Raw genomic sequence first — 142547 nt, forward strand, 5'->3', positions numbered from 1 at the left:
AGCGGGCTGAGCGGGCCGGCGATGTAAGATCAACATTTTAATTTAATTTTAAATTAAGCTTCTTAAACATTTTGAAAACCTTGTTTATTTTACAATACAACACTAGTTTATTTATATAATATATAGACTTATAGAGAGAGACCTTCTAAAAAACATTAAAATGTATTACCAGCACGCGAAACCTTAAATTAAAGTGAATAAATGAAGACTCGGCACACTGCTTCTGAAAGGTTGCCGACCCCTTAGAACTCCTTACCAGGTAATAGTTTTGTGATGATGAAAAGCTATTGCCTAGGATTGATTGTACTGGATAGCTGGTCCCTTGACCCAAGGCACAACACAGGAGTGTCTTGATGAGGATAACGTACACTTTGGTCTTGCTGGTTAGCTGTGATTGAACCACGTTGTGTTTTCTAATAATATGAATCATCCAAGGTTCAAGACTAGTTACAGGAAATGCTTGAGAAACAGTTCAGTTCCCTTTATGTTGTCAAGGCTGAATCACGTTTTAACCCAGGTCAGGGGAAGTGTTGCGTTAGAATTCGTTCCCCCGACATAGTAGGAATTACAGCGTGAAAAGAACTTTAGATCAGTTGCTATTATAGTGCTTGTCACTCGCATCGGAAAGCCTACACAGTGAGTTAGTGCATGGCAAGCCAGAACTCTGCAGTGCACTAACTAGCCGTGTGGACCCTGCTACTGTGCACTAAAAGTTCTGCAGTCAAAGCACACTATGGAACATTTAGTGCACGGCAGCAGGGACCACATGGCCAGTTAGGGTGTGGCAGGCTGGTGTGTGGTAGAGTCAATTGATCTAGTTCAAAAAAGAACTAGATAAATTCATGGAGGACAGGTCCATCGGGCTATTAGCCAGGATGGGCCGGGAGGGTGTCCCTAGCCTCTGTTTGCCAGAAGCTGGGAATGGGCGACAGGAGATGGATCACTTGATGATTACCCAGAGGCGGATTTACAGTGAAACGCAGGGTGCCCTGGCACGGGGCCCCCCAATGACAGGGGACCCCAGGGCCAGGCAGCTGTGGGGGCAGGAGCTTGGTCCTGCTGGCTCCTGGGGCTCCTGCTACAGGCTCCACCGCCACTGGCAGCCAAGCTCCCTCCTCCCCCACCTCCTCCCCGAAGCATGCCGGGTTCCCGCCCCTCCCCCTCCCAGCGCTTCCCCCGCTGCCGAACAGCTGTTTGCCAGCACTCAGGTCGTTCCAGGAGGGAAGTGGAGGAGCGGGGCCACAGTGTGCTCGGGGGAGGGGAGGCGGGAAAGAGCCGGGGCCGGGGCCTTGGGGAAGGGGGTGCAATCGGGGGAGGGTGGAGCCCCCACACTCCCCCTGCACATACCCCCCCAGCCCCCTGCCCTGACTCCTGCAATTCCTCACACACCCTCGGCCCCCTGCCCTGACTCCTGCACCCCCTCACACACCCAGCCCCCTGCCCTACCTGACTCCTGCACCCCCTCACACACCCTCAGCCCCCTGCCCTGACTCCTGCACCCCCCTCACACACCCAGCCCCCTGCCCTACCTGACTCCTGCACCCCCTCACACACCCTCAGCCCCCTGCCCTGACTCCTGCACCCCCTCACACACCCTCAGCCCCCTGCCCTGACTCCTGCACCCCCTCACACACCCTCAGCCCCCTGCCCTGACTCCTGCACCCCCCTCACACACCCAGCCCCCTGCCCTACCTGACTCCTGCACCCCCTCACACACCCTCAGCCCCCTGCCCTGACTCCTGCACCCCCTCACACACCCTCAGCCCCCTGCCCTGACTCCTGCACCCCCCTCACACACCCAGCCCCCTGCCCTGACTCCTGCACCCCCCTCACACACCCAGCCCCCTGCCCTGACTCCTGCACCCCCTTCACACACCCAGCCCCCTGCCCTGACTCCTGCACCCCCTCACACACCCAGCCCCCTGCCCTACCTGACTCCTGCACCCCCACACACACCCAGCCCCCTGCCCTACCTGACTCCTGCACCCCCTCACACACCCAGCCCCCTGCCCTACCTGACTCCTGCACCCCTTCACACACCCAGCCCCCTGCCCTACCTGACTCCTGCACCCCCTCACACACCCAGCCCCCTGCCCTACCTGACTCCTGCACCCCCTCACACACCCAGCCCCCTGCCCTACCTGACTCCTGCACCCCTTCACACACCCAGCCCCCTGCCCTGACTCCTGCACCCCCTCACACACCCAGCCCCCTGCCCTACCTGACTCCTGCACCCCCTCACACACCCTCAGCCCCCTGCCCTGACTCCTGCACCCCCCTCACACACCCTCAGCCCCCTGCCCTGACTCCTGCACCCCCCTCACACACCCAGCCCCCTGCCCTGACTCCTGCACCCCCCTCACACACCCAGCCCCCTGCCCTACCTGACTCCTGCACCCCCTCACACACCCTCAGCCCCCTGCCCTGACTCCTGCACCCCCCTCACACACCCTCAGCCCCCTGCCCTGACTCCTGCACCCCCCTCACACACCCTCAGCCCCCTGCCCTGACTCCTGCACCCCCCTCACACACCCACAGCCCCCTGCCCTGACTCCTGCACCCCCCTCACACACCCAGCCCCCTGCCCTACCTGACTCCTGCACCCCCTCACACACCCAGCCCCCTGCCCTGACTCCTGCACCCCCTCACACACCCTCAGCCCCCTGCCCTGACTCCTGCACCCCCCTCACACACCCAGCCCCCTGCCCTGACTCCTGCACCCCCCTCACACACCCAGCCCCCTGCCCTACCTGACTCCTGCACCCCCTCACACACCCTCAGCCCCCTGCCCTACCTGACTCCTGCACCCCCCTCACACACCCAGTCCCCTGCCCTACCTGACTCCTGCACCCCCTCACACACTCTCAGCCCCCTGCCCTGACTCCTGCACCCCCCTCACACACCCAGCCCCCTGCCCTACCTGACTCCTGCACCCCCTCACACACCCTCAGCCCCCTGCCCTACCTGACTCCTGCACCCCCCTCACACACCCAGCCCCCTGCCCTACCTGACTCCTGCACCCCCTCACACACCCAGCCCCCTGCCCTACCTGACTCCTGCACCCCCTCACACACCCTCAGCCCCCTGCCCTGACTCCTGCACCCCCCTCACACACCCAGCCCCCTGCCCTACCTGACTCCTGCACCCCCTCACACACCCTCAGCCCCCTGCCCTGACTCCTGCACCCCCTCACACAACCAGCCCCCTGCCCTACCTGACTCCTGCACCCCCTCACACACTCTCAGCCCCCTGCCCTGACTCCTGCACCCCCTCACACACTCTCAGCCCCCTGACTCCTGCACCCCCTCACACACCCAGCCCCCTGCCCTACCTGACTCCTGCACCCCCTCACACACTCTCAGCCCCCTGCCCTGACTCCTGCACCCCCTCACACACCCAGCCCCCTGCCCTGACTCCTGCACCCCCTCACACACCCAGCCCCCTGCCCTGACTCCTGCACCCCCCTCACACACCCTCAGCCCCCTGCCCTGACTCCTTGTGAAGAGAAGAAAGAACAGCAGACAGAGAGCACATGTACTGAGACAAGAAACTACACTTTACTTTTTATTCCCCTGCCAGAACTGGGGTACTATTTATAGGCCATGCTTTTTTAAACATAATTTTGAAGGGACTAAGCTCTATTTTACTCTTAGGGAGAGCACGAATGCGAAGTAACACAAGGGGCAAAGCATCAGGCCACTTAAGAGAGGCCTCCTGACAGACCTTTGAGAGGTGTCGCTTGAGTGTCTGATTTGTGCGTTTCACTACTCTACTGGCTTGTGGTCGTGTGTGGAGTTTCCAGGGGATTTGCAGAGCACTTGATATCTTTTGAACAACTTGAGATGTGAAGTGTGTTCTATTACTAGATTCTATTCACTGAGGGAGGCCGAAGCGAGGAATGATTTTTTTGACAAACTTAAGAGCTACTGTTTTGGCAGTGTTGTTGCGACATGGGAAGGCTTCAGGCCATCCGCTGAATTGATTCACTAAGACGAGAAGGTACTTGTACTCTTGGGTCCTGGGAAACTCAGAAAAGTCTATTTGCCACACTAATCTTGGGCTTGGGGTAGGTTCTAGGGTGGCTGGTGGCACTGCTACTCCTGGTCGAGGGTTATTTTTTTGGCAGATTAAACATTCAGCTTGTACTTGTGATGCTTAGGGGTTTAAGTCTAGAGGTTAGAAAATATTTATTTATGAGTTGGGTAAGAGCCTCTCTGCCTGCGTGTGTGGTTTGATGCAGTTTCTGCAACACCAGTCGGATTAGGCCCTTGGGCCGTAGGATTTTTCCCTCTGTGGAATAAAGCCATCCCTCCTTTTCCTGGAGACCGAGACTGTCAGCCAGGTTTCTGTCATCATGGGAGTACTGAGGGGCTGCAAGATCACCCACTGATGGGATGAGGGCATGCATTTGGGCATTTTTTTTAGTTGCTGATTTCAGGGTAGCAGCTCGCTTAGCTTTTTTGTCTGTTCTGGCATTGCCCTTGGTTACATCTTGATTTTTTTTTTGATGGGCTTTGCAATGCACTACTGCTACTGCTGAGGGGAGTTGTACCGCTTCTAAAAGCCGGAGAATTTGAGACCCATGCTTAACTGGAGAGCCTTGGGCTGTTAGCATTCTTCTTTGTTTTTACAAACTAGTGTGAGCATGCAATACCCCAAAAGCATACTTTGAGTCAGTAAAGATATTAACTTGTTTGTCTTTTGCCAGCTCGAGTGCACGAGTTACGGCCACTAGTTCAGCAAGCTGGGCAGATGTTCCTGCCGGTAAACTTTCAGCTTTTACGGTAGGGTTACCATACGTCCGGATTTTCCCGACATGTCCGGCTTTTTGGGCTCCAAATCCCCGTCCGGGGGGAAAGCCCAAAAAGCTGGACATGTCCGGGAAAATCGGGGGGGCCGGGACAGGGGCCGGGACGGGACGGGGGCTTGGGGGCCGGGACGGGCCGGCGGAGCGGGGCCGGACCGGGCCGGGGGCTCTGGGGCCGGGCCGGGGGCTCCAGGGCCGGTCGGCGGTGCGGTGCCTGGCTCGGGGGCTCCGGCCGGGCCGGGCCGGGGGCTCGGGAACTCCAGTGGGGGCTCGGGGGCTCCGGTGGGGCCGGGCCCGGGGCTCGGGGACTCCGGCGGGGGCTCGGGGGCTCCGGCGGGGCCGGGCCCGGGGCTCGGGGGCTCCGGCGGGGGCTCGGGGGCTCCGGTGGGGCCGGGCCCAGAGCTCGGGGGCTCCGGCGGGGGCTCGGGGGCTCCGGCGGGGGCTCGGCCGGGGGCTCCGGCAGTGCCAGGCCGGGCCGGGGGCTCGGGGGCCGGGCAGGCGGGGCCGGGGGCCGGGCTGGGGACCGGCAGTGCGGTGCCGGGGGCCTGGGGGCCGGGCCGGGGACCGCAGTGCTGGGCGGGCCGGGGGTGATCGGCCGGGCCCGGGGCCGGCACCCCAGGGCCGGGGCCAGCCTGGGCCGTGCCTCCTCCCCCCACACTCCCCCTTACCTGCTTCAGGCTTCCCGCGACTCAAATGTTCGCGGGAAGCAGGGGAGGGGGCGGAGACTTTGGGGAAGGGGCGTAGTTGGGGCGGGGGCGGGAGCGGGCCCGTGGAGTGTCCTCCTTTGGGAGGCACAAAATATGGTAACCCTATTTTACGGTATCATGAAGCGACACAATAGCATAACCAGCTCTTTTATGCCTATTCACTACAGTACTACTGCTATTTGTATACTATTCTAAGTTAGCATTTGGGAGTGGCTGATCTTTTAGATCTGGGCGGTTAGAATACTGAACATTTATGATTTTTAGACAGTCATGTGCTTGCTTTTTTGTCTCTGGTAGTAGGGTAGCTGGATTAAGGGAGGGACAGATCCGCAGGGTGACTTCAGGATTTTTTAACAGCTTCGCCTGGTACCGAGCAACCCGAGCCTGTGTGAGCCAAAGACCACCCTTAGTGTCCAGCAAGGCTCGGACCATATGGGGAACATACACTTGCACAGTTCTTTCCAGTGTCAGTTTTTTAGCTTCCCCAAGCACTAGAGCAGTAGCTGCGACCACCCTCAAACAGGCTGGTATCTCTTTGAAACTTGATCTAGTTGCTTAGAAAAGTAAGCCACAGGACGTTTCCAGGCACTTAATAGCTGGGTAAGCATTTTTAAAGGTACTTTTTTTCGTTTATGCACATACAGTTGGAACGGTTTAGATATATCGGGCAAACCCAGGGCTGGAGCTTCTATTAGCTTCTTTTTAAAGATTTTAAATGCTGTGTCTGTTTCTGGGGACCAGTGAAAGGAGTCATGATCTGCTCCCTTAACACATTCATACAGAGGTTTAGCCCACAGTTTAAACTCTGGAATTCATATTCTGCAAAAACTTGCTATGCCCAGGAATGCCTTAAGCCATTTACGGTTGCTGGGGATGGGAACTTGGCAGATAGCCTCTTTTTTTTTTCATTCCTTCCAAACGATTTCTGCTTATTGCCTGTAGATGATTAGGGATTCTTCTCTTAATATGTGTTTATTATTTTACAAGGAATAAAAGTTAACCTTACTAAACATGAACGGTCACGAACACTCTTCTTACCTCTTTGGACACCTCATACCACATTTCCTTTTGCCCAGTTTTCTGCGACCTCCCCAGATCTTCATAACTTCTTAAAACCAATTGTCAATTGTTCACTAAGCTTTATAGTCCATTCCACTAACAGCCTAGGACACATCATGTAAAATTTTCTTTGAGTGCAAAGAAGTAAGAAGAGTGATTCTGACCATACATGTCCAGTTAGCTTCATTTCTATTCCCAGTAAAATCATAGGAAAATGTTAAATCAGAGCCCAAATAAGTAACGCATGAGCTGAGGGGAGTTGAGTGAAAATGTTACCTGTCATCTGGACTGACTGATTTGTGTATGTTCACATTTTCCAATTTTTTATCAAGAGCTATTTTAAAAAGCTTGTCTTTCATTGCTTCCTAATTGTACAGACTTTTACTCCTGAGGATAGATTTAGAAAAGGAGCACTTATTTGTGATTCCTCCTTAATTTTATTCCCCTCTTAATTTATCAATGGAACTACTTTTCTAGGAGTAAAATTTCCAAAAGCAGCTAAGTTTTTGAAAATACCTTTAAAAATCTGTCCATAGGTCGCTAAGTTACTGAAAATGGGACTTAGGCACTTTTGAAAATTTTACATTCACTACTTTTTGCTCTGATATATTTGTAAAAGCCCCTTTCCTGCTCACTCAAGTGGAGCAGCCAAATGAAACGGGCAAGCCCTCTGGATTGTTTCATTTTCTTATCGAGCAAAGTGTTGGGAGGAGAGAAGTGAATCCTAGGAAAATGCCACTATGTCAAATTGCCAGATTCATTCCCAATACAATCTCTGCTTTAAGAAGAATAATTCCTGGGACCTAAATAGGCTGACAGCATTCTTTTAATAAAAATAAAATGTAGCAAAGTACAGCAGGATTATAGTCAAGACAATTTTTAATTAATCCCCGGAATCTTTGTTCCTAACCCCTGTATAAAGAATGTATTTGTCCTATGACCATTCAGTATATTTCTAAATGCACAGTCAGATATTTCAGATTTACAATAAGAAGAGTGGAAGAAATAAAAACCCATAAATCCATGCTAAGGAAACTCTCCCTGTTCCTATTTTCCTTCAGGAAATACACTAACACTCTTGTTTTCTTTGCATATCAGCAGGCACTCACTTACACAGCTCCTCACAAGTCTGGAACAGGAGATAAGGGAATTTCTGCAGTGAGTCTGAGAGTTCCAAGGTCACAGCAACATATAGTAGATTAAACATTAACGTTCTGAGCAGTGCTATGTTGCCTAATAAAGAGAAATGTCATAACAACTATCTAAGAGGCTATGACACGTATGGAAGATCTTTACACAGACCAATCTCTTGACAAATCAGTCCCTCCTGACTGAATTATGGAGCCAGTACACAACAGGGCTGCAGCAGAAGAGGGTCACGTTTTCACATTAAATACGTAGACGATATTTAAACTGGACATCGTGAGTGGGCTGCATCAAACCAAATCCCCATCGGCTCACGTCTATCGGAGGGATCTCTTCTTTCTCGTTAACTAGCTCCAAGTCATAGTAAGACAACATCAGGAACACAAACAGTTTTATTTCATTGATAGCAAAGAACCGTCCAGGACAGATTGAGGTTCCTGCCCCCCAGGGCATGTTAAAGTATTTCAGCTTTTTCCCATTCTTGTAGAAATATTTTTTGGTGCCATCTTGGTTCAGGAACCGGTTGTATTTGAAGGTGTGAGGCTCAGGATGGACTTCGGGGTCCGTCTGCACTGCGACGTAGGGAAACAGGGCTACCCTGTCCCCTTTGCGGAGGGCGTATTCCCTGCCATTGTCCATCTTGAGATTCAGGTCCTCAACCACTGCTCTGATCAGAATGGGACCTGCTGTCAGGCGCAGGGTCTCCTCCACTGCGCTGTCCAGAACAGGGGTTTTCATTAACATGTCCCTGGTGATGTTAACCATGGGGCTGCCTGGCTTCACTTCCTGACCAGCCTCTCCTAAAACTTTGTCCACTTCTTCCCTCACAGCCTGCATTGCTTCGGGATGCTTCATGAGATACAAGAGAAGCCAGAAAGAGCTTGGGCCCGTATTGCCTTGGGCCGCCCAGAGAAGCATAAACATGAACCGATCCCTCATGTACTCAGGCACCCCAAACTCTGCCAGGAACTGTTCTTGGTCGCTTATCCATCCGCTCATGTTATCCTTCGCACGGCTGTTCTTCACAGAAAGCACCTTCCAGAAGAGCCTCTTCAGCCTCTCCGCTTCCATTTTATCCTTTGGGGGCAGCACGGCGTAGGCCAGGCGGGGGAAGAGGCGGTCGTACTTCCGGAACTCATCAAACAGCTCTTCGGACTGCATAAGATCACGCTCCTTGGCTTTCTTCTCACTCTGTGTGCCTGTGCCTGGCTCGTTTCCAAACAAAGCCAGGTAGCCAGCTCTGAAGACAATGTTGTAGCTGTAGTGGAAGAGCCCATCCTGCTGCCAGGGTCTCTCTTCTCCTGAGTCCCTGTTGTGAAACATGAGGGTCTGCAAATTCTCCATCATGGCTTGAGTCATGACCACTAGTCCATCTCCCATCAGGTGCTTTGTGCTTGACACCTGAATAATCTTATGGTCACTTTTACACGGGTGATACCCAAAAACCCTGGAGACCAGTTCTACTGCAAACGCCTCAAAGTCGAGTTTGGCTCTTGGCGCCTTCACTATGGCTCCGAAAGAGAGGGGGTCCATTAGGAAGGTGAAGTAGTAGCCTCCAATCAGCACCGTGAAAATGTCCCCGTGTCTCCTCTGCATTTTTTTCAGGAACGCTGCGCTGTCCTTTCTGAAATCCAGTGCGTACCCCAGCCACGGAATGTGGCCTTTATCCAGTGGCGGCTCCATGGGTCTCCTCCTTCGAAACGCTCCCAGGAGATATAGCCCACCGAGAATTGAGACTAACAGCGCACAGAGAACTGCCGTCCAGAAAGCCATTGCTAGAGAGCTGTGCACCGGAGCAGGGATTCCAGACAGACTGAAAGGAAAGGTTAGGATGCTGTATTTATAAATCGTTTCTGGCAGATGGCCAATGACAGATTGACTCGGGGCCTCGTTCTCTGTTTGCAGCTAAGATTAACCCTTCTGCTGCAGAATGCTGAACACTCCAGTTTTTATCCACGTCTCGTTTACTAAAAGATCCACAAACTTTTAAGGCCAGCATGGGCAGTGTGTAATGGAGACGGGGGGAGACTAAGCCTCCCCAAACCTCACACTGCTGGGGGCAGGACACTGGGGTATTTGGGGTTCCCAGAAAAATCTCCCCTCACCACAGCCTTGGGGCCATGGCAGGGGCACAGAGCTTTTCTGGTCTCGGGGCCTCAGTGGAGGGGAGGGAAGAGCAAGCAGGGGACAGGTTCTGGGGGAGAGGAAGAGTGGGGGCAGAATGGGGGTGGAGCCAAGGGGAAAGGGGTGGAACAGCGGAGGGGCTCCTGGCTTGGAGCTCCAGCCAGGGCCGAGAGCTCTGCCTCAGTCCCAGCCAAGGCTGAGAGCTCGAACCCAGCTGGGACCAAGTTTTCAGCCCCTTCCCCCCCGCCGTACCTCCAACCGAGCTCTCAGTCCCGTCCCCCCCACCCCACCCCAGCTGGGCCCACGAGGTGACTACTTACTTTTTGCTAGTCACCAAGCTTGGAATAGATCAGAGATCGGCAGCCTTTGGCGGTTCGCCCAATGGGGGCTGCAGGAAGGGCAGCCAGCACATCCCTCGGCACACCACTTTCCACAGCCCCCATTGGCCTGGGACGGCGAACCGCGGCCCGTGGGAGCTGCGATCAGCTGAACCTGTGGACGCGGCAGGTAAACAAACCAGCCCGGCCCACCAGGGGCTTTCCCTGATGGGCCGTGTGCCAAAGGTTGCCGATCCTGGAATAGATCATTTTACTTTTGGAAACATCCTCCTAAGGCAAGGCCCTATGAGTTTATACCTCACCTGGCTGGGGCTCTACAGGTGTTACCATACTACACATAATAGACTAGAAACTGACTTTAAATAGGAGTGAACCTGACACTTTCAAGTCAGTTTCACAGTATTGCCAACCCCAAATGTTCAAAAATCATGAGTCGGGCTCACCAAAAATCATGAGATTTTCTTAAAAATCATGAGGTTATGTAAAAATAATAGATTTGCTGTTCTTTTTATTTGCCTTCTGCTTTTTGAGCCTTTAGGGTGCCCTGGGGTCACATTTTGAAACTTTCTCCACGGCAACAAGGTCTAGAAACTTACTTTTGCTTTAAGAATGAAGGCTGAAATCATCACATATCCACTTGACTCCAGGAGCTGGGGCTTTAAGGAAAACACTAAGTATCACGAGACTCATGACAAAATCATGAGAGTTGGCAACACTTCTTTCACTTCTGTTTAAAGGCTAGTTACTTTCCAGAAGGCTTTTAAACACAACCCAGCAGTGATTGAGTTGCAATTCTCACAGGAGACTATTTAAAACCAAACACCAGGAAAAAATCCACATTTTAAAGTTGAGAAAAAAATTGAATCTTCTGAGGTATATCAGGGCCACTGCAGGCAGGAAAAGAAAATAAACCGGCTCTGGACAGCTCTACCTCTTGTAAAAAAGTTGGAGGGGCAAATCTTCCAGTAGTTAATCAGCCAAAACTTCTGTTGCCATCAGCGCCTCCACTGATAGATAGTAACATGTGCTCAATAACGATACACTTCATACTTAAAGATCTCAGCCATCATATTCAGGGCTACACGTTTTATACATGTTGGCTCAGGGACTATATTTTCTGGCATATTCTGAACAGTGCTGAGCACATAGTTGGTGCCCAGTGACTAATACGAACCATGACAATAAATGTTGACTTTATGGACTCCGTGGATGCAATTTTTGCTCTTTTTTCTGGACTTGGCCTGAATACAGCTGACACCCTAAGAATTTAAGGCATAAACACATCTCATACTCATACGACACTTTCTCATTCCTTCCTTTTCTCAAACTCAGAACGAAAAATGACAAAACAAAATGGTTTTCAGTTAAAATATAAAATTTCACAGCAGCCATTGCTCTACAGTCCAGCATGGGTCAGAACCTGCCACCCCTTTGGCGTTAAATGATCTCATCTGACGCTCATTCTCTCTCTTTCTTCATCCTTCCTGACCTCTGTTCTGCTTTTCATGCTGTCAACCATGACACCCTTCCCAATCGCCTGGGACCATTTGCTGGAGTCTCAGAGAGCTGGCCTCCTTGGTTTTGCTCCCATCTATCAGTGTTCTCTTTTTTTGCAGCATTCAGAACGGCTGGTCCAGTGGATAGCTCTGAAGGACCTGGGTTCTACTCCACCGCCATGGACTTCCTATATGACCTCTGCCCAGTGCCTTAGCAACAGAGTTTCAAAGCTTTTAGGCACCCAAAGATGCAGCTAGGCATCTAGTGAAGCTTACAAAGCACAAAATACTGACTCCCTGCCCCAGGAAGCAGCACCTCTCGTCTGCAGAACCAGGGCCGGCTCTGGCTTTTTTGCCGCCCCAGGCAAAAAAGCCTCCGGCCGCCCCCCAGCCCCCAGCGCGGCAGGGGAGGGCGGCCGGAGCCCCGGGGGGAGGGCAGCGAGCCCCAGCCGGGGCTCCGCTCTCCCCGGAGGCCAGAGCGCTGGGGGGAGGGCGGCGAGCCCCAGCCGGGGCCCCGCTCTCCCCGGCGGCCGGAGCCGGAGCACCGCGCTGCCCCCCTCCAGGTGCCGCCCCAGCACAAGCTTGGTGGGCTGGTGCCTGGAGCCGGCCCTGTGCAGAACTCACATTCCACACTCAGGCTGTGCTGTAGTTAAAAGCTCTTCCTGGAGCTAGGATATGCACTGCAACTCAAGCAGACCTCCTGTATGAAACTTGGGGGGGACCCCTCCTGCCCCCCCAAATGGCACCCCTGTGCACACATCTAAATAATAATACGTGGCCTAATTTTTCCAAAGTGCTGATCATGCAGCCATTCCCACTGAGTCAATGGGAGTTGCTGGGTGTGGATCACTTTGGCAAAACCAGACCGCTTATTTAGATAATTAAATATGGGTTTGGGAGCCTAACTTAGCCATTAGTCTAGAAAATCAGTGCAATACCATTGACACTGATGAGCTATCCTGATTTCCTCCAGCGGGGGATCTGGCCCAATATGTATAATATTAGAACACGTGCATTGATATCAAGATTTCCCTGTGTACAATCATAAAGGGGCAACACCTCCAGCTGGTGGAGATTGACGCCAGCATTTTCCACAAGCTGAGGGCGTGGTTCATGAGTTTACTTGGATTATTAGGTATTCAGAGGAGGGACTGTCTATTACTCTGTTTATGCAGTGCCTTGCACAAGGGGACCCTGTTCTTAGTTGGGCCTGACGTGCTATCACAAAACAAATTATAAATAAGTCGATCAAATCTATGTGTATATTTCAGAATAATTTTGTCCATCATTTTAAAATAACAAAACATTTTAAATTCACGGTAACTATTTTTTGTTCCCCTCATTCCCTTCCTTCTGGCACCAGGTTTTTCTACTGTGTGGTTTAGTTTGATCCCTTTTTACACATTTTAGTTTGGCTGTTTTTTCTCTATCAATATGAAAGGGTCAGCATTTCTTTCTGAGACTGTTCTTTGGGTTTTCAATAGTTACAAAGAGTAGCTACGGTAACTATCCCTGAAAGAGATCAGGGAGGAAGAGAGTTTCTTTGTATGGTGTGCAGACAGTTTAACCATTTTCCCTGTTTTTGTGGCTCTCGCATAGACACGTGGGACTGTAAAACCACATAGCAGCAGGGAGGGTCTCAGAAGCAGGTGGTATGCCTGAAACTACTGAAAGCAGCGACCAGATGTCACACTGATGTGGTCTCTAGTTCCCCAGTGTTTCACTGGCACTCTCTGTCGTCACTTTCTCCACCAATAAGCTTTCCGTTTCTTTCTCTCTCAAGGTACCTTTGCACTGCCATGTGTGGCCATGGGGGTGACTGCAGCATGTGTAGACATAGCTGAGCTGGGTTATTCGAGCTAGGTTGCACGTCGATCGCAACAAAGCCATGGCAGTGCAGATTTCAGCATGGACTAGTCACCTCGGTAATCATCCAGGGTCTCCGGTGGGCTTGTATAGCCCACACTGCCGCGGTTTCACTGTTACTGTTACCTCGGTTTCCCTAAAAACCAACCCAGGATTACACTTGGATTGGTTTTATTAAATGCCGCTATTGGATCAAACCGAAAAGGGATGGAGCTTATTCATGCACTCCCACATTCATCGCGTTCTTACCCTCATGTACCCACACACTCACACAGGTGGAGAGTTACTGGAGACAGCAGAGGAAGCGGAGAAGCGGAGGCATAGTAGGTCTGGTGTGTCTGCCTGCGGTCACGGATCTGGGCCAGCGAGCAGGTCAAGGAGCAGTAGCCTAGTGTGCGTGCCTTCTTCCTTTTTGGAACTGGACGGCTTCTGTCACAGACACTGAGTTTCCCTTCTGTGTCCATCACCGAGAAGCTTTTCCAGCCCTTGTTCCTTTCATGCATACCAGGTTCTTCTTTTCTTTACAGCACCCCATGATTGCCTTCTCAGGGCAGATGCCATCAGACACGCCTGGCTCCTATCTCCGGCCTCTTTTCTCCTTGCAGTTCCTCTCCACCCAGTCCCACATATACTCCCTTGTTCACACTCCCTTATCTCCCACATATACTCCCTTGTTCACATTCTCTCTGATTGTGTGATGGAATATACAAAGCTTGGAGGTTTATACAAGTGGTAATGGAAAAGGTTACAAAGCTTGCAAAAGTTACAAAACTTTAAAGGCTATGCTAATAATAATTAAAGTTACAAAAAGAACGAGGAGTACTTCTGGTACCTTAGAAACCACAGAAGTACCTGGCATGGAGGTAACATAATCACCTGTTTCTTCAACTAGCCATGGAGTGACAGGGCAGGAGTGAAGTCCTTTTGGCAGAATTCACTGAGCGAGTCTGACCAGAGATGGTCTGCTTTAAGCCTGGCCCCTCTCCAATCCTATCACTCTCCAGTGTTCACATTGTACCAGCAAAGTCTCCTTTATAAAGAGAGTGAAATTCCACTCTCACTAGCTGACTAATATGGGCAAAAGGGGGGGGGTTTCCACAGAATCATAGATTCCAGTGTCAGTCCAGTCTGACTTCCCATAGATCACAGGCCAGAGAACAAAACAATTCCTGTGAATGCCACGTCACTCCAAGAGAAATCATGGAAAGCCCCTTTGAAGGCCCCTTTACTTGGAACATCCACCCCAGTCTCCAGTGCAAGTAGCAGAAGTAAGAGCTCAGGTTTGATTTCTCTGTAGAAGTTGGTGGCTGGTGAGGAGGGAGGGCTGGGCCCCATTCAGCTTCTGAAATGTTTTCATAGGTATTTTATGCACGAGTCTTTATGCGCTCAAGTCTTCCAATGGGATAAAGCAGGGGTGGGCAAACTTTTTGGCCCGAGAGCCACATCTGGGTGGGGAAATTGTATGCAGGGCCATGAATGTAGGGCTGGGGCAGGTGGGTGGGGGGTGGGGTGCGGCAGGGGACTCAGGACAGGGAGTTGGGGTGCGTCGTGCAGGGGGGTTCGGGGTGCGGGCTCTGGCCCGGCACTGCTTACCTGCAGCTCCTTCTTCACTCCTGTTGCCCGCCCACCCTGCTCTCCAGGGCTGGCTTCTCTCCACTCCCCTCTCCCCCACACCCTGCTCTCCATGGCTGGTCTCTTTCCTGCTAGCAAATTTGTGCCCTCTGACTGGCTGCCCATCTCCCTTGCCCACCTCCTGTGCCTGAGCAACCAATCAGAGCAGCTACCGGAAAAGCTCCCTGTCCCCCTCCCACTCCCCTCAGCAACTCAAAGCCATTCTCCCTTTCCCTTCACAGTAGGCTCTCCATGGCTGGCCTATCTCTCCCCACCCTCTGCTCTCCATGGCTGGCCTCTCTCCACCCCCATCTTCCCCACACCCTCCTCTCCAGGGCTGGCCTCTCTCCACCCCCATCTCCCCCACACCCCGCTCTCCATGGCTGGCCTCTCTCCTTCTATCTTGCCCTAGGAGACCCCCATCTGCCCCTTGATACTTCCTGTGGCCCTTGCCCAACTTGGCACTTCACCCCTCACCCCCTTCTCTACCTGGACATCTCCGTCAGCCTCTGTGCCCACCCTCAGCCCTTCCCCCATCTTGCTCTGTACCCCTACACCTCTGCCCTCCCACAAACTTCCACTGCCCTATGTGCCTGCTCCATCCCTCCTCCAGTAGCCCAGACATCTCCACGGATTGTCTCACTCCCTGTCCCTCCTCCAACTTCCACTGATGCCCAGAGCAGCCTTCCCATGCCCTCTCTACCTTTATCCTTGCATGACCTGTTCTGTTGGGGGTGGGGAGTCAGGGGGGGCAGGATTTTCTCCCTGTTTCCTGACGTAAAAGAGCCGCTGATCTCTCCTAGCAGGTAGTGGGTGTGCATTGGCTGCAGCTATCTCCTCTGCTTTCCATTCCCCTCTGTGGTGCAGAGAGCTGCAAGGATCCTGGGAAGGGGGAGCTGCCGAATGTGCCTCCCACGCTGGCTGCCTCAGATTTGTTGGGAGGGGCAATGGAATGGATGACACCCACCCATGTTTAGCTGGGTGGGGCACATGTTCTATCCCCCCCATCCACACCCAGCATTGCACCCCTGGGTGTTAGAAGGGATGGGCGGAGATTCACTCCCCTTTGAGTGAAAATGATGTAAAACAAAAAATCCTTCTCTGACGGCATGTTTGTTCTTTCTAAAGCTCTTGCAGGAGCAAGGGTAACAAGTTATTTGAAGTCCAGGGCTGTGGGCATAGGAGCAGGGTGTTTCCTGGTCTCTGCTGGGGTCTCAGCCATGTCATGAAACCACAGAAGTACCTGGCATGGAGGTGACATAATCACCTGTTTCTTCAACTAGCCATGGAGTGACAGGGCAGGAGTGAAGGCCTTTTGGCAGAATTCACTGAGCGAGTCTGACCAGAGATGGTCTGCTTTAAGCCTGGCCCCTCCCCAATCCTATCACTCTCCAGTGTTCACATTGGGCCAACAAAGTCTCCTTTATAAAGAGAGTGAAATTCCACTCTCACTAGCTGACTAATATGGGCAAAAGGGGGGGGGGGTTCCCACAGATTCATAGATTCCAGTGTCAGTCCAGTCTGACTTCCCATAGATCACAGGCCAAAGAACAAAACAATTCCTGTGAATGCCACGTCACTCCAAGAGAAATTATAGAAAGCCCCTTTGAAGGCCCCTTTACTTGGAACATCCACCCCAGTCTCCAGTGCAAGAGCTCAGGTTTGATTTCTGCTGTAGAAGTTGGTGGCTGGTGAGGAAGGAGGGCTGGGCCCCATTCAACTTATGTTTTATGCACGAGTCTTTATGCGCTCAAGTCTTCCAATGGTATAAAGCGTTACTTATTTCATACCCAAAGTAAGGAAGTACTTCTTCATACAACACACAGTCAACCTGTGGTACTTGTTGCCAGGGGATGTTGTGAAGGTCAAAAATATACCTGGATTCACAAAAGAATGAGCTACATTCCTGGAGGATAGATCCTTTAATGGCTATTAGCCAAGATGGTCAAGCATGCAACCTCATGCTCTGGGTGTCCCTAAACCTGTGACTGTTAGAAGCTGAAAGTGGACAACAGGGGATCAATCACTTGATACATTGCCCTGTTCTGTTCAGTCCCTCTGAAGCACCTGGCATTGGCCACTGTCAGAAGACAGGATACTGGGCTAGATGAACCATTGGTCTGACATAGCATGGCCATTCTTCTGTTCTTTTAAGGAACTGAAAACAGGATCCTGTAGATGGCTGAGAGAAGATACGATTATTCTTTTTAAATACATCAGGGTGTGAATTCCAGAGAGGGAAAAGAGCTATTGAAATGAAAGGACAATGTCTACTTTCAGGGGGGTCAGGGCATGAGTGTTCAAGCCTACAGGTCAGTGCAGGAGTCAGAGGCCAGATGCCGGAGTCAAAGAACAGAGCCAAAGTCAGAAGTTGGAGTTGAGGGTCTGAACTGGTGTATCAGGAGTGTGCCAAGGCTGGGACCAGAGCAGGAGACCAGGGTCAGAACCAGAGTCAAAGGCCAGATGTCAGAGACCAGGAGCAGAGACAAGGGCTAGGAACAAGGCAGGAGCAAGGCTGGTAACGAGCAGTTACCATAGCAGTCATGAGCAAATGCATTGAGCAGTTGCTAAACTTCTTGTATTTTATGGCATAGGAGACTCACATTCTCAATCGGTAACCACCAGGTGCTGGATTTCATGATATATACTTAGCCTCTCCCTTTTCCTGGTATTTTTAAAAAATTGTAATACTGAAGCCCATTTTCCTGCTACTCTTACTAGGTATTTTAGTATAAACTTTGTCTCTTTTAGCTGCCTGAGTTAATCAGACAAAAGCCCCTATCAATATTACACTCCCAGAGGATGCGATCCAATGTTTCTTTGATTTTGCATGTCTCACACAGAGATGTGTTTATTAACTAAGGGCGAGTTACTGTTTAAGCCAGTGCCCAGCAAGCATTCAGAGTAAAGCTCCCTCACTCTTTCTCTCCGGCTCTTGAAGTACGTCAGCATTTTTCATTCTAGAGGATACTTATTAAATCTTCCCCCCTTGTTGCCTTTGTCCATACTTTTTGAAGTTCCCTCCTACAGACGTTTTCATTTAATATCTAAACCTCATCTTCCTCCCACCCCTGCCAGTACTCATGAGTCTCTTTAATTATTTTTTCCCCCTTAGGCAGATTTCTATACTCTCACTTTCACCATTGTTAACACTGTGGACTAGTTCTGCTAGGGCTTCTGCTTTTTCTTCGCTAGAGCTTTTACTCCCTTTGCCGTCTACCACGAGGCCTGGTATAGAATTGGCCTCACCCTGTATTGCATTCATGACCCTAAGCTGCCTATATGCCTCTAACGTTTCAGCATCTTTATTTATTTTTCCCTGGTACTTTCTCCAGCTTCCTTCTTTTACCTTTTGAGCAGTCATTTGCACAGTTGCCTTGTTTCTTTTATATTCCATTAAGTCCTCACTATTCATTGTATTTTTTGCTTTCTCATACGCCTTGTTACTTTCCTTAATTGCTTTTCTACACTCGTCATTCCACCGTGATACGTGGTTTCTACCTTTTTGCTCTACCTAAGATATCAAGTCACCCAACTTTAGTGCCATCATGATTCCCTTATCATCATGGTTCCCTTCATAACATTCGTGTTTAAATAGTTCCCAGTTTGCTTTATTTATATTCCAAGTAGGAGGCCTTTCTCCATCCTCAACATTGCATTTACTTCGATATACTGTAAGTACAGGGAAGCGATCCCTCCTCTGCATTGACTTCCCAGCTGCATTTGCTTGCTATACTACTTGACCCAATTCCCAGGTCTGAATAGGAGAGAGTTCCATTCAGAGGCAACGCCTTGGAGGGGAAGGGGGGCAGAAAGGTCACATGCCCCTCACTAGATGTCGGGGGGTGGGGCACATTCAGCAGGGAACTGCAGCGGAAAAAGGAGCAGAATGTGGGGCTGCCAGCTCCTCCAATGCGGCTTTACCACCCTCAGCCCTTCCATGCAGCTGCGTCTCCTGGGGTCTGTACTGCCCCGCCGGAGGACAGGGCTGGGGGCAGTACCGGAACAGCTGTGCCAGGGAGCTGCTGGTGTGGAGCCACCAGGCGGCCCCATATTCTGCTCCTTTCGCCACTGAGGTTCCAGAGAGCCCTGCGGTTCAGAAATGTGTATCCGGCGCAGCAGGAGGACAGAGCCCCCACCCCCAGGTAACATAGGATGAGGGGGGAAAAGGACAGCGCGGGGGGACCAGGCTGGGGATGGGGACATGTGGGGGTCATTTGGAAAGGTCACATGCCCCCCTTTAGCTGGTGCTCCCCTTTTTGTCCCTCCCGTGACTCACCTCTGGTTCCATTGGCTGCATTAAACCTAGTGGATATACCATCATTCAGCATCTCTACATCATTTTCATCAATGAATTGTTCTAGACATTTGCCGTTCTGATCACTTTTTCCACATCCCCACAATCTGCTACGGCTGTTTAGGTCTCCACGTAGAATATAGGTGCCTGTTGCATCTTCAACTCTCTCCGTCCAATCCTTAATCTTCAATTTTCCACCGGGGTTGCATACATTACATAGTCTCAGAGATGCAGATTTATTTTGCTTTGGAATCTCACTAGCATTATATTCTATATTCAGTTACTCATAGACTCATAGACTCATAGACTTTAAGGTCAGAAGGGACCATTATGATCATCTGGTCTGACCCCCTGCATGCTGCAGGCCATAAAACCGTCCCTACCCCTTCCCTGGACTCTGCTGTTGAAGTCCCCAATCCTGTTTTTAGTGACTGCAATTGGCAGAGACCCTCCTGCTAGAGATCCCTGCCCCATGCTGCGGAGGAAGGTGAAAAACCTCCAGAGGCTCAGCCAATCTGCCCTGGAGGAAAATTCCTTCCCGACCCCAAATGTGGCGATCAGTAAGACCCCGAGCATATAGGCAAGAGTCTCCAGCCCGACCCCGTTAGCCATTATACTATTTACCCACCATTGCTTGGCTTTCCTTGACTACTATGTTTTACCATTAAACCATTCCCTCCATAAACTTATCTAACTGTATCTTAAAACCAGACAGGTCCGTCGCCCCCACCGTTTCCCTCGGTAGGCCGTTCCAATATTTCACCCCTCTGACGGTCAGAAACCTTCGTCTAATTTCAAGTCTGAACTTCCCCACGGCCAGTTTGTATCCATTCGTTCTGGTATCCACGTTAGTACTAAGCTGGAATAATTCTTCTCCCTCCCTTGTATTAATCCCTCTAATATATTTAAAGATAGCAATCATATCCCCTCTCAGCCTTCGCTTTGTCAGACTAAACAACCCAAGCTCCTCTAGTCTCCTTTCGTACGACAGCTTTTCCATTCCTCTGATCATCCTAGTGGCCCTTCTCTGCACCCGTTCCAGTTTGAGTTCATCTTTTTTAAACATGGGAGACCAGAACTGCACACAGTACTCCAAATGAGGTCTCACCAGCGCCTTGTACAACGGAAGCAGGACCTCCTTATCCCTACTAGATATACCTCGCCTAATGCATCCCAAGACAGCATTGGCTTTTTTCACCGCCACGTCACATTGTCGACTCATAGTCATCCTGCGGTCTACAAGAACCCCTAGGTCCTTCTCCTCTTCCGTTACTTCTAACCAATGCGTCCCCATCTTGTAACTAAAATTTTATTAGTCATCCCCAAATGCATCACCTTACACTTTTCACTATTAAATTTCATCTTATTTCTGATACTCCAATTCACAAGCTCATTCAAGTCTCCCTGCAGGATATCCCTGTCCTCCTCCGAATTTACGCCTCCCACCTTCGTATCATCTGCAAATTTTATCAGCCCACTCCTGCAATCGGTTCCGAGGTCAGTTATAAATAGATTAAATAAAATGGGTCCCAAAACCGAACCTTGAGGCACTCCACTAGTAACCTCCCTCCAACCCGACAGTTCACCCTTTAATACAACCCGCTGCATTCTCCCCAGTAACCAATTCCTTATCCACTTCTGGATTTTCATATCGATCCCCATGTTTTTCAGTTTAACCAATAATTCCTCATGGGGTACAGTATCAAACGCTTTACTGAAATCCAGGTATATTAGGTCCACCGCATTTCCCTTATCTAATAAATCCGTTACTTTCTCAAAGAAGGAGATCAGATTCGTTTGGCACGATCTGCCCTTCGTAAAACCATGTTGTAATTTATCGCAATTGCCACTACCCTCCAGGTCCTCAACTAGTTTCTCTTTCAGAATTTTCTCTAACACCTTGCACACTACAGATGTTAGACTAACAGGCCTGTAGTTACCCGGATCACTTTTTTTCCCTTTCTTGAAAATAGGAACCACATTAGCTATTCTCCAGTCTAACGGGACCACCCCCGAGTTTACAGATTCATTAAATATTATCGCTAACAGGCCTGCTATTTCCCGCGCCAATTCCTTCAATATTCTCGGATGTAGATCGTCCGGTCCTCCCGACTTAGCCCCATTAAGGCGTTCAAGTTTTGTTTCCACCTCGGATACGGTAATCCCCCATCCCGAATGCCCCTCTATAGTGGTGCTAGTATCCCTAATACCTTCATTGGCCTCATTAAACACCGATGCAAAATATTCATTAAGATATTGCGCCATGCCTAGATTGTCTTTAATCTCCTCTCCGGCAATAGACTTCAGCGGTCCCACTTCTTCTTTCTTTGCTTTCTTCCTATTTATGTGGCTGTAAAACCTCTTACTATTGCTTTTAATTCCCCTCGCTAGGTCCAACTCTACACGGCCTTTGGCCTTTCTCACTCTATCTCTACATTCTCTGACTTCACTTAGGTACATTTCCTTACTGATCCCTCCCCTCTTCCACTCTTTATACGCTTTCTGTTTTTTCCTAATCGCCCCTTTGAGTCGGTCGCTCATCCAGCTCGGTCTAAATCTCTTGCTTAGTAATCTTTTTCCCTTTTTTGGAATACAGGCCTCCGACAGCTCATGCATCTTTAACTTAAAGTAATCCCAGGCTTCTTCTGCTTTTAAATCCATTAATACGTTTGCCCAGTCCACTTCCCTTACCAGTCCCCTTAGTTTGTTAAAATTGGCCTTTTTAAAATTATAAACCCTAGTCTTTGATTTAATTCTGTTACTCCTTCCATGTATTTTAAACCGAATTAGCTCATGATCACTGGAGCCCAAATTGTCCCCTACTACCACTTCCTCAACAAGGTCCTCACTACTTGCCAGAATCAAATCTAAAATGGCCTCCCCCCTCGTCGGTTCAGTTACCACTTGATGGAGGAATTGATCAGCAAGCACTTCTAGGAACATCTGAGCCCTGTTATTGCTACTAGCGTTTGTTCCCCAATCTATATCCGGGAAGTTAAAGTCCCCCATAATTACACAGTTTCTGTTAGTAATTACTTCTCTAAACACATTAAATAGTTCCTTATCCATATCCTGGGTCGATCCCGGCGGTCTATAGCACACTCCAAGCACTATCCCCGGAGAGGCTCTAGTAGTCCTATTACCCAGTGTGAGTATTGCCCAGACAGACTCTGTGTTATCTAATCCATCCACTATTATTTCTTTACAGTTTATTTCACTATTGACATACAAGGCCACCCCCCCACCTTTACCTTTGTTCCGGTCTTTCCTAAACAGCGCATACCCCTCCATACCTGTGTTCCAGTCTTGACTGCCATTCCACCACGTTTCCGTTATTCCTACGATATCCGGTTTCAATTCCTGGACCAAGAGCTCCAATTCCTCCATTTTATTACCTAGGCTTCTGGCATTGGTGTATAAACACCCTAATGTATGTCGTTTAGCCCGTCTCCCATTAGCAGCACTATATGTTGCGGGCCTCCTTGTGTCCGTCCCCCCTGTCCTTCCTATGTCCAATCTCATCTCCCCGGCTATGTCTCCTCTCCTTTTACTCACCTTTTCCATACTGGAATCTGGCATGGAGATTAACTGTGCATCTCCCAACCGTCTCCCCAAACTTCCTAGTTTAAAGCTCTTTTGATTAGATGAGCCAGCCTCCCTCCCAGAAGTCTATTTCCTTCCCTACTCAGGTGAAGCCCATCCCGCGAGAACAGGTGTCTGTCCCCGAAAGCCTCCCAGTGGCCATACATCCCAAAGCCCTCCTTATAGCACCACTCCCTTAGCCAACTATTTATTCTCACAATCCTATCAGCCCTTTGCTGCCCTTCCCTCGGAACGGGCAGAATCCCACTAAAGATAATCTGAGCCTCTATCTCCTTGAGCGTCTTCCCCAGCCTGGCATAATCTCCCTTGATCCTCTCTAACGAGAACCTAGCCGTGTCATTCGTTCCCACATGAAGGATTATCAAGGGGTTCTTACCTGCTCCTTTTAGGATCCTTTTCAACCGCAGGTCCACATCGCGTATCTTTGCGCCCGGTAGACAGCACACCCTTCTGTTCTCCGGGTCCGCCCTGGTCACAGGCCTGTCCAATCTCCTCAGTAAAGAGTCTCCAATTACATACACCTGCCGTTGCCTGGCAACAGTGCGATCTAGTAATCTAGTCTCCGATCCCTCTAGTCCTGACCTGTGCCTGTTCCTATCTTCCCTTATGCTCCCCCTTATGCCTTCCTGAATCCTCCTGGGGCCCAGAATTGGTGCTGTCTCCATCAACTCCTCCCCTCTCTCTCTCGGACTAGCTGCTCTTCTCTTCTTCCTCACCCTCCCACCTTCAGTCGCCACCTGCTGCCCCTCCACCTCGCTATCCAAACACTTGAACCTATTCCTGAGTTCCATTCCCCCCTCACTGGCCCTTCTTTTCCTTGGCCTGCTTCTCACAGTCACATGCTTCCACCTCCCATGTTCTCCCCCCTCCATTCCCCTCTCACCGTCCTCTACCTCTGCCTCTACCTCCGCCACAGGGCATTCTCCTTCAGCCCCCCCTTGCCTTTCCTCCATCAGCTGCTCAAACCCCCGCCTAAACTCCACCAGGGTATCTACCTGCATCTGCAGCCCCTTAATCTTTTCCTCCAGTAGCACTATCAGGCGACACTTCATACACACATACCTTTGTTCCAGGTCTCCTGCTAGGACTATATACATACCACAGCTCCCACATGTCGCCATCTGCATTCTGTCCGCTGCTGCTGCTTGGCTCATGGCTGCTGCACTCTCTGCCCACTGCACCTGGGGACACGGAGCACAGAACACACCGCGCCCTCCTGCCTCCCCCCTTACCTCCCCCTGCAAACTCCCTCTCAAACTCCCCTGTTAGCCGCCCTGTTTGCTGCTGCAGCTTTTCTTCAAGGGACGAGGGGGAAATGGGGTAGCCCATTCGTGAACCAGTATTAATCCCAGTCTTGTGACAGGGAAGGTGTTTCCCTTCCACTCACAGGAAAATTCATATAATGCAGCTAATGGGAGAAACAAAGCAGAATACACGATGGTGTGAGGGGCTATGAAACCTGAGTCTGGAGTGACCACCTAACTTCTGAGAGGAGGCATGAGTGAATTGTGCAGGCCTTCCCAAACACGTGCCAACACATTCTGCGCATCACCCCAGGCTATCACTTATTTTGTTATTCACATCTTGTTTTATTCATTCCTATTTTTAGTTAAGCATCCAGGCTGCATTCAGGTTTGGCACAAGTGGGCAGAGCTCTCGTTGACTTTCTTCTCTTGCTGAGACCACTTATGCCAGGACTTAATTTGACCCACCTTTTCTTTTTGCCCACTTTGCAACACAGTAAAACATGGCTGAAATCCTAATCCCAATGATGTCAATGACAAAACTCCCATTGACTTCAGTGGAGTCAGGATTTCACTCCATGCCTTTGGTATTGTGGGATCTCAGTGGCTTCCACAAGTGCAGTATAAATTCACTGGTCTGCATTTTTCCTTCACTTCTATGCATGCAACTGAATTGGATTTCACTTGAATACCATTGACTTCATTGGGTTTATACCCAAGTAACTGAGGGCAGAACTGTGCCCAGTTTTGTAAAGTTTTGACATGTCTAAAGCACGGGAGTTGATGGGATTGTCATCCCTGCTCCATGAGATTTTTTAATAAAGGGTGGAAGGGACGATAAAACAATCTCAGTGTGTACCCCAAAGTTGGGTGAAGTATTACCATGTAGAGAAAACAGCGTTGATAGGCCAAATTCTGTCTTTGGTCACACCCGTGCAATTCCACTGACTTGCTTTGACACTTGTGCAACCCTGTTGAGTTCAGTGGGGCTGTACAGGTATAATGGAGGGGAGAATTTTGCCCCAAATACGTTATTTTGGCATTATCTTGGTGTGACAGATCCATGAATGTGTACCTACAGACACCATGTCTGTCCACCAAGAGTGAGCCTGGGGCCTTCAGCACACGCCCCTAACACTGGAGCTGAAGGTGTAACTGTTAACTGGCAGTGAAGAGCAGGCTGTTCAGTTTTGGGGGGCCAGTCAGCAGAGGGAGACATGATCTCACACACAATAAAGTCAGATCGTTACATTAGACTGCATTTAAGGTGAATGTGGAGGGAAGGCTTTGAGAGAGGATTGCATGGGGGTAGACAATGAACGCAAGCGTCGTGAATCTGACATGCAGGAGGATGCAGGGCAAAACCTCAATGTGGTATATTTTTTGATTCTGTACAGGGGTTCTTTCAGCTTTGTGAAACGGGTTGTGCACAAAGGGAACAGAGTATCCTGTGCTGCCAAGTTCATAGCTCTGCGAAGCAAAACGAGAACCCAGTCCTATCAAGAGAGGGACATCCTAGCCACGCTCTCCCATGATAAAATCGCCCAGCTGCTGGATGAATTTGAAACAAGGAAAACCTTGGTTCTGATTTTGGAGTTGTATCCTTTTCTTCCCTTTTTTTTCCTCAGATAATGCAGGGAAGTGCCAGTTCAGGGAAACCCATGTCAATATAAATATAACCATTTATATTTTTCACCTGAGATAAAAGGACACATTTGCACAACATAAACATATTAAAGATTGTAAGCTGCTCAGATACAATGGGAATGGGGGCCATATAAGTACAAAAGATGGGTGGATTCACAATTGAAAAAGCTGTTTTAGAAAAATACCTCTTGCACCAATTGATTATATAGCACCAAACACTTTGCTGAAATATATGAAAGATGAGGTCCTTGCCCCAATGGGATTATAGTCTGGATGGACAATGTGCAAGCACAGTGGAAAGATACTGAGGTGCAACCAACCAACATGACTAATGGGAGAATTTTAGCACAAAGCAGCTTTGTTAATTCCATGGATTTAATTTAATTTTTAAGGAGCAAAGATTTTCAGCAGTTGCGTTTACCATTTCCCATAGGAGGACTGCCCTAGCTCCTTCTGGATTGGAGGTTTTTTATAACAGACCTTCAGACAATTCCTGGCAAAGAGAGAGGATTTAACATCACCCATGCTGCCCTCTGGGATCTGTTCTTTTTTATTATCAAAGATTGTATTTGTTGCAGAATGCTAGTAAATTATAAATAATAAACCAATGGTCTTTGTTTTCCTTAACGTCCTTGCTAGGTGCTCCAATGAGGAGCTCTTGGACCGTTTATTCAGGAAGAGTGTTGTTACTGAAGCAGAGGTACCAATTTATTGTCATTTTAAAATTTCAAAGTACAGTAGGTGCACTCCAAAATTCATTCTGGTTCGACAGAATATGGCCGTTTTATTTATATTACCCATCTTAAGTCTAGGGACTATCTCAGAAACATGTGCTATCCGTCAAGCCAGAATGAATTGTTTAAGGGCCCACCCTGAAACTTTCATTCCCAGTGATAGCTTCTCAAAGGAATAAAATGAGAAGCCAAGGGCTTTTGATGATAAACATGTGCTCAGCCAAATTTTATATTTCTTTGTTGGACCCAAGAACGTATTGTCTCCGTAACTCTACCACTTTCCCACACCACAACTTCTATCATGTAGCTTCCATGTGTTTTGACTCGTGTAATAATTTCATGTTCACTAGGCATTGTATTTTTCTTCACCTCCTTGCACTCCCCAAGCCAAGAACTGAGATGGTATCCTCTGAGTTTTTACAGTCCATTCTAGCTCAAAATATAAGAGCCATGTAGTCTGTGTCTTTCTGGAACACAAGTCTCCTACATTCCAATGGCTACTTTTATTTTTCTCAGGTCTCGGAGGAATCATCAGATAAAACTGTAGAGGCAAGGCTAAATTACCTTCTAACTGGGCCTAGATATTAAATCCCCACCCGTTGTGAAATTTTACTCATATTAGGATCTGTGCCTGGTCTAAAAAATGGCTTTCTAACACTATTTAAAAATGTGTTTGCCTGGTCGACACAGACGAAACAAACTGTGTTAGACAAGGGCCTGAGACGTAATGTTGAAATCTGGATTGGAATTTCCCCCAAAGTTTGGGGGTATTCATATCCCCTGTTAAGTGCATCTCTGTTTTTAAAGCTCAGGCTTGCTAACATCTGGAAAACTCTGGTGTGTGGAAGGGACCATTTAGGGTATGTCTGCACAGCCCATGTCAGCAAGAAACTTGTAAGCCTAGGAAATGGGGATGGGCTTCAGAGACCAACCTCCAGCAGGAGCTGCAACTACAAAGCTCTGTCTACACAGCTATTTTTAGAGAGCTAGTATGAGCCCTGGTAGACCAAGTCTGTCGACCTGTGCTGGGAGGCTTGTTGCCACGGGCTGTGTAGACATCCCCTTAGCTGCTGTGTCTGAATTCCATGTTCTAATGTTTGGTTCCCCGTCTGTTTCACATAAAATAGTCTCACTTTAAAAGTTTATTCCTTTTTGTAGAAGTGTTACCATTAGAGTTGGCTGGAAATTTTTTCACTAAATATATCCGTTTCTCAGATCTAGAATGGAATTTCACTGGTGGGGATAGGTCCATATCCAGGTCCCACTCCAGAATAGCCAGTAGACGAGAGGTTAGGACACTGATCTGGAACGTGGAAGACTGAGGTTCACGTACTCCCTCTGAGTAACATAATCACTGGGCTATTGGCTATTCTGGGGTGGCTGGAGCTTTATCGGTTATGGCGGGGGCGGGGTTGTGAAAAATTTCAAAAGGTCTCATTTTTAATATGCACTGGAAGGAAAACAACTTTTGAAACCTGGAAACTTTTCACAAAATGGAATTGTTTTCCAGTCAGCCTTAACGATCAGTTCAAGCTGTATTCCCCATATTACTTATAGGAAATATTTCTGGAATTGGTAATCCCACTGAAATGTGAATTAACTTTTTAAGTAGACCCACTGTACTATTCAAATGAAAATGTTTTGTAACTGATTTTGATTTTTAAGGTCAAATTATATATCAAGCAACTTTTGGAAGGACTCAGCTATCTCCATAACAATAACGTACTTCACTTGGATATTAAGGTAACCCACAAAGGAAAATCCACCTTATCTTAGCCATTATAGCTTGTAGGTCAGGAGACCGATGTGCTTTATTCAGACTATATATTAAAGATTTACTTATATCTAAAAATAATGCCCTTTTGCAAATAAACTTTCTCCATGTTTTCTGATTCATTAGCCTCCCAATATCCTGATGGTTTATCCTGAAAGAGAAGACATTAAGATCTGTGACTTTGGGTTCGCTCAAAAGATAAATCCATCTGTGCCTCAGTACAGCAAATACGGGTCTCCAGAGTTTGTCTCCCCAGAAATTATCTCTCAGTCACCAGTGTCAAAAGCCTCTGATATTTGGTAAATTGTCACTTTAAAAAAAAGTTATAGCACCTAACAACATAACTTTGGGGCTTCAGGATGAATTGATTGATACATTGGGAACATTTACTGTAGAGGGTTAAACACACTCTATTGGAAACATGTATGTATTTTAATTTTGCTGTACACTTTTGCTCTGGAAGGGCCTTATCTTGTGAGTTGCTAAGCATCCTCAGTTCTGCGGAAGTCATGGTGGTGTACTGAATGTCTGATATGTAGAAATCCACAGTGTTGATCATATACAAAATATTTCCAATGCAACATCTGGCTAATTGCTTGAAGAGGTAAAGAAATTGGGCTTGTAATCTATTTATGCAGTGTAAAGAAGTGTTGTTTTTTTTAAAAAAGGATGGTAGGGGAATTTCCACCAGTGCTTTACTGCAGAACTGGTACAATGATAGGGACAACGTAGAGTTAAAAATGAAAGTTGAGCAATTTAGAGGGTAAGGGGACTTGAGCCAGAATGTTAAGAACTCTGTTTTTTCTCTGTTTTTGATAAAATGTATTAAACGTTAATGGCAAACTATAAAACAAAATCTGTGTTTAAGAGATATCCGGTAGGTAGTCCAGCAAAGCCAGGGAAAGCCAGAATTGACATTCCTGATATGTTTACAGTAAAAAAAAATTATCATATTTCTTCTTTATACGTAATAAAGAAAAAAAATGCACACAAACCTGATTTTTAAAAAATCCTTCCTAAGTCACCTTTAAATAAATTGTGCTAAAATTGTTTCCTGTGCTGTTTAAAAGAAAAATCAGGACTAATGCAAAGGGACAGTTAGAATTTGCCTTTAAAAAGCTAATCCTTATAGGGCAGGTACAGTTATTTGGATTATTGTCACTTGAAATCAGGGAAGCTATATGGTGAGGTAGGGGGAGAAGCAAGAATATCTGTCTGATATAAGTATGTTTCTTTTCTTCTCAGGGCTGCTGGAGTCATCAGCTATTTAAGGTAAACAATCTGCTTTAAGGGCCCTATTTAGCTTTCCTTAATCCTGACTCAGGTAAAACTTCCAATGACTTTAGTGGGAGTTTTGAGTGAGTAAAGAGTGAGGTGGTGGTGATTGTTATTTAGTAATTTATTTCATGTGTATGTTACCAACAGCATGTTAAGCACTTTCAGTTCTAAAGATGATGTCCCTGTTCCAAAGAGCTGACAGCTTCTATGAATATTATAGTCAGAAACCGTCAGTTCATAGCTTTGGGTTAAGTATTTCACAATGACCCATACGATCTTATGGATATGTATTTTGGCCTTCCCTAATGTAAAGGTATGTGTCCACGTTTACATAGCTAAGTTGCAAGGGCGGTTTTGAAAATCAAACCCTTAATTTTTCTGTTCTTCAAATGCCTTATCTGTAAAATGGGGATAAATAATTTTGCAAAGTGCTTTGCAAACCTTGGCTGGAAGATGTTATAAAAGTGCAAATAATATTATTACTTGTGCTGTGCGTCTCTCATTTTGAATCTGCCTCCTATTTTAAAACCTTTGTCATGCATTTATGCTTTTGGAGGGTTGAGCAGCAATCAAATACTTACAAATCATGTCTCCTTTTATTTTATAATGTTAATACAATAAGCTTAACCTGCAAGTCTCCATTTGCTGGGGAAAATGACAGAGCAACCCTTCTAAATATCCAGAATGGGACAGTTTCATGGACTATCCCTGACTTTGTTCACCTAAGTGAAGAAGCGAAGGATTTTATCAGACAGATATTACAGCTCTCTCCTGAGTGAGTACATTTCTATTGTTCTCCAAAAATATTGTCCCAGATGTTTTGGGGATGAGCTGCCAATTCTCAGCCGGTCAGACCTACATTCACTGTGAGAAGTACAAAATTTGGACAAGTTGGTATGGTCAGTTAGCGAATCAGCCTTTCACCTCTGAAGGCAGCTGGGTTCAAATCCATATTTATATAGTCACCAGAAAACTATCCTGAAGAGTTTATAATCGAAAGATAAGAATGTGTGTAGCGAGTGAGCAAAGTGTCTTGTTGTTAAGTATCAGACGGGTAGCTGTGTTAGTCTGAATCTGTAAAAAGCAACAGAGGGTCCTGTGGCACCTTTAAGACTAACAGAAGTATTGGGAGCATAAGCTTTCGTGGGTAAGAACCTCACTTCTTCAGATGCCACATCTGAAGAAGTGAGGTTCTTACCCACGAAAGCTTATGCTCCCAATACTTCTGTTAGTCTTAAAGGTGCCACAGGACCCTCTGTCTTGTTGTTATGACTCATAGGCAGGTGGGTGTTCAGAAATGATTTGAAAGAGAAGCTGGTTACTCTGGTGACGAGGGCAATAGAAGAACCTAAATAGAACAGCACACCACGTTAATTAGGTTGTTCTAGAATGCAGCTAAATAATAATAATGTTCCAAGCATGGGAGAAGACAAGAAACTGGGCGCTTCATTTTCTGCTCTGCATGGCTGGTGCCTCCACTGTTTAGGCTTATCCCAAACAGGGCCAGTCAGAGAAGGGGGCCAGGAGGGCCATTTGACCTGGGCCTCAAGCTCAAAGGAGGCCTCCAATTTAGACACTTGTTACTTTTTTAGCATTTGATAAGTTTTGCAACTTGTTTTTATGCAAAATGTGACACACACTCTCAGCTTAGAGCTGCAAATTTAAGCAAATAAGAGATGGGATTTGGTAAAAGACATCCATTTTTTGCACAGAAAAAAGCTAGAAAAGCATTTGTTAACTAAAAAAACCATTCAAATTATGTCTCACTCTTTTTTTGGTGCCGTATTTGGTTTTCATGTGTCGTCATTTTTTATTTTTATTATGGTGAGGGGCCTCAAAAGCTGGAAGTGGCCCAGGCCTCTCTGGACCTCTGAGAGGGCCTGATCCCAAATAGCTACCAATGGGGAAGACTAAGCCAAACCCACTGTTAAAGGCGCCCTCTGTGACCTGTAATGCAGCCTTCCTTATTAGAAACAAGTCAGTCATTTCTGTTTCGGCAAAGACTGCACTGCAGAGGCTTGAGTCAGGTGCAGTGTAGACCCATGAAGCGTGGTCTTCCCCTGTGGTATCATGAAGGAAGGCACTGTAGGCCCTGCAGAATGCTGCGGTAACTTCCATAGTCCCTGACTTGAGGGACCTGCGGGAAGTATGAGCATTGAGAAACATACTATAGGTTGAAAGAGAAGACGTGTTTTACTGTTTAAGAGAAAAAATTGGCTTAAAAGGGATCATTCTGGTTGGCTTTACTGCCCCATAACAGAACCTGGCTGGTAAAGGGCAATCTGTAGAACCCTGCTGGTACTGTTTAAAGTGACTTCCAGCTCAGATGTCTTAAGGCTCTAGCTAGAGAGCGATCTGGGTGGCACTTGATCTGCAAGGAAGCTACATCCCTTTGGGTTTGTCATGCTGATGATGACAGCTGAAATGTGTCTCTCTTCTATCATCAGAGCCAGACCTAGTGCTTTGCAATGTCTCTCACACGACTGGTTCTTGGTAAGTTTGTTTGGATTTTACCCGATCTCTCTCCCAGTCAGCTAGCAACTGTGTTTCTCTTGTAGAGGCTATTTTGTACATATAGATGCTGGGAAACCGTCCCGCAGAAATAAGCAACGTTTTGGTGTATGGTCATTCGGGTCTTTTCTTTTCAAAACATGTAAAGAACTCCCATTAACATTAATAGGCAAAACACATTTGCACTGAGAGGAGATTATGCCCTTTTGCGGAAGGGGAAATTAAAATTCATATTTGGGTGCCTGGAACCCCTAATGAAGGAGAAAAGCTGAAAGGAATGAAGAATCGCATCATTGTGTGTGTGCACGTCTGTGCGCATATGTGTGATGACTGGGACATGGGCGGCCTGACCTAGTGGTTGGAGCATGAGTTGAGGGTCAGGAGGCAGGCTGGGTTATATATTGGGAGATCAGGGTTAGACAGCAGGAGCAGGTAGCACAAATGAAGCAGTCAAAGCAGGGGAAACCCAGTTGCACAGACAACTTCTTCTTCCTCTGCTTGGTTTAAATAGAAGCAGGGAATGAGTCGGGACCCCTAGAGTTCCACCAGCATGGATGGTAAATCTCAGCATGGACTCCTCTGTCAGTGTTGAGTTCGTAGTTCTGGCAACCATTAATAGGTCACTGGGTGGCAGGTTGGCGATTACTGACGCCTAAGCGCCCTGTGACCCTGCGTTTTTTTTTTATATATATATATATATGATGAGGGCCTGATTCTAGTCTCATTGGAAATTTGTTCAAGATGTCTTCTTATTGGTCCACAATGGGAGATAGAGCCAACACCAAATAAGGATTTCAAGATTTGGCCAATTGCAGTTAAACAACTGGACTCTTCCTTGAATTAAAATATGCTGTGTCCCCTGGAGAGTGAAATCTGACCAGGATTATAGGAAGGGGTTTCCTACAATAGCAGAGGACAGGATTATAGGAAGGGGTTTCCTGCAATACCAGGAGGTCCCTTTTAGTCCTATGTACCTGTGTTTCTAAATCTTAACAAACGCCACTGAAAATATCATTGAGATTTTGTGACCAACATTTTTTTTCTCATTCTTTTTTTTTGCAGCGTAATCTCCCGCTAGAAGAAGCTCATTTTATTAATACAAAACAGCTGAAGTTCACTGTGGCTCGAAGCAAGTGGCAGGTCAGCAGACCTCAGTCTATTTTGCTCTTTCTGTCTAGTTATTATTTTTTAAAAAGTCTCTTCTTTTCAAGACTGCAGCACAAGTGCAGGGTGTGCAGCCAAGGTCTCCTTGGTGTGCCTCTGAGAAGGGAATATTGTCAAAGGGAAAAGGTTCAGTGGATGTGGCAAAAATAAGGTATCCAGGCTGAAAAAATACAGGTCTTCCAGCTCTCACCAGTATTCTCCTTTCTGTGGCATGATCCAGCCTAGGGCACTGAAAGAGGGAAGCCCCTTCTGGACATTGAGTAAAGACACTGAGCCTGAGGTCACCAATGACTTCTGAATGTTAGATGACTTGTCTCGTAATCTACAAAAGACTTTCTGTGCTTCGATGCACAAAATGCTGAGAATACTTAAGACCGAGAGTGAAATCCCCATACAAACATCAATGGGAGTTTTGCCACTGATTTCGTTGGAGCCAGGATTTTACCTCATCAATTTGGATACCTGTATTTTAATGTGTTCTTAAGATTGATCTGAGGATGGGGTTGGGACTCAGGAACTTCTGATTGCTGATCTCCTCTCTGAGTCTGATTTATTCTGCCAGTAGGAACAAGTTCTTACCTCCCAGCCTCACGTATTCCATTTGCATAAATTGAATAACACTGGCTATCTCAAGGGTATGTTGTGATAAGCTCATTAGCTGATAGGTGTAAAGCACCTTGTAGATTAAAAGTACTATGTGGGTGCTTATTATTATTAGCGGAAACCTCTGATAATCAGTCTTTGAACTTCGGGCCATTCCCCGATACCCCTTTGTATTATATAACACGTGTGGAATATGGGTATTTACATGTATTTAAATGTTTTATTCATTTTAAGGCCTACAATCAATAGCAATACAGAAACAAAAGGGTTCCCAAAGAAACAATGAAGTACATAATAACATAATGGAGCACACCCAGGTCTGGCTTCTCTGCTGATATATGTCAGCGGAGCTCTACTGATTACAGTGGAGTTACACCATTTTACTTCACCTAAGGCTCTGGCCTCGTATGTTTAATTAAGAAACTCAGTGAAACAATGGAAATAAGGGACCTGTGGCTAAATCCCCTGCACTGCTTTGAAAATGTCAACCAGCAGCCTGGTTCTCCACTCCCACAGGTGTAAGTTAGCAATACTTCCACTGAAGTCAGTGAGTGAGAGGAGAGTTCGGCCCAGAATGAATCTGTCAATACAGAAAGAAATAATGCCAATATGCTATGCAGCTATTATTTGTATGATGTTTCTGAGGATATATAGTGTAATTCTTGCTGTGCATGTTTACACCACTCTCATCACGAAGTTGCTTTTTGGTTATGTTGTATTTTTGTTTTCCTTTTTCAGCGTTCCCTCATGTGCTATAAGTCTATACTGGTAATGAGATCCATTCCAGAAATCCTACAGAGAACTCACAAAAACACATCGCTAGGCATCTCCCGACACCTGGTTGAAGAAAGTAGTTCTTCCACTACTACTGGCTCCTCTTCAGACAATGAAAACGCATCCTTCCCCAGGAGAAGGCACTTTGGCTCTACACCAGAACTGCACTTGTCTGTGTTCGATGCACCGAGTTATCAAGAACCTCTAAGTTATGCGGCAGAAGAGAAACATTCCAAGGTCTTGGTGCCTCCAGTAAAACCCATGAGACGGAAATATGCTTTAGTGAAAAGTGAGCTGGGTGATAAGCCACCTACAGAAAGCAAAGTGCTAATGGCAGGTGCCTTTGCTCAGAAAGCAGAGGCGGTCAGCTCAGAACTCAAAGATGAAAGAGCAGATCAATCCCAAGAGGGTGATGCAGAGCAGCCTTCATTGGCGAAGGCAGCCACCTTAGATACATCGGACGTGGCACCGCCAAAAGAAAAAACAGGCACGTTATTACCTGACAAAGAAAGACTTGTAAAGACTGGAGATGCAATGGAGAAACCACCTTTGTGTGTCCCCAGACAGAGTGTCATTAAAAGCACATTCTACAGCCAAGCATCTGAGGCTCCTACACGTCTCCCTGTCTCACCGGGCAGAGACTACAGAAGGCACCTTGACAGAACAAGAAGGGCCTTCAGGAAATCAGGGTATTTAAAGGTACCCTTGAGTGGTCTACGGGAACCCCTTCTAGAACACTTTGAATTGAGAGAAGAGGAGGAGGAGGAAGAAGAAGAAGAAGGAATGTCTGGTGATGAAGAATATGGAAAAAGCAGAGAAGGTGCGACAGGCCCTCTGACCAAATCGGCTTCCTTTGATACTGCTAGGAAACCGTCACGTCACACCTTCCAGGTGTCCAGCAGAAGCCGTTCACTGGATGATTACAGACTAAGAGCCATAAGTTTAGCCAAGGAGCAAGACATTCTGGAAGAAGACTGTGATCTAACTTCACAGGGGAGTTATCCAGGACTAGCTAGCCAGCATGGCATATCTACTGACTCTGGCAAGGTTTGGCCTGAGGAGCATTCGATGGAGGAGGACTCAAGGAAAGCTAGGAAGGATTGTTCAGAAGAACAGCCAGTCCCTTCTGCACAGTGTGGTGACGAAGGATGTCCGGGTCTAGCTGCTCAACCACAGAAGGTCCCAGTGTCAGCCCACCAGGGTGAAAGTGAGGGGCATTTACATCAAAAGACAAAACTTTCCATTGACATTGATGTGGAGCCGTCTGCTCTGGAAGGTGAAAGCTTGATTCTAACTGCTCAGCAACCGGACACAGCCCCAGTGTCAGCTTACACGTGTGAAAGTGAGGCGCATTTAAAGCTGACGCCGAAGCCTAGTGGTGCAGAGTTTTCACTTCTGCAGGGTGAAAGCTCCGTTTTGATGGTTCCCGAATCAGAGAGAGCCCCAATATCAGCCCAGGAGCGTGAAAGAAGAGAACATGCATATCAGCAGCCAAAGCCTTCTGTTCACAGTGCTACCGAGTCTGCTGATCTACAGGGTGAAAGCCCAATTATCCTAGAGACTGCCCAAATTCCAGCTTGTAAGGGTGAGAGCCCAAGTATTTTAACAGCTCCACAACCAGAAACTGCTCCACTTTCAGTCTGCCAGGGTGAAACCCAGGGATGCTTACATCAGAAGCCTTCTGATTACTTGGGCACAACCTCCACTGTTCTGGAGGGCAAACATCCAGTGATTCTAACACCACCACCAGAAAGTGCCCCAGTTTCAGACTGTGACCGTGACAGGCAGGAACATTCCTGTCAGGCGCCGTCAGTTTGCTTTAAGGTGGAGTCTGCTGTTCTCCAGGGTGAAAGCCTATTTATTCTCACAATTCCACAACGAGAAACTGCCCCGCTTCCAGTCTCTGAGAGTGACCGCCAGGAACAGTCATCTCAGGAGCCTTCCGTTTGCAGCGAGGTGAAATCTGCGGACCCAGAGAGTGAAAGCCTAGCTATTCTAGAGACTTCCCCTGATTCACTTGGCGAGGGTGAAAGCCAGAAACATTCACATCAGAAGCCTTCTGTTTACAGCAAGGCAGAGTGTGCTGTCCTGGAGGACTTGGTTGAAGCGATGGTTTGTCTGTCTGAAGATATGAATGTTTTGGCAAAGTCCGTTTCTACCCAAGAGGGATGTGAGAAGCACTTCTCCCCTCCAAAGGAGATGTTCTACCAAGGTCCAGCTGGCCACGCAGCCGCCGGACGTCTCACTCATTTTGTGCTACGGGATAAAAGAGAAGAGGGCATTTACCGGGCTGATCTTACAGAATCAGCTGCACCAATTCCTGCAGCGGAAGATAAGTTGAGTATGCCAGCCCTGTTGAGCATACTCACTGAGGACGAAAAGGTGGCTTCTCGTGAATGTGAACATCTAGGGGATTTAGCAATCAAAAGCACTAGTGCCAGCAAAGCAAGCATATCCCCGTGTGATAATTCAGGTTCTGGAAAAAGATCTAGTCATAGCTCTGATAGCAAGGAACCTGACAAACACTCTGAAGTTTCCTTAGTGAAGATTAAAGACCTCTCAGAAGAGATGCCTAGCATTGGCAGTGGGACTTCAAAATTTGATATATCTGAGGTAGAGCCTGCGTATTTGAACCTATCAGATCTCTACGACATTGTATATTTTCCATTTGAATTTATGAACGTCAAGAAGCCTTCACCCAGACCAACCGGTAAAAGATTGATGCCCTTCGGTGAAAAGGTAAAATTACCTCCTGCAACTAAAGAACATTTGCCTCAGTATAAAAGACTGTGCATTAGAGAGGACATTAAATCCCCTTCAGATAACTCACAAGATGCCACGACAGGGGAAACCAGGCAAAACCTATTGGACATTTCCGAAGATGTAGGGCAACCCCTTCGAAGGCTGGCGAAAGGTTCTGAGCCACCCATGGGGAAAGGAGCTGAGGGCCATGTGACAACTGAATCCCAGCTAATGTATGGCTCCCAAAAGGACTCAGGTGGTAAGCAGAGAAGCTCCACACACAGCAAACCAGGACTCTTTAAACCCTATGGCAGATTGCACTCAACGGAGCAGTCTGTAGAGCAGACTCTGAAGAAGAAAGTAAAAGCTTCTGTTGCCCATATTTCAAGAATCCTAAAAGGAAAGCCAGCCCCTGAACCGGAGCAAAGGGAAGGTAAAAATCTCATAGAGGGTGTAAATGGGCCTAACAATATAATGGGCTCTGTTACCCCTTCTCTCTCCTCTTTCCCCTCCACACTTCTTATATTCATCAGTTCATACATTTGACTTGTGTGCAGTAATCAAGTGCAGATGCAATTTAAAAGCTTTAAGGTAGGTTTAAGCATGAAATAGCATCAGCCGCTCCACTTACCTAGAGGAGTAATGCTCCATATCCTGATCCCAGTGGCAAAACACCCAGGGACATCGGTAGGAATAGGATCCGGCTGTACTGTCTGGTGGAGTTCCCGCCATCCTCTGCGGCGAAGTGTTTTATTCCAGTACAATATTCGGTATCCTCTCCTAGCCCTGAATGTAAAACGTGGGGCACAATTCTGAACTTAGTGACGTTGATGTAAATGTGAAGTGACTACACTGAAGTCAGTGGAATTGCTCCAGATTTGTGCCTATATCAATGAGACCAGAATCTGTCTATACTCTTGATTTTCCAGCACCTAGGTTGTGCCATATAATGTGTCTTTCTGCCACAGATACCTATCTTATAGACCTGGAAGGGACCCTGAAAGGTCATCAAGTCCAGCCCCCTGCTCTCACTAGCAGGACCAAGTACTGATTTGCCCCAGATCCCTAAGTGGCCCCCTCAAGGATTGAACTCACAACTCTGGGTTTAGTAGGCCAGTGCGCAAACCTCTGAGCTATCCGTCCAAGACACCAAGCCCTCATCCACCCTACTACAGTTTAATATCATCCTAGTCCCAGGGCCTTTTATTAAACTTGCCATGACTTTTGGTATTAACTGACAATTCGTTAATAAGAACTCCATGGCATTTTTACTGCTAAACTAATCACATGAACCACAGATAATAGACTGTAATTATTTGCTGCAATTAAAATGTCATTGATTTAGTAGACTGGCTTCTACTATTAAATTCTTTGAAACAGGCATTGAGAAGCAGGGAAGTGACATACCAGAAAGAGAGTCTCTAAATGGGGCTGCAGGATATTAAAACAGAAAATCAGGACTTCATTGATCCATCCATCCATTCCCTTCATTCTGAGAACATGAGCTCCCAGTTCGACGCTGTGGCCAAAAGAGCTAATGTCATCCTTGGATGCATAGACAGGGAAATCTTGAGTAGAAGTAGAGAGGGTATTTTATCTCTGTTTAGCACTGGTGCGATTGCTGCTGGAATACTGTGTCCAGTTCTGGTACCCGCAATTCAAGCAGCATGTTGATAAATTGGAGAGGGTTCAGAGAAGAGCCACAAGGATGGTTAAAGGATTAGCAAACATTCTTTATAGTGATAGACTCAAGGAACTCAGTCTATTTAGCTTAACAAAGAGAAGGTTAAGGGGTGACTTGATCATAGTCAATACGTACCTGCATGGGGAACAAATATTTAATAAATGGGCTCTTCGGTCTAGCAGAGAGAGAGAGAGATAACATGATTCAATGGCTGGAAGTTGAAGCTAGACAAATTCAGAGTGGAAATAAGGCATACGTTTTTAAAATTGGGAGTAATTAACCATTGCAACAATACACAAAGGGTCATGGTGGATTCTCAATCACTAAACTTTTTAAATCAAGATTGGATGTTTTCTAAAAGATCTGCTCTAGTAGTTATTTTGGGGAAGTTCTTATGGCCTGTGTTATACAGGAAGTCAGATCAGATGATCACAATGGTCTGTTCTGGCCTTAGAATCTATGAAATTATCAAGCCTCAAAACAAAGGAGAAAGGTATCTTTATGGCATGAGTTAGCAGTTAGTTTTATTGTGAAATATCACAGAGGAATATAATTGCACCAGGCTAGTATCTGAGAAACCGAGAGAGATGTAGCTTGCAAGATTCCTAAGAAGTGTGCAGAGGAAAACCTTGGTAATTTACACACACTAGCAGGAATTCCAGGAGTTCTCTTTGTTCCATCTTTGCCGCAACTCCATCACCTTGTGGGGCTTTCAGATGCTTAAAGTGTAGGTCTTGACCTGAAATGCAAAATCATTGTTTTTGATGGAAAAAATAACTGCCATGGTTTCCAGAGCTTTTTTAGATGAACACATTTCAGAGCAAAATGGCATCTAATGTTAAATGTCCTTTTGCAGAATATATGTCTACAAATCTAAGCCCAAATCCAGCTTTCCTTATTCAGGCAAGACTGCCATTGAAGCCGATGGAAGGTTTGTTTGGTTGTGGACTACAGAACAAGGAGACCATAAATGCCACAAAAGTTATGTTTCTAAAGAAGGGCTTCAGAGGGGCCTGATGTGCCTTTTCATCTGTGAATTGTTTAGGAGCTTTTAAATCACACAGTATTTTGGAAGTGGCAAGGTGGTGGTCAGGTGCCACTCAGAAGGTTCCTCCAAGCTGGGTAGGGGTAAATCCAGGACTTAAATAAGCAGAGTCATAGAAGTTTCTAGTTCCTTCACTGGACTTCATGAACATTCAGACTTTCAGTAGCCCTTCTTGGCTCTTTTAGCTTGTCCTCTAGTTTAGCTAGAAGACTAACATTAATTGTCTCCTGAGACATTTGAGGTTTGGCAAGGCTATAGGGAGGAAACTTTTGCTATTGCTGCCTATGGTATAGTTGCTGATGGATAAAGAGAGGACTTCCGTATCTGTCCGTCTGTCTATCTATCTATCTATCTATCATCAGCTAATTTCTAGAGCACCCATCACTGTCCTATCAAAGCGATAACGTACTTCCAAAGAGCTGTTGAACTGATTACAAGTGCTACACTTACTAAAGAAAAAGTATGCGGCATATCACTAATATATCTGTGTTACCTTCTGAAGTTATTGGGTCTTCTCTAGGCAGCTTGCTTGTAATGTAACGTCCCTTCCCAGGGTCTGGGCCGGCACACAGTGAAAAGAGACTGAATGGTGTGCAGGACCTCTTTTTTGAACTGCCGCATTACTGTGTGGTCACTGGGGCCTAAAAAGAGGAGGACGGCATACTGAGCACAAGAGCAAGAAATGTGTTTGTTTTTTCCCTATTGGCGCTCCTTGATAGCCAGTCTGATTAAAGATGCTGTCTGGTATGTTGCTTGTTGTGATTTACATATGTAATTGTCTTAATCTGTCTGAAATGCTGCTTTCCTTCTTTCTTTCAGCACCTTCTTTTGTAGAAGAGCTCACGGATCAGGATGTTGCCCTGGGGCAGTCTGTGACTCTGTCCTGCAAAACGTCTGCCCATTTCCCGCTGCACGTTGACTGGTTCAGAGGTGACGTAAACTCTCATTTGACGACTTGGGACAATTTAATAATAGGGTCTGGAGTAATAGCACAATAAAGATGATTGAGAAGCTAAGTTCCAGGAGAAGGTTAAGGGGAGTGGATTTAGGGGAGTCTTTCTCTGGAAAAGAAGGGACTTTTAGCCATCTCAGTAGAATTTAAGAACGTATTCCTTTTGCCTTACAGATGGGGTGCCCATTCGCAGCAGCAGTAGGATACTGATCTCAGCCACACTCAAAAACTTTCAGCTTTTAACCATATTGGTGGTTACGGCTGAGGATTTTGGTATTTACACATGTGCAGCCAGCAACTCCCTGGGTACAGCATCCACCTCCTGTGTAATAAGGAAGGCAGGTAAGAGCAGGAATTAATTCAAGGAAGTAGATGCCTGGTTTGTACAGCTCCCACTCAAGGATTATATCCAGAATTAGCAGACGTTGCATTATAGATTTTCTTCCACTAAGGGATACTTCATTTTCTGGGAACTCACAGAGATAGTTCCAGACGGGAAGGCAGCAAAGGGGATGTATCCCTCTCAGTTTGTTCTTTAGCCTCAACAACCCAATAGTGCTAGGGTGACCAGACAGCAAATGTGAAAAATCGAGACGGGGGTGGGGGGGTAATTGGAGCCTACATAAGAAAAAGACCCAAAAATTGGGACTGTCCCTATAAAATCGGGACATCTGGTCACCCTAAGTACAGATGCTTCAAGGTGCCTTGATGAAAGCTGATGCATTGACCGTAGTGTAAAAACCTTAATTTAGATGGTTGAAACTGGAAGATCTTGGAACATAGAGGCTGGAAATACAAATACCATTTATTTATTTATTTATTTTTAGCAAGTAAGATCATTATAAAAACGAAAGCAAGTGACATTCAGAAGTAAGGATAGGCAGCTCTTATAGAATTTGATGGTTAGTAAACTGATGTTCACAAAACTAGTTCAAATTTGCATACGTTTTTAAACTCCTGGGTTTTTCAAGGATGATTCCGTTTTAGAAAACAACCAAAACATGTTTTTACCTACAGAAGAATTCACCTATCTCCCAGAACTAGGGTGGTGCAAATGCATAGCTTGTATTCATTGTATATACTGAGTCAGATTCTTCCATGATGTAAGTCTGTTGAAGTTAGAATCATAGAATCATAGATTATAGGACTGGAAGGGACCTCGAGAGGTCATCGAGTCCAGTCCCCTGCCCGCATGGCAGGACCAAATACTGTCTAGACCATCCCTGATAGACATTTATCTAACCTACTCTTAAATATCTCCAGAGACGGAGATTCCACAACCTCCCTAGGCAATTTATTCCAGTGTTTAACCACCCTGACAGTTAGGAACTTTTTCCTAATGTCCAACCTAGACCTCCCTTGCTGCAGTTTAAACCCATTGTTTCTGGTTCTATCCTTAGAGGCTAAGGTGAACAAGTTCTCTCCCTCCTCCTCATGACACCCTTTTAGATACCTGTAAACTGCTATCATGTCCCCTCTCAGTCTTCTCTTCTCCAAACTAAACAAACCCAGTTCTTTCAGCCTTCCTTCATAGGTCATGTTCTCAAGACCTTTAATCATTCTTGTTGCTCTTCTTTGGACCCTTTCCAATTTCTCCACATCTTTTTTAAAATGCGGCGCCCAGAACTGGACACAATACTCCAGCTGAGGCCTAACCAGAGCAGAGTAGAGCGGAAGAATGACTTCTCGTGTCTTGCTCACAACACACCTGTTAATGCATCCCAGAATCATGTTTGCTTTTTTTGCAACAGCATCACACTGTTGACTCATATTTAGCTTGTGGTCCACTATAACCCCTAGATCCCTTTCTGCCGTACTCCCTCCTAGACAGTCTTTTCCCATTCTGTATGTGTGAAATTGATTTTTCCTTCCTAAGTGGAGCACTTTGCATTTGTCTTTGTTAAACTTCATCCTGTTTAACTCAGACCATTTCTCCAATTTGTCCAGATCATTTTGAATTATGACCCTGTCCTCCAAAGTAGTTGCAATCCCTCCCAGTTTGGTATCATCCGCAAACTTAATAAGCGTACTTTCTATGCCAATATCTAAGTCGTTGATGAAGATATTGAACAGAGCCGGTCCCAAAACAGACCCCTGCGGAACCCCACTTGTTACGTCTTTCCAGCAGGATTGGGAACCATTAATAACAACTCTCTGAGTACGGTTATCCAGCCAGTTATGCACCCACCTTATAGTAGCCCCATCTAATTTGTATTTGCCTAGTTTATCGATAAGTTGATGGAGTTTACATGCATGCATCTGACTGATTGTGTTTATATTTTCCATGGAATTTTTCTCTCTTCTCTATCTCTGCTCCTTATACAGAGTCTCTCTGTGTTTGTTTCTGCCATGCTTGCTGTAATTTGCCTTGAGTTCATTCTTTCTGCTCCTTTTTTCAGAGTCTCTCCTAAGTTTGAGTCTCTCCTCTAGTTTGAGTCAAACTTCCAAGTTTTTGATAGGTTTGAAATCAGGCAAACAGAGTTTACCATTCCAAAAGGGATCAGCTGTTTGGAATGGAAGAATATCTGCAACTATAAAATTACTCATCGGTTAGAGGGAGAGGGGTCTAAGCCTTCATGTCTGTCTATTGTCTAATTTTGCATGCCTCCCTCACAGAAGTTCTTGCTAGCCCCCCAGCCCCTGATATTGTGGAGGTGTATGAGGATGGAGTGCAAGTGGTCTGGAAACCTGTGGAATCTAACACCGTGGTTACGTATACTGTACAGTGCAAGAGCGAAGGTAAAGCAGAACTTGATAGTCTCCACTTCTCGTTATTGTTATCATGATTATCTAGTAGTAGTAGTATCGTAGTGTCTAGGAGCCACAGTCCTGCATCAAGGCCTCATTGCACTAGGTGCTGTTAAAGAGACATCTGACTTTACAAGATCTGTGCAATGATAATCTCCTTGATTCAGAGATAGTTATACCTTGAGGGTATGTCTTCACTACTGGCCGGATCGGCGGGCAGCAATCGATCCAGTGGGGATCGATTTATTGTGTCTAGTCTAGACACGATAAGTCGACCCTTGAGCGCTCTCCCATCGACTCCTGTACTCCAGCGCCGCGAGAGGCGCAGGCGGAATTGACAGGGGAGCGGCAGCAGTCGACTCACCATGGTGAAGACACCATGGTAAGTCGATCTAAGTACGTCAACTTCAGCTACGTTATTCACATAGCTGAAGTTGCGTAACTTAGATCGATCCTCCCCCTTCTCCTCCACAGTGTAGACCAGGCCTAATCATATATTATTTGGGTTGCCTGACTCATTCAGAGCCTGATACAAAGCCCACTGAAGTCACTGGGAATCTTTCCATTTACTTCAGCTGGACTTGGATCAGAGCCTTTAGAGCCTGACCTCTCTGAGTTCCTATTATTAACAATAATATTAAATATTTATCTTGCAGTAGGACCTACAGGTCACAACCACATTGGGCCTAGAGCTGTGCAACTAACGGATTTTTGATTACCTGGCAATTCTAAAAAATCAGGGGGAAAAGATCATTTTGGGTCAACCCAAAGCAAAGATTTTTGAAATTTTGGGAGAACTGTAGAGTAAAATAAATGTAATTTAATTTAATTTCAGGTCAAACATTGTTTTGGCATTAATTAAATAAAATGATTTTGTTTTGACCATTTTAAAACTTTTTTATTTTATTTTTTATTAAAAATGCTTAAAAATGGTCAAAATCAAATTTTGAAAGGCAAAATTGTTTTAAACAAAACTCAGCAGGTTTGATTTTGAAATGTTGAAATAAAATGTTTTGACCTTTTCTGATTTTTTTTAGCTTCTTTTCAGTTGAAACAGTTCAGTAAAATCAACATAAAGTCATGAAACATTTAGATGTCACCATTCAGCATTTTTTGGTCAGAAAAAAGTTTCGTCCAAAAAATTTCACCCAGCTGTAGTTGGGCCCAATTTTCCTACGTGCCTCCCTCTAGATCTGTGTATGATATTAGAGGTTTTCAAACTGAGGGGTGGGTCCCCCTGAGGGCGTGGAATGTATTCTGGGGGGAAGGGGGCATGAGAAGCTTTGGGGGAGGGGAAACATACTGCGCACATTTTGCCCACAGCAATGAATAACTAGCAAAGCCGATTTGTCCAGAATCACATCAGGTGCTCGGATGGCACTGTGTATTGGCCTCTAGATGGTGCTGTGATTCTGACGGATTTCTGATAAGCGGGCACAGCATTGCACAAAGTCATTGCCATCTGTACGTTAATCTGTTTGCTACGGCGCGGTGTGCCCATTTAATGGAAGGTAAAAGGGGATCTCTGGAGGGCTGTTTCAAGCATCCAACCCAGGATGGGAATTGCCGTCTTCCAAAAAATAGGCAAACCCATTACACTGGTAACAACAGTGTGATAACAGTAAGCAGTATCTCACTTAAAATTTACATTGCTATATACTTAAATGGCTCTGTTTGAATCAATGTTTTTCTGTTTTTAATGTTGAGTGAGAGTTGCATGTTGACTTTTTTTTATCAGTATATGTACTTGTATGGCGGGGTGTGTGTGTAAACTACTACACAAAGAAGCAGGGTGCAGTTATATAGGTTTGAGAACCACGGATGTATCTGCCTATGTAGTTCATTCTGGATAGCCATGAGCTAGGGAGGGAGTTGTTCCTCTATGAGGGTTTATACCTGAATAAATCTGTTCCTGTTGTTCCCTAACCCTGGGTCTGTGGTGTATCCATTTCCCTGGTGACACAACAATACGATATAACACGATGTGTAACTTCAGTATGCAAACTGGAATGTGTAAAAAGTAGAGTTGTGTGAAATGTTCTCAACAAAACTCAGAATCACACGAGACTCACCCGCATCGGGATTCCATTACAAATCTAGAGTCAGAGGGGTAGCCATGTTAGTCTGGATCTGTAAAAAGCAACAGAGAGTCCTGTGGCACCTTTAAGACTAACAGAAGTATTGGAGCATAAACTTTCGTGGGTGAAGTGGGTATTCACCCACAAATCAAATTGAAGTGGGTATTCACCCACAAAAGCTTATGCTCCAATACATCTGTTAATCTTAAAGGTGCCACAGGGCTCTCTATTACAAATCTAAAACTCCTACTGAAGTCCTTGAAAGGTCATTTGAGTTTCACAAACCTTGAGTGAGCTTGGGCCCAGGTTTAAATTATTCTGGGGATTTATTTATAGTTCTTAATTATAGTTGTGTGATGTTTTCAGTTTTGCTTGCTTTCATCATGAAGCGGAGTAAAATACAGCGTTTTTTTGAGCCGGATTTTGTTTTGAGTTTGGGATTCATGTTTGAACCTCAAATCTCAAAGTGGAACTCAGGGAGGATAGATATGAAATTACATGAACTGAAACTACAAACGCATTCACGGCCAACTCCCTGCAATGAACGTTGCATGGCTCTAATATAAAATACCTGGCTTCAGAAGTGAAAATATGAGGTCACTACAAACATGACAAAGCAATGTGAGGTTATACTTTCAGCCCTATTTCTATGCGGCTGCTTCATTTAAATATGCCACCCATTTTCTGTACTCCCAGAACAGTCGTAATTGGCGGCAAAAAAGACACCCGATAATCCCTAGAACAAGTGCTAACCTGTGTTTCTCTTTGCTTGGACAAGACGGTGAATGGAAGACCCTTGTTACTGACTTGGCTGATTGCTGCTACTATGCCAGTAATCTCTCCAGGGGCTTGGTTTACTCCTTCCGGACGGCCTGCATCAGTAAAGCAGGAATGGGACCTTACAGCAGCCCGTCTGCCAAAGTAAAGATTGGTGAAAAAGACCAAACAGGTAAGCTATTGGGTGGTGGTAGAACATCTACACTATTGCACCTTCTTCGTGTGTACTTCAGGGGAAGTGGAGCATCTCCATTGCCTCCAGTGTGTTTTAGGGTTTTGAATCCTAGGTGCTGTTGTTCACAGATAGTCCCTTAGCTGACAGCGGGATGAGTTGTAAGAACTCCTAGTCTTGGCATCCTGGGGTTGAAACTGTAGATTCCTTGTACAGGAGAGACCACTTAATGGACTCTCCGACATGCTCATTTAATTCGGGTGCTCGCCAGGGAACAGAATCAGAGTAATGTGTTTCAGTTGTGTGACGTGTGGGCTTAATAGTACACCTATGGAAGTGGTGAAAAGTCCATTGAAATGCTGTGGCCCTGGTGCTGTCTACAAGCCTCAACTCAGTAGTTAATTGATGTGAATTGGTGTTTGCTTCTGTAAAATTCCCTTTGTTCATTTTGGGCTATTTCACTAAGTCAAACTTATCCCAACATAGTTTTTTCTCTATAGTTTAATGCTTTGCTTTTATTGTTGCTTATTTTTAAAGAAATCCATTAAATGACAAGGACTCTCCCAGCAGCTGAAAGCATTCCTCTGAGAATTGAGATAATGGCCTGCCTGGGATATCATTTCTCTTTCCGCCAATTGAAAGGATTCCACTACGCCAGAGAAATAGCCCTGCCCATCTCAATGTAATTTACCAATCCTCACCCTGTATGCTTGCCTTAGGCCAGGGATTCCCAACCATTTTCATACTGTGGTCTCTCAATCTCTCCGGAGCCATGCTCCACATTTCTTTATGCCAATACACACAATGCTTCCAAGAAGGTGACATAATGGTGCATACGATGCTCCCTATTCCAGAGGAATATTCAGGAAGAACCAATTTCAAGTGACTTAAGACCATCTGCTTCAGCTGATGAAATGAAACATGGAGTTAGAAGCAGGTTACCAGTCCACAGCCAATGTCTTGCCATTTCATTGAGGGCTGTGACCAGGTGGCAGGTTGAGAACCAGCAGCTAGGCTAATATAGACTAATTGCTCGCCATTTGCAGTGAGATAGAGTAACAAGTTCTTCCATTAGATCCACTGGTCCTCTAACCTGACTGTCTATGTAATAGGCTAGACCAGAGGAAACTCTTAATGGGACATGTCTACACTGGGGCTGGAGGTGGAATTTCCAGCTCAGCTAGACATACCCAGGCTAGCTCTGATTGAGCTCGCGCGCTAAACATAGAAGTGTAGCTGCTGGAGCTTGAGCGGCATGACGAGCAAGCTGCCCTGAGTGCAATCCTGTCAGAGACCTAGGTACATACTTGGGGTGGCTTGTGCCGTGGCAGCTACACTGCTGATTTTAGTGTGCTGGCTTGTTCAGAGCTAACCTGTGAATGTCCACCCGAGCTGGACATTATACCTCCCGCTCCAGTGTCAGCAGCCCTGTGTTCAATCCTGAAGGTGTTTCTTTGCACTAGAACAGGGGTTCTCAAACTTCATTGCACCGCAGTCCCCTTCTGACAATAAAAATGACTACACGACCCCAGGAGTGGGGACCGAAGCCTGAGCCCACCCCAGCCCCACTGATCCGGGCGGTGGAGGGGGGGACAAAACTGAAGCCCAAGATCTTCAGCCCCAAGCGGGGGGCCTGTAATCTGAGTCCCAACACGCAGGGTTGAAACCCTCAGGCTTCAGCCTCGCATGGTGGAGCTCAGGCTTCAGTTTCAGCCCTGGGCCCCAGCGAGTCCAAGCCAGCTCTGGCAACCCCATTAAAATGGGGTCCTGACCCACAGTTTGAGAACCGCTGCACTAGAACGTGATTTGGTGCCTCTAGGGTGAGACATCTCACAAATGTGCCTGCTGGAGTCTGAAATATGGTAGCTGCCTGTCTGCCTCCCTATTGTCAAGAAGATAACCAGGGATGACAAAGCAAGGATCTGAACTGAACCCAGTGTTGTTTTCTCTTCTACATCCATGTCTCTTTTTCCCTCTAGCGTTTCAATCTGCAAAGCAGATGTTCCCAGCTGCTACAGAGGGTGAGCGTGAAATAATGGCACCAGCAGAGCCTTTTCCAACCCAGCAAACCTACGCCTTCCAAACAGAGATCAAAAGGTATAAAGGCCAGAAACCCCCAGTTACACACTCAGATGTTCAGGAGAAAATGCTGCATGCGGCTTCAGTTTGGACCCTAAAACTCGGAAATGTCACTTTGATAAACCTACCAGCCACCCACCTGTTACCTGCCCACTTACCACTTTGTTTTAATGAAAACATCTCCAGTACCTCAGGATACTGGGCATTGCTTGGCTGCCCTCCTCTTGTCTGACTTGATATTGCCAACATTAAATGAATCCCGAGCCAGACCCTGCTCAAATGTGTACATTGCTCACTAACTCCATACACGTACTCACCAACCAGGGCAGAGCCCACTCCTTCCAGGTGGATAAAGCTCGCCCTTGAGCATGTGGGGTTCATAGCAATTCAAATCCAATAGCGGGACACCAATTGTAACAGACCCATAGGTCACCAGAATTTCATTGTCCTTATTGTACCCCACACTGTGGTAGAGGGGCTTTCCAAGAGGCGGGAGGGTGAAGAAGATGGGACCAGTCAGGGCTCACTCCAGGCAAGAGTCCCCATCACCTTGTAGAGGCTGCCCCCAACATTAGCCTATCCCCAAGGAATTTCACATCTGGGAATTAGCCAGTGTCCTAAAAGGTAAAAGACACTGAATCCAAATTTGGGATCTAAACACTGGATTCTTGCTAAGAAGCCCAATCATGTACAGCCCAGCAGTCCTCTGAGCTGGTAAAGGATTCTCTCTTAGGCTCCCTTTACGCTTGTGAGCTCGGGGGCGAGTCCCAGTTCACTGAGACGTATTCGTGCTAGCTGTCATCGAGCTCGCACGCTAGAATAGTAGTGTAGCCGGGGTAGCATGGGCAGCCGTGAGCAGAGTACGTACCCATGGAGTTCAGGCAGGTTTGTAGTCAGCATGGTTAGCCCATGCTGACACCGTTTGTGCTACTCCGGCGACACTGTTTTTAGCATGCTGGCTCGGTCATACCCCCGGCTCCAAGTGTAACCACACCCGTCATTGCACCTGTGCATTGCGGATATTATTCACAGGCATTAGAAATCAGGCTTTTGCTGCTGCCGTTAAAAGTAGCCCTACACTTTCACTTTAAGGAGGTGCAGACTTACGGTCTCTCCTACCAGCCCAGCATGATCATGGTTTTCACCACAGGGTCTGGATGCAAAATAAGCAGTAGGATGCTGTTGATTCTAAGGTAGAGCAGAACCTGGCTCAGGCTATCTTGTTCCAAGAGCAGCAGGAGAAGTTTAACTTGCCCTTGTACTTTTGTTGCTCCAGGGGGCGTTTCAGCATCGTCAGACAGTGCAGGGAAAAATTAAGCGGAAATGCGCAGGCTGCCAAAATTATCCCCTACCGGCAAGAAGACAAGCAGGCTGTGCTCCAGGAATATCAAGTCCTGAGGAAGCTTCATCACACAAATATCGTTCAGCTGCAAGGAGCCTACATGAGCCCCCGGCACCTAGTGCTGATCCTGGAATTGTGCGTGGGGCCAGAGCTACTCCATTGTTTGGCTGAAAGGTACGCATCCCGCCATACCTGCTTTGTTTGAGGCTGGGTTAACTAGTAAGGCATCTGTACTGTAGATTTTTGCCCACCTCTTCATTCTGGAGCATCTTCTTCCGCCCACGTTTTCCCCCAGGCTAATCTCGTACTATACTTGTGATACACCTCCTGTACTCCCCTGAAACTCGTTCGGCTCTTCGGCTTCCATGGATCAGCCACAAATCAGTACCTGTGGAGCACCACAGTCTCTTTCCCTCCGCCACCAGAGATGGAGGGCATCAATTATTTTAATGCGTCTGTTCGCTGCCTTGATTCCCAGAGCCTCTCGTTAAATCCCAGCTCTCGAGTGGCCATAAAGAGGATTGGTTGGGGACTGGCCCTGCTTTGAGCAGGGGGGTGGACTAGATGACCTCCTGAGGTCCCTTCCAACCCTGATCTTCTGTAATTCTGTGCTCATTCTGGCTGAGCGTAAATCCTACCTTTAAGGTGTAAATGTACAATAGATGGCATGGGGATTGTGCGTGGTTCAGGCAGCCTTTCCACCTATTCCCATTTCTCCTTCCGCCTCCCCCTGCTGGCTGAAAACTGATCAGATGACATCTTATGAGTAAGAGGGCTAAGCCCCTGATCTAAGCACAGGAGCTGTATTCTGATCCCACTCTGCCACTGACTCCCTCTGTAGCCCAGTATCAGAGGGGTAGCCGTGTTAGTCTGAATCCGTAAAAAGCAACAGAGGGTCCTGTGGCACCTTTTAAGACTAACAGAAGTATTGGGAGCATAAGCTTTCGTGGGTAAGAACCTCACTTCTCTTGCATCTGAAGAAGTGAGGTTCTTACCCACGAAAGCTTATGCTCCCAATACTTCTGTTAGTCTTAAAAGGTGCCACAGGACCCTCTGTTGCTTTCTGTAGCCCAGTCACTTAATTTCTCAGCCTCAGGTTTCCATCTGTATCACAGGCATAGCAATAGTTACTTACCTACCCCCAGTGGAGCTTCGTGAGGACAGGGCTGCCCAGAGTGGGGGGCAAGTGGGGCAATTTGCCCCGGGCCCCACAGGGGCCCCCATGAGAATATAGTATTCTATAGTATTGCAACTTTTTTTTATGGCAAGGGCCCCCGAAATTGCTTTGCCCCAGGCCCCCTGAATCCTCTGGGCGGCCCCGCGTGAGGATTAATGAATAATATTTGTGAAGTATCTGAAGCTGATGAAAAGAGCTGAGTATTGTTGTTCCTGATCATGTTAGGACTTAATGGGAATTTTCCTATTGACTTCAGTGGAAGCAGGACCAGGCCGTTAAAATACGCAGGAAGGAAAATTATGATTTTTACTGTTTCCTTTACCAGGACATCCTACTCAGAGGTGGAGGTCAGAGACTATCTATGGCAGATCCTCAGTGCAGTTGAGTTCCTCCACGCACATCACATCCTGCACTTGGATCTGAGGTCTGAAAACATGATCGTTACTGAACCCAACCTGCTTAAACTCCTGGACTTTGGCAACGCGCAGTTCTACTCGCCAGACAGAGTCATTACCATGGATAGGTGCATTGACTACGTAGAAACCATGGGTGAGTACGGTATGTCAGTGCTACGTCAGCATGGCCTTGGGGCCCCGCTAGATGGAAGGTCAGACTGGGACAATGGTGGGAGCGACACTTTACAGATGTGTTTGAAGATGCTCCCATTCATTGCCTGGCAGAAGCTCCCGTTGGTTGCCAGCTAACAGGAAATTGGGGTCAGCCTGCATTCTCTTAAATTATTCCCACTTGTGCTATAATGGCGGTTATAGAACTGGATGTTTTTGCAGTGCCCAGAATTCACCCTGAATTTCCTGGTCTGGATGATGCTGGAGTGAATTCAGGCGGCCTGTGTGCTAGCCCTGGCCTGCGATTGGCTGGTGCCGTGGGTAGAACTGAGTGGACACAGCAGCCTTCCCAGCTTGCTTGATCCGTTGAATTCAATGAATTGAATTAGTAACTCCTAAATCTCCCGGTGGTTGATTTAAAATGAGAGAGAACCCTTGTGAAGCACAATGTCTCACCATGAGCCTGGAGGGGCCGAGCTAGTGAGTGTACAGTGGACATGCTGCAGATAGTGGGCACAGTCCCTTCTGATTTACACCAATGTAACTATTAACTTGAATGGGGTTACTTCTGATTTACACCAGTGTAAGTGAGAGGAGAATCATGCCCATCAAATGCACACAGTGCAGTCACTGCATAGGCAAAAGCAATGAACACAGCACTAGATTGGCAACATACACCTAGTAAAGACAACGCTTTTTAGAGATGCGTTCATAGGCCTCCATTTGTTTGGCTTCTTAAATGACTCAGGATGTTCATGGGGTGTCATGCATCAGCTCCACTCACACCGCTGTGCCTTTGTAGCTCCAGAACTGCTGTCAGAGCAAGGAGCCCTCTCGCAGACTGACATCTGGGCTGTCGGCATCACCGCTTTCATCATGTAAGTAGTTCCCTTGCAAAGAACTAGAAATACTAGTGAATAGTCACAGTGACGACACAATTGGCATCACAGAAACGTGCTGGGTTCATTCATGACTGGAATATCGGTATAGAAGGGTATAGCTTGTTCAGGAAGGACAGGCAGGAAAAAAGGGAGGAGGAGTTGCCTTGTATATCAAAGATGTGTATATTTGCACTGAGGTTGAGATAGAAGAGGGAGGCAGACCTGTTGAAAGTCTCTGGATAAGGATAAAAGGGGTAAAAACCAAGGGTGACGTCATGGTAGGTGTCTACTATAGACCAACTAACCAGGGAAGAAGAGGTGGATGAGGCTTTTTTCGAACAAATAACAAAATCATCCAAAGCGAAAGGACTCGGTGGTGATGGGGGACTTCAACTACTCAGACATCTGTTGGGAAAAGAACACAGCAGGGCCCAGATTATCCAATAAGTTCTTGGAATGCATTGGAGACAACTGTTTATTGCAGAAGGTGAAGAAAGCTACTAGGAGAGAGGCTGTTCTCGATTTGATTCTGACAAACAGGGAGGAACTGGTTGAGAATTTGAAATTGGAAGGCCGCTTGGGTGAAAGTGATCATGAAATGATAGAGCTCATGATTCTAAGGAATGGTAGGAAGGAAAACAGCAGACTAAAGATAATGAATTTCAAAAAGGTAAACTTTACCAAACTCAGAGAATTGATAGTTAAGATCCTGTGGGGAGCAAATATAAGGGAAAAGAGTTCAGGAGAGTTGGCAGTTTTTTAAAGAGACATTATTAAGGGCACAAGAGCAAACTACCCCACTGTGTAGGAGAGATAGGAAGTAGGATAAGATTATGGTAAGACACCACAGTGGCTTAACCAGGAGATCTTGGAAGTTTTTTAAAAACAAGTTGGACAAACATCTGTCAGGGATGGTCTAGGTTTTCTTGGCCCTGCCTCAGTGCAGGGGGCTGGACTTGATGACTTCTCAAGGTCCCTTCCAGCCCTAAATTTCTATGCTTCTATGTATTAACAGTAGTGTTGTAAGCAAGACGTGAGAAGTAATTCTTCTGCTTTACTCAGCACTGATAAGGCCTCAACTGGAGTATTGTGTCCAGTTCTGGGCACCCCACTTCAGGAAGGATGTGGACAAATTGGAGAAAGTCCAGAGGAAAGCAACAAAAATGATGAACGGTCTAGAAAAGATTGGAAAAAAATGGGTTTGTTTAGTCTGGAGAAGAGAAGACTGAGGGGGGACATGATAACTGTCTTCAAGTACGTAAAAGGTTGCTATAAAAAGAAGGGTGATAAATTGTTCTCCTTAACCACTGAGGATAGGACAAGAAGTAATGGGTTAGATTGCAGCAAGGGAGATTTAGGTTGGACATTAGGAAAAACTTGCTAACTGTCAGGGTGGTTAAGCACTGGAACAAATTACCTAGGAACATTGTGGAAATTCCATTATTGGAAGTTTTTAAGAACAGGTTAGACAAACACCTGTCAGGGATGGTCTAGATAATACTTGGTCGTGCCTCAGTTCAGGGGCTGTACTAGATGGGCTATTGAGGTCCCTTCCAGTCCTGCATTTCTACGATTGTGGATTGCATCAGTGGAAGGCAGTTTTAAATCCACTAGGGTTTCAGAGGAGATCCACCAGCAGAGATGCACTAAGGGCCTACTGCATCAGTTCAGAATAACCAGAGTACAGCAGCATTCCAGCCGCATCCCTCCTCCTTGGCGCACCCCCAGAACCCGGGGTTGTGAAATAGAGTGGTTTAAAGCTGTCTGTGCTGACTCTACACTCCCTGATGGGCCGATGGGCTGCCTTTATAGGCCCTTTGCACAGCAGGATTGGTGTCAAGGGGCCATGTTGCAACACAGAATCAACCCACACCCACCTTTTGTATATGGCTCAGCTCTCCAATAAAACTCAACCAGCGCAAGCACATTAAAACTACACTAAGGGCAGGTCTACACTGCCCGCCGGATCGACGGGTAATGATTGATCTATCAGGGGTCGATTTATCGCGTCTAGACTAAATGCGATAAATTGATCCCCAAGCACTCTCCCGTCGACTCCGGTACTCCAGCGCCGCGAGAGGCGCAGGCGGAGTCGACGGGGGAGCGGCAGCGGTCGACTCAGCACCGTGAAGACGCCGCGGTAAGTCGACCTAAATACGTCGACTTCAGCTACGCTATTCTCGTAACTGAAGTTGCGTATCTTAGGTCGATTCCCCCCCCCCCCACGCCCAGTGTAGACCTGGGCTAAGTAAAAAGGCAAACAAAGCATTCTAATTAAACCCTTCCTCCGATAAATCATCTCTTCTTCCATTTCCTCTTCCCATACAATGCTTCTCAGCACAGGTGTGGTCTGCTTCCTCGCGCTAGCACAGCACTTCCCAGGAGTGCCTAGAAAGGAACTGGGAACAGAAAATTGCATTTACAAAGAGGCCTTTCCCCTCGCGTGTCGCTTTACCCTCCTTTTTTGTGTTAGGCTGAGTGCCGACTACCCCCTCAGTTCTGAGGTGGCCTGTGACTTTCCGAGAATCACCAAAAAAGGGAAGGTGAAGCTTACCAGATGCTACGCGGGTCTGTCTGTGGGGGCCGTGACATTTCTTCAAAGCACGCTGTGCGCAAATCCCTGGTAAGAGGATGTTTGCTTTGCAGCATGCAAACTATGCAGAGCCCAGTTTCTGCTCTCTTCTCCCTTTCTCTAGCCAGCTACCTAGCTTCCTCTCACTGCATGTCTCCATCTGAGCCAGATGCTTGTTGATGCTCTAGCTCTCTTCCTATCCTAGGGGGAGGCCGTCGGGATCGGAATGCCTTCAGTTTCCGTGGCTCCAGGAGACGGGTTTGGATGACAGACAGCAAGCGGTGGTCACTTTCTCCACCGCCAAGCTGAGGCGTTTCCTAGCAGAACGGGAGAAGAAAAGGAGCCTGCTCTGTTCAAAGTATGGGCTGATGATTGCACAGTGAAACGGATGGGAACACGGTGAAGAATAGATTCCCCCATCCCACCCCGCATGCCCTGACAAATGTGTGCACTGGGGGTTTGGTACCTAAGTGTCATTTCTGGTTACAGACCTGCTGCAGTAAACCAGTGACTCTGACGCCTTAGAGAGAGATTTGAGTGAGCAGCTCCCATTCATGAGTGAATGGGAACTGGATCTCTGGGTGGCTTTGAAAATCCTTCCCTTAGTGTTCCAAGACTGCTCATAATACCGCTCAGTGACCTCCCCACAAGCTCCAGCAGCAGCACAGAGATACCAGACCCCCAGCCACTTCATGAGCCTTTCAGACGTGACTCCCTGCAATAACAGCAGCCTCCGCTTCTGATCCCCGGTGCTCACGTGATAGCCAGGTCTTCTAGCCGATCTCCCAAAACCATACGGAGCCAGTAAAAGATTTCCCTTGGAATATAGCACTGAGTTGGGGCTGGGGTAGAGGAGGTCTTGAATGATAGTGCCCCAGGATGGAATCAGAATATATACATCTTCGCTGTTTAAAAAAAAATCCATTGTGTGGCTATCAGATGAAATGTAGTGTGTGTGTGTGTGTGTGTCTTCTAGGCAGAGTTGTAGGTAACTGGAGCTATAAATAACATTTGTTCAATAGGGCATCTGATGTGTCTGTCACATAGTAGCCGGGGCTAGAATTCACAGAGACAATGATAGGGGGTGCAATGATAGCTCAGTGGTTTGCGCATTGGCCTGCTAAACCCAGGGTTGTGAGTTCAATCCTTGAGGGGGCCATTTAGGGATCTGGGGCAAAAATCAGTACTTGGTCCTGCTAGTGAAGGCAGTGGGCTGGACTTGATGACCTTTCAAGGTCCCTTCCAGTTCTAGGAGGTAGGATATCTCCATTAACTTCTTTCTAAAAATTTCTAATTTCAATCAGCATGCACCGGTGACTGGACCCAGTGTGTAACGTACCTTGGCCTTGTTCACCTATGGCTACCACAGTCATCCATGGGGACTGAACCCAAGACAAAACGCAGGCCTCTGCCACTCACACTGAGTGAGAAAACTTTCCTCTGGAAGTAGCAGGCTGCTAAGCCAGCCACTAGAGGGAGGCACAATCACACTCAGTACAGGAGCGTTACGTGCACCATCTGCACATTACTACAGACGAGACTGTAACTGGGACTCTCATGGTGCATAGACAGTAACTGTCCCAGGTAAGCCTCCCTCTCACCAGGCCAGAAGGAGCCATACTATGTTTGTGTCCAATAGAAGTCAGTCTTGCATGTACCTTGAACGACAGGAGATACAAGAACAGCCATTTGTGGCCATCTTCCTGCTCATGCAAGAGAAAAGGCACTGATAGAGTCTTGCTTTTTCAGTGGAAGACCAAATTAGCCCTTTGTATGCTACTCCTATGAATGGCTCAGATCATGCCATCTCAGACACAAGCCAGTTTTTTCTGCTATGTGCTAATAGTGTGGCAGAATGTATAGCATGTATCATTGAGGGGTCTACGCATGCCCCTGTGCATTGTGATATATGCAGCATTGGCTAAAATCCTCAAAGGATTGATACTCACTGTGGTTATAACCACAGTGAATATGAGCTATGGGACATGCATTTAAAGTCTCCAGTCTTTATGATCAGAGGGCAAATATACCAGACACCTAGTAGCTTAAAGCAACCCTAACTTGCTTTATCTGAATCTGCAGTCTTAAAAATGCAAACCACGCTGTTAGGAATTCTATGCTGATTTTGCAGTACGCGGCCTTGATATATTGATATGGGCTTCCGTAGGGTAGGTGGCCCCTGCAGAGAGAGACTTGGCACAGTTAGGATTTTCGAGCGAGGCATTCTCTCACAGGAAGGACTCAAATGAGCACGCTCCAAAAGAAAACCTTTGTCCACACCTGGGAGAGACTGTTCTGAAGCTGCAAAGGGCCATACTTTGAGCCTTGAGGGAGTGGTTCACTGCAATGAACTCGCTACTCTGCCTGGCTTGCTGTCGAAAGTGACCTGTGCATGCTACCTTTGTTGGCAGCACTGTTCTGTGTCTGTGGGTACAGAGGAAACGCCCACTCATTGGGTGACTTTTGTAGGAACAGCTCTGCCGCTGGACAGACACCAGTTCCACAGATGCTCGGGGGAGATGCAATAAACCCAGGAATCTGCAGTGATGAAGTTAGGGTAATTTTTCCTTAATGCCTACCATAGTCTTTTTAATCAGCCACACACAACACACGCCTTTTCACTGAAGCAATCAAAGTAGCACAATGTTTTCCATTATGATTCTTCTACACAGCAAAGATCACTTATGCTAGACAGTTTGTTAGCCGTGCTTGCCTGCTGCTGGCTATTCCAGGTATGTCCGGGTGTCATGCACCTGCCATGCCGCTGAATGTACGAGACACATCCAGGCAGAATGTGCCTGTTATGCTGCTGAGAATTCTGGGAATATCTAGGTGGAGCACAGCTGTTGAATGTGCTTGGTATATCTAGGTAGAACACACCTGCTGAGCTGCTGAATGTGCCAGGTGTGTCTAGTTAGAATGTGCCAATTATGCTGCTGAATGTACTGGGTGTCTCTAGGTGGAACACCTCCCCGTGCTGATGAATGTTCTAGGTGTATCTAGATGGAACACCCTCATGCTGCCGAATGTTCTAGGTGTATCTAGGTGGAACACACCACTGTACTGCTGAGTCCATGCTAACTCTTCCATTATGAAAGATGTTAATAGAAAATCATCAGCCCAGCAGGTGCACTGTAATCCCAGTATCACATGAGGTTAACCCCTGCTTTAACTTAGGCTCCTGTTGGTACTAGCTGTACGGCAGTCAAAGGCACATGAAGCAACAAAGACCTTGACCTCATTAAGTACAGAATTGGTCTAAAGGCAGTCTGCCACTTGGGCGCCTGGGCTGTTGATTTGTAGATCTTCTGATATATTTGGGAGATGTGGGAACAGAGTTATTGGAAAATGTATTTCAGTTTGATTTCTAAATAGAGGCTACAACATCTTGGAGCTTAGTGTCTTTCATGGTGTCTAAAACGTGTTCTGGATTATTTTCATTTATATTTGATGGTCTTAGCATTGTTTTTCTTGTGTGAATATAATCTCTGCGTTTATGTGAACTGACTCATGTATCTATTGGTTCTGGTGTGGTCAGTTTATTGCACCAAATACCATTTTGTGACTTTCATTACAAACGATGTTTTGCTCATAGTTCTGTATCCAGCAGCGTTAATGGGGATGGGGGAGGGAAATCCGTTCCTAATGTGCTACCGTTTCATAAGACCGTGAAAGTGTGATAGTGTTTAAATGGTGACAGCCTTTCCAGTCACGTTTAATGCACATTGGTAAGATCCTAAAATGCATAACGCTAAGGTTCCTTATGATGCCAGTACAGCAAGCAGCACAGGAAATGTGACTGAAACTAGAGGACGTTTAACTAGACTGGGGAGAGCAGACACAGATTCAACAGACAATGAAGCTTTGAATTTCAGTTACATTGTCGCCATAGTCCAGTGTAGGAGAGAGTGTTTAGGTCTTAGGGCCCAATTCTGAGCTGAGTTCCACTGAAGCTAGAGGAGTTACTTTGGATTGATGTTGGTGTTACTTAGATCAGAATCTGGCCAATAGGTTTTCAGGATGCTGTCTTCCCTCCAACTTAATATCACAGCAATCAGATGTACTTTAGATTGGTTTGATTTTTAAGGTGGAGAGGGGTCAATTTGTCAAGGACAAACCCATTTAAGAGTACAATTTTTAAGGTGGGTTAACAAATATCAAGACCTGGGCTCATATCCCCTTTCTCTTTCTTATGCAATTCAAATTAACTGAGTTTGCTTCTCTAATTTGCATGCGTTTTGAACATGTCAGAAGTCTTTTGTGCACTCAAGACTGTTTTGTTAAATAAACTATTTTGACAAAGAAGTTAGACCATATTTTTTGCTGTTATTCTTTTCCTATAATAACAGTACTGTAGCTTCCAGGTGTCTCCATCAGACTCAGGGTCCTTGTGTTCTAGGCACAGCACAAACACATCCTAGCTGGATGCATGCTTAGTTCTTTCCTTGGGACGATTCCTGCCTTCAAATCATTTTGGTTGCACCTCTTCATATTCTTTCTATTGGATCAACATCATTCAGGTACCACGGTGCCCAGGGTTGAATGCAGCGTACTAGTCTCTCCATTGCCAGAGAGAGAAATACTACCAAGTCCCCATTGTGTGATGCAATGCCTTTGGACGCCAGCCCCAGACCCCATTGTTTTGTTTCATTTTCAAGTCACAGCATTTGCTTGAAATAAGGACTCATGCTCCTTTCTGGCTCCTTTGCCTGAGCCTGCAGTGAAGCCAGAGACCTGAGGACAATCTAGTAGCTAAAACTATTGTGACAGACCCAGACCAGTGGGGTACAGGAGTCTGGAAGAGGGCAAATATACTGGTCACTGGATGAGCAGTTTTCTGTTCCCTGAGTGACCAGAGCAGGGGCTGCACTAGAGTAATCAGGAACCTGCTAGAACCAATTAAGACAGGCAGGATAATTAAGACACCTGGAGCCAATTAAGAAACTGCTAGAATCAATTAGGACAGGCTAGCTAATCAGGGCACCTGAGTTTAAAAAGGACCTCACTTCAGTTTGTGGTGTGCATGCGAGGAGCTGGGAGCAAGAGGCACGAGGAGCTGAGAGTGGGAAGGTGTATTGCTGGAAGACTGAGGAGTACAAGCATTATCAGACACCAGGAGGAAGGTCCTGTGGTGAGGATAAAGAAGGTGTTGGGAGGAGGCTATGGGGAAGTAGCCCAGGGAGTTGTAGCTGTCGCGCAGCTGTACCAGGAGGCACTCTAAACAGCTGCCGTCCACAGGGCCCTGGGCTGGAACCCAGAGTAGAGGGTGGGCCCGGGTTCCCCCAAAATCTCCCAACTCCTGATCAGACACAGGAGGAATTGACCTGGACTGTGGCTTCTACCAGAGGGGAAGGTCTCTGGGCTGTTTCCCAACCCACATGGTGAATCTGTGAGGCGAGAAAATCCGCCAATAAGTGCAGGACCCACCAAGGTAGAGGAGGAACTTTGTCACACTATGTACCCTGGGAAACAATCCTCCAGTGGTAGGGAGGTGGGATGGGTGACATGATCTCCATATCCTGATTCCATAACCAAGTGTTTCACAACAGCCTCCCTACCAAAACGAGTGGTGGCTTTGCTAATGAGCAATCTGAAATGTGTTTGAACTACCCACCGAACCCATAGCTTGGCCTGGATATTACTGAGGGCAAGAGCTGTCTTCTTGACCCTCTCATATTAGATGTAACAGAGTACCACATAACTTCTTTGCCAGAAGCTGGGACTGAGTGACAGGGGATGGATCACTTGATGATTACCTGTTCTGTTCATTCCCTCGGGGGCACCTGGCACTGGCCACTGTCGGAAGACAGGATATTGGGCTAGATAGACCCTTGGTGTGACCCAGTATGGCCATTCTTATGTTCTTATGAAGGTGGCTGACTGTGAGATTAGACCCTCTGAACATTCATAACTATAAAGGAATTCTAATTACAACACTAGAGGGTATTTGGAAAGAAGTTTTATGACTATTCTAGACACTCAGAGCTCTAGATTAAATCAACCAAATGGATCCAATAATGAGAGAGGCAATTTACACTAGTTCAGAAGGAAATATTTACATACAGGAAACTATAGGGGAAAAAGTCATAATTCAGACCTCACTGGTTCTCCTTCAAAACTGAACTACAAATTGTTGCATGATTAGACTCAATCCTCAATCGCTCCGCCAGTGTTGCCACGCAGCTCCCTTTAGTCCAGCAACCACACTTCATTCAGGTTTGATACACTGGCCTGCAATATGGGAATAAGTCCCCTACTTAGTGCTACCCAGGATCTGTGATACCAGGGTCTCTACTCCTCTTTGCCAAGGTTCTTCCATACACAACTCCTCCTTTCACCTAGAAGTCCAGCTCACCTGAGCCTGCTCTGTCATTGATTCTCAGTTTTGTTAGCAGACAGTTTGCCTCCTGGACACCGTCCCCTCACAGATGCAATCCCATTACACCCTTGTGACAATGCCAGCAATTGCTTGCATGAAAAACCAACATTAGGACAGGATTTTATGCCCTGTCAGCTGCACATCATGGGACACCCTTCACCCCACAAATGGAGAAACCCACTCATGAACCCAACCAAAATCCTTGTCTACTGCTGATGTGAAATTCCTGGTGGAGACTGAAGGGGATGGTAGGTTTGGCATGTCTGTGCAGATCAGGCTGGTTTCTCTCAGCCTCTGTCATAGCAGTTTTCACTCCTCAAGCCTTATTTAAATCTACATACACAATTACGAGAAAGTTGCTTATGCTTTATGCTGAAGTTCCATTTACCAACAGTTTATAAAATGTGTTAATAAATGATTAAAAGAGGTTTGAAAAAATGGGTCATCAATTGTTAAAAGAGTCCAACAGGTCAACAAGTTGCTTATAACCAGCTGTAACATCTTCTACAGATGTGCTTGTGAGCCCTCTCTAAGAGGCAGGATGGCCCAGTGGACCAGGTGTGATTCGAGAGACCCATGTTCAGGTCCCTACTCAGGCACAAATTCCACGGGTGGCTTAGGGCAAGTCACCGACTCTGTGCCCTCAGATCTACAGAACGGGGACAATAGCACTTCCCAACCTCATGGGGGCACTGTGAGGATAAACATTGTGAGTTGTGAGGTGCTCCAATAGGACAGGGATGGGGGCCAGCTAAGCGCCTTAGGGAGAATACCTGTTGCTCGTCAGCTCTGCGGGTCTTTTTGTTCTGCGTCTGCACAACGCCTGGCACAATGGGGTCTGTGACTGTGGATCCTAGGAGCTACCACAATACAAATAATAAATAAATAACAATATGATTGTGACATGTTAGTCACACACATGAGTCATTTACACCCTCTGTAAGCCATTCACACACACACAGTGTGACCAGAGTGCCTATCTCCATGGTAGGACAAGGGGTTTCACTTGGCCACAGTCTCCTCTTCTCTAACCCTCTGCAATGGCCTTCCTGGTGCTCAGCACAGGCAGGGCTTCCCTGGTGTGCATCTTCTGGTGAGTGGCGAGGCTGGAGCAGAGGCCGAAGCACCGCTGACCCTGGGGGCCCGCGAAAGGGCTGCTCACTGGTGTGGATGCGCCAGAAGAAGTTGGAGAGCTGGCTGAAGCTCTTGGTGCACTGGCCGCAGCTGTAGGGCTTCTCACCTGTGTGGGTCCTTTGGTGCATCATCAGTACCCATGTCTGCAGGAAGTGCTTCCTGCACTTGAACGGCTTTCTCAAGAAGTGGAGGGTCTCGTGACGCTTCAGGTGTATCTTCTCCTTGTAGCTCTTCTCACACACACCTCTCTCCTGACCCGAGAGGCCCTGTGCTACGTTTATTGAACTACATTAATTGCTAGCAAATTTACATACCCAAGACACTCAAGAAGCTGATTTTCTTGGTGCTGGTTGAGTTGATTTTGAATGAAAGACATTTATAAGGTAGTTATTTTTGTCTGGACTGATCTGAGCTACAGATGTTGGGAGAATGCGGTGTTGCCTGGACAGGTCATCCTAACGTCAAGAGGGTTGCATAAGGCCATCATGTTATATAGAAAGATAGTAAGAAATACATCTGCCAACTGTGGGGTTTCATGTGTTTTCCTTTGAAGCATGTGTTGTAGGTCACTGTTAGAGATGAGAGTCTGGACTAGACAGACCATAGTTCTGATCCTGTCTGGCGATTCCGATGTAAATATTCATCTAGTCTAGGAAATAAAGTGAGGATCTGTGAACTGGATCCACCTAGAGAAGGCTAAACTAAAGAAGAGTAGCTAGATTGGACCAGACCTGCTGGGACCAAACCCGCCAGGTAAGCCTATTTAACTTTGCAGTTTGTCCTTTGTGGGTTAGAGGTCTGTGGATACCACTGTGTATCAAAGATGGTTTACTTAGACACTGAGCGTGTTCCACAATACAGCTGTGTTCTCCTGAAATGTGTGCCTTAAAGACATGTGTTTCACTGTCAGTCACTCAGTGTATCTGTATAGTGCAGAAGGACATCAAAGTGAAGTTTACTGCTCTGGGTGGGCAGGGGGGTGATTGGTTCCAACTCCCCTTTGACAGCTATAGAAATTATGCAGAAAGAGTCAGAAAACACTCTCGCCTCTCCCTGGCGGTGTGCTAGCAGAGCCCTGTTTTGGAAAGAGGTGGGTCTTGGGGAACATACATCCAGGACAAACTGAAAGTAGGGTGGAGATGAAGGCAATTCAAGGGACGCAGTCTAGCCGTTTAGGCTGAAAGTGCAGGTTGCTGTGGGAGCGAGGAAAGGAAAGTTACTGCCTAAAGGAGTTGAGGCATTTCCTACCCTAAAAGACTCCATTAGGGAAGAATACAAAATACCAACTCGCTCCCTACCCAGAAGCGCTTGCATGAAAAATGCCAAACCGCTTGGCTGGTTGTTTTTTGTTTGTTTGTTTGTTTGTTTTTCAAAATTCCAAAGTCTTTCAGTTTTAAAAAAAAAAGGTGTTTTGGATGTTCCCTCCCCCCGTTCCCTCCCTCCCCCGTTTTCTCTCTCCTCCCACCATCCCCTTTCCCCGGTGCTGCTGCCAAGAATGAAACACTGAAAAGAATTTGGCTTTTTTCATGGAAAAAACTGAAAATTTCAAAGCATTTTTGGTTGAAAAAAAATTCCTGGTGACAAATTCTGACCAGCTTCTGTAACCCCACCCCCTCACTGAGCTCTCCTTCCACCGGGAGCCGGCACAGGGCTAGGCAAAGGGGCTGGGGGCTAAATGGGAGGAATGGTGTGCTTACCAAATCACAACAAACACTGCAGGGAGAGGCAGTCAGGATAGCTGCTCAGAGAGAGCGGCTGGTCGTCAGCTCTTAGCCAAGCAGCTTGGAGGAGGTGTGGATTGTTACTACTCACTGAAGGAGGGGGTTTCTGAGCTTTCTTCTTCCAGCGAGTCCTGTTGATCCTTGGCCCATGATGCTCCAGCCTGCTCCATTTGGGATAAAATGTTCAGTTTGGTCCCTGCATAGCCTGTTAATGGGGGAAAATCAGGCTGTTGTGTTGCCGTACGGCTACCGCTGCTAGCGTCCCATTCTCCTTGCACCTCCCCCAGCTCTCTCTAGTCTGCCACTCTCCATGACTGTTAAACATGCTCCCTTAATCCTAATGTCCACTCTAACCTCCTTCTCCTCAGACAATCTGAGGCCACTGGGTGATGTTCTCTGCCCTGGGTGATGCAGGAGGTCACCCAGGTCAGAGAACCTCACCCAATAAACTGTCCATCAAGCCCCTAACTTCTGTCTGAGCTCTAGCATACCTCTTAGAAAGACACCCAGTCTTGACTGGATGACTTCAAGTGATAGAAAATCCACCACAGCCCTAGGTTTGTTGCCCGTAATGGTTAATTACCCTCACTGTTAAAAACGTGCACCTTACTTCTCAGCCAATACGTGAGCAGCCTGGACGTCTCTCCAATCACCTGCCTTAGGGCAATACTCTGCCCAGATTGCAGTAACCCCTTTCCCTCATGAAATCAGTGACTTGCTCCTTTCTGCTGCTGCTGATCCTCGGTGGCGTCCCGGCATCTAGAAAAGGCCCTGGGTATTTCAGAGCCCACACAACACCCAGGAAAAGGAGGAGGGTTGAGCTTTACCCAACGAGGTCAGAAGACCGTAATTCTCCTCCATCGTGTCCTGATACAGCGCCTTCTGCCCCTGCTCTAAGGGCTGGTCCACACTAACCCCCCAGTTCGAACTAAGATACGCAACTTCAGCAACGTGAATAACATAGCTGAAGTCGAAGTACCTTAGTTCGAACTACAAGGTACTTACCGCGGGTCCACCCACGGCAGGCAGGCTCCCCCGTCGACTCCGCGTACTCCTCTCGTCAATGGCGAGCACTTCCGGGATCGATTTATCGCGTCTAGACAAGACGCGATAAATCGGTCCCAGAAGATCGATTGCTTACCGCCGAACCCGGAGGTAAGTATAGACGTACCCTAAGAGAGCCCATTCCTCCTAAGAGAAATAGACCGCAACATCATCAAATGTCACCGGGCCCGGGAATCACAGGAGTTACATACTCTCAGCCTTCCACTTCCATCCAGCCCGCTTTCATCCCAGCCCATCAGAGGTCGCGTTTTCTCCATGAACAATGAACAACAGGCACATGCCACTCTCTGTAATGCCAGAGTCCATCCCGGAAGACCAAGGGACTCGTCCTCTGCTTGGTATGTTGGACAAAGAGCCTTGAGGTGCAGGAGAGTGCAAGCACCAGCAGTCAGGAGGGCTAAAGCCAAGTCCCCTAAATCAAAGGGGAAAGCATTGGTTTGCCAGCTCCAGGAATGACCCCACTGAAGATGCCGGCAAACCTGAGTGGATCAGGGATACTGGAAGCGCGCTCGAGGGTGGAGCCAATCGAAGATTCGATCCTGCCCCACTCGGCAGGCAACTAGGGCAGTCACCGCTTTGCTGACAGCTGGCGTGACAGTCACTCCCCAACCCTACTGCTCAAAAGCAACACACGAGGCTCTCCCTGCAAATATCCTACCTGAGCAGGAGCTGCCCCAGGCGTTCCCATGGGTGGCCCAAGCAGGGAGTCAGGAATCCTGAATTCTCTCTTCGCGCCCGTGCTTCATTCACCCTTCTCCGCTGCGGCAGGCTCTGCAGGCCAAGAAGGAAGGGGGAGAAATGAGACAGTGCTAGCTCCGGGAGACTCTGCCGACAGACACCTGGAATGCCGCTCAGCCGACAGCTGGGCTGAGCCATCTCCCTCCACCCCCTGCTCATGGCCCTCACCTCCACTCTGACCCCGCCCACCTGCTGTGGGCGCCCATGAAGCTGGGCCTGCCCCCAGGAGGAAGCATCGCGAGGGATGGACACGCCACTGAAAGCAAGTGGCCGCTGAGCAGAGAGTGGAATGAGAAGCAAGGGGCAAGCCGACGCGCAGCGGGACTGGGGTGAGGGAAGTGCGGAGAGAGGGGACGGGCGCAGGAACGGACGGGGGTGCCAGCAAAAGGCTTGCACAGCAGAGAAGGGGGAGCGAGTTGGGGAGACATGGGGCAGGCATCGCCATCACGGTTGCCATCCCCACTGACTCCTGGCACCTCGGGATCCACCAGAGCCTTCCTCATCCTACCCAGAGCGGGCCAGGCGGAGAGAATTGATGACACTGCCACCTTCACTGGCTTCCCCGGAATCCTGACCCGCACCTAGGCTATGTCTACACTACAGCTCATGTCTGCATGACTTAGGGCGCTGAGGGGTGAATAAACCACCCCCCTGAGTGACATAAGTTACACCAACCTAAGCGCCTGTGTGGACACAGGTACCGCCGCTCGCAGAGGTGGTTTTATTCTGCTCTCCCGTCGGTACAGAGCGTCTTCACCAGACGCACTGCAGCAGCGCAGGATGTGTAGACAAGCCCTGGAATGTGAGGGTTGGTTCCTGCTCCCACCCGCGCCCTCGTGTGTCACTTTTCTTCCCCACCTGACTTCTCTTTCCTATCTCTGCTGTGTTGTCTTCTGTTTAATAAGGCTCTGGCTTAGCTGGCCAAGCCTGCACCCTTTGCTAGATTTCTGGGAGCCCGGGGCCAGTGAGGTAGCTAAAAGCAACGCCCCAAACAGGCTGATACATGCAAGTTTGCGGGGGCAGGAGTGGCTGATCAGACGTGCTAAGCCTGGGCTCCTCCAGCAGTGAGGCTGCATATAAGAGGTTGCAGAGGCAGACGCTGCATTTTCTCTTCGCTGTTCTTTTCTGTCCTCTGTGTTTTTCTTGGTTTGTTTTCTTGTTTCGTCAAGGAAATGGCAGTAGACTTGAATAACAGCAGCCACTCCAGAACATCTCAGCTGATTCTTCTCTTTCCCCCCAAAAGGACAACCACTGTTTTAATACTATCTAAAAAACTATCAGACAGGGTGTAACGATGCTGGTTCTGCCGGAACCCAACTGAGAGTGTCAATTCAGGACAAATTGCTAAAACAGGGCAGTCACAGCCCAAGGCTGGGGTGTTTCCACCTCTAAGGCAAACCAAACCAGCCAGACAAAGAGGACTTTGGTCTCACCCCACTGGCTAACCACAAGTTACACAAGCAATTCCCTTAGACACTCCAGTTTCCCAGTATCACCACCAGTGCCACTCGTTATGGGGACAAATGGTTATGAAAACCAATACCCCAGTAAAAGAAAATAAGGTTCCCTCAATCCCGAAGGACCAAGCCCCAGACCCAGGTTAATATACAAATCAGATCTTACCCACAAATCATGCTGTTGCCAATTCTTTAGAATCTAAAAATCTAAAGGTTTGTTCATAAAAGGAAAAAGATAGAGATGAGAGCTAGAATTGGTTAAATGGAATCAATTACACAAAGTAATGGCAAAGTTCTTGGTTTAGGCTTGTAGCAGTGATGAAATAAACTGCAGGTTTAAATTAAGTCTCTGGAATACATCCCCCGCTGGGATGGGTCATTCAGTCCTTTGTGTAGAGCTTCCATTTGTAGCAAAGTCCCTCCAGAGGTAAGAAGCAGGATTGAAGACAAGATGGAGACGAGGCATCAGCCTTTTATAGTCTTTTCCAGGTGTAAGAACACCTCTTTGTCCTTACTGTGGAAAATTACAGCAAAATGGAGTCTGGAGTCACATGGGCCAGTCCCTGCATACTTTGCTGAGTTACAAGGCGTATTTGCCTTTTCTCAATGGATCAATTGTATAGCTGATGGTCCTTAATGGGCCATCAAGCAGGCTCGGCAGAGCTACCACCAACTTGTCTGGGATGTCTCCCAGAAGCATAGCATAAGTTTGAAATACAGACAGTATAGAACCAATATTCATAACTTTAGCTACAAAATTGATACACACACATAGACAGCATAATCATAACCAGCAAACCCTTGTCTTAGACACCTCATTTGACCCCCTTTATACAAGATTTGGTGCCACTACAGGACTTTGGTTGCAACCATGTTCTATATGGTCCCAGATTATGTCAATAACGTCACACAGGGATTTTTTTTTCCCTTCTGAAGACTGTCTAGAAGGGAAAGACTAGAAGCGACATTGTTCAAATGAAAGCCTGACTTCATACTTGGCCAAATACTTTAACTGCCTTTCCTTCCTTCCTTCCTTCCTTTTTTTTTTTTTGTATCTTTACGAATAGGTTAAAGAGGTTTGTTGTGGTGGTTGGTACAATGAGAGTGGGCCAAAGACAACTTAATACAAATCACTGGACCACACATAGGTTTAATGTTGTAACAGTGACCATCTTATCCCTTGCTGGCCCAACACCCCCACCCCTTTTCCACACGGAGTATCAAGTGTTAAATGTGTATGAGTGAAAGGATGGGGTTCAGGTGGTGGAAAGTGGGTTGAGGTTAGTTGGAGTGAAGAAGATAGGAAAGCGTTTACATGTGGATTTTATCCAGACAGCCCCTGTCTAGACCCGTTTACACAGAGGCCACTTTCTGTGCACCTGGCTAATCATCTCCGAGGCAGGGCCGGCTCCAGGCACCAGCCTGGCAAGCAGGTGCTTTGCGTCCAGGTATTTGGTGGCAATTCGGCAGACGGTCCCTCACTCCCGCTCGGAGCGAAGGACCTCCTGCCGAATTGCCGCCACAGATCGCGATCGCGGCTTTTTTTTTTGGCTGCTTGGGGCGGCCAAAACCCTGGAGCCGGCCCTGCTCCGAGGAAGATCCTGCAATCCCACAAATCTGTACTGTGTTCCTGCTACTTCTCAGCTAGCCTCCAGGATGGAGGCACAGCTAACACCGCAGCTCCAGTGCGGTACTACTCCCTCCTTGCAGCATTATCCCAAGGCGCAAGCAACCAAGGCGCCCTCACATGGCCAGCACAGTTCACGGCTAACCTGCCGTCAGGCTACATCCAAGTTTGCTTGGCACAGAGATGAGCTGGGACGTGCAGAAAGGCCATGCTCCCAGCCCTGAAGAAAGACTGTGCGCTGGGAGACCTACCCTGATCTTTGCCTTGCAGCGGGAGGACAGATCCTGGGCCAGGGAGTGAAGCCCAGTTGCACCAGCTGAGGGTCTGGCCCCAGAAGTTCTTGGATCCAGCCTGCCCTGAGTGGGCTGCTGCCCGGTTGGCGAGCCCAGTCTGAAAGCACCAGCTCTGAGAGCTTAGGTATATCTCCATATATATATATATATATATATATATATATATATATATATATATATATATATATATATATGTATCTCCTAGAGCTGGAAGGGACCCCGAAAGGTCATTGAGTCCAGCCCCCTGCCTTCACTAGCAGGACCAAGTACTGATTTTTGCCCCAGATCCCTAAGTGGGCCCCTCAAGGATTAAACTCACAACCCTGGATTTAGCAGGCCAATGCTCAAACCTCTGAGCTGTCCCTCCCCCAAGGGGCAGGAGGCCAGAGGATACAGACTCCTGCAGGGAGCAGGGGCAGAGGGAGGGGGAAGCCAAGTAGGGTGACCAGATAGCAAGTGTGAAAAATCGGGACAGGGGGTGGGGGTAATAGGAGCCTATATAAGAAAAAGACCCAAAAATCGGGACTGTCCCTATAAAATCAGGACATCTGGTCACCCTAAAGCCAAGGAACACAGGGGATCATGGGAGACAATAAAGGGAAGGAAGCAAGCGGGGTGCAGCCAGCCTGACGCCTCAGTCAATTTCCCTTCCGTTGCGGAGAAGCGGGGCTGGGTTGCGCAGGAGCTGCAGCCGCGGGAGAGGCCAGCCCTCCGCCTCGGACCCCATCTCGCTGCTGCACCCCGCAGGGCCAGGGCGCCCCCAGCCTCACCTGCCCAGGCAGCGCCACTGGAGCTCGCGGGCAGAGGGAACCAGCTCCCGCCCTAGCAAATCCCCACCCTCCGGGGTGGGCATCGAGGCAGGGAGGCACCAGCTGCCCCAGCTGCGGGTCCCCGGTAGCACCAGCGCGGCTCCCGGACCTACTGGGAGAGTCTCTGCCAAGCCCTCCTCAGGTCAGGGCACGGCCAGGCTCAGCTCCTGGGCTGGCAGCCCACGTGCGCTCGAGTCCAGCCTCTCATCGCTCGCTTCCGCCTCACGTGCAACCTCTTGGTTCGCTTCGGTTCCTGCTCCAGAGTTCCCCCTGCCGTGCCCTGGGGAAGGGCCCTGCAGCAAGTGGTGCTGGGAGAAGCACTCCTAAGGCACCTCCAATGCACTGCCAGGGGCCGGCCCACGGTTCCCGCCCAATCGCTGGTGCCGCATCTTCCCTCCCAAAGCATCAGAGATCACTCCGCAGGGTTACTACAGGAAGTGGGTTAATAACTGATCTAGTCCAGCTCTGGTTAAAGGCCATACCAGTCAGCCAGGTGACTGACACATCGACTCCAATAGTTATTCCATGTTGTTCGCAGTGTTGGGCCCCAGATATTAGAGAGACAAGGTGGGGGAGGCAATAGCTTTTATTGGCCCAACTTTCTGTTGCTGAGACAGAGAGAGTTGTCACCTGACACAGAACACTTGATCACACCCTTGGCTAGACCAAGAGACTACCTACACTTGATCTTAGCTCAAAGAGCCTTCTTCTCACCCAGCCCTGAAGACAAGCTCATGTGTCTGAAACCGAAGGCAGTTGGATCAATAAATGGTCTTACCTCTCTCACCTCGTCTCGCTAATATTTATTCCACCCAGGAATTGGTTTCCAGCGCATCCAAACGTGAAGGCAACTGGGAAACCCACCAGCCTGCAAAACCCCATTCAGGAATCCAGCTAATCAGCTCGCAGGAGTGGGGTTTTTTACCCATGACAGCTTATGCCCAAATAAATCTGTTAGTCTTTAAGGTGCCACCGGACTCCTCGTTGCTTTTGTGGATACAGACTAACACGGCTACTCCCTGATCCTTACTCATATCGATTGACTCACATTCGTGCCACGTGACTGTTCCTTTCGCGGAGAGGTCGGGGGAGGGAGAAATCCTGTTTTATTTATTCAGACTTGTGACAGCCGGGGGCAGAGCACAGAAGCAACATAACAGGAAATGTCCATGCCAAGATAATGCACTCAGTGGACCCCATTCCAACCCCGCCCCCCTTCCATGATGCCCACAAACTCTGTCCCACAGCCTAAGCGCTGCGATTTAAAGGGGTGTGAGACTGGTTTTGAAATACAAACCCGGAATCTTTCTCAGTGGTCTCTACCTGGGGCTAGAGAGGCACCGCTGCAGGTTTTCCCAGGACCAACTCTTTTTTGAGGCGGCTGTTCTGGGAAATCGGGCTGGGTGCTCGGTAGATGCTGCAGCAGGGCCGGCCTTAGGGGAAATGGTGCCCTGGGCAAACTTATATTTTGGCACCCCTGGCCCCGTGGGCCTGGCTCCCCCATTGCCTCGGCCCCCGTGGGCATGGCACGCCCATTGCCCCAGCCCCCGTGGGCCTGGCTCCCCCATTGCCCCGGCCCCCGTGGGCGTGGCACCCCCCATTGCCCCCGCCCCTCATGGGTGTAGCACTCCCCATTGCCGCTGGCCCCTGCCCCTCGTGGGCGTGGCACTCCCATTGCCCCGGCTCCTGTGGGCGTAGCTCCCCCATTGCCCCTGCCCCTCGTGGGTGTGGCACCCCCCCATTGCCCTGCCCCTCATGGGCATAGCACTCCCCATTGCCGCTGGCCCCTGCCCCTCATGGGCATGGCACCCCCATTGCCCCAGCTCCTGTGGGCGTGGCACCCCCATTGCCCCGGCTCCTGTGGGTGTAGCTCCCCCATTGCCCCTGCCCCTTGTGGGTGTGGCACCCCCCATTGCCCTGTGCCTCATGGGCATAGCACTCCCCATTGCCGCTGGCCCCTGCCTCTCATGGGCATGGCACCCCCATTGCCCCGGCTCCTGTGGGCGTGGCACCCCCCATTGCCACTGGCCCCCGTGAGTGTGGCACCCTCTATTGCCCCTGCCCCTTGTGGGCATAGCACCCCCCATTGCCTCTGGCCCTTGTGGGCGTAGGACCCCCATTGCCCCGGCTCCTGTGGGTGTGGTACCCACCATTGCCCCAGCCCCCATGGGCATAGCACCCCCCATTGCCTATGGCCCCAGTGGGCATGGCACCCCCCCTTGCCTCTAGCTCTTGTAGGGGTGACACATCACCATTTCCCTGGCCCCCGTGGCCTCCCCACTCCCCATTTGCCCCAACCCCTACACTGTGTCCCCTTCACCCTAATCCCTGCACCCCCATCCTGCGCCCACACGGGGAAAGGGACCTGGATGCACAGAGCAGCTGGCATTGGGGCTCGCGCCCCCCTCGAACGTTGCTCCTCCGTGCCCCCCTATGGTGCTATGACGGGGGGAGCGATGTTGGGACTTCCTGCATCCAGGTCACTTTGCCCACCTGGGCTGCATAAGGGGAGGACAGGAGAGCAGCAGGTCCGGATGCCTCACAGCACAGCCCAGGTGGGGAGAGTGACCAGGATGCACAAAGCACTTGGTGTTGCTCCTCACTCCAACTCCTCCCACACACACACACACACAGCCCCATATGCCTCCGCTGGGAGAAAGCAGCTAGAAATCTGGGCATCCCCTGCACGCGGCACTTCCCTGCCAGCCGGGAGCAGTTTCTGACTCTACACCAGCCGTGTGCATCTCTGCGCTGCCGCACGGCACCCCCTTGACCATGGCGCCCTGGGTGGTCACCCAGGTGGCCCACCTCTAAGGCCGGCCCTGACTGCCAGCTGTCCAGTTTTAGGGGCTCAGGATTGTCCCAGTTTTTTTGCACTGCTGAGATGGTCAGCAGGGCTCTGTCATCACTGTGCATGTGCCCCATGGCTTCTGCTGGCCAGTGGAGACTATTTGGTCCAGTAGCTGCTCATTCCACAGGCCACCAGGGGACAGCAAAGAGACAGGGAAGCAGCTGGGCTCTTAGTAAAATAGCCCAAATTTCACCCCAAGGAAAGGAATTTGTAGCCCAAAAAGTCACCAATCATCGAGTCGAGATTTTTTGTCACCGAGGCCTCTCAAAAGTAGCCCAATCGACAAAAAAATCACTGAGGTTGGCAACACTGCACCAGACACGTTGCAAAGAAATCGATTCTTGTGAGATTCTCACTCCACTTTTGCAGGCACCAGAAGTTAGTCTAAGAATCCCAACTTAGGGCACTCAGCTAAACTCTTTGAAATTTGGGGAAGGGGGGGGTCGTATTCATCCATCACTATCATAGAAATGTAGACTGGAAGGGGCCTCAATAGGTCATCTAGTCCATCCCCCATGCTGAGGGACCATCCCTGACAGGTGTTTGTCTAATCAATTGGCTCTCAACCTATTTACCGTTGTGGGCTGCATCCAATACTACCTGTATGGCCCTGAGGATGTCACATGGGTTGCAGCTCTGTGCTGATTGGGCTGCAAGCGGCCCATGAGTCGCAAGTTGAGAACCACTGGTCTAACCTGTTCTTAAAAACCCTTAAAAAGAACAGGAGTACTTGTGGCACCTTAGAGACTAACAAATTTATTAGAGCATAAGCTTTCGTGGGCTACTGCATCCGAAGAAGTGGGCAGTAGCCCACGAAAGCTTATGCTCTAATAAATTTGTTAGTCTCTAAGGTGCCACAAGTACTCCTGTTCTTTTTGCGGATACAGATTAACACGGCTGCTACTCTGAAACCTGTCATTAAAAACCCTTGAGTGACTGAGATTCCACAATAGCCCTAGGTAATTTGTTCCAGTGCTTAACTACCCTGACAGTTACAGGTTTTTTCCTAATGTCTAACCTAAATCTCCCTTGCTGCAATTTAAGTCCATTACTTCTTGTCCTGTTCTCAGGGAACAAGAAGAGCAATTTATCACCCTTCTCTTTCTAACAATCTTTTATGTACTTGAAGACTGTCATCATGGTCCTGACACCCCCCTCCCCCAAGACACCTCTTCTCCAAATTGAACAATCCCAGTTTTTTCAATATTCCCTCATAGGTCATATTTTCCAGTCCCTTAATCATTTTTGTTGCTCTTCTCTGGACTTTCTCCAATTTGTCCACATCTTTCTCAAAGTGTGGTGCCCAGAACTGGACACAATACTCCAGTAGATGCCCTATCAGTGCTGAGCAGTGTGGCAGAATTATTTCTTGGGTCTTGCTTAAAACACTCCTGCTAATACATCCCAGCATCATGTTAATTTTTTTTAACGTTGCCCATTATCCTTTTGAGTCAGACCCCACCTCACTGTGCTGTTAAAAAGAACATTCTTACAGTAGTGGTTTAAATCCAAGGGGTAAACGCTTTCTCTCATTCCCACTACGCAATACGGCAGCTCTGTTAATTGTTTCAGGAGCAGTTCAGCTCAGAGAACAGAACCTGTTTCTTCTCTGTGTAATTCTGTAGTGTTGTTGGGTATAAGGGGAAAAAATAACAAGGAGCTCTTACAATAGACACTGATAACAACATGGAAAAGATACAGCACGATCTCTGGTAGGAAAGAAACTGAAGAGGAAACAGGTGAAGGAAGAGAAAAAAGATTAACAAAAGCGAGAGGCAGAAAGTTGCATTTGTTAAAGAGCATGTTAATTGCCGCTATGGTCCAATTAAACATAGTGCACCTATGTGCTTGGTTATATTTTTGGAATGCACCAGATTTCCCTGCAGGTGATACTCTAGGACGGGTCGGCAACCTGTGGCACGCGGGCCCGCTCTTCTCCGCCCTCCGCTCCCCCCGCCCCCGCGGGGGCAGGGGGCAGAAGCATAGGGGTGCGCACAGGGTGTGCCCAGGCACACCCTGATGCAGGAGTGGGCAAATGGCCCCACTCTCCCGGCGCGGAAGCCGCAGGGTCTGCACTCCCGGGCCGGAGCGCCGGGCCAAGCGCAGCAAGCCGCCGGCCCCTCCCCCACTTTCCCCCCTCCCCTGGAGTTATGCCGCCACACGCGCAGCATTCTGAGGGACGGGGCTGCACGTTCCCGCGGGGCAGCGTGTCTGGCTCTGCGCAGAGCAGAACATGCTGCTAGGAGCCTCATGGTAAGGGGTCCGGGGCTGGGGGGGTTGGATAAGGGGTGGGGGCAGTCAGGGGACAGGGAGCAGAGTGGGTTGGAGAGGGAGTGGGATCCCGGGTGGGGTGGTTAGGGGTGGGGGGTCTCTGGAGGGGGCAATCAGGGAGCAGGGGGGGTTGGATGGGGCATGGGAGTCCCAGGGTCTGTCAGGGGGTGGGGGTTGGATAGGGGGCGGGGCAGTCAGGGGACAGGGAGCAAGAAGAGTCCTGGGAGGGCAGTTAGGGTGGGGTGGTCTCTGGAGGGGGTGGTCAGGGGACAAGGAGCTGGGGGGGATTGGATGAATCGGGCGTTCTGGGGGGGGGGCCTCTCAGGAGGCAGGGGTGTGGAGAGGGGTTGGGGCAGGCAGGGAGCGGGGGGGTTGTATGGGTCGGGAGTTCTGGGGGTCCTGTCAGGGGGCGGGGAGTGGTTGGATAGGCGTGGGAGTCCCGGGGGCCTGTCTGGGGGCGGGGGTGTGGATAAGGGTCGGGGCAGTCAGGGGACAGGTAGGTTCCTAGGGGGCAGTAAGGGGAAAAGGAACAGGGAGGCTTAGATAGGGGGTGGGGTCCTGGGGGGCAGTTAGTGGCAGGGGTCCCAGGAGGGGGCTAGTCAGGGGACAAGAAGCGGGGGGGTTGGAGGTTCTGAGGGGGGCAGTCAGGGGGCGGGAAGTAGGAGGGAGTGGATGGGGGCAGGGCGGGGCTAGGGCAGGGCTCCCTGGGTGCACACCCTAATGAAATGTGCTGTGCACGCCTATGGGCAGAAGCTTGGTCCTGCCGGCTCCCCTGCTTCGCCTCTCCGTCCCTCCCTCCCTGCTGGCCGATCAGCTGATGGCGCTTGCGAGGGAGGGGGTCGGGAAGGAGCAGAGTGATCGTGCTCACTGCTCCCAGCGGAGGCAGAGACGAAGCAGGGGCAGGGCCTTGGGGAAGGGGGGGTGGAATAGGGGCATATCCCCTCCAGCCCCCTGCCCTACCCCCCCACACACCTCACAGCCCTCTGCCCTGACCCCCCCTCACATAACCCAGCCCTGTGCCCTGACGCCTCCCACACACACACCCAGCCCTATGCTCTGAGCCCCGCAGCTCCGCACACACCCCAGGCCCGTGCCCTGAGCCCTGTGCCCCCCTCATACACACCCAGCCCTCTGCTTGACTCCTTCACACACACGACCCCAGCCCTGACTCTGGCACCCCCACACATACCCAGCCCCCCCTGCCCTGACACCTGCACCCCCTCACATGCCCCCAGCCCTCTGCCCTGACTCCTGCACCCCCCACATACCCAGCCCCCCCACTCCCCATGCACCCCCCACATCTCCCCCCTCGCACCAAATGGGAGCTCCTGCACACATACACACACACATTCCCACCTGCGCCCCTCGCACCAAATGGGAGCTGCCCAGGTAAGTGCCGCACACCCAAACCTCCTGCCCCAACCCTGAGCCCCCTCCCTCATTCTAGCTTCTGGCCAGACCCTTCACCCCCCAGCCCTGTGCTCAGTGCATTCCCACCCTCAGCTCAGTGCAGAGAGAGGAAGAGAATGGGCCCGAACCAGGGAGAAGGTAAGTACCCACTGTATGTGGGCAGGGCTGGGACCCCAGACCGGCAGCGGGCTGAGCGGGTCCGGCAGCCGGGATCCCAGCTGGCAGGAGCCGGCAGATGGAACCCCTGAGCGGCAGTGTCTGGGGTTCTGGCTGCCTGACCCTTGCCAGCCGGGGTCCCGGCCGCAGGCCCCGCTCAGCCTGCTGCCGGCCTAGGTGAACAGAACCCCAGACCAGCAGCGGGCTGAGCGGGCCGGCGATGTAAGATCAACATTTTAATTTAATTTTAAATTAAGCTTCTTAAACATTTTGAAAACCTTGTTTATTTTACAATACAACACTAGTTTATTTATATAATATATAGACTTATAGAGAGAGACCTTCTAAAAAACATTAAAATGTATTACCAGCACGCGAAACCTTAAATTAAAGTGAATAAATGAAGACTCGGCACACTGCTTCTGAAAGGTTGCCGACCCCTTAGAACTCCTTACCAGGTAATAGTTTTGTGATGATGAAAAGCTATTGCCTAGGATTGATTGTACTGGATAGCTGGTCCCTTGGCCCAAGGCACAACACAGGAGTGTCTTGATGAGGATAACGTGCACTTTGGTCTTGCTGGTTAGCTGTGATTGAACCATGTTGTGTTTTCTAATAATATGAATCATCCAAGGTTCAAGCCTAGTTACAGGAAATGCTTGAGAAACAGTTCAGTTCCCTTTATGTTGTCAAGGCTGAATCATTTTTTAACCCAGGTCAGGGGAAGTGTTGCGTTAGAATTCGTTCCCCCGACATAGTAGGAATTACAGCGTGAAAAGAACTTTAGATCAGTTGCTATTATAGTGCTTGTCACTCGCACCGGAAAGCCTACACAGTGAGTTAGTGCATGGCAAGCCAGAACTCTGCAGTGCACTAACTAGCCGTGTGGACCCTGCTACTGTGCACTAAAAGTTCTGCAGTCAAAGCACACTATGGAACATTTAGTGCACGGCAGCAGGGACCACATGGCCAGTTAGGGTGTGGCAGGCTGGTGTGTGGTAGAGTCAATTGATCTAGTTCAAAAAAGAACTAGATAAATTCATGGAGGACAGGTCCATCGGGCTATTAGCCAGGATGGGCCGGGAGGGTGTCCCTAGCCTCTGTTTGCCAGAAGCTGGGAATGGGCGACAGGAGATGGATCACTTGATGATTACCCAGAGGCGGATTTACAGTGAAACGCAGGGTGCCCTGGCACGGGGCCCCCCAATGACAGGGGACCCCAGGGCCAGGCAGCTGTGGGGGCAGGAGCTTGGTCCTGCTGGCTCCTGGGGCTCCTGCTACAGGCTCCACCCCCACTGGCAGCCAAGCTCCCTCCTCCCCCACCTCGTCCCCCGAGCATGCCGGGTTCCCGCCCCTCCCCCTCCCAGCGCTTCCCCCGCTGCCGAACAGCTGTTTGCCAGCACTCAGGTCGCTCCAGGAGGGAAGTGGAGGAGCGGGGCCACAGTGTGCTCGGGGGAGGGGAGGCGGGAAAGAGCCGGGGCCGGGGCCTTGGGGAAGGGGGTGCAATCGGGGGAGGGTGGAGCGCCCACACTCCCCCTGCACATACCCCCCCAGCCCCCTGCCCTGACTCCTGCAATTCCTCACACACCCTCAGCCTCCTGCCCTGACTCCTGCACCCCCTCACACACCCAGCCCCCTGCCCTGACTCCTGCACCCCCTCACACACCCAGCCCCCTGCCCTACCTGACTCCTGCACCCCCTCACACACCCTCAGCCCCCTGCCCTAACTCCTGCACCCCCTCACACACCCTCAGCCCCCTGCCCTACCTGACTCCTGCACCCCCTCACACACCCTCAGCCCCCTGCCCTGACTCCTGCACCCCCTCACACACCCAGCCCCCTGCCCTGACTCCTGCACCCCCTCACACACCCAGCCCCCTGCCCTACCTGACTCCTGCACCCCCCTCACACACCCTCAGCCCCCTGCCCTGACTCCTGCACCCCCTCACACACCCTCAGCCCCCTGCCCTGACTCCTGCAATTCCTCACACACCCTCAGCCTCCTGCCCTGACTCCTGCACCCCCTCACACACCCAGCCCCCTGCCCTACCTGACTCCTGCACCCCCTCACACACCCTCAGCCCCCTGCCCTGACTCCTGCACCCCCTCACACACCCAGCCCCCTGCTCTACCTGACTCCTGCACCCCCTCACACACCCTCAGCCCCCTGCCCTGACTCCTGCACCCCCCTCACACACCCAGCCCCCTGCCCTACCTGACTCCTGCACCCCCCTCACACACCCTCAGCCCCCTGCCCTGACTCCTGCACCCCCCTCACACACCCAGCCCCCTGCCCTACCTGACTCCTGCACCCCCCTCACACACCCTCAGCCCCCTGCCCTGACTCCTGCACCCCCCTCACACACCCTCAGCCCCCTGCCCTGACTCCTGCACCCCCTCACACACCCAGCCCCCTGCCCTACCTGACTCCTGCACCCCCTCACACACCCTCAGCCCCCTGCCCTGACTCCTGCACCCCCCTCACACACCCAGCCCCCTGCCCTACCTGACTCCTGCACCCCCTCACACACCCTCAGCCCCCTGCCCTGACTCCTGCACCCCCCTCACACACCCAGCCCCCTGCCCTACCTGACTCCTGCACCCCCTTCACACACCCAGCCCCCTGCCCTGACTCCTGCACCCCCTCACACACCCAGCCCCCTGCCCTGACTCCTGCACCCCCCTCACACACCCTCAGCCCCCTGCCCTGACTCCTGCACCCCCTCACACACCCTCAGCCTCCTGCCCTGACTCCTGCACCCCCTCACACACCCTCAGCCCCCTGCCCTACCTGACTCCTGCACCCCCTCACACACCCTCAGCCCCCTGCCCTGACTCCTGCACCCCCTCACACACCCTTCAGCCCCCTGCCCTGACTCCTTGTGAAGAGAAGAAAGAACAGCAGACAGAGAGCACATGTACTGAGACAAGAAACTACACTTTACTTTTTATTCCCCTGCCAGAACTGGGGTACTATTTATAGGCCATGCTTTTTTAAACATAATTTTGAAGGGACTAAGCTCTATTTTACTCTTAGGGAGAGCACGAATGCGAAGTAACACAAGGGGCAAAGCATCAGGCCACTTAAGAGAGGCCTCCTGACAGACCTTTGAGAGGTGTCGCTTGAGTGTCTGATTTGTGCGTTTCACTACTCCACTGGCTTGTGGTCGTGTGTGGAGTTTCCAGGGGATTTGCAGAGCACTTGATATCTTTTGAACAACTTGAGATGTGAAGTGTGTTCTATTATTAGATTCTATTCACTGAGGAAGGCCGAAGCGAGGAATGATTTTTTTGACAAACTTAAGAGCTACTGTTTTGGCAGTGTTGTTGCGACATGGGAAGGCTTCAGGCCATCCGCTGAATTGATTCACTAAGACGAGAAGGTACTTGTACTCTTGGGTCCTGGGAAACTCAGAAAAGTCTATTTGCCACACTAATCTTGGGCTTGGGGTAGGTTCTAGGGTGGCTGGTGGCACTGCTACTCCTGGTCGAGGGTTATTTTTTTGGCAGATTAAACATTCAGCTTGTACTTGTGATGCTTAGGGGTTTAAGTCTAGAGGTTAGAAAATATTTATTTATGAGTTGGGTAAGAGCCTCTCTGCCTGCGTGTGTGGTTTGATGCAGTTTCTGCAACACCAGTCGGATTAGGCCCTTGGGCCGTAGGATTTTTCCCTCTGTGGAATAAAGCCATCCCTCCTTTTCCTGGAGACCGAGACTGTCAGCCAGGTTTCTGTCATCATGGGAGTACTGAGGGGCTGCAAGCTCACCCACTGATGGGATGAGGGCATGCATTTGGGCATTTTCTTTAGTTGCTGATTTCAGGGTAGCAGCTGGCTTAGCTTTTTTGTCTGTTCTGGCATTGCCCTTGGTTACATCTTGATTTTTTTTTTGATGGGCTTTGCAATGCACTACTGCTACTGCTGAGGGGAGTTGTACCGCTTCTAAAAGCCGGAGAATTTGAGACCCATGCTTAACTGGAGAGCCTTGGGCTGTCAGCATTCTTCTTTGTTTTTACAAACTAGTGTGAGCATGCAATACCCCAAAAGCATACTTTGAGTCAGTAAAGATATTAACTTGTTTGTCTTTTGCCAGCTCGAGTGCACGAGTTACGGCCACTAGTTCAGCAAGCTGGGCAGATGTTCCTGCCGGTAAACTTTCAGCTTTTACGGTAGGGTTACCATACGTCCGGATTTTCCCGGACATGTCCGGCTTTTTGGGCTCCAAATCCCCGTCCGGGGGGAAAGCCCAAAAAGCTGGACATGTCCGGGAAAATCGGGGGGGCCGGGACAGGGGCCGGGACGGGACGGGGGCTTGGGGGCCGGGACGGGACGGCGGAGCGGGGCCGGACCGGGCCGGGGGCTCTGGGGCCGGGCCGGGGGCTCCAGGGCCAGTCGGCGGTGCGGTGCCTGGCTCAGGGGCTCCGGCCGGGCCGGGCCGGGGGCTCGGGAGCTCCGGCGGGGCCGGGCCCGGGGCTCGGGAACTCCGGCGGGGGCTCGGGGGCTCCGGTGGGGCCGGGCCCGGGGCTCGGGGACTCCGGCGGGGGCTCGGGGGCTCCGGCGGGGCCGGGCCCGGGGCTCGGGGGCTCCGGCGGGGGCTCGGGGGCTCCGGTGGGGCCGGGCCCAGAGCTCGGGGGCTCCAGCGGGGGCTCGGGGGCTCCGGCGGGGGTTCGGCCGGGGGCTCCGGCAGTGCCAGGCCAGGCCGGGGGCTCGGGGGCCGGGCAGGCGGGGCCGGGGGCCGGGCTGGGGACCGGCAGTGCGGTGCCGGGGGCCTGGGGGCCGGGCCGGGGACCGCAGTGCTGGGCGGGCCGGGGGTGATCGGCCGGGCCCGGGGCCGGCACCCCAGGGCCGGGGCCAGCCTGGGCCGTGCCTCCTCCCCCCACACTCCCCCTTACCTGCTTCAGGCTTCCCGCGACTCAAATGTTTGCGGGAAGCAGGGGAGGGGGCGGAGACTTTGGGGAAGGGGCGTAGTTGGGGCGGGGGCGGGAGCGGGCCCGTGGAGTGTCCTCCTTTGGGAGGCACAAAATATGGTAACCCTATTTTACGGTATCATGAAGAGACACAATAGCATAACCAGCTCTTTTATGCCTATTCACTACAGTACTACTGCTATTTGTATACTATTCTAAGTTAGCATTTGGGAGTGGCTGATCTTTTAGATCTGGGCGGTTAGAATACTGAACATTTATGATTTTTAGACAGTCATGTGCTTGCTTTTTTGTCTCTGGTAGTAGGGTAGCTGGATTAAGGGAGGGACAGATCCGCAGGGTGACTTCAGGATTTTTTAACAGCTTCGCCTGGTACCGAGCAACCCGAGCCTGTGTGAGCCAAAGACCACCCTTAGTGTCCAGCAAGGCTCGGACCATATGGGGAACATACACTTGCAAATGAAACGGGCAAGCCCTCTGGATTGTTTCATTTTCTTATCGAGCAAAGTGTTGGGAGGAGAGAAGTGAATCCTAGGAAAATGCCACTATGTCAAATTGCCAGATTCATTCCCAATACAATCTCTGCTTTAAGAAGAATAATTCCTGGGACCTAAATAGGCTGACAGCATTCTTTTAATAAAAATAAAATGTAGCAAAGTACAGCAGGATTATAGTCAAGACAATTTTTAATTAATCCCCGGAATCTTTGTTCCTAACCCCTGTATAAAGAATGTATTTGTCCTATGACCATTCAGTATATTTCTAAATGCACAGTCAGATATTTCAGATTTACAATAAGAAGAGTGGAAGAAATAAAAACCCATAAATCCATGCTAAGGAAACTCTCCCTGTTCCTATTTTCCTTCAGGAAATACACTAACACTCTTGTTTTCTTTGCATGTCAGCAGGCATTCATTTACACAACTCCTCACAAGTCTGGAACAGGAGATAAGGGAATTTCTGCAGTGAGTCTGAGAGTTCCAAGGTCACAGCAACATATAGTAGATTAAACATTAACGTTCTGAGCAGTGCTATGTTGCCTAATAAAGAGAAATGTCATAACAACTATCTAAGAGGCTATGACACGTATGGAAGATCTTTACACAGACCAATCTCTTGACAAATCAGTCCCTCCTGACTGAATTATGGAGCCAGTACACAACAGGGCTGCAGCAGAAGAGGGTCACGTTTTCACATTAAATACGTAGACGATATTTAAACTGGACATCGTGAGTGGGCTGCATCAAACCAAATCCCCATCGGCTCACGTCTATCGGAGGGATCTCTTCTTTCTCGTTAACTAGCTCCAAGTCATAGTAAGACAACATCAGGAACACAAACAGTTTTATTTCATTGATAGCAAAGAACCGTCCAGGACAGATTGAGGTTCCTGCCCCCCAGGGCATGTTAAAGTATTTCAGCTTTTTCCCATTCTTGTAGAAATATTTTTTGGTGCCATCTTGGTTCAGGAACCGGTTGTATTTGAAGGTGTGAGGCTCAGGATGGACTTCGGGGTCCGTCTGCACTGCGACGTAGGGAAACAGGGCTACCCTGTCCCCTTTGCGGAGGGCGTATTCCCTGCCATTGTCCATCTTGAGATTCAGGTCCTCAACCACTGCTCTGATCAGAATGGGAGCTGCTGTCAGGCGCAGGGTCTCCTCCACTGCGCTGTCCAGAACAGGGGTTTTCATTAACATGTCCCTGGTGATGTTAACCACGGGGCTGCCTGGCTTCACTTCCTGACCAGCCTCTCCTAAAACTTTGTCCACTTCTTCCCTCACAGCCTGCATTGCTTCGGGATGCTTCATGAGATACAAGAGAAGCCAGAAAGAGCTTGGGCCCGTATTGCCTTGGGCCGCCCAGAGAAGCAGAAACATGAACCGATCCCGCATGTACTCAGGCACCCCAAACTCTGCCAGGAACTGTTCTTGGTCGCTTATCCATCCGCTCATGTTATCCTTTGCACGGCTGTTCTTCACAGAAAGCACCTTCCAGAAGAGCCTCTTCAGCCTCTCCGCTTCCATTTTATCCCTTGGGGGCAGCACGGAGTAGGCCAGGCGGGGGAAGAGGCGGTCGTACTTCCGGAACTCATCAAACAGCTCTTCGGACTGCATAAGATCACGCTCCTTGGCTTTCTTCTCACTCTGTGTGCCTGTGCCTGGCTCGTTTCCAAACAAAGCCAGGTAGCCAGCTCTGAAGACAATGTTGTAGCTGTAGTGGAAGAGCCCATCCTGCTGCCAGGGTCTCTCTTCTCCTGAGTCCCTGTTGTGAAACATGAGGGTCTGCAAATTCTCCATCATGGCTTGAGTCATGACCACTAGTCCATCTCCCATCAGGTGCTTTGTGCTTGACACCTGAATAATCTTATGGTCACTTTTACACGGGTGATACCCAAAAACCCTGGCGACCAGTTCTACTGCAAACGCCTCAAAGTCGAGTTTGGCTCTTGGCGCCTTCACTATGGCTCCGAAAGAGAGGGGGTCCATTAGGAAGGTGAAGTAGTAGCCTCCAATCAGCACCGTGAAAATGTCCCCGTGTCTCCTCTGCATTTTTTTCAGGAACGCTGCGCTGTCCTTTCTGAAATCCAGTGCGTACCCCAGCCACGGAATGTGGCCTTTATCCAGTGGCGGCTCCATGGGTCTCCTCCTTCGAAACGCTCCCAGGAGATATAGCCCACCGAGAATTGAGACTAACAGCGCACAGAGAACTGCCGTCCAGAAAGCCATTGCTAGAGAGCTGTGCACCGGAGCAGGGATTCCAGACAGACTGAAAGGAAAGGTTAGGATGCTGTATTTATAAATCGTTTCTGGCAGATGGCCAATGACAGATTGACTCTGGGCCTCGTTCTCCGTTTGCAGCTAAGATTAACCCTTCTGCTGCAGAATGCTGAACACTCCAGTTTTTATCCACGTCTCGTTTACTAAAAGATCCACAAACTTTTAAGGCCAGCATGGGCAGTGTGTAATGGAGACGGGGGGAGACTAAGCCTCCCCAAACCTCACGCTGCTGGGGGCAGGACACTGGGGTATTTGGGGTTCCCAGAAAAATCTCCCCTCACCACAGCCTTGGGGCCATGGCAGGGGCACAGAGCTTTTCTGGTCTCGGGGCCTCAGTGGAGGGGAGGGAAGAGCAAGCAGGGGACAGGTTCTGGGGGAGAGGAAGAGTGGGGGCAGAATGGGGGTGGAGCCAAGGGGAAAGGGGTGGAACAGCGGAGGGGCTCCTGGCTTGGAGCTCCAGCCAGGGCCGAGAGCTCTGCCTCAGTCCCAGCCAAGGCTGAGAGCTCGAACCCAGCTGGGACCAAGTTTTCAGCCCCTTCCCCCCCGCCGTACCTCCAACCGAGCTCTCAGTCCCGTCCCCCCCACCCCACCCCAGCTGGGCCCACGAGGTGACTACTTACTTTTTGCTAGTCACCAAGCTTGGAATAGATCAGAGATCGGCAGCCTTTGGCGGTTCGCCCAATGGGGGCTGCAGGAAGGGCGGCCAGCACATCCCTCGGCACACCACTTTCCACAGCCCCCATTGGCCTGGGACGGCGAACCGCGGCCCGTGGGAGCTGCGATCAGCTGAACCTGTGGACGCGGCAGGTAAACAAACCAGCCCGGCCCACCAGGGGCTTTCCCTGATGGGCCGTGTGCCAAAGGTTGCCGATCCTGGAATAGATCATTTTACTTTTGGAAACATCCTCCTAAGGCAAGGCCCTATGAGTTTATACCTCACCTGGCTGGGGCTCTACAGGTGTTACCATACTACACATAATAGACTAGAAACTGACTTTAAATAGGAGTGAACCTGACACTTTCAAGTCAGTTTCACAGTATTGCCAACCCCAAATGTTCAAAAATCATGAGTCGGGCTCACCAAAAATCTTGAGATTTTCTTAAAAATCATGAGGTTATGTAAAAATAATAGATTTGCTGTTCTTTTTATTTGCCTTCTGCTTTTTGAGCCTTTAGGGTGCCCTGGGGTCACATTTTGAAACTTTCTCCACGGCAACAAGGTCTAGAAACTTACTTTTGCTTTAAGAATGAAGGCTGAAATCATCACATATCCACTTGACTCCAGGAGCTGGGGCTTTAAGGAAAACACTAAGTATCACGAGACTCATGACAAAATCATGAGAGTTGGCAACACTTCTTTCACTTCTGTTTAAAGGCTAGTTACTTTCCAGAAGGCTTTTAAACACAACCCGGCAGTGACTGAGTTGCAATTCTCACAGGAGAATATTTAAAACCAAACACCAGGAAAAAATCCACATTTTAAAGTTGAGAAAAAAATTGAATCTTCTGAGGTATATCAGGGCCACTGCAGGCAGGAAAAGAAAATAAACCGGCTCTGGACAGCTCTACCTCTTGTAAAAAAGTTGGAGGGGCAAATCTTCCAGTAGTTAATCAGCCAAAACTTCTGTTGCCATCAGCGCCTCCACTGATAGATAGTAACATGTGCTCAATAACGATACACTTCATACTTAAATATCTCAGCCATCATATTCAGGGCTACACGTTTTATACATGTTGGCTCAGGGACTATATTTTCTGGCATATTCTGAACAGTGCTGAGCACATAGTTGGTGCCCAGTGACTAATACGAACCATGACAATAAATGTTGACTTTATGGACTCCGTGGATGCAATTTCTGCTCTTTTTTCTGGACTTGGCCTGAATACTGCTGACACCCTAAGAATTTAAGGCATAAACACATCTCATACTCATACGACACTTTCTCATTCCTTCCTTTTCTCAAACTCAGAACAAAAAATGACAAAACAAAATGGTTTTCAGTTAAAATATAAAATTTCACAGCAGCCATTGCTCTACAGTCCAGCATGGGTCAGAACCTGCCACCCCTTTGGCGTTAAATGATCTCATCTGACGCTCATTCTCTCTCTTTCTTCATCCTTCCTGACCTCTGTTCTGCTTTTCATGCTGTCAACCATGACACCCTTCCCAATCGCCTGGGACCATTTGCTGGAGTCTCAGAGAGCTGGCCTCCTTGGTTTTGCTCCCATCTATCAGTGTTCTCTTTTTTTGCAGCATTCAGAACGGCTGGTCCAGTGGATAGCTCTGAAGGACCTGGGTTCTACTCCACCGCCATGGACTTCCTATATGACCTCTGCCCAGTGCCTTAGCAACAGAGTTTCAAAGCTTTTAGGCACCCAAAGATGCAGCTAGGCATCTAGTGAAGCTTACAAAGCACAAAATACTGACTCCCTGCCCCAGGAAGCAGCACCTCTCGTCTGCAGAACCAGGGCCGGCTCTGGCTTTTTTGCCGCCCCAGGCAAAAAAGCCTCCGGCCGCCCCCCAGCCCCCAGCGCGGCAGGGGAGGGCGGCCGGAGCCCCGGGGGGAGGGCAGCGAGCCCCAGCCGGGGCTCCGCTCTCCCCGGAGGCCAGAGCGCTGGGGGGAGGGCGGCGAGCCCCAGCCGGGGCCCCGCTCTCCCCGGCGGCCGGAGCCGGAGCACCACGCCGCCCCCCTCCAGGTGCCGCCCAAGCACAAGCTTGGTGGGCTGGTGCCTGGAGCCGGCCCTGTGCAGAACTCACATTCCACACTCAGGCTGTGCTGTAGTTAAAAGCTCTTCCTGGAGCTAGGATATGCACTGCAACTCAAGCAGACCTCCTGTATGAAACTTGGGGGGGACCCCTCCTGCCCCCCCAAATGGCACCCCTGTGCACACATCTAAATAATAATACGTGGCCTAATTTTTCCAAAGTGCTGATCATGCAGCCATTCCCACTGAGTCAATGGGAGTTGCTGGGTGTGGATCACTTTGGCAAAACCAGACCGCTTATTTAGATAATTAAATATGGGTTTGGGAGCCTAACTTAGCCATTAGTCTAGAAAATCAGTGCAATACCATTGACACTGATGAGCTATCCTGATTTCCTCCAGCGGGGGATCTGGCCCAATATGTATAATATTAGAACACGTGCATTGATATCAAGATTTCCCTGTGTACAATCATAAAGGGGCAACACCTCCAGCTGGTGGAGATTGATGCCAGCATTTTCCACAAGCTGAGGGCGTGGTTCATGAGTTTACTTGGATTATTAGGTATTCAGAGGAGGGACTGTCTATTACTCTGTTTATGCAGTGCCTTGCACAAGGGGACCCTGTTCTTAGTTGGGCCTGACGTGCTATCACAAAACAAATTATAAATAAGTCGATCAAATCTATGTGTATATTTCAGAATAATTTTGTCCATCATTTTAAAATAACAAAACATTTTAAATTCACGGTAACTATTTTTTGTTCCCCTCATTCCCTTCCTTCTGGCACCAGGTTTTTCTACTGTGTGGTTTAGTTTGATCCCTTTTTACACATTTTAGTTTGGCTGTTTTTTCTCTATCAATATGAAAGGGTCAGCATTTCTTTCTGAGACTGTTCTTTGGGTTTTCAATAGTTACAAAGAGTAGCTACGGTAACTATCCCTGAAAGAGATCAGGGAGGAAGAGAGTTTCTTTGTATGGTGTGCAGACAGTTTAACCATTTTCCCTGTTTTTGTGGCTCTCGCATAGACACATGGGACTGTAAAACCACATAGCAGCAGGGAGGGTCTCAGAAGCAGGTGGTATGCCTGAAACTACTGAAAGCAGCGACCAGATGTCACACTGATGCGGTCTCTAGTTCCCCAGTGTTTCACTGGCACTCTCCGTCGTCTTTCTCCACCAATAAGCTTTCCGTTTCTTTCTCTCTCAAGGTACCTTTGCACTGCCATGTGTGGCCATGGGGGTAGGGTGACCAGACAGCAAATGTGAAAAATCGGGACGGGGGTGGGGGGTAATAGGCACCTATATAAGAAAAAGATCCAAAAATCGGGACTGTCCCTATAAAATCGGGACATCTGGTCACCCTACATGGGGGTGACTGCAGCATGTGTAGACATAGCTGAGCTGGGTTATTCAAGCTAGGTTGCATGTCGATCGCAACAAAGCCATGGCAGTGCAGATTTCAGCATGGACTAGTCACCTCGGTAATCATCCAGGGTCTCCGGTGGGCTTGTATAGCCCACACTGCCGCGGTTTCACTGTTACTGTTACCTCGGTTTCCCTAAAAACCAACCCAGGATTACACTTGGATTGGTTTTATTAAATCCCGCTATTGGATCAAACCGAAAAGGGATGGAGCTTATTCATGCACTCCCACATTCATCGCGTTCTTACCCTCATGCACCCACACACTCACACAGGTGGAGAGTTACTGGAGACAGCAGAGGAAGCGGAGAAGCGGAGGCATAGTAGGTCTGGTGTGTCTGCCTGCGGTCACGGATCTGGGCCAGCGAGCAGGTCAAGGAGCAGTAGCCTAGTGTGCGTGCCTTCTTCCTTTTTGGAACTGGACGGCTTCTGTCACAGACACTGAGTTTCCCTTCTGTGTCCATCACCGAGAAGCTTTTCCAGCCCTTGTTCCTTTCATGCATACCAGGTTCTTCTTTTCTTTACAGCACCCCATGATTGCCTTCTCAGGGCAGATGACATCAGACACGCCTGGCTCCTATCTCTGGCCTCTTTTCTCCTTGCAATTCCTCTCCACCCAGTCCCACATATACTCCCTTGTTCACACTCCCTTATCTCCCACATATACTCCCTTGTTCACATTCTCTCTGATTGTGTGATGGAATATACAAAGCTTGGAGGTTTATACAAGTGGTAATGGAAAAGGTTACAAAGCTTGCAAAAGTTACAAAACTTTAAAGGTTATGCTAATAATAATTAAAGTTACAAAAAGAATGAGGAGTACTTCTGGTACCTTAGAAACCACAGAAGTACCTGGCATGGAGGTGACATAATCACCTGTTTCTTCAACTAGCCATGGAGTGACAGGGCAGGAGTGAAGTCCTTTTGGCAGAATTCACTGAGCGAGTCTGACCAGAGATGGTCTGCTTTAAGCCTGGCCCCTCCCCAATCCTATCACTCTCCAGTGTTCACATTGGGCCAATAAAGTCTCCTTTATAAAGAGAGTGAAATTCCACTCTCACTAGCTGACTAATATGGGCAAAAGGGGGGTTTCCCACAGAATCATAGTTTCCAGTGTCAGTCCAGTCTGACTTCCCATAGATCACAGGCCAGAGAACAAAACAATTCCTGTGAATGCCACGTCACTCCAAGAGAAATCATGGAAAGCCCCTTTGAAGGCCCCTTTACTTGGAACATCCACCCCAGTCTCCAGTGCAAGAGCTCAGGTTTGATTTCTGCTGTAGAAGTTGGTGGCTGGTGAGGAAGGAGGGCTGGGCCCCATTCAACTTATGTTTTATGCACGAGTCTTTATGCGCTCAAGTCTTCCAATGGTATAAAGCGTTACTTATTTCATACCCAAAGTAAGGAAGTACTTCTTCATACAACACACAGTCAACCTGTGGTACTTGTTGCCAGGGGATGTTGTGAAGGTCAAAAATATACCTGGGTTCACAAAAGAATGAGCTACATTCCTGGAGGATAGATCCTTTAATGGCTATTAGCCAAGATGGTCAAGCATGCAACCTCATGCTCTGGGTGTCCCTAAACCTGTGACTGTTAGAAGCTGAAAGTGGACAACAGGGGATCAATCACTTGATACATTGCCCTGTTCTGTTCAGTCCCTCTGAAGCACCTGGCATTGGCCACTGTCAGAAGACAGGATACTGGGCTAGATGAACCATTGGTCTGACATAGCATGGCCATTCTTCTGTTCTTTTAAGGAACTGAAAACAGGATCCTGTAGATGGCTGAGAGAAGATACGATTATTCTTTTTAAATACATCAGGGTGTGAATTCCAGAGAGGGAAAAGAGCTATTGAAATGAAAGGACAATGTCTACTTTCAGGGGGGTCAGGGCATGAGTGTTCAAGCCTACAGGTCAGTGCAGGAGTCAGAGGCCAGATGCCGGAGTCAAAGAACAGAGCCAAAGTCAGAAGTTGGAGTTGAGGGTCTGAACTGGTGTATCAGGAGTGTGCCAAGGCTGGGACCAGAGCAGGAGACCAGGGTCAGAACCAGAGTCAAAGGCCAGATGTCAGAGACCAGGAGCAGAGACAAGGGCTAGAAACAGGGCAGGAGCAAGGCTGGTAACGAGCAGTTACCATAGCAGTCATGAGCAAATGCATTGAGTAGTTGCTAAACTTCTTGTATTTTATGGCATAGGAGACTCACATTCTCAATCGGTAACCACCAGGTGCTGGATTTCATGATATATACTTAGCCTCTCCCTTTTCCTGGTATTTTTAAAAAATTGTAATACTGAAGCCCATTTTCCTGCTACTCTTACTAGGTATTTTAGTATAAACTTTGTCTCTTTTAGCTGCCTGAGTTAATCAGTCAAAAGCCCCTATCAATATTACACTCCCAGAGGATGCGATCCAATGTTTCTTTGATTTTGCATGTCTCACACAGAGATGTGTTTATTAACTAAGGGCGAGTTACTGTTTAAGCCAGTGCCCAGCAAGCATTCAGAGTAAAGCTCCCTCACTCTTTCTCTCCGGCTCTTGAAGTACGTCAGCATTTTTCATTCTAGAGGATACTTATTAAATCTTCCCCCCTTGTTGCCTTTGTCCATACTTTTTGAAGCTCCCTCCTACAGAAGTTTTCATTTAATATCTAAACCTCATCTTCCTCCCACCCCTGCCAGTACTCATGAGTCTCTTTAATTATTTTTTCCCCCTTAGGCAGATTTCTATACTCTCACTTTCACCATTGTTAACACTGTGGACTAGTTCTGCTAGGGCTTCTGCTTTTTCTTCGCTAGAGCTTTTACTCCCTTTGCCGTCTACCACGAGGCCTGGTATAGAATTGGCCTCACTCTGTATTGCATTCATGACCCTAAGCTGCCTATATGCCTCTAACGTTTCAGCATCTTTATTTATTTTTCCCTGGTACTTTCTCCAGCTTCCTTCTTTTACCTTTTGAGCAGTCATTTGTACAGTTGCCTTGTTTATTTTATATTCCATTAAGTCCTCACTATTCATTGTATTTTTTGCTTTCTCATACGCCTTGTTACTTTCCTTAATTGCTTTTCTACACTCGTCATTCCACCGTGATACGTGGTTTCTACCTTTTTGCTCTACCTAAGATATCAAGTCACCCAACTTTAGTGTCATCATGATTCCCTTAGTTATATTGCTACTAAATTCCTCAGTGTCATCCCTTATGCATTGTTCATGAATATTTTCATAACATTAGTGTTTAAATAGTTCCCAGTTTGCTTTATTTATATTCCAAGTAGGAGGCCTTTCTCCATCCTCAACATTGCATTTACTTCGATATACTGTAAGTACAGGGAAGCGATCCCTCCTCTGCATTGACTTCCCAGCTGCATTTGCTTGCTATACTACTTGACCCAATTCCCAGGCCAAAATAGGAGAGAGCTCCATTCAGAGGTTCTTACCCATGAAAGCTTATGCTCCCAATACTTCTGTTAGTCTCAAAGGTGCCACAGGACCCTCTGTTGCTCCATTCAGAGGCAATGCCTTGGAGGGGCAGGGGGCGGGGGGCAGAAAGGTCACATGCCCCTCACTAGATGTCAGGGGGGAGGGGCACATTCAGCAGGGAACCGCAGAGGAGAAAGGAGCAGAATGTGGGGCTGCCAGCTCCTCCAGTGCGGCTGTCCTACCCCCAGCCCTTCCACGCAGCTGCATCTCCTGGGGTCTGTACTGCCCCTGTCATAACTATAAAGGGAAGGGTAACAGCTGTCCTGTAAAAACAACAAGGAGTCTGGTGGCACCTTAAAGACTAACAGATTTATTTGGGCATAAGCTTTCGTAAGTAAAAACCTCACTTCTTCGGATGCATAGAGTGAAAGTTACAGATGCAGGCATTATATACTGACACATGGAGAGCAGGGAGTTACTTCGCAAGTGGAGAACCAGTGTTGACAGGGCCAATTCAATCAGGGTGGATGTAGTCCACTCCCAATAATAGATGAGGAGGTGTCAATTCCAGGAGAGGAAAAGCTGCTTCTGTAATGAGCCAGCCACTCCCAGTCCCTATTCAAGCCCAGATTAATGGTGTTGAATTTGCAAATGAATTTTAGTTCTGCTGTTTCTCTTTGAAGTCTGTTTCTGAAGTTTTTTTGTTCAATGATAGTGACTTTTAAATCTGTAATAGAATGACCAGGGAGATTGAAGTGTTCACTTACTGGCTTATGTATGTTACCATTCCTGATGTCCGATTTGTGTCCATTTATTCTTTTGCGGAGGGACTGTCCGGTTTGGCCAATGTACATGGCAGAGGGGCATTGCTGGCACATGATGGCATATATAACATTAGTGGATGTGCAGGTGAATGAGCCCTTGATGGTGTGGCTGATGTGGTTGGGTCCTCTGATGCTGTTGCCAGAGTAGATATGGGGACAGAGTAGGCAACGAGGTTTGCTACAGGGATAGGTTCCTGGGTTGGTGTTTCTGTGCTGTGGTGTGTAGTTGCTGGTGAGTATTTGCTTCAGGTTGGGGGGTTGTCTGTAAGCGAGGACTGGCCTGCCTCCCAAGGAGTGTGAGAGTGAGGGATCATTTTCCAGGATAGGTTGTAGATCGTGGATAATGCGCTGGAGAGGTTTTAGCTGGGGTCTGTATGTGATGGCCAGTGGTGTTCTGTTATTGTCCTTGTTGGGCCTGTCCTGTAGTAGGTGATTTCTGGGGACCCGTCTTGCTCTGTCAATCTGTTTCCTCACTTCCCCAGGTGGGTATTGTAGTTTTATGAATGCTTGATAAAGATCTTGTAGGTGTTTGTCTCTGTCTGAGGGGTTGGAGCAAATTCGGTTGTATCTTAGGGCTTGGCTGTAGACAATGGATCGTGTGATGTGTCTTGGATGGAAGCTGGAGGCATGTAGGTACGTATAGCGGTCAGTAGGTTTCCGGTATAGGGTGGTGTTTATGTGACCATCACTTATTTGTACTGTAGTGTCCAGGAAGTGGATCTCTTGTGTGGACTGGTCCAGGCTGAGGTTGATGGTGGGGTGGAAATTGTTGAAGTCCAGGTGGAATTCTTCAAGGGCCTCCTTTCCGTGGGTCCCTATGATGAAGATGTCATCAATGTAGCGCAAGTAGAGGAGGGGCACTAGGGGACGAGAGCTGAGGAAGCGTTGTTCTAAGTCAGCCATAAAAATGTTGGCATACTGTGGGGCCATGCGGGTACCTATAGCAGTGCCACTGACTTGAAGGTATAAGTTGTCCCCAAATCTGAAGTGGTTGTGGGTGAGGACAAAGTCACAAAGCTCAGCCACCAGGCGTGCTATGGCCTCATCAGGGATACTGTTCCTGACAGCCTGTAGTCCATCCTCATGTGGAATATTGGTATAAAGTGCTTACAGTACTATAAAATCCCTCCTGGCCAGAGACTCCAAAATCCTTTTCCCTGTAAAGGGTTAAGAAGCTCAGGTAACCTGGCTGGCATCTGACCCAAAGGACCAATAAGGGGACAAGAAATTTTCAAATCTTGGGGGGGGGGGGAGAAGGCTTTTGTTTGTGCTCTTTGTTTTGGGAGTTCGTTCGCTCTTGGGACTGAGAGGGACCAGACATCAATCCAGGTTCTCCAAATCTTTCTGAACAAGTCTCTCCTATTTCAAACTTGTAAGTAAATAGCCAGGCAAGGCGTGTTAGTTTTCCTTTATTTTCTCAACTTGTAAATGTACCTTTTACTAGAGTGTTTATCTCTGTTTGCTGTACTTTGAACCTGAGACTAGAGGTAGGTCCTCTGAGCTCTTTAAGTTTGATTACCCTGTAAAGTTATTTTCCATACTGATTTTACGGAGATGATTTTTACCTTTTTCTTTAATTAAAAGCCTTCTTTTTAAGAACCTGATTGATTTTTCCTTGTTTTTAAATCCAAGGGGGTTGGATCTGTATTCACCAGGAGTTGGTGAAAGGAAGGAGGGGGGATGGTTAATTTCCCCTTGTTTTAGATCCAAGGGAGTTGGATCTGTATTCACCAGGAGTTGGTGGAAGGACAGAGGGGGGATGGTTAATTTCTCCTTGTTTTAAGATCCAAGGGGTTTGGATCTGTATTCACAAGGGAATTGGTGAAAGGTTTCTCAAGGCTTCCCAGGGAAGGGAATTAGCTTTGGAAATGGTGGCAGCGGACCAGATCTCAGCTGGTAGTTAAGCTTAAAAGTCTTCATGCAGGCCCCCACATTTGTACCCTAAAGTGCAAAGTGGGAAAGCAGCCTTGACAGCCCCGCCGGAGGACAGGGCTGGGGGCGGGGCTGGAAGAGCTGCACCAGAGGCGCTGCTGGCATGGGGCTGCCAGGCGGCCCCATGTTCTGCTCCTTTCTCCGCTGAAGTTCCAGAGAGCCCTGCGGCTCCGAAATGTGTATCCGGCGCAGTGGGAGGACAGAGCCCTGACCCCTGGAGCACCCACGGAGTTGGCGCCTCCCTCCCGCTCGACTCCTTACCTGAATATCGGGACAAAATGGCGTCCCGATCATACATTGATCAGGATACGGGACAAAGGGTTAAATATCGGGACAGTCCCAATTTTATCGGGACATCTGGTCACCTTATTGCCTTTGTCCCTACTTCCTGCCACTCCTCCCTTAGTTCATTTTTAATTCGGTTTTTAAACTCTTGTTTACTTAGAGAGAGCGCTGTCAATTGTTTTCATTTTTACAGCATTGTTTGCTACTTTGTCTACCACCTCATTTCCTGCTATCCCAACATGCTCTGGGAACCGTGCTATTTCAATGTTTACTCCCGTCTGTGCCAGTTCTGTTGTTAGCAACAATATTTCATTAACTATATCATTTCTGCTATCTGAAGTCCCATTTTGGTTGCCAATATCCTACCAGTGAATCTGACAAGATGACAATGGAGTATCCACTTCAACACCAACATTATCCTTGCTAGGTCAGCCATTGTAACGCCTACAAAATTTGATAGTCTAATGGGTTTCTTTATTCCACATGTTGGGATGCAGAATGCTGTCCCCACTCTCCCAGTTTTCTCATCTTTAGACCCCATCTTCAAATTTCTGGCAATGTTTGCCCCGTTGATCACATACGTATTGATTTGCTATGTTTACTACATTTAGATCTCCTTTTCCCTTTCAATATCATTCTATAGTTCCATATTTATATCGGGGGATGATTTTCCACCCATAATGCATTTGTCCATGACTATATATGCTAATTTCTTTTCTCATGCAATGTGTAATGCCTGGGCTTGGATTGAGTCTAATTTCCTTAGGTTTGTTTTTGATGCTGAACTAAACGCTTGGCATCGGTACTCAATGACTGCTTATTAATGCTGTATACAGCATTACCATTGCTTTCTTCTCCACGCCCCTGGTGGTTCCAGAAATAGTTTTAAGTACATTGATTTTACCTTTACATTTATCTACCATATTTTCAATGTAATCCCTCCATGTTAGCTCACTATCAAATGTCACACCCAGGAATTTGTAGCTTTTAACCATATCTATTTGCTGTCCATATAGAGGCAATTTACAATCTTGCTTTCATTTTCCTTTCAGCGAATACACTGGTCTACAATTTTTGAGAAGTCGTCTGCTTCAGAGATAAAATGTGCTATTTATTATGTATTTTGATGCGCTGAATTCAAATATGACAATTAAAACAACTGATTGGCTACTGTTTCTAAGATATTTAAGTTTTTACATTTTATGTCTATGTATATTGTGTAGATAATAGAGTTTTAATCATAAATTGTAAACCTAGGTATTTTCACGTGTTTATGGTTGCTTTACATGATAATATTTCACCTGTCCTGTTTATGTAACACTTTAAAAATCAGCAAAAGGGTTATATATATAAAATTTATTATGAAACAAAAGGCAAAAAACTATTCTGTACATAGTTTAGTCCTATTCAGTGTCTACTCGGCGCTTCTTGGCTTGTCTCTTGTATTCATTAAATGGAGCATCTCTTGTCACTGTCCAGCAATAGTCTGCAAGCATTGATGGGCTCCATTTGCCCTGATAGCATTTCTCCATTGTTGCAATGTCCTGGTGAAATCGCTCGCCGTCCTCGTCGCTCACTGCTCCGCAGTTCGGTGGAAAAAAATCTAGATGAGAGTGCAAAAAATGTATCTTTAGTGACATGTTGCAACCAAGGCTTTTGTATGCCTTGAGGAGGTTTTCCACCAACAACCTGTAGTTGTCTGCCTTGTTGTTTCCGAGAAAATTTATTGCCACTAACTGGAAGGCTTTCCATGCCATCTTTTCCTTGCCACACAGTGCATGGTCAAATGCATCATCTCGAAGAAGTTCACGAATCTGAGGACCAACAAAGACACCTTCCTTTATCTTAGCTTCACTTAACCTTGGAAATTTTCCACGGAGGTACTTGAAAGCTGCTTATGTTTTGTCAATGGCCTTGACAAAGTTCTTCATCAGACCCAGCTTGATGTGTAAGGGTGATAACAAAATCTTCCTTGATTCAACAAGTGGTGGATGCTGAACACTTTTCCTCCCAGGCTCCAATGACTGTCAGAGTGGCCAATCTTTCTTGATGTAGTGGGAAGCTCTTGCACGACTATCCCATTCGCAGAGAAAACATCAGTACTTTGTGTATCCAGTCTGCAGACCAAGCAAGAGAGCAATAACCTTCAAGTCGCCACAAAGCTGCCACTGATGTTGGTCATAGTTTAAGCACCTCAAAAGTTGTTTCATGTTGTCATAGGTTTCCTTCATATGGACTGCATGACCGACTGGAATTGATGGCAAAACATTGCCATTATGCAATAAAACAGCTTTAAGACTCGTCTTCGATGAATCAATGAACAGTCTCCACTCATCTGGATTGTGAACGATGTTGAGGGCTGCCATCACACCATCGATGTTGTTGCAGGCTACAAGATCACCTTCCATGAAGAAGAATGGGATCAGGTCCTTTTGACGGTCACAGAACATAGAAACCCTAACATCACCTGCCAGGAGATTCCACTACTGTAGTCTGGAACCCAACAGCTCTGCCTTACTCTTGGGTAGTTCCAAATCCCTGACAAGGTCATTCAGTTCACCTTGTGTTATGAGGTGTGGTTCAGAGGAGGAGGATGGGATAAAATGTGGGTCCTGTGACATTGATGGTTCAAGACCAGAAGTTTCATCCTCTTCCTCATCTGACTCAAGTGAGAATGATTCTGGTGCATCAGGAACCGGCAGTCCTTCTCCGTGGGGTACTGGGCGTATAGCTGATGGAATGTTTGGATAATGCCCAGTCCACTTTTTCTTCTTTGACACACCTTTGCCAACTGGAGGCACCATGCAGAAGTAACAATTGCTGGTATGATCTGTTGGCTGTCTCCAAATCATTGGCACTGCAAAAGGCATAGATTTCCTTTTCCTGTTCAACCACTAGCGAAGATTTGTTGCACAAGTGTTGCAGCATATGTGTGGGGCCCACCTCTTGTCCTGATCTCCAATTTTGCAGCCAAAATAAAGGTGATAGGCTTTCTTAACCATAGTGGTTATACTGCGCTTTTGTGATGCAAAAGTCACTTCACCACAAACATAGCAGAATTTATCTGCACTGTTCACACAAGGACGAGGCATCTCTGCTCACTTTGACTAAACAGAAATGTGTCCCTTTGCAAAATCAAACACTGACAAATAAGAGAGCACGACACTGTATGATTTCCAGAGCTGATATAGGGCAATTTGTTCAGCAGAGTGATGTAAGCTTCGTTATGATTGCATCATCCATGACTTCTAGGAATAACATGATGCAATTCATATCATGTATGCAGATTGCATCATTCATTGTTTTGCCTAAAAAGCAAGTACTGTCCAAACCCAGTCATAGATTTATTCATAGATCCAGTCAAGATGGATTTTAGTCATTTCTGGTTTAAATTGAGATCCCTTCCCTTTATAACTCACTTATCCTCCGCCATTCCCAAGTCAAGGGTCGTATATACTGACCCAATAGCATATCTTGAAAACTAGAGCCAATCAACAATTTTAAGCATCATTTTCATTCTCAGTGACCCAGAATTAGTAAAGTTTGACTACGTTTATTTCAGAAGCATTTTGGCTGTAGAGCAGTGAAATCAGTCCTTTAGTTTTGAGAACTGAAAATGTAGAGCCCCACATGCTTCCCCAGTCTGCACTTCTCCCATGTGCTTCGTTTACTCACTTCTCAGCTATTTCCTGGGTCCTATTTGTGGCCCGTATGGCGAGTCTTGTGCAAGCAAGGAAATGCCTATTTCTGCACTCGGCCTTTTCTGGAGATTGTTTAGCGTCTTGTTGAATAAGTAGAGCTGATGACTCTCCTCTGCAGAGTGCCATTTGTGGTTGTATATCTGCTAGAGTTGGCTTTCCTGACTCTGACCTGGAGAAATCCTTTATCCACCTATATACTCTTCCTTTTATGTATCCTAAGCTACTATCATATATTCTTTATTTCTCATACTTTTTTCTGCTTCTCTCTACTCTTACTGTACAATAAGCTGGGCCCCTTCCCCTCCTGAACCCACTTTGCACATTGTCGAGAAGTCCATTTCTCGCTAGATATGTTGTTAACCCTTCAGTCACCATTCTTTACCCATCCATAACGTAAGGGCACTTAACTTTTGCACACCAGGTCTTGTTTGCAGCTTACCTGGTTTCCACACTTGGCCTATAACCACATGTTTCCACTCCCTTGGTAGTTCACCTTTCCCCCATATACTGTTGTCCAATTTTAGCAGTATTTTCAAAGTCCCTTCATTCAGGTGTTGTAGCATTTCATGGCATATGCCATCTCTGCCTGGAGCAGGGTTTTTGCTTTTAGCTATAGCTTTTTGAAGTTCCCTCCTACAAAAGTTTTCATTTAATATCGAAACTTCATCTTCCTCCCACCCCTGCCAGTACTCATGAGTCTCTTTAATTATTTTTCCCCCCTTAGGCAGATTTCTATACTCTCACTTTCACCATTGTTAACACTGTGGACTAGTTCTGCTAGGGCTTCTGCTTTTTCTTCACTAGAGCTTTTACTCCCTTTGCCATCTACCACGAGGCCTGGTATAGAATTGGCCTCACTCTGTATTGCATTCATGACCCTAAGCTGCCTATATGCCTCTAACGTTTCCGCATCTTTATATATTTTTCCCTGGTACTTTCTCCAGCTTCCTTCTTTTACCTTTTGAGCAGTCATTTGTACAGTTGCCTTGTTTCTTTTATATTTCATTAAGTCCTCACTATTCATTGTATTTTTTGCTTTCTCATACGCCTTGTTACTTTCCTTAATTGCTTTTCTACACTCGTCATTCCACCGTGATACGTGGTTTCTACCTTTTTGCTCTACCTAAGATATCAAGTCACCCAACTTTAGTGCCATCATGATTCCCTTATCATCATGGTTCCCTTCATAACATTCGTGTTTAAATAGTTCCCAGTTTGCTTTATTTATATTCCAAGTAGGAGGCCTTTCTCCATCCTCAACATTGCATTTACTTCGATATACTGTAAGTACAGGGAAGCGATCCCTCCTCTGTATTGACTTCCCAGCTGCATTTGCTTGCTATACTACTTGACCCAATTCCCAGGTCTGAATAGGAGAGAGTTCCATTCAGAGGCAACGCCTTGGAGGGGCAGGGGGGGCAGAAAGGTCACATGCCCCTCACTAGATGTCGGGGGGAGGGGCACATTCAGCAGGGAACTGCAGCGGAAAAAGGAGCAGAATGTGGGGCTGCCAGCTCCTCCAGTGCGGCTTTACCACCCTCAGCCCTTCCACGCAGCTGCGTCTCCTGGGGTCTGTACTGCCCCGCCGGAGGACAGGGCTGGGGGCAGTACCGGAACAGCTGTGCCAGGGAGCTGCTGGTGTGGAGCCACCAGGCGGCCCCATATTCTGCTCCTTTCGCCACTGAGGTTCCAGAGAGCCCTGCGGTTCAGAAATGTGTATCCGGCGCAGCGGGAGGACAGAGTCCCCACCCCCAGGTAACATAGGATGAGGGGGGAAAAGGACAGCGCGGGGGGACCAGGCTGAGGATGGGGACATGTGGGGGTCATTTGGAAAGGTCACATGCCCCCCTTTAGCTGGTGCTCCCCTTTTTGTCCCTCCCATGACTCACCTCTGGTTCCATTGGCTGCATTAAACCTAGTGGATATACCATCATTCAGCATCTCTACCTCATTTTCATCAATGAATTGTTCTAGACATTTGCCGTTCTGATCACTTTTTCCACATCCCCACAATCTGCTACGGCTGTTTAGGTCTCCACGTAGAATATAGGAGCCTGTTGCATCTTCAACTCTCTCCGTCCAATCCTTAATCTTCAATTTTCCACCGGGGTTGCATACATTACATAGTCTCAGAGATGCAGATTTATTTTGCTTTGGAATCTCACTAGCATTATATTCTATATTCAGTTACTTCACTTCAAGTTCAAAATAATTTAGGTTTTCCTTCATTAATGAACAAACTCCCCCTCTCTTTTCTTCCTCTCTGTCTTGCCTATAGATGCCGTATCCTGGGATTCTGAACTCTAGTTTTCCTATTAACCGTGTTTCTTGTACACAAATGATATCAGGTTTGGTATCCTTACCAAGGACACTTTGTTTAGTTCCTGTCCAGATCCAACAGTAAATAGCACCATTCTATTTATCCTTCAGTGTTTTCTTCACTTAAAAAAGCATGCAGTCATTCTACTGATTAGTTGCTAACATGTAGGTACTTTTCTGCTACTTTAATTATAATTTTCATTTTCTTTTTTATCCTGCCTGTGATGTGATGTTTATTACTTCAGTCATAACAGCTATAAACTGCTCTGTGTCTATACATAGTTTGCCTTCTATTTCCCCTCATTATATCCTTTGATTTATCGTGTTGTGTTTCTCTCTCCTTACTCAGTTTCCTGTGCTCTTCCTGTTTTGGTCTTTCCCCTCCTGGTAGCTTCCACATATGAGATGCTATTTGTAACTCTCAGTTGTGGTATCTCTTTTGCTTGCTTTGCTGCGATGCAAACTCTGTTTGCTGCACTGCGTTTTCTTCCACAGCGGCTTTACTTTAATTCTGTCCCTGCTGCACAATTGTCATAGGAGTGCTCCTCTCCACATTTACTGCAGCTAGTTTTCCCTTTACTTGTATTTGCCACATGTCCAAACCTTTGGCATCTGTAGCACCTCACCGGGGGGTGGGATATATGGCTTTGCCCAAAAAAATCTGGTATGCTATTGTTACCCTATCTTGAGAGTGTTCTCCTTTAAATGCAACTAGAACAGCTATTGACAGCTGTCTTTCACCGCCTCGCTTGCTAATTAGCATATTGTACCTTATCATCCCCTATGCCTTGCTTCACTTCATCTTCAGTCATTTCAGTTGGCATCCTGTATACAACTCCTCTTGTCGCCATCACATACTTAGGCAGTTGGTGTAGTAAGAGGAGGCCCTGAGATATAAACCTTGGTATCAGAGGCCCGGTATGAGGCCTAAGGCCTGACCAAAGTAATGGTCAAGACCTTGCTAACATAAAGCAAAGTTAAGCTGTGAGCCAGAGGCGCAGGCCCTGCTCACAGAACCTGGCAAGGAAAGGGCTGATGCTGCAAAAAGATACATACCTAAAAAGTACTGAACACTAGATATCAGAACACTCCAATACTGGAACATTCCACAGATAACATGGAACAGGCCGACCCATCCCAATGACAGGGTCAAAAGGGTAACATGATGGCTAGAGTTGTTTTGATTGAACCAACATGTACAAGGTGAGAGGTGGCACCTTACTATGTAGAGGGGTTGCACCTCAATACAGCAGGAGTGATGTGTAACTTGTTTGTACCTGTGTATAAGAATGTATCCCTGGGGTGGTGTCTTTGTCCGGCCACGGGGGCAGTGGAAAGTCCCGCCACTGAGCCGGGTCCTTGCCAAGAGGCACTTTCTCATAGTATGCCCTGAATTAGGCTCAGAAACCTACAGGGAACTGCAATTGTGTCCGAGGTCGCAATAAATCTACTCGACATGATTTTGCATCTTACTAGACTCTGTGATTATTGGGAGTTCTCGTCGGGTTTGCTGTGTCAGCTATCTGCGCAGAGCTGGGGCAGCACACAGAGGGAACACACGCATCAGCCGAGTGATATCAACAGGAGAAAGCAGAAGCACCACACCGGTAGCATCTCACAACAGTTGGCAGAGCACTTTATTTTTCCTAGCATTTTAATAGTTCCCCCCACTTGTTCCTTGCTTTTACATCCAATTAACAGATCTCCTCCTTGTAGCTCTTCTGTGTCTCCAGCACCCTTTTTTAATCCACTCTGACACTTTCAGAGTTTATATGCCCTATCTTCACATCCTGGACTAGTGATTTTATTATTAAAACACTTTGATTTTTCATTTTATATTTCTTCTTCTAGCATGTCCACCCTTTTCTTTTACCTGATCTGTGACCAGTCTTCCTTCCTGCTGTCTCGTTCATCATTTCCTAGACTGGTTACAATATTCATCTATGTCTATGTCTTTCCCTTACCCCGCCCCCCCCAGTATAGCTCAGCCATGGGCCTGCACTTAACAGCTGGTCTGCTGAGCCTTCCAACCAATTTAATTTAATTAATGGAGATAATCCCATCTCCTAGAACTGGAAGGGACCTTGAAAGGTCGAGTCCAGCCCCCTGCCTTCACTAGCAGGACCTAGTACTGATTTTGCCCCAGATCCCTAAGTGGCCCCCTCAAGGATTGAACTCACAACCCTGGGTTTAGCAGGCCAATGCTCAAACCACTGAGCTATCCCCACCTCCCAATCAGGTGGCCTAGCTGATATGGCCCAACTGTGCTCATCAGGACATCAGGAGATTGAGCAGATGCAGCAGCTGGGTCTCATTCCAGACACAATGTTGGTACAAGAACAAATGGAGATAAACTGAATACACTGAAACTGGAAATTAGAAGGTTTCTAATCATCAGAGGAGTGAGGTTCTGGAACAGCCTCCCAGTAGGAGCAGTGGGGGCAAACAACCTAACTGGTTTTAAGAAAATATACCTCATAACATTTAATGAGTCTCAGTGTTACAACCTGACAGTCTGGTAAGTAAAAAAAGTAAACCTCGTTTCCATGGCGGGATCGGGTCACTCTAGATAACAGACAGTCAAGGTCTCCCAACCAAGCAAGAACAGCAAAGATGACCCTGAAAGCTGATAAGCCTGTGCAGCTGAAATGTGCGCTTGTCTTCATCTATTTGGCTCTTTAGGCCATAATCATTCACCAGCTAAGGGGAATATCCTCAGCCTAGAGCAGTGGTTCTCAAACTTTTGTATTGGTGACCCCTTTCACATAGCAAACTTCTGAGTGCGACCCCCCTTATAAATTAAAAACACTTTTTTTATATATTTAACACCATTATAAATGCTGGATGCAAAGCGGGGCTTGGGGTGGAGGCTGACAACTCGTGTAATAACCTCACCACCCCCTGAGGGGTCCTGACCCCCAGTTTGAGAACCCGTGGCCTAGTGCATGTGGCTTTATACAGTCTGGGCCTGCTCCTGCTCCCATTTCAGTCAATGGTAAAACCTTCATAGCCACCCGTATACACTCCCCAGTGCATCAGGATGTGAATGGACCTATTGTGGGGAAAAGGCTGCAGCTGGATTAATACCCCAGATGTTATTCCATTTGCTGACTTTAAATGACCAAGCAAACAAGCACCCATCCTGCATCCGCAAACCCTGCAGAAAGGAGGCAAGAAAAATAGGACTTTATTAGCCCTGACAGCAAATGCAACTGTGCAATTTAGACTGACTGTCTGTCCTGCAGCCAGAGGTATAATTTCCAGCTCGGGTAGACAGACTCGTGCAAGCTTTGACTGAGCTAGCGTGCTAAACGTAGCAGGGTAGCCACGGCAGCACAGGCTAGCTACCCAAGTATAAGACCTGAAGTAAGTATTCGAGTAGCTAACTCATGCCACACTGCAGCTACACTCAGGGCCAGCTCCAGGCACCAGGCAACCAAGCACATGCTTGGGGCAGCTCCTGGTAAGGGGCGGCCAATCTTGGGGTGGCGGGGGGCAGCGTGGCGCGGCATTCCGCGGGGGGGGGGGGGCGCTCCGGCGGCGGTGTGCTCGGCAGGGGGGCGGCGCGGGGCGCAGCTCTTGGGGGGGGTGTCCGGCGGCGCGGGGCGTGGCGTGGCGCTCAGGGGGGACGGGCTCCGGCGGCGCGGCGCTCGGTGGGGGGGCGGCGCGGGGCGCGGCGCTCGGGGTCCGGCGGCGTGGCGCTCGGCGGGGGGGCTCGGCGGCTCTTTTTTTTGCTGCTTGGGGCAGCAAAAAAGTTACAGCCGGCCCTGGCTACACTTCTACTTTTAGCTCACTACATCGATCAGAGCTAGCACGTATACGTCTACCCGAGCAGTAAATTCCACCTCCAGCTGCAGGGTAGATGAAATCCTTCACTAGAATTGTAAACACAGTCGTACCATATCTTTACACGGCATGCAACAGGCACTTTATCCCAGGCCGGACTGAAATGCTTCAGACTAAAATGATATCTAGCCCTGCGGAAAGCAAGTCTAATCCAGATGGTATCTGTCACATGTGGAAACTGTTTGGAGCACTTTTATGCACGGATGTGCTGTGTTTTCCAGGCATGTTAGGGCAGACTCGCATGGTTCCTAGCGTTGTTGATTTTTCTAGTGCAAATAAGGCCAAAGGGTGCAACCAGATGAGAAAAACTGGCAGAATATGCAGAACTCACAACCCAAGAGAAAGGGAGGTGAAGGTACTTTTAAGTCCCCTTTGTGCCCTCCCAATTCTGGGCTGCTCCAGGGGTTTGGGAGGCCCCCGGCATAATTTAAATAGCCCTGTGGGGGCTATGTTAGGGCAGCCTCCCAGAGTTGCCCTCCAGACTGCAGCTTTGCCCAGAATCTCTGCAGTACCTGTCCCTACATGAAGAAGAACAGGAGTACTTGTGGCACCTTAGAGACTAACAAATTTATTAGAGCATAAGCTTTCGTGGACTACAGCCCACTTCTTCGGATGCATAAGTGGGCTGTAGTCCACGAAAGCTTATGCTCTAATAAATTTGTTAGTCTCTAAGGTGCCACAAGTACTCCTGTTCTTCTTTTTGCGGATACAGACTAGCACGGCTGCTACTCTGAAACCTGTCCCTACATGCTCATCCCATACCCAGCCCTTCCCCCAGCACATCCCCTGTGCCAGGGCTTGTGATAGGATCCTCGGAGGACAGCCTGTGGCTGTCTCCCACGGTGCTTACATTGAGGATTGCCAATTTTGGTTGGATGTATTCCTGGAGGTTTCATCGCATGACAAAATCTTTAAGATTAATCGTTAGTTCCTGGAGACTCCAGGGCAATCCTGGAGGTTTGGCAACCCTACTGGCACTGGGTGATTCCGCCCTGGACCAGATAAAGGGTTTAAGACTCCCTTTACACTGTTCTGGTCCTTTTACTGAGTGTCAAGTGGGCAGGGTGGGGGTGAGGATCTCACCCTATGGTTTTAAATATGAACCTAGGTCTGGAATTGTCAGACTCCCTGGACTGTCCTGCCCACCCTCTCCAGATATATAGATGTGAACACCTTAGGAAGAAAATGGACAGGCCTAGCCCATTCTTTTTGCCACAGGCCCCACCCCTGCCCCTCCTCCTCCTCCTCCCCCTCCCCCCTCCCCCCTCCCCCTGCCTCCCAACCAGGCCGGAAGCTGGAGCCCGGCCCGGGTAGGAGCAGCCCAGAGAGCCGGGACAGCTGTGGGGAGCCGCAAACCCTCCACCTGCCTGGGGGGAAGGGCCCGAGAGCAGACCCTGGCCTGTGTCCCCACCCCCTGGGCTCCCTGCCCAGAGCAGATGGAGGGTCCGCGTGGGCAGTTGTGGGGAGCCGCGTACCCTCCACTTGCCCTGGGTGGGTGGGGACACGGGCCAGGGGCTGCTCTCGGCTCCCCCCACAGGCTCCGACTTCCAGCTTGGCCAGGGGCATGGCCTCAGGGGGAAGAGGAGAGCAGGGGTGGGGCCACGGAGGGGGAGGATCATGCCCTCCCCCTACACTTTTATGAAGAGTTCATCACCCCTGCCCCAGTGACCAGGCTTCCACGGCTGCCTGGGGGAAACTGTTCTACTCCCTAACAGATTGCCATGACGGGGAGTAAGTGTTGAATATTTAATGCAACGTTTCTATCCCATGCACTGACTGGAGCGCCTCCAGAGATGTATCTTGATTTTCAGAGGTGATTAGCACTGCAGCACCAAGGGGCTTGTCCTATAGGCCTGACACTTAACTCACCCCTGTACTAAAATACCCCCGCCTCAGGTATGCCCCTAACAGGAGTTATAACACTAAGGGTTGTAAAGTAGCAACACCCAGGCGCGGGGACGTTTAGGGAGGAAACAGAAAGACCCCAACAAATGGTAAAATAGATAAGATGAGCTCTGACCAGCGAATTTATGCTGACCATCCGCACTAACAAAGAAGGTCATAAATAAGTGACAATTTGGGCATGAAAGATAAAATGTAAAAAAGATTTGAACAGGGAGGAGGAAACATAGGTGCCAGTGCGTGATTGGTTAAATTTTGCTACCTAAGGGTATTGAATAATGTGATCGGTTTAGTAAAGTTAAAGAAGGTAGCTAGTTTTACCTATATAATGTAACTAAAAAACAATGCTTTTTGCGTGGACCATCTCCAGACAGCAGCTCAACATCAAGCTGCTAAAATTCTGACCCCTCTGCACAACCGTGATGAGTGGATTTTGACTGGCCATCAGTTGACGTTGGTCTGTATATTGAGCATAATCGATTTGCTTGGCATATGTATTCTATGTTGTGTTACTAATAAATAGATGTTTAGAGAACAGCTGTGGAAGGCTCTTTCACTGGGAAAAGATCCCGTAGAGCCCTGTGGGAAAGGGCAGGTACTTACACTGACCAGGTTTTTCCCTGAGCCCCGAAGGTAAGGGTCGATGCTTTACACCCTGAGCGCTCGGCAGGGAAAGGATGGGGGTACCTAAATTAAGCAGGTCACGCCTTGAGCCCTCGGTAGGTTATCGGCAGGGTGCCTTAGCTTTTAGCGGGTAACAGTCCTCACTGGGGAAATGCTTCTAACTAGTTCTCAAACCAATCCAGCGAATAGTCTTTTCCCAGCCAGGGGGGGCCTGACTCATTTTTAAAGAACTAGTTTCAAGATTGGACAGGTCCTACCTGAAGTCAATCAGAGCTGCAGGTAATCAGCACCATTTGAAAATCAGGCCATCCTAGTCTAACATGGCACTTGCCAATCCCCCACCCTGGTTAATATGAATTAGTTAATAGCTAACAGTCAGCGTTTTTCTGTCCAAGGCTGTGTCCTTGTTATGGGTAATTACATAGTGGCCTTGGACACTGATCTTGATTGGTAGTCAAGTCCGGTCAGCATCCCTGTTACTTTTTATCTCGTAAGACCTGCCTCTGTTTCCACAAATACCTAGGGACACGTTTTATTTAGAGGCGATTCTGGTGAGATCACATTTTCTGTTCCTTTCTCTGGCTTTAGTAATGGGACTGACCCTGCTCCTTTATTGCGAGATGTGACCTTCAGGCGAGGCTATTTGCTTCTCTGGAGGTCACTGTTCCCCTGGAAATGGACGGCTTGGTTTGTGATGACAGAATTGATCTCTCAGCAGCTAGTTGCTCATTTTTTGAACTTCGCCCTTCTCCATTAGTTACAAAGGGACATTTCCATATTAAGGCAGAGGGTTGCACACTTCACTGCCTCTGGCAACAGAGTTCATTGAACAAACCTGGACGCCTTGCATTCCTCTGTCCCCACCACTAGCTCCCTGTGTGCCAGACTCCCATCCACATCTACTGCAGGGACACCCTGCAACTCCCTCACCCCCTTCCTCTGTGTCCTCCCCATTCCGTTCTCCCCTTATGCCATGGCCTCCCTGTGACCCCCATTATCCCAAACCAGGGACCTACATTCTTCTCCCATACCAGGGCTCTGTGTGCCCCCCATCCTCCTGCCAACACCTATGACAGGGATTCTGTGTGCCCCTATTCACCCCTCTGCCCACTCCAGGGGCTTTGTGTGATCCCCATTATCCCAGACCAGGGATCCCCATTCTTCTCCCATGCCAGGGGCTCTGAGTCCCCCATCACCCCCCCAAACCAGGGGCTCTGTCTGACCCCCATCCCCCTCTCACCCCCATGCCAGGGGTGCTGTGTGCTCCCATTCCCCCCCCCCAACTCCAGAGATTCTGAGTCCCCCATTCCCCTCATCACCCCCCCAAACCAGGGGCTCTGTCTGCTCCCCATCCCCCATTCACCCCCATGCCAGGGGCTCTGTGTGACCCCCATTTCCCCCAACACCTATGACAGGGATTCTGTGTGCCCCCATTCACCCCTCTGCCCACTCCAGGGGCTCTGTGTGACCCCCACTATCCCAAACCAGGGACCCCCATTCTGCTCCCATACCATGGGCTCCGAGTACCCCATCACCTCCCCAAACCAAGGGCTCTGTCTGCCCCCATCCCCCTCTCCCACATGCCAGGGGCTCTGTGTTCCCCCCATTTCCCCCTCTCCCCCATGCCAGGGGCTCTGTGTGCCCCCCCATTTCCCCCTCATCCCCATGCCAGGGATTCTGTGTGTCCCCATTTTCTCCCCTCTCCCCATACCGGGGGCTCTGAATCCCCCATTCCCCACCCTATCCCCATGCCAGGGGCTCTGCGTGCCCCCCATTTCCCACTCACCCCCATACCAGGGATTCTGGGTGCCCCACATTTCCCTCTCACCTTTTTGTGACCCCCCCAGCCAACCCTCACCGTCATGCCAGGGATTCTGTGCCCCCCATTCCCTCCTAACCTGATGCCTTTGTGTGCCCCCAGTCCTTCCTCACCTTCATTCCAGAGGCTCTGTGTGCCCCCCCCACCATTCTCCACCATGACAGAGTCTCTGTGTACCCTCCATTCATCCCCTCCCCCTATGCCAGGGGCTCTGTGTGTCCCCTATTCCCCCTTCACCCGCTGCCAGGGGCTCTTTCTATCCCCCATTCATCTCTTCCCCACTTTGTCAGGGATTCTGTGTATCCCTATGCCCATCTTCCCCCTCAACCCCCCCCCCCCCCCCACCACCACCACCCTTCTTTCTTTCAGTCTGGGACAGTACTGAAGTCCTAAAGGAAGAAGTGCTGGAACTCATGAAGAGGTCCGCTTCCGGCCCGGCTCCAGAAGAAGAGATGGTGGCTCGCTAATGAGTCTGGGGTTCCCGGTGCGGCGGGGAGGGGGGGACCCTTTCATTGCACCTCTGCAGCAAGGTAACACTTGTCAGAAATATCAGAACACCATTCCTGCTCCCAGAAAAGGAGGTGGAACACCGTTCCGGCATGACTCCAGCACTGGTCTGGGAGAGAACTCATTCAGGGCTTCAACATGCTAAACTCTCGTGGGATGATAGGCAGAGCTGAGATGTGGCGCGGGGGGGAAGGGTATTATTCTGGAAGGTGCTAATTGCCACCATGAGCCTCTTCTTTGTACTATAGACAATTACAGAGGTGTCTGAGCAGCTGGGGCTGCTAACTACATGCCAGGGGAATCTTTGTGTCCCATTCTCCTGGTTTTCTGATTGCCATCAAACTCAAGTGCAGGCTGCCGGCCCATGTCTAAAACATTCCCTACAATTTTGGAATTGATTGGATGTGGTTTTTCAAAGTTACGCTGTTAGAGACAAACAGAGAAATGCCCTCGAGTTGAGTGTAAGGCCTGGCATTGCTTGGGCAATAATTGACAATTAAAAAACAAAACAAAACACTGTAACATTCATGTAAGTAATTTATTCCATGTTTGTTATTTTCCCTCCCTCCATTTTTAAGGAGTTCCTTGCTTGCTATTTGTCTTCATCTCTTCCTCTGTGTCCTGCCTTGACACAGTCAGTTCACTTTATGAATACTTAGCGCTTTTTCACCTTGTAGCGAGGCGGGGTGGTGCCCCACAGCCCCGCAGAGGGACGAGCCTCCCCTGACACCAATGTGGGCGAAGCCTGCGCCCACCCCCCAGAGGTCACGGCGCAGGACAGGAAGTATAAAAGCCCAACCGCAGAGCTCACTTGGACCACAGCTGCCGGAGAGGCCAGACGCCTATGGCCTAGCTCCGGGTTGGGAGACGCTAGCAGGACATGACCGACCCGAGGACTGGCTGGGCCAGCCAAGCCTACCCCTCGCCAGCTACCCGGAGGAACCGATGGTGCTGTAAACCTCCGAGGACACCGCCCTAACCCAGGTACCTTACGAGGGGGAGTCCGGAAGTAGCCAAGGGGCAGCTGACCCTGATCTGGCCGCAGCATTGCCAGACCCAATGTCAGTGTGTTGCGGTCAGGGTCCTCACTGACACAGCAGCGGGACGCAGTGGAGCGGGTGGGCCTGCGTCCCCCCCGCCACACCACTCACGGGTGGCCGTCTCCCCCTCTCCCCAGAGGCTCAGAGCCAGGAGCCTGGGGTTTGCTATTGAACTATTTGCTCAGCCCCTGCCTGTTTGTTTGCTGCCCTGCCTTGACCCAGGGCCTGGGCTCCTATTGAACTATTGGCTCAGCCCCTGCCTGAGGGCCTGAGCCTCCAACTACTTGTTTGCTGCCCCGCCCTAACCCAGGGCCGGGGCTTATACGGTACTCCTTGCGCAGCCCTGTCTGGAGGTCTGGGCCATAGACTGGGTGTTCCCCAACCCAGCAGAAACGGTGTAGCGAGGTGGTGTGGTGCCCCCCACGTCCCCGCAGAGGGACGAGCCCCGACCGAGTCCTTCTACACACCTTCAATGCTTCTGCTTCATGGGGTACAAGGATTTTTAATCTGTTCCCTCATGTACATGTCAAAATAGCAGGGAACTGGATTCCATGACCTAGGCAGTCCCTTCCAGTCATGGGTCCTAGGTTCCTAAAACGTAAGATTTCCTTTGAGTGATATGGTTAGTATAATCCTAGACAGAGGATAGGCAAAGAGGATAGATCTGGAGGCGACAGAGCAAATCTAATGGCAATAAAGAAATGATGGTGATTCCAAAACCCTCACTGCCTTTCACTGGATGCACAATAAAAACATCCTTAGGATTTTTGGGACATTGACCTCAAAGATGGAAGCCTCTGCCACTGAAGCCCACTGAAGTTTTGCCACCCACCACAACCAGCATTTATCTCAGTGCTGGCTGACCAGATTTTACCTTAGGACTTCAGTCTCCCTCCTCTTGAAGGGAACACACATATTTAAGGATCGCATGAAGCTCCCATTCCTTAAAAGCTAGAGAGGTTGGGTGTGTGGGAGTCATTCAGAGGATTGCATAGTCACTGGGCCACTGTCAGTGTGCAGTATGGCTAAGGGAAGGACTTATCATGAAATCCATCAACAGCAGCCTCTAAAGGCATAAGAACATAAGAACGGCTATACTGGGTCAGACCAAAGGTCCATCCAGCCCAGTATCCTGTCTACCGACAGTGACCAATGCCAGGTGCCCCAGAGGGAGTGAACCTAACAGGTAATGATCAAGTGAACTCTCTCCTGCCATCCATCTCCACCCTCTGACAAACAGAGGCTAGGGACACCATTCCTTACCCATCCTGGCTAACAGCCATTGATGGACTTAACCTCCATGAATTTATCTAGTTCTCTTTTAAACCCTGGTATAGTCCTAGCCTTCACAACCTCCTCAGGCAAGGAGTTCCACAGGTTGACTGTGCGCTGTGTGAAGAAGAACTTCCTTTTATTTGTTTTAAACCTGCTGCCTATTAATTTCATTTGGTGGCATATTATGGGTGCACTGCAACTGATATTTCTCTGGCCATTGTTACAAGTAGCCACATAATAGAATGTGATGCATTTGGAGAAACTGAAATCCTAGTGATCAGCAGAGCAGGTGCCTGTTAGACCAGGTGTCACAGGGTTCACTCACTGCTAGTGGCGCCTCCTGCTGGCTGTCCTGGGAATTAGCTCTGCCAGACATTGGGTTTCCCCTCTGGCAAGGTCTTCTCCTGTACTGTCTCGCCCTGTGGCCCCTCTGTTATACAGCTAAAACTACACAGGATCGTTTCAGGGGATAAGGCAAGATGCCACGTTTATTATGCTAATACAATTTGATCTATAACCAATAGCTAATACCTATACACACACATCAAATGTTCTGCAGCTGCTGGATAGTTACCAGTCCTGAATGTAGCTTGAGTCCATGGCTTGATTTCGCAGCTTGGGTTCGTAGCTCGTGACGCCTAACTGGCCAGGAAAGCCGGACACGAGGAAGGGCTGGGTCTCTGTTAGGCACGCACTGATGCCCCTCGATGTTGGCAGCAGAACATTACCCAAAGTCTTCCATCTTACCCATCTTTTTTATAGGCTTTTAGTTTGAATCAAGAGTTGATAGGTCTTGCTGTGTCACGCTGCCTCTGGGTTCGGTGTGATTGATAACCCGTCAATTGCAGACGTGACTTTCAGCTTCGGACCTGACTTTGATCTTGTTTCAATTGCACCTTTGTTCTTTTCTTTTGGGGTGGACTCTTCTCACTTTGTCAGGGCTGTTGTCTTCAGCCCTTGGTGTTTGCACTTAACTTTATCAGGACAGGCCGGGGCTGGAGGTTGATTCCATTATCCATGCGTACCTCATTCACACATCTGAACTAAGTTAATAAGGTTACAACGGGGTTTTGCAAAATGGAGTAAGCATTTCAAAATGGAGTTTTAGTTACAATATGGAGTCTTATTAAAACAAGTGTAATGAACAGTTTACAATGCTGGGAGGCAAACAGGAGTTACAATGTTAAAACAGTGAAGTTCTGTTTGTTCACAAAATAAAGTCATATTAATAATAGTAATTAAAGAAAAGAAACAATTTCATTCTGCAGCTCTACACCTCGCACTCCAGGGACTGCAGTCTCCTCTTGGTGGCTTGGCCTTGCGGCCGGATCACTAAGATCCTCCCCTTCCAGGGAATTCAAAGTCCTTCCAGACCCACTGGCTAGCTGGCGTCTCCAATGTCCTTTCCACTCCCCAGTGGCTGCTAGGGGAACCCAGGTCCACCCTCTACACTCGGTTCCAGCTCAGGGACTCTATAACAAGCAACCACGGTCCCTTACAGTCCTACCTCTTGCTGTTGTTTCCCTGGGATTCTTCCTACTTATCTGGCTTCCCCCATCTCTGGGTTTCCCAGCCTCCCAACTCCCTCCACTCAGAGAATGACTGCAGCCTACTTCCCAGCAGAACTGTCCCAGCAACCACCACCCATCTATAGACAGCGATCTGGCTTTATACAGGCCCCGCCTGTTCCTTCACAGATAAGCCTGTTCCACTAATCAGGGCTTTCCTTTTGGCGTTCAATCTACTAGATTAACTGGCCCATCTGGCCTCCATTAACCACTTCCACTCTTGTGCAGGGTGGGATGGACAGCCCATTACACCAGGTTTCACTATATCTGACATCTAAATTGTACGTAATCCAGATCTCTCCGTGTGTATGTGTTTGTGTACGCCATCACTGATAATACTTAGAACCCAGTTTTCTCACTGCGGTGGTTCTGTGGTTGTCCCTCCCTGTCAGGCTTGGAGGGAGGCCACTCTACCTCACTACGTCACACAGAAAGCAGTCATTAAGAAGGATAGGGCTCTGGCCCTCTGGTCAGGACAGAACAGCACACAGTCTATTTATTGCCCAGCCTCCTTGCTGAAGCAAGCAGCAATCTACAATCTATTGCCTTGACCCTCTGGGCGGGGAGAGCAAGGAGCAGTCTTTCGCTACATTCTTCGAGCTGGAGCAGACAGTAAACATAGTCTGGGGCTCTAGTCCTCTGGGCAGGGCAGAGCAACAGGCCACAGGCAAGGCACAGGCCTTCTGGCCTGGGGTGAGTAGGCCCACACCTCAGGGGTGGGGTTGGTGGCAGGGGGTAGGAGGACCCGGGCCCCCCTACTCCACCAGGTCCCAGTCCAGGGCCCTAACAGTGGTGGATGGTCCCACCACTGGGTCAGCAGGGAAGTCACCGAAACATGCTGACTCGTTTACTGGCCACACAGCCAGACTAATGTCTGGTTCCCCTTGGCTACTTCTGACCACCCTTCCTTGGTGTGGCTCCATCATCCATAGGTCTTCAGTCTCCTCGGGGTAAATAGTGGACAGTGGTCCCATGCAACTCCTCTCCTCAGCTGGTCTCTTCCTGGAGTACTGCACAGCTCGGTCTCTGGTCCAGAGTTCCTCAGCGAGGTAGAGACGTCTGGCTCCAGCCCAACTGAGATGGAAGGCCTTCCTCTTATACTTCTTGTCCTGTCCCTCCACTTCTAGCACAGGGACGGGGCTGGCTTGGTTCTGCCCAGTCAGGAGGTGTGGAGTGTTTCCTCCCTGTCAAGCACGGAGGGAGGCCACTCTGCCTCACACATTAAGTTTGCACCACAGTCCAGATTCTCCGAGGTATTTAGGGGATTTTGATTTCAATAGGAGTTGGGAGCCCAAATACTCTGGAGGTCCGGATCTGGGCCCACATGCTTTACAAACATCAGGCAAATTTTAGCTGCCAGTTACACCAGTATTAATCCAGAATAATCCCTTTGTAACTCTAGTTGCAGGGCCAAATTCCACACTGCTGGAGTAACCTCATTGTGACTGATGACAGGGACAGATTCTGCTCTCAGACACACCGGTGTAAATGAAAAATGACTCCCAACTTCCCAGGGATTACTCCATATTTACACCATTCTAGAAAAATCCTCCCAACAAATTAGACTCATAGACTCATAGACTTTAAGGTCAGAAGGGACCATTATGATCATCTGGTCTGACCTCCTGCATGATGCAGGCCACAAAGCCGTCCCTACCCTTACCCTGACTCTGCTGTTGAAGTCCCCAAATCTTGTGGTTTAGAGACTTCAATTAGCAGAGAATCCTCCAGCTAGCGATCCCTGCCCCATGCTGTGGAGGAAGGCGAAAAACCTCCAGGGCCTCTGCCAATCTACCCTGGAGGAAAATTCCTTCCCGACCCCAAATATGGCGATCAGTAAAACCCCGAGCACGTAGGCAAGATTCTCCAGCCTTACCCTTATTAGCCATTATACTATTTACCAGCGATGGCACGCTGTTCCTGTGACTAATATCATGTTATCCCATTAGACCATTCCCTCCATAAACTTATCTAGCTTAATTTTAAAACCAGACAGGTCCTTCGCCCCCACCGTTTCCCTCGGAAGGCTGTTCCAATATTTCACCCCCCTGATGGTCAGAAACCTTCATCTAATTTCAGGCCTAAATTATTACCATCCCCATGAGTTTGCAAATTGGGAAGCTCAGTCAGAGGCAGGTTGTGATTTGCCCGAAATGACTGAGGGAGTCAATGCTAGAGCTGGGATTAATACTTGGCCTTTTGTGATTCCCAGGTCTGTGCTCCAACTACTTATCCATACATCACTCCATTGCCGGAAACAATACAATATGTGATAATCAAACATGTATAGCAATGAAATTCTCTAAATATTCATTACACATTCGTAATGCTTTTCATTTCTACGTTGTCAGTGCACCTACTAAAAGAATGACGAATATCCTGCCTCCTGAAGATGGCCCCAAAAATCTTCTTTAAGTGTAACCTGAACCGTTTGTTCACAAAAGCGTACAGCGCGGGGTTGAGGCAACAATGAATAAAGGCAAGGCTCTCAGTCACTTGCATAGCATAGTCCAAGTGCTTGCTAGTTTCACAACCCTTAATCACATGGAGGTTTTGCAACAAATGCAGAAAGAGGGTAACGTTGTATGGGAACCACAGCACAAAGAAAACTACCACCAAAATAACGACCAGGCGGAGAGCTCTCTTCTTGCCAGGAGACATTAATGTAGTGAGAACACAAGCTACGCGGGAGTAGAAGAACACCATGCAAAGGAATGGAAGGAAGAAGCCTAGCAGGATCTGCTGAAATTGAAAGAGAAGCCGCCAGATGGAGTTGTGCAGGCCATAGTCGGGGTAGCAAACTCGTCTCCCATTGTGGAGATCCTGCACCTCCATGAAGATAAAGTCAGGAATAGACAGCACTATGGAAATAACCCACACCACTGAAGAGACAAGGAAGCTCTTTCTTGGGGCCCTTAAGTTTTTATTGGACCAAGCATGAACAATCTCCAGGTATTTGTCCAGACTCATGCAGCTGACGAAGAAGATGCCACTGTAGAAGTTGGTGGTGTAGATGACACTTATGATCTTGCAGAAGGCATTCCCAAACACCCACTGAGAAGCTGCGTATGTGGCCCAGAAGGGAAGGGTTACCACAAAAAGAAGGTCTGAAATGGTCAGATTCAGCAGATACACCTCGGTCATCTTCTTGTTCTTGGTATATTTGATCAAGATGGCAAAGAGTAGACAGTTCCCAGCCAATCCAAGCAGAAACACTATTGTATAGAGCACTGGCAGGAACACCTTGCCAAACGCCTTGACATTTTCCTTTGTGCAAAGCACTCCCTGGATGTAATCCTCCTCGTCTAAGAATTGGTACTCGTAGTCAGTCATGTTGACTGGGTTATCTGTGGTATGCGGCATGGCAGACATTGGTACTGTTGCCCCCCTTGGTGGTAAACTTTTCAAGAGACCCCTCTGTTACATTCTGCAATAAAAAAGTAAAGAGGACCAATAGTGCATTTCAAAAGACATTTTGATCTACATATGAAAAGTGAGGTTTCCATGCTAAGTAATTTAATATGGAGATTTCTACCTCCACTTAATAGTTTTGAATCCGGCCCAGGTTGACAGTGACTGACCCTCGGCCAGCTCTTTAATGTCGTATGTTTGGTGGCCCCAGACCAGTCCCTGGTGGAGACGGCTACATCACCGGTCTCTACACGGGGTGTCAAAAATTCAACAGCCCTGGAGACAAAACTATACTCTTGCCTGTTTGGAGTGGAGCTCTCAGGTCAGGTCTGAGGAACACTGAGGCAGTGTGGGATGCCTCCTGCTCTCCATACTGTACCTGAGAAGTACATGAGGCCTTATAAAAAGAGAGAGACAGATGACAGGAACGCTATGGCTTCACTGCAAAAAGAGGTGTGATTTTACGTCAAGATAGCTATCTTGATGTAAAATTCTCATGCAGACAAGGCACTGGTAGTTTTTAGTCCTTGATGCGGCTAGTCAAGATAAACCCTGTTGTTATGATTTGGGGGATTGTGTCTGTACAGTGTATGAATTCTGTTTGAGATGATGAACTCTGTATATATGACCACATGAGATAGCTCAGTGGTTTGAGCATTGGCCTCCTAAACCCAAAGTTGTGAGTTCAATCCTTCAGGGGGCCACTGAGGGGTCTGGGGCAAAATCAGTACTTGGTCCTGCTAGTGAAGGCAGGGGGCTGGACTTGATGACCTTTCAGGGTCCCTTCCAGTTCTATGAGGTATGAGACTGCCAACTGCATTTTGATTGTAAGGTTGGTCTTTACTTTTCTATTGTCTTTTAACCTCCATCTAGAACTAGGATTCCAGTGAGGTGTTGGCACATGGATAACAAAAGAGGGTTGTTGACTTAAACTGCTCTCCCATTGAAATGGAATAGCTCTGAATAACAGACTGGCTCCCAACCAGGAGAAATGGTTTATCACAGGAGAGGTCGTCTTAGCAACTAAGTCACCTGACAGCACTCTGTGGGCTCCCAAGCAGCCAGGTCCTTCTCTTTCCACAGCTAGAGAGAGAGTCCTTGCCTTTTGGCCCTGCAGCCCTTTTATAGGGCCCAGCCTGGCCCTGATTGGCTGCCTCTCTGCCTTCTCTGATTGGCACTCAGCCCCAACCCTCTCCAAGGGCTCATTTTTAACCCTTGCTGAGCTGGAGCAGGGTGAATGCCCTGCTACAAAAGCTCCTTTGCAAACGGCAAAGATAGACAGCACGTGGTTGAATCAGAGAGAGAGCTCTTACCTTTCCAAGTATTTCTGCCGAATGATGGAACTTTCCAGGTTCAGAGCCCCTCAGGCTTGTTATCACCGCCTTTGGATCGGACCAATCCATAGCTGTTTTACAGCAGCGTCATAGAATTCATTTTCCTGATCCAATCCTATAGTCCCAGGTTTTTAAACAAGAGCCAACTCCCTCCCCTCCCCTCACTACTCCCCACCGTCCTTTAACTGCCTTATTCTTATCTAGAAAAACAGACCGCCAAGCATTTTTCCCGCCACGTAGCCCTTTTACATAGGGGCTTTAATAAAAGTTAAAGCCATAAGCCCTTAGTCACAAACAATTTTTAAAAGTTTCCCCCATGTTTTAGACTAACATGGGTTATTTTTTAGTAAGAACAATATGAAGCTTCAGCAAAGCCCCTGTTAGCAAAAACAGCATCTGTGAGTTAGTGGATAAGAGATAAGAAGGCTGCTTCTTTTCCAAACTTTTTAACAAACGCAAGTAAAAGTTACATTAAGTTTTGTAAAGGAATAAAGATCTGCTTTATATTTGCTTTAAAAGACAAGCCTGTATAAAGACACATCCCTTTATTTAGCACTTTTGCATACGTTTCAATAAAAAAAGGGCATGCAGAAGCACCCCAGGCCTAAACCCACAAACCCTGACTAAGAAAAAGTTTTTAAAAGCTTTTCCCTGTGTTTTTTAATGAGGACAATTTGAAGGAGCCTATTTAAGTTAGTGGATTAGAAAAGAAGACCACTTTGAAAAGCAAGTCTATCTGAAGAAACAATTTTTCATTTAGCCCTTTTGCACAGGTGTTTCAATAAAAAGGGAGCATGCAGAAACAACCCAGGGTTAAAAACACAGAAAACCTGTTTATAAAAGTAATGTATAGTGATAAAAAAGTTTTCCCCCTATGTTTTAAACTAGCACTGGTCATTTTTTAGTAAGGAGAATTTGAAACAGAATGCTTTTGCAGCAAAGCCGTTGTCAGCAAAAACAGCGTCTGTGAGGCAGTGGATCAGAGATAACAAGGCTGCTTCTTTGACTGCTTTTTAACACAAACAAGTGAAAGCTGTATTCAGTTTTGTAAAGGAATAAACACTTTAAAAAACAGATCAGAGATAACAAGGCCAGAACACAACCAGAAAGCCCTAGGCCCACTTTTAAAACAAAATTATACCAAATACTTTTTTAACTAAACATTTCCTTTTGTTATGCGAAGAAGGCATTGCTTTGTAATCTTATTAACAATGTAAAATAAAAAAAATATATTACCTCAGGGTTAAAGCCACAGCCAGTTAGTTTATAAAAGTAATTTGTTAAAGTTTTTAACAAATGCAGGTGAAAGTCTTGTAAAGGGATGAACACTTTAAAAGACAAACCTATATGAAGACACATTGCTTTATTTACAGGTGTGTTTCAATCAGGGCCGGCTCCAGAGTTTTGCCACCCCAAGCAGCAAAAAAAAAAAAAAAAGCTGCGATCGCAATCGCGATCAGCTCTACTGCCGCCGCTCCAGTCTTTGGCGGCAATTCGGCGGCAGGTCCTTCCCTCCGAGAGGGACTGAGGGACCCGCCGCCGAAGAGCCGGACATGCCGCCCCTCTCCATTGGCCGCCCCAAGCACCTGCTTGCTGGGCTGGTGCCTGGAGCCAGCCCTGGTTTCAATAAAATAAAGCATGCAGAAACACCCCAGGTTTAAAGCCACAGGTCCTTAGTAACAGACAGTTTATATTCCCCTTATTTTGTAAACTAGTGGCTCAGAGAGAAGAAGTTTGTTTCTTCCCCCACTTTTTAACAAATAGAGGTGAAAGTCTTGTACAGGAATAAACACTTTAAAAGACAAGCCTATATGAAGACACATCCCTTCATTTAGAACTTTTGCATATGTTTCAATAAAATAGAACATGCAGAAACACCCCAGGCCTAAACCCACAAACCCTGACTAAGAAAAAGTTTTTAAAAGCTTTCCCCTATGTTTTTAGTGAGGACAATTTGAAGGAGCCTTTTAAAGTTAGTGAATTAGAAAAGAAGACCACTTTGAAAAGCAAGTCTATCTGAAGAAACAATTTTTCATTTAGCCCTTTTGCACAGGTGTTCCACTAAAAAGGGAGCATGCAGAAACAACCCAGGGTTAAAAACACAGAAAACCTGTTTATAAAAGTAATGTATAGTGATAAAAAAGTTTTTTCCCTATGTTTTAGACTAGCACTGGTCATTTTTTAGTAAGGACAATTTGAAACAGCATGCTTTTGCAGCAAAGCCACTGTCAGCAAAAACAGCCTCAGTAAGCCAGTGGATCAGAGATAACAAAGCTGCTTCTTTGACTGCTTTTTAACACAAACAAGTGAAAGTGATATTCAGTTTTGTAAAGGAATAAACACTTTAAAAAACAAGCCTATATGAAGACAGAGCCCTTTATTTAACATTTTGACATGTGTGTTTCAATTAAAAAAAATAAATAAGCATGCAAAAACACCCCAGAGTGAAAACCACAGACCCTTAGGGTATGTCTACACTACGCAATTAGGTCGATTTTATAGAAGACGATCTTTAGAAATTAATTTTATACAGTCGATTGTGTACGTCCCCCACTAAGCACATTAAGTCGGTGGAGTGCGTCCTCAATACCATGGGTAGCATTGACTCATGGAGAGGTGCACTATGGGTAGCTATCCCACAGTTCCCACAGTCTCTGCTGCCCTTTGGAATACTGGGTTAAGGGCGCAGAGAGGCTTTGATGGGGCGCAAAGATTGTCGCGGGTGGTTTGGGGTACATGTCATCAGTCTCCCCTCCCTCCCTCCATGAAAGCAACGGCAGACAATCGTTTCACGTCTTTTTTCCTGGGTTATCTATGCATACGCCATAGCATGGCAAGCATGGAGCCTGCTCAGCTCACCGCTGCTGTTGTGAGCATTGTAAACACCCTCAGGCATTATCCTGCAGTATGTGCAGAACCTGGCTAAGAGATGCCAGCATGAGGACGACTGTGAGGACGACAGTCGTTCCTGAAAGCATGGGCTATGACGGGTTGGATCACAGAAACCCCCTTGGGAACTGCCAACTGATGTGCCAAGACTACTTCTGCTCCTGCTTTCCTGCCCTGGCAGCTCAGGACTCCAGCACCCTGTCTTGTTGAGCCAGACACGCCAGTCTGCTCCAACACAGACCCAGGGTCTGAACCTCGTGCCCCAAAGCTGCAGACTTAACTGAAAGCAGCTTACAGAAGTGTCCCTGTCTTTAACACTCAGATGCCCAACTCCCAATGGGGTCCAAACCCCAAATAAATCCATTTTACCCTGTATAAAGCTTATACAGGGTGAACTCATAAATTGTTCACCCTCTATAACACTGATAGAGAGATATGCACAGCTGTTTGTCCCCCTCCCCCCCAGGTATTAATACATACTGTGGGTTAATTAATGAGTAAATAGTGATTTTATTAAATACAGAAAGTAGGATTTAAGTGGTTCCAAGTAGTAACAGACAGAACAAAGTGAAGTACCAAGTAAAATAAAATAAAACAATCAAATCTAAGCCTAATACAGTAATAAAACTGAATACAGATAAAATCTCACCCTCGGAGATGTTTCAATAAGTTTCTTTCACAAACTGGATGCCTTCCTAGTCTGGGCACAGTCCTTTCCCCTGGTACAGCCCTTGTTCCAGCTCAGGTGGCAGCTACGGGATTTCTCATGATGGCTGCCCCTTTTGCTCTGTTCTACCCACTTATATATCTTTTGCATAAGGCAGGAATCCTTTGTTCCTCTCTGGGTTCCCACCCACTCCCTCTCAATGGAAAAGCACCAGGTTAAAGATGGATTCCAGTTCAGGTGACACACATGTCACTGTAAGACTTCATTACCCACTTGCCATCACACAGGTATACAGGACGACTTACAAGTAAAACAGAGCAATCTACAGTCAATTGTCCTGGTTAATGGGCGCCATCAAGATTCCAAACCACCATTAATGGTCCACACTTTGCATAATTACAATAGGCCCTCAGAGTTATATTTCATATTTCTAGTTTCAGATACAAGAGTGATACATGTATACAAATAGGATGACCACACTCAGTAGATTATAAGCTTTGTAATGATACCTTACAAGAGACCTTTTGCATGAAGCATATTTTAGTTACATTACATTCACATTCATCAGCATACTTTCATAAAATCATATAGAGTGCAACGTCACAACGGGCTCTGGCAATTGGGACATCATGGCAGCAATGGGGCTGGTAGATACAGTGGAACGCCGATTCTGGGCCCGGCAAACAAGCACAGGCTGGTGGGACCGCATAGTGTTGCAGGTATGGGATGATTCACAGTGGTTGTGAAACTTTCGCATGCTTAAGGCCACTTTCCTTGAACTTTGTGAGGTGCTTTCGCCCGCCCTGAAGTGCAGGAATACCAAGATGAGAGCTGCCTTGACAGTTGAGAAGCGAGTGGCAATAGCCATGTGGAAGCTTGCAACGCCAGACAGCTACCAGTCAGTCGGGAATCAATGTGGAGTGGGCAAATCTACTGTGGGAACTGCTGTGATCCAAGTAGCCAATGCAATCACTGACATTCTGTTACCAAGGATAATGACTCTGGGAAATATGCAGGTCATACTGGATGGCTTTGCTGCAGTGGGTTTTCCTAACTGGTGGGGCGATAGACGGAACGCATATCCCTATCTTGGCACCGGACCACCTTGCCAACCAGTACATAAACCGCAAGGGGTACTTCTCAATGGTGCTGCAAGCACTGGCGGATCACAAGGGACGTTTCACCGACATCAATGTGGGACGGCCGGGAAAGGTGCATGACACTCGCATCTTTAGGAACTCCGGGCTGTTCGAGCAGCTGCAAGAAGGGACTTACTTCCCAGACCAGAAAATTACCATTGGGGATGTTGAAATGCCAATAGTTATCCTTGGGGACCCAGCTTACCCCTTGCTCCCATGGCTCATGAAGCCGTACACAGGCAGCCTGGACAGTAGTAAGGAGCAGTTCAACCATAGGCTGAGCAAGTGCAGAATGGTGCCTTTGGACGTTTAAAAGCTCGCAGACGCTGTTTGCTGACTATGCAGTCCCACCAGCCTGTGCTTGTTTGCCGGGCCCAGAATCGGCGATCCACTGTGTCTACCAGCCCCACTGCCGCCATGATGTCCCAATTGCCAGAGCCCGTTGTGACGTTGCACTCTATATGAGGTTAGACCTCAGCACAACCAACATTCCCATTGTTATTGCTGCTTGCTGTGTGCTCCATAATATCTGTGAGAGTAAGGGCGAGACATTTATGGTGGGGTGGGAGGTTGAGGCAAATCTCCTGGCGGCCGATTTTGAGCAGCCAGACACCAGGGCGATTAGAAGAGCACAGCTAGGCACGCTGCGCATCAGAGAGGCTTTGAAAACCGGTTTCATGACTGGCCAGGCTACGGTGTGACAGTGGTGTGTGTTTTTCCTTGATGAAAACCCGTCCCCTTTGTTGATTTTAATTCCCTGTAAGCCAACCACCCTCCCCCCTTCGATCACAGCTGGCAAAGGAAATAAAGTAACTATTGTTTTGAAACCATGCATTCTTTCTTTCTTAATTAAAAAAAAAAGTGAGATAACTGACAAGGTAGCCCGGGTGGGGTAGGGGAGGAGGGAAGGACAAGGCCACATTGCTTATTGTAGCCACACTACAAATCAAAACTGTTTGAATGACGGTCTTCTGCTGCTTGGGCCATCCTCTGGAGTGGAGTGGCTTGGTGCCCGGAGCCTCCTCCCCCCGCTTTCTTGGGCGTCTGGATGAGGAGGGTATGGAACTTGGGGAGGAGGGCAGGCGGTTATACAGTGGATGCAGGGGGGGGTCTGCGCTCTTGTTGGCGTTCCTGCAGCTCCACCAGACACCTAAGCATGTCCGTTTGCTCCCCCATTAGCCTCAGCATCGCCTCCTGCCTCTTCTCATTACGCTCACTTAATGCTTTCCTGGCCTCTGCCACTGAATGTCTCCATGCATTCAGCTGTGTCCTATCAGTACAGGAGGACTGCATGAGCTTGGAAAACATGTCATTGCAAGTGCGTTTTTTTCGCCTTCTAATCTGCGATAACCTCAGGGACTAAGATGATAGGGGGAGCATAGAAACATTTGCACCTGCGGGGAGATAAAAAGGGAGAGTAAAATTTAAGACGATAGATTTCTGAGAACAAAAGGGAGACTCTTTCACAATGAATCAAGCAATTCACAGCAGACAGCACATGTACTTTAGGTACAAGGTCGCATTTTGCCTTTTATATTGGTGACACATCACACACGGCTGGGCAACAGAATGCGGTTTCCAGGCAGCCATGGTAAGCCAAAGGTTACGCGGGGTTGGCTTCTTATGCCTTCATAACATGTGGGAATGGTTTCAAACTGCAGCGTCCTCCTTTCCCATAGCAAGCAATGCCGGTTGGGTTTCACATTTAAAAGGAGGGGCTGCGATTTTCGGGTGGATGTGGAGCACACACCTCTCCCCACCTCACCGCGTGGCTATTCTCTGGGATGATCCCTTTTAGCCAAGCGCAAACAGCCCAGCATGAACGGGGTCCTTTTACTGTTCCCTTACAAAAATTCCCCTATTTCAACCAGGTGACCATGAATGATATCACTCTCCTGAGGCTAGCAGAAAGATATAGACCAAATGTTGCTTGAATGCCACCAAAACCCAGGACCATTCGCTGCCATGCTTTGTGCTGCAATGATTCCAGACTACTTGCTACTGGCTTGGCGTGGTAAAGTGTCCTACCGTGGAGGATGAAATAAGGCAGCTCTCCCCAGAAACCTTCTGCAAAGGCTTTCAGAGTACCTCCAGGAGAGCTTCATGGAGATGTCCCTGGAGGATTCCCGCTCCATCCCCAGACACGTTAACAGACTTTTCCAGTAGCTGTACTGGCCACGAATGCATCCCAATTCTTCAGGGCAAAACAAACATTAAACACTATTGCTTTTAAACCCTGTATTGTAGTTACAAATGTGCACTCACCAGAGGTGCCTTCTCTGGCTTCAGGGTCGGGGATCCCCCCTTGGGAGGGTGTTGGCTCCAGGGTGATGAAAAGGTCCTGGCTGCCGGGGAGAAAAGATTCACCGCTTGCCTGCTGCGCATTCTCCTCCTCCTCCTCCTCCTCCACAAAATCCTCCTCCCTGTTGCATGAGACTCCCCCCTTGCAGGTGTCCACGGACAGTGGTGGGGTAGTGGTAGCGTACCCCCCCTAGAATGCCATGCAGCTGATCATAGAAGCGACATGTATGGGGCTGTGACCCGGAGCGACCGTTTGCCTCTTTTGTCTTTTGGTAGGCTTGCCTGAGCTCCTTAACTTTCACGCGGCACTACTGTGTGTCCCTGTTGTAGCCTCTGTCCATCATGCCCTGTGCGATTTTGGCATATATATTAGCATTTTTTATTGATTGGTGTTCAGCCTGCACAGATTCTTCTCCCCATACAGCAATCAGATCCAGCGGCTCCCTTTTGGTCCAGGCTGGAGCTTGTTTGCGATTCTGGGGGGACTGCATGGTCACCTGTGCTGCTGAACTCGCCACGCTGACCAAACAGGAAATGAAATTCAAAATTTCCCGGGGCTTTTTCTGTGTACCCGGCTAGTGCATCGGAGTTCAAAGTGCTGTCCAGAACGGTCACATTGGAGCACTCTGGGATAGCTCCCGGAGGCTAATACCGTCGAATTGTGTCTGCACTACCCCAAATTCGACCCAGCAAGGTCGATTTTAGCGCTACTCCCCTCGCCGGGGAGGAGTACAGAAGTCGATTTTAAGAGCCCTTTAGGTTGACGGAATGGGGTTGGTTGTGTAGACGCATTGTTTATAAAATTGACCCAATGCGGCTAAATTCGACCTAACCCCGTAGTGTAGACCAGGGCTTAGTAACAGCTAGTTTATATTCCCCTTATTCTGTAATCCAGTGGCTCAGAGAGAAGTTTATTTTCCTCCCCACTTTTTAACAAATCCATGCAAAAGTTATATTAAGCTTTCATTTTCTTAGGACTTTTAGATTTAAGTATGAATTTTTCTGTTGCGTTATCAGAATATCTTTGTTTCTAAATGTTTGCAACCCATGTGCTGAAACACAGGTACAAGCTCCTGTGTTTGTTTTGGGTCCATAGATTTTATTAAAATAATACAGCACAGGCTAGAGCTGTGGCTTTCTCTACATTTTAAAAACAGATAAGTCTAATAAGGCTATAGTCTGCCTTAGAATGGCTCCAGGGGTCACCCCTTCAGTTTGCTCGTTTTTTTACCCAGACTTCTTTCCGAACGTTTTAAAAGCTGTTAAAGTTTTAACAAAGGGTGAGACTGCATTGAAAGACACTTTGTGAAAGTTATAACAAGTATTTTATTCCATGTACTGATTGTAAAAGACAAAAACCATCGCTTTGTGACTGCATGAAGCTCAGAGAGAGCCTATCTTAAGAACACCCCCACCCCACGACTTTTCCCCCATATTTTGAACATTTGCTAAACATGCAGTGTTTCATTATATAAAGGTTTTTTAAAAGATTTAACATGAAAATACAGTATTGACTGAGCTGTAACAAAACAAGGCCCCTCTTAGGGATCTTTTGTAGAAGTTTAGTGAACTAAATGCAAAATGACTCCCCACTTCAGTGGGATTACTCCATTCTAGAAAAATCCTCCCAACAAATTATTACCATCCCCATGAGTTTGCAGATAGGGAAACTGAGGCACAGGCAGGTTGTGATTTCCCCAAGATGATGGAAGGAGTCAATGCCAGAGCTGATTCCCAGGTCTGTGCTCCAACTACTTATCATAGAATATCAGGGTCAGAAGGGACCTCAGGAGGTCATCTAGTCCAACCCCCTGCTCAAAGCAGGACCAATCCCCAGACAGATTTTTGCCCCAGATCCCTAAGTGGCCCCCCTTAAGGATTGAACTCATAACCCTGGGTTTAACAGGCCAATGCTTAAACCACTGAGCTACCCTCACTCCCCAATACATTAGCCATACATCATCCATACATCACTCCATTGCCAGAAACAGTACAATATGTGATAATAAAACATATACAGCAATGAAATTCTCTAAATATTCATTACACATTCGTGATGCTTGTAATTTCTACATGGTCAGTGCACCTACTAGTAGAACGACTTGTCTCAGACATCTGGAGAACAAAGAAATCCTGCCTCTTGAAGATGGCCCCAAAAATCTTCTTTAAGTGTAACCTGAACCGTTTGTTCACAAAAGCGTACAGCGCGGGGTTGAGGCAACAATGAATAAAGGCAAGGCTCTCAGTCACTTGCATAGCATAGTCCAAGTGCTTGCTAGTTTCACAACCCTTAATCACATGGAGGTTTTGCAACAAATGCAGAAAGAGGGTAATGTTGTATGGGAACCACAGCACAAAGAAAACTACCACCAAAATAACGACCAGGCGGAGAGCTCTCTTCTTGCCAGGAGACATTAATGTAGTGAGAACACAAGCTACGCGGGAGTAGAAGAACACCATGCAAAGGAATGGAAGGAAGAAGCCTAGCAGGATTTGCTGGAATTGAAAGAGAAGACGCCAGATGGAGTGGTGCAGGCCATAGTCGAGGTGGCAAACTCGTCTCCCATTGTGGAGATCCTGCACCTCCATGAAGATAAAGTCAGGAATAGACAGCACTATGGAAATAACCCACACCACTGAAGAGACAAGGAAGCTCTTTCTTGGGGCCCTTAAGTTTTTATTGGACCAAGCATGAACAATCTCCAGGTATTTGTCCAGACTCATGCAGCTGACGAAGAAGATGCCACTGTAGAAGTTGGTGGTGTAGATGACACTTATGATCTTGCAGAAGGCATTCCCAAACACCCACTGAGAAGCTGCGTATGTGGCCCAGAAGGGAAGGGTTACCACAAAAAGAAGGTCTGAAATGGTCAGATTCAGCAGATACACCTCGGTCATTTTCTTGTTCTTGGTATATTTGATCAAGATGGCAAAGAGTAGACAGTTCCCAGCCAATCCAAGCAGAAACACTATTGTATAGAGCACTGGCAGGAACACCTTGCCAAACGCCTTGACATTTTCCTTTGTGCAAAGCAAAAACTGGATGTAATCCTCCTCGTCTAAGTATTGGTACTCATAGTCACTCAGGTTGGCTGGGTTATCTGTGGTATGCGGCATGGCAGACATTGGTACTGTTGCCACCTTTGGTGGTAAACTTTTCAAGAGACCCCTCTGTTACATTCTGCAATAAAAAAGTAAAGAGGACCAATAGTGCATTTCAAAAGACATTTTGATCTACATACGAAAAGTGAGGTTTGCATGCTAAGTAATTTAATATGGAGATTTCTACCTCCACTTCATAGGTTTGAATCCAGTTCAGGTTGACAGTGACTGACCCTCTGCCAGCTGTTTAGTGTCTTATGTTTGGTGGCTCCAGCCCCTGGTGGAGATGGCTACATCACCGGTCTCTGCACAGCGTGTCAAAAATTCAACAGCCTTGGAGACAAAACTATATTCTTGCCTCTTTGGAGTGGAGACCTCAGGTCAGGTCTGAGGAACACTGAGGCAGTGTGGGAAGCCTGCTGCTCTCCATGCTGTACCTGAAGAGCACATGAGGCCTTATAAAAAGAGAGCGACAGATGACAGGAACGCTATGGTCTATACAATCATGAATGGTCTGGAGAAAGTGAATAGTGAGGTGTGATTTTACATCAAGATAACTATCTTGTCGTAAAATCCTCATGCAGACAAGGCACAGGTAGTTTTTAGTCCTTGACGCAGCTAGTCAAGATTAACCCTGTTATGGTTTGGGGGATCTGTCTGTACAGTGTATGAATTCTGTTTGAGGTGATGAACTCTGTATATATGACCACATGAGACTGCAGACTCCATTTTGATTGTAAGGCTGGTCTTTACTTTACTACTGTCTTTTAACTCCATCTCGAACTAGAATTCCAGTGGGGTATTGGTACATGGATAACAAAAGAGGGTTGTTGACTTAAAGGGCTCTCCCCTTGAAATGGAATAGTTCTGAATAACAGACTGGCTCCCAACCAGGAGAAATGGTTTATCACAGGAGAGGTTGCTTTGGCAACTAAGTCACCTGACAGGGGTCTGTGGTCACCTGTTGAGGCTAATGAGGGGTCACATGATACAGAGACTAGAAGGTTATAAAAAGGGAGGCACTGATCTATTTGGGGCCAGCTCAAGATGAGGGAGAAGCAACCCACCGTGGAGGAGCCTGTGAAGCAGGGGACTGTGCCTGAACAGATGGTCGTCCAAGGACTCTCAAGAGAAGGGTGAGCTAATGAGGGGCATTGCGGTTGGGATGTTTATGATCTAAATGATCTGTACTCTCTTGTGCTTTATCTGTTATGTGAAAGGGTGATGGTGTTAGAATCTAGGCAAAGTGTCTCCATGTGTTCTGTGCTCTATGGTACCATGTGCGCCCTTGAAGAGGTAAAGCAGATGGCTCATAACGTCTGGTGGGAGTCTGGGGTAGGGTGTGTTTAAGCTATGGGTCAGTCTGGAGGAGTCAGCACTGAGCCCAGGAGCTAGGCAACTGGACAATGGGGTGCAGCTCTCTGGAGCGTTGCCAGACAAAGGGTCTGCACCTGGACAGTATGCCTGGGGACCCCCCAAAATGGGGCAGTAGGTGGTCTCTGTTCAGGCTCCAGAAGCGTAAAACACCAGTGGACACAGCAGCTGGCTTCCCTCACAACAGTCTGGTGAGTGGCCATGGGATGGTGTTCAACTGGGACCTGTGAGACTTATACCCCCACCTGGAGTGGACCTCAACTAGCTACGATGAGGTAAAAATGACAGTGCCCTGGCTCCTCTAGGATCTTACGTTGAGATAACTACCTCTTTTGGGGAGTGAAGACTAAAGCAATGTCTCCACTTGCAGAGTTTTTGCGCTGTCAGTTTCAGTGGGTGATAGTGAACCAGTGAAAGAAAAGTGCTGGTTTGTGTACTCACTTCCACAGGTGTCAGAGTGTTTACATTTGCAGCCCTTCCATCACCCATCAGAGCAGCACCCTGAGGGCACCTTTCCCACAGTGCAGCTCTCTCCATTTTGACTAGGGTTACCATACATCCGGTTTTTCCCGGACATGTCCGGCTTTTTGGTAATCAAACCCCCATCCAGGGGGAATTGCCAAAAAGCCGAACATGTCCGGGAAAATGCCGGCCGGGCACTTCCCCTCCCGCGGCAGCTCTGCTCCTCCCCTCACTCTTCGGCTCTGTTTAAGAGCCGAGCGCTACGGGCTTTGGGCAGCCCCCATGCCTCCGGACCCTGCGCCGCCGGAGCCCAGGAGGGGAAGTGCCCGGCCGGGGGCGCAGGGTCCAGAGGCAAGGGGGCTGCCCGAAGCCCAAGCGCTACCGGCTTCATGGTTTGCCGGGCAGCCTCCAGACCCTGCGCCCCCAGCTGGGCGCTTCCCTTCCCGGGCTCCAGCTGTGCTGGGGAAGCGCCGGCCGGGGGCGCAGGGTCTGGGGGCTGCCCGGCAAACCGTGAAGCCGGTAGCGCTCGGGCAGCCCTTTTCGCGTGGCTGGGAGTGGGAGGGAGGAGGGGGTGGGGGTGGGGCGGGGAAGGGGCGGAGTTGGGGCGGGGCTGGGGTGGGAAATGGGCGGGGCCAGGGCCCCGTGGAGGGTCCTCTTTTTTTATTTGTTAAATATGGTAACCCTAATTTTGACAATGGGCCTTGTGGGAAAAGGCGGGGGGGTGATCGCGGGGTATCCTGGGCCCTGCACAGCCGCCTCTCCCCAAACACTGATCAGCTCCAGTAGCTCCGCATTGCTCCAAGCAGGGGATCGTCTGCTCTGTGGAGCAGGCATTGTCACTTGGCCAGATAAGTGAGCACTTGCCAAGAAAACAGGAAAGGGTGTTTCAAAGTTCCCCGGGACTGTACAGGGGGAGGGGTGGATGTCTGTTTACCTGACCAGAGTGGTTGCCTCAGCACTGTCAGTGCCAGGTTCACAGTGGCGCCATGGAGCCAGGCCCACACTCAGAAGGGGCCCCGTCCTGCTCTGCTTGCACTGCGCCCCGAGAGCCCGCTGGTCGGCCAAGGGCTCCTCTCCACCTCCAGGCCTCACCCTCCGGCTTTTCTCTGCCTTCTGGCCGGACCCCAGTGCCCCTCTGGCTTCAGGCAGTCTCTGCTTCCCACCACCTGTGGGGCCCCACCTGTCTCCCTGGAGCTGGGCCACCTGGGACTGGTGCAGAAGCCTGGCCAGGCTCGGTCAGTTTGGGGCAGGGGGGCAGTGTGGGGGGCTTAGCTGGGCCCCTCCAGGCAAGTGGGTCCTGAGGGAGCCCGGCCGGGGCAGGCGCTGGCCTGGCTGATGGCACCACTCCTGAGGGAACGGAGCGATTCCCCGCCTTGGGATCAGCCCTGGCTGCACTGCTGGCTCGGCCCGGCAGACAGTCACCTCCCAGCAGGGCCGGTGAGTGCGGCCTGGAGGCAGACCTTGGGGGAGTGGGTCTCTGGAGGGCATGGGGGGGAGGGTGCTGGGCTGTGAGGAGGCAGGGAAGATCTCTGTGTGATGGGGCACTAGGGAGTGAGGGTTCTGCGTGGGGTGCTGGGCAGTTGTCGTGGGGCTGTGGGCAAGGGGGTGCTGGGCAGGGGTGATGTTGTGCAGGGCTCTGTGCGTTTGTGGCAGGGTCTGGCGGGGGCGCTAGGCACAGTAGGTCTCGGGGGGCTCTGGCCATGAATTGGGGGTGTGTGTTTTGGTGTTGGGGGATGTGTGGTGCGGCAGGGACATGCTGGCAGAATAGGGCCGGGTGGACCATTGTGTGTCTGGCAACTTCAGGTTTGTAAATAGTGCCCTCTCACTGGGCTGGGCAGTGTGGGGCCACCCCTGCAATGCCATTGCCCCTGGCCGGCCCCAGGCTCCGGGGACTGACCCTCCCGCACCATGCTCCATTGCCTCCATGGGGGCCCAAAAATATGTTTGGCACCGGGCCCACAAAAGGTTAATCCAGCCCTGGCCACTGTGGGATATCCTGCAGAGGCTAAAAGCTCTGTAAACAGGAAGAACGCATTTGCACATCACTTCAAATGCATCACCGAAGAGCCGTACGCCTCTCATAGAGGTGGGGTTTATTTTGCGGTGAAACTTCTGAGTTTCACCGCAAAAGGTCATTGGCAAGTGTAGACGCTCCCACGGTTTTTGCGCAAAAAGGACTTTTTCCGATTTAAACCGTAAAGAGATTTCTTTCTTGCTGCTACTTTGTGGGGGTCCATAGTGAGTCCTGTCAGGGAAATGACATTACCCAGGAACATAAGAACCTAAGAATGGCCATACTGGGTCAGACCAATGAATCCTGTCTTCCAACAGTGGCCAATGCCAGGTACCCCAGAGGCAATGAACAGAACAGGGAATTATTCACAATTATTCCAGCCCCTGTCATCCACTCCTGTCTTCTGGCAGTCAGAGGCTAGGGAATCCCAGAACATGGGGTTGCATCCCTAACCATCTTGGCTGGTAACCATTAATGGACCTATTCTCCATGAACTTTTCTTTCTTTCTTTTTTAAACCATTATACTTTTGGCCTTCACAACATCCCCTGGCAAAGAGTTCCATGGATTGACTGTGTGTTGTGTTGTGTGAAGAAATACTTCCTTTTGTTTTAAACTTGCTGCCTATTAATTTCATTGGGTGACTGTGGTTCTTCTGTTATGTGAAAAGTAAATAAGATTTCCCTATTCACTTTCTCCACACCATTCATGATTGTATAGACTTCTATCATATTCCTCAGACGTCTCTTTTCCAAGCTGAAATGGCCCAGTATTTTTAATCTCTCCTCATATGGAAGCTATTCCATACCCTTAATCATTTTTGTTGCCTTTCTCTGTACCTTCTCCAATTCTAATATATCTTTCTTGAGCTGGAACAACCAGAACTGCACTCAGTATTCAAGATGTGGGCAAACCATGGATTTATATAGTGTCCTTATGATATTTTCTGTCTTATTATCTATCCCTTTCCTAACGGTTCCTAACATTCTGTTCGCTTTTTGACTGCCGCTGCACACTGATATTTTCAGAGAACTATCCATGATGACCCCAAGATCTCTTTCTTGAGGAGTAACAGCTAATTTAGAACCCATTGTTTTGTATATATGTTTGGGATTATGTTTTCCATTACTTTGCATTTATCAACACTGAATTTCATCTGCCATTTTGTTGTCCAGTCACCCAGTTTTGTGAGACCCCTTTGTAACTTTCCACAGTCTGCTTTGGACTTAACTATCTTGAGTAATTTAGTATCATCTGCAAAATTTGCTACCTCACTCTTTACCCCTTTTTCTAGATCATTTATGAATATTTTGAACAGCACTGGTCCCAGTAGACATTCCTGGGGGCTCACCACTATTTACCTCTCTCCATTGCCCCTATAGCCCTGGGCCCTGGATCCACAGGATATGTAGGCAGACGTGGGCTAGGTTTGATCAAGTACCTTGCCAAAAACAGCAGTGTAACCCACAGTGGCATAGGCTAACTACTCAAGCAGATACCCTCCACCCCCACAGGGTCCCAGAGCTCCGGCTCCAGCCCAAGCCCAAACATTATGCAGGAGTTTTTCAGCCCTAGAGCCCAAGTCAGCTGACCTAGGCCACCTTTGGGGTTTTTATCCCCATGTCGATGTATGGTAAGAATCTAGGATCTGGTCCAAAGCCCACTGAAGTCAGCGGAAAGATTCCCATTAACTTCAGTGAGCTTTGGGTCAGACTCCAGTATAGCTAGTAAACTATCTAATACAAAAGAAGAAAAGGAAACACCTCAAATCCCTTATGGAAATTTTTTTCAGAGGTTCAAATTTAAAATAAAATTAACTTACAAATGTTTTCTCCTGATTGTCTCCTGTTACTGTCCAGCCATCTGACTCCGCTGTGGCAGCTTCTCCGCTGATCGCTTTGGCTGCTAACAGATAAGGGAAGGAAACGGGACAGGAAAATGAGTGCTTGTTTTTTTGTTGTTGTTGGTTTTTTTTTTTTGCCTTTTTTCTTATTTGCACAGCGCAAAACAAAGTGACCTAATCATAATTTATAGAATTTAAGGCCAGAAGGGATGATGAGGATCAGCTAGTCCCACGTCATGCATAACACACTCCACACCCAATAACATCTGCACCAAGCCCATAACTTCTGGTTGAGTTATTGCAGCTTTTCGAAAGCCATCCAGCTTTGATTTAAAGAATGCAAGTGATGGAGAATCCACTACATCCCGCGTTTCACTAGTTAATTACCTTCACTGTTAAAAATGGATACCTTATTTCTAATCTGAATTTGTCTAGTTTCAACTTCAAACCACTGGATTTCGTAATGCCTTTTTCTGCTAGATTAAAGAGCTGTACTGTCAGAAATCTCTTCCCCATCTAAATACTTGTATACCATGATCAAGTCATCTCTCGATCTCTTTGACTTCAGAAAAGCAGACTTTGACTCCCTCAGGGAACAGATGGGCAGGATCCCCTGGGAGAATAACATGAAGGGCAAAGGGGTCCAGGAGAGCTGGCTGTATTTTAAAGAATCCTTATTGAGGTTGCAGGAACAAACCATCCCGATGTGTAGAAAGAATAGTAAATATGGCAGGCGACCAGCTTGGCTAAACAGTGAAATCCTTGCTGATCTTAAATGCAAAAAAGAAGCTTACAAGAAGTGGAAGATTGGACAAATGACCAGGGAGGAATATAAAAATATTGCTCAGGCGTGCAGGAGTGAAATCAGGAAGGCCAAATCACACTTGGAGTTGCAGTTAGCAAAAGATGTTAAGAGTAACAAGAAGGGTTTCTTCAGGTATGTTAGCAACAAGAAGAAAATCAAGGAAAGTGTGGGCCCCTTACTGAATGAGGGAGGCTACCTAGTGACCGAGGATGTGGAAAAAGCTAATGTACTCAATGATTTTTTTGCCTCTGTCTTCACGAACAAGGTCAGCTCCCAGACTGCTGCACTGGGCAGTACAGCATGGGGAGAAGGTGACCAACCCTCTGTGGAGAAAGAAGTGGTTCGGGACTATTTAGAAAAACTGGACGTGCACAAGTCCATGGGGCCGGATGCGCTGCATCCGAGGGTGCTAAAGGAGTTGGCGGGTGAGATTGCAGAGCCATTAGCCATTATTTTTGAAAACTCATGGCGATCGGGGGAGGTCCCAGATGACTGGAAAAAGGCTAATGTAGTGCCCATCTTTAAAAAAGGGAAGAAGGAGGATCCGGGGAACTACAGGCCAGTCAGCCTCACCTCAGTCCCTGGAAAAATCATGGAGCAGGTCCTCAAGGAATCAATTATGAAACATTTAGAGGAGAGGAAAGTTATCAGGAACAGTCAGCATGGATTCACGAAGGGGAAGTCATGCCTGACTAACCTAATTGCCTTCTATGATGAGATAACTGGCTCTGTAGATAAGGGGAAAGCAGTGGATGTGTTATTCCTTGACTTTAGCAAAGCTTTTGATACGGTCTCCCACAGTATTCTTGCCGCCAAGTTAAAGAAGTATGGGCTGGATGAATGGACTGTAAGGTGGATAGAAAGCTGGCTAGATCGTCGGGCTCAACGGGTAGTGATCAATGGCTCCATGTCTAGTTGGCAGCCGGTTTCAAGCGGAGTGCCCCAAGAGTCGGTCCTGGGGCCGGTTTTGTTTAATATCTTTATTAATGATCTGGAGGATGGTGTGGACTGCACTCTCAGCAAGTTTGCAGATGACACTAAACTAGGAGGCGTGGTAGATACACTAGAGGGTAGGGATCGGATACAGAGGGACCTAGACAAATTAGAAGATTGGGCCGAAAAAAACCTGATGAGGTTCAACAAGGACAAGTGCAGAGTCCTGCACTTAGGACGGAAGAATCCCATGCACTGCTACAGACTAGGGACCGAATGGCTAGGTAGCAGTTCTGCAGAAAAGGACCTAGGGGTCACAGTGGACGAGAAGCTGGATATGAGTCAACAGTGTGCTCTTGTTGCCAAGAAGGCTAACGGCATTTTGGGCTGTATAAGTAGGGGCATTGCCAGCAGATCGAGGGACGTGATCGTTCCCCTTTATTCGACATTGGTGAGGCCTCATCTGGAATACTGTGTCCAGTTTTGGGCCCCACACTACAAGAAGGATATGGAAAAATTGGAAAGAGTCCAGCGGAGGGCAACAAAAATGATTAGGGGTCTGGAGCACATGACTTATGAGGAGAGGCTGAGGGAACTGGGATTGTTTAGTCTCCAGAAGAGAAGAATGAGGGGGGATTTGATAGCAGCCTTCAACTACCTGAAGGGGGGTTCCAAAGAGGATGGAGCTTGGCTGTTCTCAGTGGTGGCAGACGACAGAACAAGGAGCAATGGTCTCAAGTTGCAGTGGGGGAGGTCCAGGCTGGATATCAGGAAAAACTATTTCACTAGGAGGGTGGTGAAACACTGGAATGCGTTACCTAGGGAGGTGGTGGAGTCTCCTTCCTTGGAGGTTTTTAAGGCCCGGCTTGACAAAGCCCTGGCTGGGATGATTTAGCTGGGAATTGGTCCTGCTTTGAGCAGGGGATTGGACTAGATGACCTCTTGAGGTCCCTTCCAACTCTGATATTCTATGATTCTATGATTTTAATAGATGGAGCTTCTTTAGTCTCTCACCATAAAGCATATTTTCCAGATCCCGAAGCATTCTTGGAAATCTATTGGAACCTTTTCAATTGGTTGTCTGCCATGAGACTTATGCCCTTTTCTGTTATTGCTTTCCAGGATACAGTGCTCTGTCTTATAAATGTGATTTACATTCTTTGTTCCTAGAGGTACGACTTTGCATTTGGCAGTGTGAAAACACGTTTTGTGCAAATGAGCCCACTTTGCCACGCAATCCAGGTTAGTCTGTGTAACTGACCTGTTTCCATTATTTTACCAGCAATGATTTCATATTTTCTTCATTGACACAGATCTTGAATAGCATTGAGCCAAGAACAGATCTCTGCACCGTGCCACTAGAAACACCCTTATTTGGAGGATGATTTCCCCCCTTGGCAGTTACTTTCTGCTGTGTATCAGTTAATCAGCTTTCAGTCCATTTCATATGGTCTGTATTGATTTTGGATAGTGGTAAAAAAATTGTATCAGAATGTCATTTGGGACTAAGTGGAATGCCTTACAGAAATCTAAGTATGCTATTCATGGTTAGCATTTTCAACCAGAACTGTAATCTCATCAAAAAACACTGTTACATTTGTTTGGCAAGACTTACTTTCCATAAAACCATGTTGACTGGCATTAATTATGCTACCATCCTTGAATTCTTTGCTGATTAAAATCCATATCAACCTTTCCATGATTTTGCCCAGGCTCAATGTTAGGCTAATTGGTCTATAGTTTCCTAGGTCATCCCATTTACTTGTTTTTAAATATTAGTACAACATTTGCTTTTTTGAGTTCTCTTGAATGTCCTCAGTGTTCTAAGATTTATTAAAAATCAGGATTAAAGGTTAGAGAGATCCTCGGCCAATTTTTTTAATACTCTTGGGTCTAAGTCATCCAGTCCTGCCAATTTGAAAAAGTTTACCTTTGTAGTTGCTGCTTAACATCCTCCCTAGTTAATGATAGAATAGAAAGTATTTCATTATCACTTGAAGTTATGAATACATCATCCTGCTTCTTTCTGAATACAGAACAGAAATAGTTATTGAATACTTCTGTCTCTTCTGCATCATGATTGAAGAGGTCTGTCAGTTAAGACCCTGGACTGGGATTCAAAAGATATAGAGTTGAGTCCCACCTCTGCCACTGGCTTACTGTCTGACCTTGGGCAACTCATTTAATCTCTCTGTGCCTCAGTGCCTATCTGTAAAGTGGGGACAGTAATATTTCCTTTTCTCTACTTTTTGTCTGTCTGGTCTATTTAGACTGTAAGCTCTTCATAGTGGGGATTGTCTCTTACTATGCATATGTAAAGCAGATGGGAGTTCTGGATGCTTCTCTAATGCTGCTGCTAATACTAAGAGACTTCCCTTCTAAATCTGCCTGCTTCTGCATCCAGAAAATTGGAGCAATGTTATGCCATTTCTCAATATTTTGAGGAAATTCCATCTCCCCAGAGTCAATGATCCATTTAATCTTCAACGTTCACACGTGCTGAATTTTGAAAAAGCCACTGGAAGACGTGCCCCATGGCACAGCCCAGCCCTCAGTGAGTGGAGGAAGCCTGGCTGTGGAACAGCCGCACCACGAGTCACTGGGCCTGGTTCTCACTTATGCCAAGCCCCTTTTACACCACTCTGAGCCTTCAAGTGGGTGGAAACAGCTACATCAGAATAGCTGGGGAGGGATAGCTTGGTGGTTTGAGCACCGGCCTACTAAACCCAGGGTTGTGTGTTCAATTCTTGAGGGGGCTATTTAGGGATCTGGGGCAAAATCAGTGCTTGGTCCTGCTACTGAGGGCAGGGGTCTGGACTTGATGACCTTTTGGGATCCCTTCCAGGGATATGAGATAGGTATATCTCCATAAAAATCATTAACCCAGCACAGAGGGCCTTCCAAGCCAGGTCAGAGCTTGTGTAAGGTGTTTACATTGTTCTGGCTCCCAACCCACCGCATCAGAGGCATGCTGCAAGCATATTGTGACATTGCACTCCAGGTGATTTTATGAAAATATGCTAATGAGGGTGACTATAATGTAACTGGAATATGCTTCATGCAAAAGGTCTCTTGTAAGGTGTCATTACAAAGCTTATAATCTACTGAGTTGTGGTCATCCTATTTGTATAAATGTATCATTCTTGTTTCTGAAACTAGAAATATGAAATGTAACTCTGAGGTCCTATTGTAATTATGCAAAGTGTGAGCCATTAATGGGGGTTTGGAATCTTGATGGCTCCTGTCAACTAGGACAATTGGTTGTAAATGGCTCTGTTTACTTGCAAGCCTTCCTGTGAGTCAGGCCAGGAAGAATGAAGGTTTGGGGTCTCATGGGACTTGTGACCATGTCACCTGGTACTGGAATCCATCTTAAACCTGGTGCTTTTCCATTTAGAAGGAGGGGTGGGGACCCAGAGAGACAAAAGATTCCCACCTTGTGCCAAAGCTATATAAAGGGGTGGAACAGAACAAAGGGGGCTGCAGTCATGAGAAATCCCCTAGCCACCACCTGAGCTGGAACAAGGACTGTACCAGGGGAAAGGCTTGGGCCCAGACTAGAAAGGAGTCTAGTCTGTGAAAGAAGCTTATTGGAACATCTCTGAGGGTGAGATTTCATCCCTAATCAGTTTCTGACTGTATTAGGCTTAGACTTGCATATTTTGTTTTATTTTGCTTGGTAACCACTTAAATCCTACTTGTTATACTTAATTAATAATAAAATCACTTTTGTTTAACTCAGAGTAAGTAAGTAATGCCTAGGGGAGCAAACAGCTGTGCATATCTCTCTATCAGTGTTATAGAGGGCGGCCAATTTTGAGTTTACCCTGTATAAGCTTTATACAGAGTAAAACGGATTTATTTGGGGTTTGCATCCCATTGGGAGCTGAGTGCTAGAGACAGGAGCACTTAAGCTGCTTTCAGTTAAGTCTGCAGCTTTGGGGCACATGGTTCAGACTCTGGGTCTGTGTTGGAGCAGACTGGCGTGTCTGGCTCAACAAGACAGGGTTCTGGAGGCCCAAACTGGCAGAGAAAACAGGCTCAGAGGTAGTCTCAGCACATCAGGTGACAGTCCCAAGGGGGTTTCTGTAATCGAACCCGTCAGACATGTATGGGGCATGAGCAGATAGTGCATTGCACTATGGCTGTTCTCACGTCCCAGGACTCAGAGGGTCATGGAATACAGGTGTTATTAAGTCCTGTGGAAAGTTGTTGCTGATGTTGCAGCATTGCATTGTTGTTCTTGGAGCTCTGATGTCACCTGCACGAGCAGACGGTGCAACATGTTAATTCCGCAGTCCTCTGTTATTTGTAAGACAGACCACAGGTTCGGTTCAGTGGCGAAGGCGCTCGGTCAGGTTTATTGTAGACTAAACACGGGACTGGTGTCCCATAAGAGCTACAGGTTCACTCCCATATGCACACCCACGACAATGATACCTGCTCAGTCAGCGCACCGGGATGCTGCTGCCCCCTCGGCGGGACAAAGATGCCCCTCCAATGACTTCTCCATTTATACATTGAGCCAAACAAATTACGAATCATACGCCAGACATTGCTACTTACCACCCTTCTCCTTGTACCTGCTAGTTCCAACAAAAGGGAGGGATAGCTCAGTGGTTTGAGCATTGGCCTCCTAAACATGGGGTTGTGAGTTCAATCCTTGAGGGGGCCATTTAGGGATCTGGGGCAAAAATCTGTCTGGGGATTGGCCCTACTCTGAGCAGGGAGTTGGACTACATGACCTACTGAGGTCCCTTCCAAGCCTGACATTCTATGATTCTAAAACATCCTTATCCATTACCCTGTCATCCCAGCCTGATCTTATGAGGGGTCAGTGTGTTCCTGTACTGTCTCCTAAGAATGTGTTTACATAGTTGAGAATTCTGTGTGTTCTTGTACCATCCCTTCTGGTCAGGAATGTGCTTACTTGGTTAGCCGATACCTAACGTGTTGTTATTTTGCCAAGGCCAGGCCTACTCTGGTTCACAGCCTTTGGTTCACACTGTTAGTTATGCCTAGGACTCCGGCAAGGCCTACAAGAGGGAGTGCAAAGGTAGTTTTCTCTCTCCTTCCATCATGTCTGCCCAAAGCAATGGAATAGAGTAACTGAGAATCAGGCCCATTGCTGAAAACATCACAGTGCAAAAATGTTAAATGCACTTAACAGTACACACACACACCATTAAATGCATGCACACACAACTACCTCCACACACCACCCCGAAGAGGAATGTAGTGGGAGACGATACTACAAAAAGTCATTACATTGTGCAGTGTTGCCAATCCATTTGTGAATAGATGTGGACTCTTGACTATAAAATGCCCCAAGTGCTGCTGGGAAACTTCTGAAGTGGGTTTGGGATGGGTATAATAAAGAGCAAGGTGGGAGCACTAGAGAAGGAAGGGAAATCTCAGGAGAGCAGAAGAGTATGTTAATGTTGTCTTTATGATCAGCAGTTTGGTCTGGTGGTTAGAGCAAAACTATGGCCCAGCTCAGACTGGGACTCACTGCTCACTTGAGCAAGTCATTTAACCTTTCTGCCTCAGTTTCCCCATCTGTGAAATAGGAATGCTAGTTTGCTTCCTTCCTTATAGGGGTGCTTTGAGGCCTACCAAATGTTTGGATAAAGTGCATTGAAGGTTTTAAGGTACCATGTAAGTGCTAAGTATAATGCCAGCTCACGAAGATTTCGCAAAGCCCAAATTCACTGGAAATGTAATTTCCCTTTTCCAGAAGGAATGCAACATTTGAAATGTCTGGGTTAGAGTTCAGAGGACAGAACAGCCTTGATGGAGTGTATTTTACCATGCTGGCCTCTCAGGTAACCAAAATGATCATCTGGGGAGGAGTGTCCATAGCTTCTTTAT

The 142547-nt window shown here is 48.2% G+C and overlaps 5 protein-coding genes and 1 long non-coding RNA gene across 10 annotated transcripts; 1 reads left to right on the top strand and 5 right to left on the bottom strand.

The window, feature by feature from the left end:
- Nucleotides 1-7381: 7381 nt before the first annotated feature.
- LOC135981242 (5-beta-cholestane-3-alpha,7-alpha-diol 12-alpha-hydroxylase-like) lies at nt 7382-9548 on the bottom strand. Its single transcript, XM_065582601.1, has one exon. It carries the CDS (start codon nt 9490-9492, stop codon nt 7963-7965), a length of 1530 nt encoding a protein of 509 aa, XP_065438673.1. The 5' UTR covers nt 9493-9548; the 3' UTR covers nt 7382-7962.
- A 14813-nt stretch (nt 9549-24361) lies between these two features.
- Nucleotides 24362-59907, top strand: LOC135981243 (obscurin-like). 4 transcript variants are annotated; one of them, XM_065582603.1, is made up of 19 exons: nt 24362-25896; nt 26585-26645; nt 28345-28422; nt 28580-28752; nt 29699-29725; nt 30354-30506; nt 32179-32224; nt 33305-33382; nt 34748-37958; nt 41074-41184; nt 41381-41548; nt 43823-43945; nt 46811-46981; nt 48961-49078; nt 50337-50576; nt 51905-52128; nt 52948-53023; nt 55500-55649; nt 55804-59907. In XM_065582603.1, the coding sequence occupies exons 1-19, from the start codon at nt 25601-25603 to the stop codon at nt 55979-55981; spliced, it is 5682 nt and encodes a 1893-aa protein (XP_065438675.1). In that variant the 5' UTR covers nt 24362-25600; the 3' UTR covers nt 55982-59907. The 4 variants fall into 4 exon arrangements, with proteins under 4 accessions (XP_065438675.1, XP_065438676.1, XP_065438677.1 ...); XM_065582604.1 differs by lacking the exons at nt 55500-55649; nt 55804-59907 and adding an exon at nt 54089-55493; XM_065582605.1 differs by lacking the exon at nt 28580-28752 and having other exon boundaries at nt 25765-25896.
- Nucleotides 59908-61142: 1235 nt separating this feature from the next.
- Nucleotides 61143-67274, bottom strand: LOC103306275 (uncharacterized). The gene is made up of 3 exons (XR_010598182.1): nt 66556-67274; nt 64924-65037; nt 61143-64304 (listed from the first exon to the last, which is right to left on the bottom strand). It is a non-coding gene; the product is annotated as an uncharacterized LOC103306275 (long non-coding RNA).
- A 15774-nt stretch (nt 67275-83048) lies between these two features.
- LOC135981244 (5-beta-cholestane-3-alpha,7-alpha-diol 12-alpha-hydroxylase-like) lies at nt 83049-85542 on the bottom strand. Its single transcript, XM_065582607.1, has one exon. It carries the CDS (start codon nt 85157-85159, stop codon nt 83630-83632), a length of 1530 nt encoding a protein of 509 aa, XP_065438679.1. The 5' UTR covers nt 85160-85542; the 3' UTR covers nt 83049-83629.
- A 27753-nt stretch (nt 85543-113295) lies between these two features.
- Nucleotides 113296-134984, bottom strand: LOC103306276 (atypical chemokine receptor 2). Of its 2 annotated transcripts, none has more exons than XM_042859975.2 (2): nt 134918-134984; nt 113296-117830 (listed from the first exon to the last, which is right to left on the bottom strand). In XM_042859975.2, exon 2 carries the CDS (start codon nt 117773-117775, stop codon nt 116717-116719), a length of 1059 nt encoding a protein of 352 aa, XP_042715909.2. In that variant the 5' UTR covers nt 117776-117830; nt 134918-134984; the 3' UTR covers nt 113296-116716. The 2 variants fall into 2 exon arrangements, with proteins under 2 accessions (XP_042715909.2, XP_008168968.2); XM_008170746.4 differs by lacking the exon at nt 134918-134984 and adding an exon at nt 119128-119362.
- On the bottom strand, nt 127447-135057 carry ACKR2 (atypical chemokine receptor 2). Its single transcript, XM_042856068.2, has 2 exons — nt 134918-135057; nt 127447-129325 (listed from the first exon to the last, which is right to left on the bottom strand). The coding sequence occupies exon 2, from the start codon at nt 129268-129270 to the stop codon at nt 128188-128190; it is 1083 nt and encodes a 360-aa protein (XP_042712002.2). The 5' UTR covers nt 129271-129325; nt 134918-135057; the 3' UTR covers nt 127447-128187.
- Nucleotides 135058-142547: the final 7490 nt, after the last annotated feature.

Source organism: Chrysemys picta, chromosome 2, assembly GCF_011386835.1.
Source record: "Chrysemys picta bellii isolate R12L10 chromosome 2, ASM1138683v2, whole genome shotgun sequence".
NCBI classification, from domain to species: domain Eukaryota; kingdom Metazoa; phylum Chordata; order Testudines; family Emydidae; genus Chrysemys; species Chrysemys picta.

What these genes read in the sequence shown, in the direction of transcription:
- LOC135981242 (XM_065582601.1), bottom strand. Translation starts at nt 9,492, where the DNA reads ATGGCTTTCTGGACGGCAGTTCTCTGTGCGCTGTTAGTCTCAATTCTC.
- LOC135981243 (XM_065582603.1), top strand. Translation starts at nt 25,601, where the DNA reads ATGGGGGTAGACAATGAACGCAAGCGTCGTGAATCTGACATGCAGGAG. An exon ending in TGGTGAAAAAGACCAAACAG is followed by an intron (nt 46,982 to 48,960) that starts GTAAGCTATTGG and finishes TTTTCCCTCTAG; the next exon opens with CGTTTCAATCTGCAAAGCAG. An exon ending in GGCATCACCGCTTTCATCAT is followed by an intron (nt 53,024 to 55,499) that starts GTAAGTAGTTCC and finishes TTTTTGTGTTAG; the next exon opens with GCTGAGTGCCGACTACCCCC.
- LOC135981244 (XM_065582607.1), bottom strand. Translation starts at nt 85,159, where the DNA reads ATGGCTTTCTGGACGGCAGTTCTCTGTGCGCTGTTAGTCTCAATTCTC.
- LOC103306276 (XM_042859975.2), bottom strand. Translation starts at nt 117,775, where the DNA reads ATGTCTGCCATGCCGCATACCACAGATAACCCAGTCAACATGACTGAC.
- ACKR2 (XM_042856068.2), bottom strand. Translation starts at nt 129,270, where the DNA reads ATGTCTGCCATGCCGCATACCACAGATAACCCAGCCAACCTGAGTGAC.